We start from the raw sequence: 144179 nt of genomic DNA on the forward strand, positions 1-144179 counted from the left end.
AAGATGGATACTGTGCGAGCACTACTATATGTAGCAGTGTGCAAAGACTGGCCACTACACCAGTTCGACGTGACCAACGCCTTCCTACATGGAGAGTTAGAAAAGAACAAGGAAGTGTACATGGAAGTTCCACAGGGGTTCTCCGAGGAGTTTGGAGGAGGAGGAGAAGTCCGCCGACTACGGAAAACCTTGTATGGTTTGAAGCAGTCTCCGCGGATATGGTTCGGAAGATTCTGTCAGGCAATGTTCAAACATGGATTCCAACAAAGCCATTCCGACCACACACTCTTCACAAAGAGGAAAGACAATAAGGTAACATGTATGATTATTTACGTCGATGATATGATCATTACTGGAGATGATGTCGAAGAAATCCAGAGTTTGAAGGAAAACTTGTTTAAAGAATTCGAGATGAAAGATCTAGGAGCACTGAAATACTTCTTGGGGATAGAAGTGTTAAGATCCAGACACGGAATATTCCTAAGGCAAAAGAAGTATGTTCTAGACTTGTTGGTAGAAACAGGTCTCCTTGAATGCAAACCCGTAGACACTCCAACGATTCCCAACCATGGCCTGAAAATAGAAGACGGAGTTGATCTCGCTGATAGGGAAAGGTATCAACGGCTTGTCGGAAAACTCATCTATCTCTCACATACCAGATCCGACATCACGTATGTTGTTGGCATTGTGAGCTAGTTTATGCACCGACCTCAAGCTAATCACATGGAGGCCGCATTGAGGATCGTACGATATTTGAAAGGTACTGTAGGCTATGGAGTATTTCTAGCAAAGAGAGAAGATTTGGAGATTGATGGATACACCGATGCTGACTGGGCAAGCAATCCAGTGGACAGAAAATCTACGGGAGGTTACTTCACTTTCATCGGGGGCAACTTGGTTACTTGGAGGAGTAAGAAACATAAAGTTGTAGCTTTGTCTAGCGCCGAGGCCGAGTTCCGAGGTATGAAAAGTGGACTAATGGAAATCCTATGGCTAAGAAGATTGCTCACGGAAATTGGCTTTCCACCTACTCGGAAAAGCCAACTGTTCTGTGACAATAAGGCGGCCATTAGTATCTCAGAAAACTCAGTCCAACATGACCGAACGAAGCATGTGGAAGTTGATCGGCATTTCATCAAAGAAAAACTAGAATGTGGCATTATTGAGTTCCCTTTTGTTCGTTCGGAAGAACAATTGGCAGACATATTGACCAAAGCGGTTCACCCAAAAGTCTTCAAAGAGATATTGGGCAAGTTAAGCATCGGAAATACCATTGCTCAACTTGAGGGGGAGTGTCAAAGCATATCAAATGAAGATAATTGGAGAATAATTGATTGCATTATTGTCCTAGAATATGGAGAATAATTGGAGAATAATTGATTGCATTATTGTCCTAGAAAAATTGATTACAAAATATTGTATTTTCCATAGATATATAGGATTCACACCTATATAATACGGTGGTGAATTACAGTGTAACATAACACAAGAAATACAAATAATCTTCTACTCTCAAAACCTTCTCAACCATGCATCGCCTTATGAATCCCACCTCTCTCGATTACCATCTTTAAGAGAATGCCGTTATGAAGTGGAACAATATAGAATGTTGTAAAGTTTATATCAGAGGCAGTTACGACTTTACAAGTGAGCAAATGCTAGAGAAGGCTTTGACATGTCCCAATCTTCATAAATAAATTGTTTATCTATTCTAAGCTAGGGAAGGCGCTAGCAGAGGGCGGGAGTGACTTGTTGAGCTCGGAACTTAGGTGTTTGAGCTTGTATGTGTCCGAGATTGAGGATGATCCAATGGAGATACTGGGAAAGCTTCCATGGTTGGTAGTATTGCGAATACATCCCAACTCATTTGTTGGGAAGGAGATGAGATGTCCAGTAAACATTTATCGTTGCCTCAAGAAGTTGACATTAAGATGTTTACCAAAGTTGAGAGAATGGATAGTGGAGGCAGGAGCCATGCCCCTTCTCTCTAAATTAACAATCGGAGGGTGTTCTTGTCTGAAGATGGTTCCAGAGGGATTGACTGCCCTTTCTACCCTTCAGACTCTCGTAATTAAACAAATGCCGGAATTGAGGGTAAGGGTATCACCAGCAGGACAGGATTTCTACAAAGTCCGCCACATCCCTTCAATTATCATCAAGGACTAGTCTGTACCCAACCAGGTATCTCATTTCATGTTAGTCTTAGTTACAAATCTTTATCTGCTTCATGTTCTTGTTTCGTTTTTAAACTGACCGGCTGACTGGGTTGAAGGTGGTGACTTAATTTGTGACTTAATTGATGGAGTATATACTATTCCTAAAAAAAATAGTGCATCATTTTCCTCATTTAGAATGTCCTACAAAATACTCCATCAGCATAAACATTTATTTAAAAATAAATTAAACAATCGCCATCAGCATCAATGTTAAACAAAAGAAAAGAATCACGAAATACTCTTAACAAAAGAATAAAGTGAGATTAGTTTACTACTCTTGAAATACGTAATACCATTTTCATTGCGTGACATGCACCGCTGCTTTATCATAAGTTGCTTTTTCAGTCTCCTTGTTTCTTTGTACATTCTTCGTCACAAGTTCTTAATCAATACATCCTCTCTTAATTCTTTCATTTCTTGTTTCTTCTCCCTTTCTTCACATCTGAGCAATCACTAAACAATCAAATTAAAGCCTGGAATTGCTGCAATGGCAGAGGCAGTGGTGTCGATTGCTCTAAAAACCATCCGTGATTTGCTATTGGAAGAGGGAAAGTTTTTAGCTGGTGTTGCCGATCAAGTCAAGGAGCTCGAGCAGCAGCTCAAAGAGATGAAGTGTTTCCTCAAGGACGCAGACAAACGACGACATGAAAGCAGTACCATCTTCAATTGGATCTCGGAGATCAGAGATCTGGTCTACAGATCCGAAGCTGCCATTGAAAGACACGCAGCCTATCAAGTTTATTCAAGGAGAAGAGGCCTCAGGCAGTTTGTCCGCAAATATTTCTGCATTTTGGAAGATTGTAACTCAATCCACCAATTAGGCTCTGAGATTTCACAAATTACATCGAATCTGGAGAGGATAAGCAAGGCTATGCAAGAAAATGGCATAAAGAGAAGCAAAATCATGAATCCAAAAGGAGAGGGGGAAAGCTCGGCTGGGAACAACATGTCAAGGAAGACTTTCCCCTATTTGGAGATGGGAGATTGCTTCCTAGGCATGGAGGATGAGCTGAAGCAGCTTGTTCAATTCCTTGGGAAAGAAACAGAGGATCGAATTATATCAGTGTGGGGAATGGGAGGCTCAGGCAAGACCGCAATTGCCAAAAAGCTTTACAACGAGACGACCGACTTTGATCTGTCGGCGTGGGTTTGCATTACTCAGCAATGCGAGACTCGATCAGTTTGGGAGGATGTTCTGAGGCAACTAGAGAATCAGAAGAAGAATAAGAGGAATGTTTCAATCCTGAACGATGAGCTGCGAATAAAGGAGGAGGTTCCAAGGCTGAGCAACTTTGAGTTGATTGAGAGACTATGTGCGATACAAAGAGAGAAGCGATGTCTCATTGTTTTGGACGATCTTTGGGAGCTTTCTCATTGGGATGAACTGAAACATCCATTTATAGTCCAAGAACTGCAGAGCAAAATATTGGTAACAACACGGAAACAAAAGGTCGCAGAGATTGGATTGGCAGTGAAACATGGGCTTTTACCTATGGATGCTGCTTTGGAACTTCTTAAAAACAAAGCATTTCCCCGTGACAACATTCCAGGTCGGTTTTTATTTATTTATTTATTTATATATTTATTTATTATTATTGTTGTTGTTTTATTTTTTATTTATATTTTTTTTAAAATGGAGTGGACCTTTATACCAAAGTTGATTGATTAGTAATAGTACTAAACATAGGGGTATTTAAAGAAACGGAAATTGTTTGTGCGGTTACTGTAAAAATATAGTACTACTATTAAAGGTAATATTATAAAGATTTTGAAGGAATTTGATAGTAATATACACTAATATTAGTAGTCATTTACTAAGAGTTGTGATCAATGTCGAACCCTTTTTAAAGACCGAAACAGAGACTAAATTTGGGCCATCCATTTTTCTTAATTTTGTTGTTAGGATTAATTTACAATTAATTTAATGCTTTATATAATAAATACTTTTTATTAATTTTAGTTTTTTATTAATTTTTTTAAAATATTTTTAATTAACTTTTTTTTAATTATTAGTTTTTTTTTAATTCAATAAAAACTCGCTGGAGTAGATAATAAACTATATTAACTACATAATGAACGTATGTTATGAAGTAAATTTTCACATTCATTACATGCCGAATTCACTTCAACTGAAAGATAATTATGTCATAGCCCATTACGAAATAATAAACTAATGGAATGAAGTAATAAACTAATGGAATGAAGTAATAACATGACAGGATGAAGTAATAAGTTCATTAATACTGATTGACGTTTAACACAGTTAACATTGTATTTCAATAAAATGTCATATTTACTTCATTACTAACATTTATTTTGTTCATTATTTATTGAATATAGTTCATTACTACCGCTTAACGTTTAACATTGTATCATTAATGTATTTCAATAAGACGTCAAAATTGACATCGCTGAGCTTTACTTAAGTGAGTTGGCCTCCAGGTCCATTATTTAGTGATTATAGTTCATTATTTACCTCCGGCATGTTTTTACGAATAAAAATATTTTAAAAAATAATTAAAAAATTAAAAAAAAATTAAAAAGTAAAATAAAATAAGAAAGTTTTTATTGAATAAAATATTAAATTAATTGTAAATTAATCCTAACCCTAAAATGGATGGTCCTAATTTGCTCTCTAGTTCGGTCTTTAAGAGTGAATTTGTGGATAATGAGACTCCATGTACTAATATTCGAAGAATGTTGTGTTGGTATTGATTAATTCCAATTAGTTTTTTAATATATACTCCTTTCGTCTGCTATTAGGAGTTTTATTTTTTAGCTGTACAGATTTTAAGAAATGTTAAAAAAGTGATTGAAAAAGTTAATAGAAAATGAGTCACTTATATATATTAGTTTTAAATGAAATGTGAATGAAATGAATTAATGGAATGTGAGACTCTATTACCATTTTATGGTAAAAGTAAAGCATGGCTCATATTCGCGAACGGACTAAAATGAAAAGCAAGACTTCTATTTTGCGGACGGATAGAGTAAAAGAAAACAAAAATTGGTTTAATCGACCAGTTCATGGTCAAACTAACCGAGAGATTTCTCTGGTTTGTTGCTTCAATAGCTTATAAAATGTAATGTATCAATAGATTTGAAATTGTCGAGAAAATTATGATTAGACAGAGAAAATCATGGTTAGAATAGAAATACAATTACAGGGACAACTACAGAGAAAATGAAATTAAATGTATATATTCATATCCGTAATAGTGCGAAAAGAAGATCCGACTTTAACTTCAATCTCTCGATCTTTTGACTTAGGATTAGTCAGTTCTATGTTTGTAAATTTACTAATACTCCAATTTCTTATACTCCCTTCATCCCATAGAAATAGGTCATTTGGGGTCGACACGAGTTTTGATGTATAATTAGTAAAGTAAGAGCATCCACAATGGATGCCCGATCGTGCGCCCGTCGGGCATCCATTGCAGGCGTCGGTCACGCCAGAGCGCGACCGAGCCTTCGGTCGTGACCGATCGGGCGTGAGATCGAGCGCCCATTGCAGGGGCGCGCCCGAGCCCGAGCCCGAGTTTTTCGTAAATTTTTTTCTAAAATTATTTAACCCTAATTTAAACCACTATAAATACTTCATTTTCTTCACTTTTCACACACCAAACCTTTCACTTTCTCTTCTATATTCTCTCAATATCCACACTTTCAACAATGGATCCGAGTCAATACCCAAACCCTCATAATGTCGACGACGATATGCCCATGTTTGGAGGAGGAGGCGGCGGCGGCGCCCGGTGGCCCGGCCACGAAGACTACCAGGTTGAGACGCCCGGATTCCTGTAGGATCCACTTTCGTTGATGACTCTGAGTTCGATCCGTTCTCTGCACCGAGGAGTATCGGGTTAAGGATATGGAGCCTAGTTGTGGGCAACCTCCTGCCCCTGTGCGGCCGCCGCCGAAGAAAGGGAGGAAGAAGATAGCGCGGAAAGAAAAGGCACCATCGGTCCCAGTCCCACTCCCACACGACGAGCCGAACGAGGAGTACGCAACAGGGCATACTGACTACGAGTTGGATGAGTACCTGAAGGTGGCTCAGTGTTGGGTCGATGTTTCGGAGGATTCGATATCCTCCAACAACCAGACTTCGGCCAGGTTGTGGGATCGCATTGAGGAACGCTACAACGAGGTGAAACTGAAGTGGGCGTTCAAGCGGACCAAGGTTCAGTTGCGCAAGTGTTGGGATCGGATCAAGGTCCACATCAACAACTTCTGCTATATCTACAACAGGAACAAGGACGGAAAGGCTAGCGATGAGAGCATGGAGGATGTCCTTAACAAGTCGTTGTCCGAGTACCAACGACAGTTCAGGCAGTTTAAGCTGTACAATGTTTGGCTGATCTTGAAGGACAAGGCGAAGTTCAACAGAGGGATACCGGTTGGATCCTCGACTGTGAAGCGGACGAAGACCACAGCCACTGGCGGTTACACGAGCAGCGGCCCATCTCCTGTGGATCTGAACGCTGAGCCGGAAGAGAGTTTCGGCACATCTACGTCTACTTGTAGACGTCCCATTGGTACCAAGGCTGCCAAAGCCCAGGCCAAAGGGAAGGCGAAGGCGGGCGCGTCTGGATCAGTGCCCCCCCCCCCCCGCCCCCCGCGCAGGCTGCGCCTCCTCCATCTGTTCAGCTCATACACAGGGCGATCGAGGAGTTCGGAGGTTATCGCTAGGTGGTTGAGTATAGGTTTATACTTGACGCTCAAAACAGCCTTCGTCAAGAAACAGATCCGGAAGCCCGACAGAGGACTAAGAATATGATCAAGAATTTGGCCCAAAGGTTGAATTTAGATGACTAGTTTGGTTTTTTCTTTTTTTTTAGTATTTTAGTTTTAATGTAGTTTTTTTTAGCTAAGTATGATGTAGTTCCACTTTTAAATTAAGTAATGCCGTTTTTTTTTTTTTTTTGCATTTGTGGTGTTTAAAATAATATATTTTGGTATTTTATAGTAATTAAAAAAAAAATTAAAAAACAATGATTTAAAATTGAAATGAAAAGTGGATAAGAGATAGGGCATGCACTAGGGCTCCACCATTGTAGAAAGATAGGGCATGCACTAGGGCTCCACCATTGCAGAAAGATAGGGCATGCTAACGTGGCAACCACTAGGACTCTCACTATGACTTCCACTAGGGCATCCATTGTGGATGTTCTAAGAGTGGAGAAGAAAAAGTAGTTGAAACTGTGTAGTGGATTGTGGGGCCCATAAATGATTGAAAAAAAAAGTTTTTATAAATGGATATGGATTATTTCTATGGGATGGACGAAAAAGAAAATATGGCATATTTCTAAGGGACGGAGGGAAAGAAAATATAAACTGAGTTGAAAAAGAAAATATGGCTTAAAAAGAAAACATGGCATATTTTGCCAAATATATGTAACACAATTTGTAAGGCTTCGTTGAAAAGCTTATTACATGGTAAAATAAGAGAGATAGAAAGAAAAATGGAAATTGATCTCACCTCATAGATATGAGAACAATATTTTCTTAGAATGGAGGGTTTCTATTTTTAGGAAAATTAAAAACTGAAAAACGAAATAATTTCTATTACATTACATACTACATTTCCTAATACACTACTAATAAATTGACAAGTGGATCCTATTTTATGGAAATAAAAGTTATTTCCAATAGTATTATACGAATTGAAATAATTATATTAATTTATGTTAATAAAAATATATAATAGGTCTAATTTTTAATATCAAGAAAATATAAAAAGAGTCAAATTTTTAGTAAATATTGGAGAGAATATAAAAAGGTTAAAAAAAATTTCTTTTAATTTTTTATTGTATTAAAATAATTTGGTTTTTAATAGGAGTAGCATTAAATGTCGATTCTGTATACTGGATAGGGATGTCAATTCAACCCGAAACCCGTGGGCCGGCCCGAACAACCCGGTAATATGAACGGGTTAGGGCTGTAATTTTATTACCCGAATACAAAACGGGCTAAATGGGTTGGCCCGAATGGGTTGGCGGGTTAAACGGGTTGGCCCAAAAGGGTTGCGGGTTGGCCCGATGGATTGTGAGTTTTAATTATAAAATATCAAGTTTTAGGGTTTTTTTATATTTTTGAATCTTCAATCTTCATTCTACACAATCATTAGTCTTATTCAATCTTCATTCTACACTTTTCCACTCGATCCCACAATATCAGCTTTCAAGTTCCATCTCAACTCATTATTGCACCGTCCCATCATCTATCGCTAGGGTCTTACCACCACCAAAGCCAATCAAAACAAAATTAAGAATTAACCCATCAAAATCTTAATATATTTATCATTTTAATAATGATTCATGTAAGATATGGTTTTTAATTTTCATAAAGAATTAGTTACGAACAATGTCATAATAATGACACGAACACAAACTTTAATTTATATTTTAGTTGACCGAGATGAAAGGCTTCTTTTCAAGTACTTATTGAAGAAAACTATGAAAATTTGAATTTCTAAACTAAAAAGAAAAAAGTATCTAAAATTTAAAATCATTTTATAGAAGAAAATTTTGATCCAAGAGATTATTTTCGAAAGCTTTTAGGCCCGAATAGCCTGATGGGTTAGCCCAAAACCCGACGGGTTAGGGTTAGGGTTTACAATTTATGACCCGAAAAATCCATAACCCGAACGGCCCGCACCCAGAACGCCCGGCGATCCGAGTGGGCTGGCCCGAACCCGAACGGGTTAGCCCAATTGACATCCCTAATACTGGAGTATAAAATTGAATAACTAGAATATGATAAAACTTTATGATTTAAAGCCTTATATTTTTTCTCTATTATTTTTCTCCTTCACTCCTTTTGCTATTTTAAAACTAACTAACTATATTAACATTTTTCAACAAGAGCATAATATTTGTGATTTTTTCTCCTTCACAAATGGAAAACGGAACAAAATCACAAATATTAACATTTCTCCTTCACTCTCTCTTATTAATCTAACTATATTACGACTGATTAAACCTTTTCATTAACAAGAGAGAAATTAATTATGGTAAAGAGAAAGTGTAATAAATAACTTTTGGAAATGAGATCCATTTGTCAATTGATCTTTATTATTTTCTCCATTAACTCAATATGCAGACTTTGCATTGGAAGAAGGATTTGAGAAAATTGGGAAAGAAATGGTGCAGAAATGTGGGTATTTGCCATTGGCAATTTGTTTACTCGGTGGGGTTTTGAGAGAGAAAAAATTTGTTGAGTGGGAATCAGTAAATGAGCACATCAAAGCAGCCATATATGGAGATGAAAAGCAGATCGATGGAGTGCTGAATTTAAGCTATGAAAGTCTGCCCTATTATTTGAAGCCTTGCTTTCTCTATTTGGGTATATTGGGTGAGGATGATACCATATCTGCTTGGCGTCTATATAAGAGATGGATAGCACAAGGCATGATTTCATATGAGAATATTGGAGACAAGGAGGACACTTTAATTGACATCGCTGAGCTTTACTTAAGTGAGTTGGCCTCCAGGTCCATTGTTCAAGTTGAAATTAATCTTGATTATGATGTAGCAAGTAGAAATTTAAAGTATAATACATGCAAACTTCATGATGTAGTGCGAGAACTATGTTTGAAACTTGGAAAGAGAGAGGATTTTGGTGCGCTGAGTTTGAAGTATGAAGGCGGGAAACTTAGTACCTTACTACGGGAAGCTTCCTCGCATATGAAAATACAACATTTGGCTATTCATTTCAGGAGTGAAGTTGAACATGAGCCTGCAGTCGCTTGTGGAGAAGATACTAGCAAGCATGTAAGATCTCTTCGATTAACCAATCTCATAGATTCGAATTTTTTTCCGTTTCCTCCACAAAGTATGGTTAATCTTCAAAAATTCAAATTGTTGAGAGATCTAGTTATTGTGGGATTCAAATTTAAAAGAGGAAAGTTACCAAGAGGAATCACTAATCTTGTTCACCTTAGAAATTTGCGTTTAGAAGAATGTGAACTTGATAAGCTACCATCATCCATCAGGAATTTAGTATACTTGGATACCCTTGATTTACGGCTATCAAAGGATGTTGAAGTTCCAAATGTTTTTAAAGAGATGTTGCGATTAAAACACTTGATTCTTCCTTTTTATGACTTTGAAAACTTTGGCAATTATCGAGTAAGATTGGATGAGGGAGTAAATGAGTTGGAGACTCTAGTATGGCTTGATAGTAGATATCATGAACTTAAATGTATGGGCAGAATGAAGAATCTCTGACATTTTGCTGCAATAGTACACGATAATGAAAGCTTGTTAGCTATCATAAATGGCATTATGAACTGGAACAAGATACAGGATTGTACTGTTTTCATTGTTGGAAGTTGCGACTTAACAAGTGAGCGAATGCTGGAGAAGGCTTTGACATGGCCCAATCTTTATCAATTGCAAATTATGTCTAAGTTAGGCAAGACACTAGCAAAGTGCGAGAGTGACCTGATGAGCTCGAAACTTAATTATTTGGAATTGTTTAAATCCGAGATTGAGGATGACCCAATGGGGATACTGGGAAAGCTTCCTTGCTTGGTAACACTGCGATTCCTGTATGACTCATTTGTTGGGGAGGAGATGAGGTGTCCAGCAAACAGTTTTCTTCGCCTCAAGATGCTAACATTAAGAGGTTTGTCAAAGTTGAGGGAGTGGAGAGTGGAGTCAGGAGCCATGCCCCTTCTCTCTCGATTAACAATCAGAGAGTGTTCTTGTCTAGAGATGATTCCAGAGGGATTGAGTGGCATTTCTACCCTTCAGACTCTCGTAATTAAAAAAATGCCGCAATTGGGCGAAAGAGTATCACCAGCAGGACAAGATTTCTACAAAGTCCGCCACGTCCCTTCAATTATCATCAAGGACTAGTCTGTACCCAACCAGGTATCTCATGTCATGTTAATCTAGTTTCTTTGTTAGAAATCTTTATCTGCTTCATGTTCTTGTTTCTTTGTTAAACTGACTGGGTTGAAGGCAGTGGCAATGGTGCTGGCAATGTGGGGGTTCGTGTCGTACTCATACATCTACCAGCATCATCTCTATGATTAGAAGATGAAGGAAGAGAGACAGAAATGATGGAGGTGTGCAGATTCAGCTTGTTGATGTAAGAGAATACCTTGATTTTAGTGCTTAAGTCTTCATTATGTTTGCTTTAAGATTAAATACAGGCTGCATCTTGTTTGATAACTTGTTATTGTTGATTCTATTCAGCTATTATTAAACAACAATAGTCTTGGGAATTTACTCTTTCTGGTTATGAACTTTGGCTAGATAATTATGCAAAGTTCAGATGGTATTGTTTTGTGAATGCAGAGAGAAGTTTGCTATATTGTATGAGTGTCCCTGGTACAACTTCTCTGTATAGCTGAAGCTACATACTTACTAGATGTTAATGATAGGGATGTATTCATATGCTTTTTACATCTTTTGTTCTTTTTCCTTCTCAATCTCCACCATCTATTTCCAAGATCTAAGGGCCGAAAATAGGGCCTGATTTAATCATTTTTAATCATTAAAAAAATAGAAAAGGGTGTTTAGGGTATTCACATCAACGTCAGTTATGGAAAGTGCTTGATTCTCTCATTCACAAAATATTCCAGCGGTTTTATTCAAGAGATTACAGATTTATTTCTTCTCCGTCGCCGATCATTCTCCTATCATTCTCCATTGATGAAATTTTTGGTTCTAAAATATCGGGTGAATTTTTGCATAGGTTTTAATTCTCGTTGAAATTATATTTTGTTGGAGCGTATCGGTAATTACTTCTGTACCCGTAATTATTTCTACAATGGAAGAAGGTTGTTCTTCAACAATGGAAGAAGCTTATAATTCAACAATGGAAGAAGGTAATCTTTTTTAGTAAAGTCTATGATTATTGTTTCCACGTTTTATTTATTCCCAATGAGAGATACAATCGTTAGGGCTTGGATGTAGTATGTAGGGATTACCGCAACCCGTTTCGTAATTGTGTAAGTGTTGATTGGTGCTAGTTCCACAATCGTTTACAAGGAGCATGAGTTTAGTAATGGTATCGGCTAGGGTTTAGAATCGAGGCGGCCAGGGTGTTGTGTTATTAGATAAACATAATATAGATTTAGTACTATATAATTTAAATTATTAAATATATAATGCATGTTTTGTTTGGGCTCGGCTAGGGTTTAGAATCGAGGCGCCAGGGTGTTGTTTTATTAGATAAACATAACGTAGATTTAGTACTGTGTAATTTAAATTATTAAATAAATAATGCACGTTTTATTTGGGCTCAGATAGGGTTTAGAATCGAGAATTCCAGGGTGTTGTTTTATTAGATAAACATACTATAGCTTTAGTACTGTGTCATTTAAATTATTAATCAAATAATGCACGTTTTACAATTCATAATGCGTATGTTAGCTGAGATTTTTTGTTTGTGATTGTATACAATGGTTGTTGTACCTGGAACTCTTACAACATCTGCCTCTAAGAAGAGGCGAATGATTGAACAGTTTTATGAAATGGAAAGCCCGGAAGTCGCTGAGGTACATCCTCCCGATGTGGTAAATACAAAGGGGCACGCAAGCAGCTCAGCTAGTCGTCTGATTTCCAAGAGAGAAAAGGCTATCAAGGAGGCTACTAGGCCCCTTCGACGGTGTAAGGCATGCGATGAGTTGTGTCATCACGACTCTAGAAATTGTCCAATGCTTAAGGATCTGGAAGAGGAAATGTTGATGTATTTTGACTCTCACAACATTAGTTGTTTTTCTTTTGAGGTTTAGGCTTTAGTATTGAATTCGATGTCTTACCAATGTCAACAAGTTTTTGGTAATTATTGCTCATTTTTAATTGGTATTTGTGCATTATTATTATATAAATGTTACATTATTTATTTTAAGTACTTTGAAAACTTTCACTAATGTTGAAAGCAAACTAAATAATGCAGCAAATAAACAAAATAATGTGACAGAAAAAGGACAACACTTCAAGCTACAATTAAACAGAGATGGAATAGAGTTCTAATGCAAAAAAATAAGGATAAAAATGTACAAAAAACATTAAATAATGCTGAAAACTAAGGGACAAGATACTATCAGCTTTGTAAAATGGCGCTGCAATCTCACCTTCGGTCTGCAATTAAATTTCGTTTTTTAATGTGTGTATTAGATTTGGTACAGTAAATAATGTACCAATAGTATCTAATAATGTACATTCATAACAGTGAATAATGTACAGATTGTAGAGAATAATTTTGAAAGGAACTTGAATTCATGCCTTTGGGTTTAACAATACATAGGGCTAGGTTGTAGTACCCACTCACAAATGAAACCATCACCAAGGGCATAAAGTTTGATTCATTCCCCTATGGTTTATCAATCAATGGGGTTAGGGTATAGTACCACCACATGAATTAAATTTCATTTTTAATGCGTGTTTTAGATTTGGTACAGTAAATAATGTACCAATAGTATCTAATAATGTACATTTGTAACAGTGAATAATGTACCAATAGTATCTAATAATGTACATTCGTAATAGTGAATAATGTACATATTATGCTTCTGTCGGGCATCATCGGCAGTACATGTGGTTCTCTTTCTTCTCTCTAGGTTTTCTTTGAGCAGCTTCTTTTTGGGATCTACTAGACTCTGTCTCGGTCAATCGCTGGCGAAACTTCTATGCAATGGCAAGAGAAATCACATCATCGAATGCTTCATCAAAATCCAACCTAGGTTGCTTCGCTGCTGTCGAGAACAAGGCAACAAAACTGGATGAATAATGTAGCAAATTAAACTAATGTAATGTACAAAATAGTATAAATAATGTACCAAAACAGAACTGTTTAATGCACATAACTGGCTAAATGATGTACATTAATATGATCCACCAAAATTGAACAATTAATGTACGCATCTGATTACATGATGCAACATGATCAAACAAATAATGTATTAATCGATTCACAATTTCACATAAATACACAAATAATGCACTACAAATTATCAAACTTCCACTATCAAGGATTTAGAATCATTGATGAATATAAACCCAAATAAATGCTAATGAACAGATACCACAAAATTAAACACAATAATTAACAACAAACCAATCAATCAATAACGAAGAAAAACCCAATTGAAAAATCCAAAATCAGTAATGTAACAAACCAAAATCGAAATCCAAGATCAGTAATGCACTGCAAATTATCAAACTTCCACTATCAAGGATAGAAGTGCTGATTTACAGAAAAAAAATAATAATAATGAAGACGAAGTGCTGATTTATAGAAAAACCCATCATAATAACTTTGCTAAAAACGTCGAAGCTTCATAACTTACCCGAAATCGCAGGCTTTGATTCAGTTTCCATCAGATCTGCACTGCCATAGCAACCGTACACCGACGAAGAAGGCTGAAAACGACTGAGAAACGTAGAGTTCACTTGGCCAAAAGGTTTTCACGGAGATAGAGCAGCGTGGAAAACCGCTTTGGTGGTCTCTTCTCGGCGGCTAGGGTTTTGACTAGGAGTGGAATTGGGGGAAAGGGTTTTGATCGAAATTGGAATGGGGGAAGCGTTTGGAATGAGTGAGAGAGTGTGGAAGGGAATATTCTGCTTAATTATAGGACCTGCAGTTTTTAAACATGTGATGTAAATGATTTGTTTACATTTCTACCCCTATAATGCACCAATTCCACCAAATAATGCAACACGGAGCCAGTTATGAAATCTTAATCTAGACCATCCACTATTTTAATCTAATGAATGAGATTAAGAAGGAAATAGACACTTAGAGGGCAAAAGTACCCTAATGCTCCCCGTTAATGATATGTTTCTTCTTTTAATTAGGTGCAAGTATGTAGGAGATAATCAATAGAGCATACTTGGATGGACTACATGCTTTTTGTTGACAAGGGGAATCTTCATTGTTGTATGTTTGAATTCCTTGTATTGTATAGCGATATTGATATTTTGTGTAGAGTATTTCAATAGCAAAGCAGGAAGCCAATAATTATGGAGGACAGTTAACGTAATTAATTATGCAGCCCAAATACGCCCACCACTGGCGTTGCAATCATCAGACTAGTAGATTCCATATGTAAGATATTTTATTTGAAATTCGACTGTGCTGTGTTGAAGATTAAATTTAAACTAGTATTAACCCACCCGCTATACTAGAGAAAATCATTATGAATAAATAAAATAAAATAAGTGATAATATCATTGCATATACAATATTAAAAAAAATTAGGAGAAAATACCATTACATAAGTGAAAATATTATTATTAGATTTATATACCTAGTTGTTATACATATTTTTTAAAATTATAGTTATATATGTGTGCTTTTTATTCGTTTGTAGTTCATCATTTTTATTTGCGACGATGTTAATTTTCTATCTGCACTGTTTTTAAAATGTGGATATACTTTTATGAAATGAGAAATAATACTATTATTATATCAAGTTCTAAACTCACAAAATATATTAATAATTAAATCAATAAAAACTCATATAATTAAATAAGTTTAGAAACTAATAGTTGCATGAAAAACAAACGTTAGTTAGAACACTTTTCGACCTCTATATATGTTGTGGCTCCAAGTTAAAATAATCTTAAATTACATGTTTCAATTTATTTAATAAATTTATTATTAAAGAAAATTTATATTTTAATTATATAAACTTTTTGGTTAGTAAATATAAATATGATTTAATAATATATTTCGAGTGTTTATATTTCAAAACAAATTTAATAAAATTCACTAATTAATTATGACAATTCTATATCACTTATCACCTTGAACATTAGCAAATCCACAGTCAGTTAATTGAGATAGTTGTTGCAACAGTCTAACCATCTAATCCTCACATTTTGATATTGATACTATAGTTCCTCACTTTTAACGATACATAAATAAATAAGTGTTTTAATGCTTGGTTGGGTTCATTAAACTAGTATTTGAGTATGTGCACTATCATTTCAACATTTTATTTGAGTATGTGTGGTTGGGTTCATCTCATTTGCTAGCACCATCATGCTCGCAAAAACTTATAATTGTGCTCGCAAAAGCTCATTTTGCTATCACCTTTCTAGCACATTGTGTGTTAGATATAACGCCCGTCGCAAACTTGTGACGACTTTTGCGAGCACCATTGTGCTAGAAACAAGGCGAAGTCCGGCTGCTCGCAATTTGCGAGTGCCTACATTGTGCTAGCAAAGTTGTGAGTACCTCCATTATGCTAGAAAATTTGCAGAAACCTTCATTGTGCTAGCAAATTTGCAAAGCTGTACTTGGAATTTCAACTCGTTTGCTAGCACAAAAAGTGCTAGCAATCAATATTTTATTATAAATTCTAATATTACTTTTTTTACAAATTATTTCCTGAATAATTTATTAAATAAAACATAATAAAATGAAATAAAAAATAACAAAAACTCAGAAGTTACATAAAAGTAATGATAGTCTTACACTTTTAGTTTATAAGACTAAACCTATTTTTTTACTTCTCATTTGGTTAACTTGTTCACTAACGTACATCATTTGTTCTAACAACCTCTCATTCTCTCTCAAAATCAGGGCGCAACTCCTCATTTTGTCTCACTAACTCAGCATGCGACGCCGCATTTTGCCTTTCCATCTCAGTGACCAATGCCTCATTTTGCTTCACCAACTCCGCGTGCGACGCCTCATGTTGCTTCTCTAAGTCCTCGCGCACCTCGACAGTAACTTGCTCTCGCATTGTTTGTACCTGTCGCTGGACGTCTTCCGCGTTAACTCCAAATGAGCCAACAGCGGATGAACTGCTAGCATTTCTTTTGTGGTCCAACATGTATTTATCTACACTTGCTCTGTGGTCTCCTCTTCGTGGTTCATTATTTGGGTTTCCCTTAATGTTGGAAATATCAACTTCCACACTGCCCAATTTACACAATTTCATCCGATCAATCATCATCACAAACAAAACAAGTTAGAGAGATAGAGAGGGAGTGAGAACAAGATACTGTATATTGTGGCTGCAAACCATTCATTCACAATCTTCACCCATGTACTAGCCCACCCCACATTACACAATTGTGTTAGGAAACACACACACACACACACACACATAGCCTTATCAAATAATCAACTACCGTAATCAACTTACTTTCCTGTCAAACTCCCCAATTTCCAACTGATGAATAGCATTGCGAAATACATTCGCCCCCAATGAGAACACGAGGTGGAAGAACCCATATCCGTATAGAAGATCATCTTCTTCCCGTTCAACTTCATCTTTACACAACTGTATCATCACATGACATGACATACCTCTTAGCATCTCATTGCCTATTTTATCAACTTATGGACTCAACGCCCTTTTTTGCGTATTACATTGGTTAGGACTACAATTTCTCAAATAACATTGAACTTCATGCTATAAGTTGATTTACGGTCTCGTGTGGTGGAAAACTGTACCTGGAATGACTGTGAGTTGATCCCCGTTGAGAATGTGGCGATTACAATTGCAAATAGAGCAATTACAAATCCCTGCAAGAAACATAGACAAATGATCATATTGTAAGTGTGACTTCTCATTCGGATTCATTTGCACAAATGAAGTAGAAAAGCAACAAGGACCGATCACATTAGTGTGTGAGATCTTACAACATATAGTAGACCAACCAATATGATGACCACTTTCCCTCTCATGACTGCATTTCTCAGTAGCAGGCTCACTGCATTCAAACATGACAAATGGAGATTTGATGATTTTGTTGAGTCTCAAAGAATACAGATTGAGATATATGATTTCTATTACCTTCTGATAGCACTCGAACAGAGGAAAACAATGTACGAAGCCATAATCCCCGATGACAGCAGGCCTCTGTTCACCTGTCTCAATCATGACAATGAGTCGTATATCTTTAGATACGTTGTCTCTATACGAATAGAAATCAGAAACATGTTGATCAATTTCTTTATTTTCTATAGTCTTTCATTGAAACCATATATTAAACAGTATAAAGTGATCAATAATTAACTTAAATGATGAATTTGTTGCACGTAAAATATATTATTATGCAAAAGCCGTACCCTTGAATGCAACGATATGGCCATCATTACTATAAGCAGAACTCCAGTCCATGTGAATGAAGAATATGTTAAGGGTGCACGACATCTTTGATGCGTAAAGCACGTACATCACTGCGATTCCACAGGCAAAAGCGATGTAAAACACTGTTGACATGAATAGCCCAATGGAACAGTTTCTGCAGACAGTAAAGAATTATTTTTGGCATTAGATCAAATTTTTTTCTTGAATATTCACATTCAACATGATAGCTTCATCACTTATCAAATATCACTATATCATGATGTGCTGCTTGATCTGTGAGAAACTTTAGGACTCACCAACGTAAAAAAGAAATTACACTTAAAATTCATGAAAAGCTACGCCATGACTGAGGATGTTGGAGTTGGATATTTATCTAGAAACGATCTAAATTCGATGCAGGTTCTCAGATGGTTCTCTTGATCTTTTTTTGGGCAGAAAAGATCCTTAGATCAGAATCGAGCTAGGTTTAAGGAAGGTGATCCCGTACCTAGATTTGTTGTTGTCATCTGGCATCTAATAGTTGTTCCACCATGTGATAAACTCAATCACACTAATGAGCTGAAGAATTAAAAAAATCCTGCAACATGTGAGTTGTTATATCAAATAGTGATGAATATAATTATTGCAGTGCAGAATTAAAATCAGATATAAAAATATTAAAATCAGATATAAATTGCAGCAGTTTGCTTTAAACTCGAATATTGGTGGTTTGTCAAGCCCAAAAATTTCAACTTTCCTCCCTACCAAAATTTTGGCAGTCACAAATCCTAATCTTAACAGCAATTGCAATCAATTTTGCAGACGTAAGAGTTACCTAATATCTATCACTCTCATTGCCAACTTGAATTTTGAGGTGTAGCTGGTCATCACACAAAGCAGCAACAGAATAGTAGAGGTGTACAGAAATATACTCAAAATTACTATATTACAAAGCAAAAATGATTCAATTAAACATCTGATTTAGCTCTCCACGAAATTGAAACAGTAAAATTGACACCATTATCCCTAACTATGCAAATCAGTCCGAGTATTATAACAATAGCATGCATTGCTAGATGAACTAAAATATAGCATGCATTGCTCAATTCTGATGCAATCGAACAGACATAATTTTTTATTTTTTTTAAAAAAAAGAGGAAGACATAGCTGTTGAATTTTTAGTGATCTTACTTTCTAGCGATCTTCACTGAAATTTGTTATTCCTGAACTTGAGAGAGAGAGACTGGCTGGTGGTTGCCGGCGGAGAGAATTGGTCGGTGGCTGGAGGCTGGCGGCGAAGAGGGGAATTGAGAATTAGGGAAATTAGGAGAAATGAGAATCGAATTGAATTAGGAGAAACGATTAAGGTAGACAAATTAATGCGCCATTCATCTTTCCTAATACACAGTCTATAACTAATCAAAATCGCAGGCAAGAAAATGGAAGAACGAAAATTTGGAAATAGAAAAAAATGAGAACGAAGAAAGCGAATCTGATAAGAACTAAAGATTTTGCTAGCACCTACACTTGTGCTCGCAAATTTGCTAGCACATTATCCACCAGAAAATTTGCTAGCACATTTACTCCTACTCACAATTTTTCTAGCATATACCAGTGCTAGAAATAGCACTCAATATTTCGAAAAATGGTTGTTTTTTTCCATTTATGCTCGCGAATGTACTGGAAAATATTTCGAATTTTGCGAGCACAGCCTGGTGCTAGCAAATATTTGGTAGCAACCAGCACTTTTTTTTGTAGCGGTATCGTGTCATGTTATAATTGTAAAAAATGTCTCGGCTTTGTCATATTTTGGTTAAATATTATCTCACTCCATGCTCAATTATATCCCGTCATTTTTTAAGTTCCACCAAAAAAAAAGATGTTCGAAATTGTAGTATAACATTTTTAATCCAAAAAAATTGAGTAAGACATTTTTGACGATTATAATATGAGTAATTCTCAAATAAAATCATAAAACGAAAGCGATAGAATCAATAATTTACCTATTTTGATATTTTAAGAATACCATATTAGCCTAAGATATTCCAAATTTTGTCTGTTTATATTTAACACATATACGATGAAGTTAATTAACACCCAACACCAAATGTTTGCTATTTGTATATTGTTAGTCCTCTTTTGATAGTTTGCCTGAATAAGATATCAAAAGGTAAAAAAGTCGATTATAAAATTTCGGATAAAAATAAAAATTCTTTTACTATAATTTTCGCTCCAATTACCACTATTTTTAAAATAAAATAAAAGGAGAAAAAGCAATAATAGTAAGAAAAAAAAATAACCCACCCTAGCAAAACCCCAACAACAAAGCTCAACCGTCCAAATAACAAATAGAAAGAATTGATCCTTCCATAATTTGATTAGGAAACTAATTTGTAATGATTTTGGGAAATGTTCCTTGAATCCTAAGACTTGCGTGATAAAAAAAATTAATAATTAATAATTTTAGATAAATAGTTAAAAAAATATAATAAGATAAAAATACTAAAACACATACCATAAAATAATGGGAAATACATTCCAAGCTGACAACATTTGATATGTCGTCCAGGTTTGGTCATTTAAAAAACACATACACCGAACTTTAATAACTGATGAAGTTATGTTAGATTGTAGATCATCGAGGAAGATGAATTCTGTAACGTCATTTTTCTTCTAATAAGATTACAATATTATCAAAACATACAAAAAGAATAAGTTAAATAGATGAATACAAATACTCCATACTACTATCTAATGACCATAGGAAGTTTCTTAAATTCTAGAAAATACTCACCAATTTCAAAACAAAACTTGGTGATGTTCGTATCTTGTTTGTTTGGTTGGATTTTTTCATTGGTATTTATAGAGGTTATATCTACGGATTTAAATTGGATGCATTAATTCTCTATTAGTAACGATGTTAAATGGTGCAACGGTTTTCATTAATTAGTTAAGAGCGTTTCAAATTAAACGTTAATTGCCTTTGGAATCTTTCCAAAATTGAATATCAAAATTAATTAGTAAATTAATAAAAATATATAAAATAGTTGACCATTTAGTAATAAAATGGCTGCCTAAACTAACGCTCAATTAACACTCATTTAATTAGTGGAATAAAATGGCTGTCAAATTAACGCTCATTTCATTAATGGGAAACTGTTTTAAATTTAACGACATGGAATCAATGATTACATGATTTACACCAAATAAATTCTCATTAAACCCAGAACTTACACATTTTAAAGTAATGACAAAATTTATAAATATTACAAAATAAGGCCAAAACTCATCTTTTATCTATATTTTTATATATGCATAGATAGATAGATAGATTAGGGGTAATTCTATAAACTTTACTATTTACTAATCACAACTTCTATTTCAAATACTATAAATTTTTTTTATATAGCCCTAAAATTAACTGCATTATAACTAATTAATTAATCAAACCTGATTTCACGTGAAATGCCAAAAAATTTAAGCCTCGTAATTAACTGCATTATATCATATGTAAGCCTCGTAACTTCAGCCATTTTTCTCCTGCTCTCTTGTTTCTAGTTTCTTTCATTCCTTATTTCTTGTTTCTTGTTTTTTGTTTCATTCATTCCTGTTTTCTTCTCCCTTTCTTCACATCTGAGCAATCACTAAACAATCAAATTAAAGCTTGGAATTGCTGCAATGGCAGAGGCAGTGGTGTCGATTGCTCTTGAAACCATCCGTGATTTGCTATTGGAAGAGGGAAGGTTTTTAGCTGGTGTTGCAGATCAAGTCAGGGAGCTCGAGAGGCAGCTCAAAGAGATGAAGTGTTTCCTCCAAGACGCTGATAAAAGACGACATGAAAGCAGAACCATCTCCAATTGGATCTCTGAGATCAGAGATCTGGTCTACAAATCCGAATCCGCCATTGAAAGACACGCAGCTTATCAAGTTTCTTCAAGGAAAAGAGGCCTCAGGCAGTTCGTCCGCAAATATTCCTGCATTTTGAAAGATTGCAACTCACTCCACCAATTAGGCTCCGAGATTTCACAAATTACATCAAATCTCGAGAGGATAAGCAAGGATATGCAAGAAAACGGCATAAAACGAAGCATAATCATGAATCCAAATGGAGAGGAGGGAAGCTCGGGTGGAAACAACATGTCAAGGAAGACTTTCCCCGATTTGGAGATGGGAGATTGCTTCGTAGGCATGGAGGATGAGGTGGAGCAGCTTGTTCAACACCTACGGAAAGATACAGAGCATCGAATTATATCAGTCTGGGGAATGGGAGGGTCGGGCAAGACCGCAATTGCCAAGAAGCTCTACAACGAGACGACCGACTTTGATTTCTCTGCGTGGGTTTGCATTACTCAGCAATGCGATAGTCGATCAGTTTGGGAGGATGTTCTGAGGCAGCTTGAAAAGAAGAGGAGTGTTTCAAGTCTGAGTCATGAGCCACGAATAAGGGAGGAGGTACCAAGTCTGAGCGACTCAGAGTTGATAGAGAGACTCTGTGAGATACAAAGAGAGAAGCGATGCCTCATTGTTTTGGATGATGTTTGGGAGCTTTCTCATTGGGAAGAGTTGAAGCATCCATTCATTGTACAAAATTTGCAGAGCAAAATATTGGTGACAACACGGAAACAGAATATTGGATTGGCAGTCAAACATGAGCTTTTACATATGGATGCTGCAATGGAACTACTCAAATACAAAGCATTTCACCGTGGAAACATTCCAGGTCAGTTTTATTTATTTATTTATTATTATTATCATTATGGAGTGGACTGTGGAGTGTTATTACCTCTATGACAAAGTTGATTAGGAGTACTAATATTAAATATTAAAGGTAATATTAGAGCATCTCCAATGGTACTTCGGCCAGAAATCGGTCAGCAGTTTCTCCCCCTGCCACGTCAGCAGCACTAAAAATCCACCTGCCACATCAGATTTAGGCCAGCCATAGGTCAGCCGCAATAAAAATAATTCAAAAAATACTACATTTACGGAATTAAAATCACAATACGAAATTAAATTTACGACATATATATGGAAAAAATTTGTTCATTTTATTTAAATAAAAAAAAGTACATTAACTAAAAATAAAAAAATTACATAATAAAAAAAAATCCGGGCTTCCACACACGAGCCACCGCCCCACTCTACTCCTCACTAATTTATTAAAAAAATTACATTAAAAAATGTTAGTACGCCTTGAATCTGTGTTAGTTTGCCGCTAGCCGAACGGGGGTCCCGACGGTATGACATGTTTCTGTTTTAGTTCTTAATTTTGTATTGGGCCTAGTTGTTGTTGTCCATCGTTAGATGTTGCTCTTATACAGAAATTTAGAGAGAGAGAAAATCGCGTTTATATAGGTTTTAAAAAAAAAAAAATCGAAAATCGGCGCTGGCCGATCGGCACGCCACAATGGCGGCCAGCGCACGCCGAAATTTTGGCCGATTTTGCGCTGGCCGACTCCAATGGTTCGGCTAGCCGATCAGCCAGCGCGACGAATCGGCTAGCTGGTCGCTAGCCGGCCATTGGAGATGCTCTTATAAGGATTTTGAAGGAATTTGATAGTAATATTAGTACTCATATACTAATGTTCGAAGAATGTTGTGTTGGTATTAGTTAATTCAAATTAATGTTTTTTTAATATATACTCGTTTAGTCTGCTATTATGAGTCTCGTTTTTTAGTGGCACGGGTTTTAAGAAATGTTAGAAAAAGTGAGTGGTAAAAAGTTATTTGAACATGAGTCACACTTATATATATTAATTTTAAATGAAATATGAATGAAATGAGTTAGTGGAATGTGAGACCCTATTACCATTTATGGTAAAAGTAAAGCGGAACATTTATTCGCGGACAGACTAAAGAAAAATGAGACTTCTATTCGCGGACGGATGGAGTAAAAGAAAACAAAATTTGTTTTAATCGACCAAGTTCATGGTCAAACTGACCGATTTCTCTGGTTTGTGGCTCCAATAGCTTATAAAATGTAATGTATCAATTGATTTGAATGTGATATAAATACATAAACTTTCAACATTTTTTAAAATTTTAATCAAACTGTATTTAATTTTAATCAAACTTTATTTTTTAATATAAATGTATGAACTTTAAACTTTTCTGATTATTTCCTAAATGAAAAAATTGAAACTTATGTGACATTCTTTATCACAATTGTAGATATAATTTTAGTTTTTAAAATTAGTTAAATCAAAATTATGTCGTTTTAGTGCATTACCTAAATTTTAATTGCTACATCAGTTTCAATTTTTTCATTTGGAAAAAAATAAAAAAAGTTTAAAGTTCATATATTTATATTCAAAAAATAAAGTTTGGGGGAAATTTCAAAAAATGTTGAAAGTTTATGTATTTATAGGCAAATAACCCATTTGAAATTGTTGAGAAAATTATGATTAGGCAGAGCTGAAGGGATCACCTTATACATTACATACTACATTTCCTAATACACTACTAATAAATTGACAAGTAGATCTCTGTTTATGAAAATAAAAGTTATTTCCAATACTTTACACGAATTGAAAGTTATCTCTTTTCTCCTTCACTATTTTTGCTATTTTTAATCTAACTAACAATGTTAACATTTAATATGAATACATATTAATAACATTTATATTCCATATAATCCTAACTTTCACTTTGAGAGAAAAGACATAATTATCATATATATCCATATCAATATTGTTTTTAATACTGTAATTACCGTATATACTTCATTTAAGTATATAACCCAAAATTTTAATTATATTCTTATTTTAAATGTTCAACCCATGGGCTAACCTGCAACCCACCCGGATCAGCCCGTATAACCCGCTGATCCGAACGGGTCAGCCCGTGTAGCCCTATTATTCATTTGGGTTGCGATTTTTCGGCCTTAGCCTTTACCGGGTTATTCGGGTCGACCCGTGGATTTCGGACTAGACTGACATCCCTATTCCTAATACACCAAGGACAAATATGGATTAGTGGATCTCATATTTTTGAGAGAATCCATTTTCAATACAACCCATCTCCTCTACCTTCTCTTTGGTATTTCCTCTCTTTATTATTTTTAATTTATAATAATTGTGTTAAATCTTCACTAGAAATGTAATTGTATTAGTTAATTAGCATTTACAAGAATATTATTACGAAAAGGCTTATGATTATTATGAGTCCACTTTATAATATATAATGTAATAATTGATCTCTTCCGGTTTTCATAGAGTCAATGCTTTTTCTCTAACTCTACTGGGCTTAGGGCTTATTATTTGATATTTTTTTTTTGTTTATTACTACTGCTAGTTAGTCTCACTGACCAAGGTTAAATCAACTGGGTATTTTCTTTTATTTGTTATATTAAAGTCCAATCATTTCAATAATATAAGACGCAGGAGTACGATTTTACTAAAAAATTTCCTGTTTCTATAATAATTTCTATAATAAATTATAAGTCGTGGTTCTACGTTTTGAGTTTTGGATTATGGTTCCACATGAGAAAATGTTGCTCTTAAAAAAATCCTATGTTTCAATAATAAATTGTCTAGTAAGTATATTTACTAATCGCATTTTTGCGCATTTATTTTTGTGAGTTTTGGGATATGGTTCAAGAAAATATTACTACTTGTTTCATTTTTTTTTAACGTAAAGAGGTTGAATATTTTAATATTTTCTGAAAACTCAGCACCAAATTTATTTAAATGTCCGATTACATCACCTGCTTATATCCATTAGATTCCAAATCTAATAAATGTAAATAGTTCTTAATTCACCTTTTAAGGTAGTACTTAGTTATTATTCCCTCCGTCCAATGACATTTTTTTTCTTTCGAAAATGATTTTTTGACATTATTGTCCATTTCATTTCTAATTAAATTTTTATTTTGTATATATTTTTTACCATAATTTTTTCGCCGATGGGAACTAACAAACTCGGATAAAATTCGTGATATTATTTGCTAAATTAAAAGTTCACGAGAAAAATCCAACTTTTTAAAAGTTCCATGATATTAGGGGCAATATCCCTATTATCAACAGATTTGAAATTATCAAAAATATCTCAATAATTGAGCTTATAAGCTAGCTAAATAGTTATAGTCATAAGATAAAATTATAAAGAAATGAAATCAAAAGTAAATATTCGAATACACAGCACACTAGAACTATTTTTCTAATTTTACAATTGCTTATAAATTGTTAAAAAATAAATTGAGTTGATAAAATTATATTTGAAGTGATCATAAGCTACTGAAGCTTATTTTATTATAGAGTAGTAGTTTGATTATAAGCTTATTATGCCAAATATTTTGAAAGAATTTTTAAGGTCTTGAACAATTTGTAACTTAGTTTTTAAAAACTTGTAAGAACACTATCTTAGTTAATTGCACTATTAATCGTCATTTATTATTACTTCAATATGCAGACTTTGCATTGGAAGAAAGATTTGAAAAAATTGGGAAAGAAATGGTCCAAAAAAGTGGTTATTTGCCATTGGCAATTTCTTTACTTGGTGGGGTTTTGAGAGAGAAAAATTCGATTGTTGAGTGGGAATCAGTAAATGAGCACATCAAAGCAGCCATATATGGAGTTGAAGAGCAGATTGATGAAGTGCTAAATTTAAGCTATGAAAGTTTACCCTATTATTTGAAGCCTTGCTTTCTCTATATGGGTATATATGATGAGGATGAAATCATAGATGCTTGGCATCTATATAAGATGTGGATAGCACAAGGCATGATTTCATATGAGAATATTGGAGACAAGGAGGACACTTTAATGGACATCGCTGAGCTGTACTTAAGTGAGTTAGCGTCCAGGTCCATTGTCCAAGTTGAAATTAGTCTTGATTATGGTGTCGGAAATAAAAAATATGGTAAATGCAAACTTCATGATGTAGTAAGAGAACTATGTTTGAAATTGGGAAAAAGGGAGCATTTTGGTGTGCAGAGTTTGGAGTATAAAGGTGGGAAACTTAGTACCTTACTACGGGAAGCTTCGTCGCATATGAAGATACAACATTTAGCTATCCATTTCAGAAGTGAAGTCGAGCACGAGCTTATAATCTCTCGTGGAGAAGATACTAGCGAGCATATAAGGTCTATTCGATTATCCAATCATATAGGATCGAATGTTGTTGAGTTCCCCCCACAAAGTATAGTTGATTTTCAGAAATTCAAATTGGTAAGAGATCTAGTTTTTTTTAGATTCAAATTTGCAGGGGGGAAGTTACCGAGAGGAATCACTAAACTTGTTCACCTTAGACGTTTGCGTTTACAAAGATGTGAACTTGATAAGCTACCCTCTTCCATGAAGAATTTGGTATATATGGATACCCTTGATTTAATGGGTTCAAAGAATGTTGAAGTTCCAAATGTTTTTAAGGAGATGCAGCGATTAAAACACTTGATTCTTCCTATCTATGGAGATGGAAACAGTAGAAATTATCGACTAAGATTGGATGAGGGAGTATATGAGTTGGAGGCTCTAGCATTCTTTGATAGTAGATGCCATGAACTAAAATGTATGGACAGAATGAAGAATCTCCGATTCTTTATAGCATCAATATACGATAATGAAAGCTTGTCAGCTATCATGAATGGCATTATGAACTGGAACAAGATACAGGATTGTCAAGTATTCATTCGAGGAAGTTGCGACTTAACAAGTGAGCGAATGCTGGAGAAGGCTTTGACATGTCCCAATCTTTATCAATTGAGAATTATGTGTAAGTTAGGCAAGGCACTAGCAAAGTGCGAGAGTGACCTGATGAGCTCGAAACTTAGTTTTTTGAATTTGTTGAGATCCGAGATTGAGGATGACCCAATGGGGATACTGGGAAAGCTTCCTTGCTTGGTAACACTGCGATTGAAGGATGACTCATTTCTTGGGAGGAGATGAGGTGTCCAGCAAACAGTTTTCCTCGCCTCAAGAAGCTAACATTAAGAGGTTTACCAAAGTTGAGGGAGTGGAGAGTGGAGTCAGGAGCCATGCCCCTTCTCTTTCAATTAATAATCGGAGGGTGTTCTTGTCTAGAGATGGTTCCAGAGGGATTGAGTGGCATTTCTACCCTTCAAACTCTCGTAATTAAAAAAATGCCGGAATTGACCGAAAGGGTATCACCATCAGGACAAGATTTCTACAAAGTACGCCATGTCCCTTCAATTATCATCAAGGAATAGTCTTCACCAGGTATCTCATTTCTCACATTTTTCTTTATTCAATTTTGGCAAAATAAAAACATAAGCTCTAATCATGTCATTGCTGATTTACAGGTGAATAACTACCTTTCTCTAAAGGGTACATTCCATGGTACGGTTTTAATGACTCTCTAACTCTTTGTAAGATTGTATCGCATTGTATTTTATTTTTATTTTCTTTTGTTGCAGGTTAAATTTCCTCCTCTTCTTGCTTCTGATGTGTTGTTGTATTTCTATGAGTGATCCTTTTTATACTCTTTTCTCTGGCAGGGAAATCCTTCCTAGTTACTATGTGTTTGTGTATAAGTAATTGTTTGGAATCTTGGCAATTTAAAGTTGTTTAGTGTGGGTTAATAACATAGTTATATTTGAAATGATGTCGTGTTCGAATTGAAATTGATAGTTTGCAATAACTCAAATGTTGAAAGTGAATTATTGTATATTTGTGTTTGCGTTAAATTTGGTTTGTATTGAATTGCTCAATTAATCATTGTTTAAATCGATCCATTATAGGAGCATTGCACACTTATACATGCAAATATTATTTTATACTTTAACAAACAAAACATGGATAAATTCAAGCGATCTTTTCGTGGGCGTTTGCCCCCGATTCAATCGGGGGATCGAATTGATTATAGAAACATGAGTTTAATTAGTCGATTTATTAGTGAACAGGAAAAATATTATCTAGACGAGTGAATAGATTGACCTTGAAACAACAACGATTAATTACTATTGTTATAAAACAAGCTCGTATTTTATCTTTGTTACCCTTTCTTAATAATGAGAAACAGTTTGAAAGAATTGAGTCGACTACTAGTCTAGAACTACCGGTCTTAGAACCAGAAATTAATAAATAGGCTTGTTTTTTGTTCACTTCAATCAGAATTCCAATCCGAACTCAAACATGGATACGTTTTTTTTTTTTTTGACAAATCTTAGAATCCAGATTTGTGTCGTAAAAAAAACGAATTAGAAAAAAAAAGATTTTTTTATTGAACGTGTTCATTCATTTTGACTATTTTAAGCGCATTCTCAGAGTCATTTTGACTCCAACTCCACCCTCCCGGAGTGCATTCTCCGGGGAACCTCGTTTAAATTATTTCGGTGTATTCTTTCCAATCTACATAAGATATTTGATTGAATCTCATTAGTTCACGGGTGTGTGGATCAGACCGAATCAAACACTGATACTCAGACAAACCAACTGGTCCAGTACCTTATAAAATGTAATATTATCAATAGATTTGAAATTGTCAAAAATACTGCGTAATTGAGCTTATAAGCAGTAATAATCGAGCTTATAAGCAGTAATAATCGAATACAAAGCACACTAAAACTATTTTTGTAAATTTACCATTGCTTATAAAATTGTTATTGGGTTGATAAAAATATTTTTGAAGTACTCATAAGCTACTGAAGTGGGGGTTCGTGTCGTACTCATACATCTACCAGCATCATCTCTATGATTAGAAGATGAAGGAAGAGACAGAAATGATGGAGGTTTGCAGATTCAGCTTGTTGATGAAAGAGAATACCTTGATTTGAGTGCTTAAGTCTTCATTATGTTTGCTTTAAGATTAAATATAGGCTGCATTTTGTTTGATAACTTTTTATTATTGATGCTATTCAGCTATTATTAAATAACAATAGTCTTGGGAATCTACTCTTTCTGGTTATGAACTTTGGCTTGGTATTTTTTCGTAGACTGCAAAGAGAAGTTTGCTACTCCATATTGTATGAGTGTCCCTGGTACAACTTCTCTGTATTGCTGAAGCTACATACTTATGAGATGTTGATGATATGTTTCTTCTTTTATTTAGGTGGAAGTATGGAGGAGATCATCAATAGAGCATACTTGGATGGACTACATGCAATTTTTATGACAAAGGGGAATCTTCATTATTGTATGCGTGAATTCCTTGTATTGTATAATTATATTGTTATTTTGTATAGTTTATTTTGGAACCTTTTATATTCAGAATTGGTAACTTTGGCTAATGAGTTGAGCATAAGTTTTTTGTTCTATGAATCTATGATTAGAGTTTTGTTATGAATTTGTACTTTTATATTAAGACATAATTTTCAAATTTTGGTAGTCCCTCGTTCCCGTAATAGATGTCACACTTTGGAGATGACATAAAATTTTAGGAAAGTTATTTTGTGTATTAAATGGAAAGAGAAAATATATTTATAATATTGGTGTGAGAGAGAACATTTTTAAAAAAGGATAATATGGCATTTTTTGTGATACAAACTCCAAAAGAAAGTGGAGAACTATTATGGGACGGCGGGAGTATTATATATGAAAAATCTTAATATATTTGAAGTGAAAGGCAAAAAGTTACTACCTACATCCCATAATAAAAGTCACATTTTGTCATTTCGGTCCGTCCCACAACAAGAATCACATTTTACTTTTACTATAAATGATAAGTAGGTCTCACATTCCACTAACACACTTCACTCACATAAAATCAACATAAAAAAGTGGACTTCATATTCTACTAACTTTTCCAACTCACTATTTTTACAGTTCTTAAAATCCTTGTCGCACACCAAATGTGACTCATATTATAAGACGGAGAGGGTAGTATAAATTAATAGGGGGGCGAATGTAATTCCTACTACCTCCGTCCCTGAAAGTTTGACGTAGTTTACCATTTCGGTCCGTCTGAAAGTTTGACACACTTCACTTTTTTCCATTTTTGGTAGTGTACCTCATATTCCACTAACTCATTCTTATTTTTATTATAAAACTAATACTTTAAAAGTAGGACCCACATCCCACCAACTTTTTCAATTCATTTTCCATTACATTTCTTAAAACCCGTATCGGATCAAAGTGTGTCAATATTTGGGGACGGAAGTAGTAATATTTAAATTCTAATAATATACTACTCCCTCCGTCCACAATAAGAGTCACATTTGGTGCAAACACGGTGGTTTTAAGAAAGATAAAGAATAGTGAATTAGAAAAGTTAGTGAAATAAGAGATCCACTTTTTTATAGTACTCCCTCCGTCCCTGAAAATTTGTCACCTATTTTCTTTTTCGTCTGTCCCTAAAATTTGTCACCTTTCACTTTTACAATTTTTGGTAATTGACCATACATTCCATTAACTCATTCTCACTCGCATTTTATTTTAAAACTAATATATAAAAATAGGACTCACATGTCATTAACTTTTTCAACTCACTTTCTATTACATTTATTAAAACTCGTGAGTCAAATGGTGACGAATTTTGGGGGATGGAGGGAGTATTTGGTTTTATAAAAAAATTTGAGTGAAGTAGGTTAGTGGAATGTGGGCCCTAGTATGATACAAGTGAAATGTAACTCTTATTGTAGACGGATCGAAATGGCAAAATGTGAATCTTATTGTGGGATGGAGTAAATTCTACCCTTACATTTGATCTATCATTACATTGACTGGCATGTCCCAAAAAATCTAAGGATTTCCCAAAGAAAAAAGTGTGCAATGTTAACCTCGTAACTTCAGCCAGTTTTCTCCTACTCTTTTGTTTCTTTCATTCTTTCTTGTTCCTTCTTTCTTGTTTCTTGTTTATTTCATACCTTCTTTCTCCACATTTGATCATTGACCAAACAATCAAAGCTTAGAATTGTTGCAATGGCAGAAGCAGGAGTGGCGGTTGCTCTTGAAACCATCCGTGATTTGCTATTGGAAGAGGGAAGGTTTTTAGCTGGTGTGGCCGATCAAGTCAGGGAGCTCGAGAGGCAGCTCAAAGAGATGAAGTGTTTCCTCCAAGACGCTGACAAAAGATGACATCAAAGCAGAACCATCTCCAATTGGATCACCGAGATCAGAGATCTTGTCTACAGATCCGAATCCGCCATTGAAAGACACGCAGCTTATCAAGTTTCTTCGAGGAGAAGAGGCCTCAGGCAGTTCGTCCGCAAATATTCCTGCATTTTGGACGATTGCAACTCACTCCACCAATTAGGCTCCGAGATTTCACAAATTACATCAAATCTTGAGAGGATAAGCAAGGATAGGCAAGAAAATGGCATAAAAAGAAGCATGATCATGAATCCACATGGAGAGGGGGAAAGCTCGGGTGGAAACAACATGTCAAGGAAGACTTTCCCCTATTTGGAGATGGGAGATTGCTTCCTAGGCATGGAGGATGAGCTGAAGCTGCTTGTTCATTACCTAGGTAAGGAAACAGAGGATCGGATTATATCAGTGTGGGGAATGGGAGGCTCAGGCAAGACCGCCATTGCTAAGAAGCTCTACAATGAGACGACCGACTTTGATCTGTCGGCGTGGGTTTGCATTACTCAGCAATGTGAGAGTCGATCAGTTTGGGAGGATGTTCTGAGGCAGCTAGAGAATCGGAAGAAGCAGACGAAGGGTGTTTCAATCATGAATGATGAGTCACGAATAAGGGCGAAGGTTCCAAATCTGAGCAACTCAGAGTTGATTGAGAAACTATGTGAGATACAAAGAGAGAAGCGATGTCTCATTGTTTTGGATGATCTTTGGGAGCTCTCTCATTGGGATGAACTGAAGCATCCATTTATAGTCCAAAATTTGCAGAGCAAAATATTGGTGACAACACGGAAACAAAAGGTCGCAGAGATTGGATTGGCAGTGGAACATGGGCTCTTACATATGGATGCTGCAATGGAACTACTAAAATACAAAGCATTTCACCATGGAAACATTCCAGGTTAGTTTTATATTATTCCTTGGTCCTTGTCCTTTGGCCCATAAAAATAGACACATTTTCCGTTTTGACTTGTCCATAAAAATATTACACTTCTATTTTGGATAACTTTTTTTCCATTTTTAATTAGATGACACCATTTTTCCAATAACAATATTCCAATCAATTGTTTTTTCTTCTCTCCCACTTTACTATTTCTGCATTAAAAAACCCATGTCATCCAAAACGTGTACTTTTATGGGATGAACGAGTATTATTAGTCGTGCTGATATTTTTTAAATGTCGTTGAAGGGCTTTCTCTTTTTCCTTTTTATTTATTCTCCCATGATTATAAATATCCTTCATTTCATATTTGTTTTCATCCCCAAATTCAAAATCTTCTCCAATTTGTAATCCGTCTGTCTTGCAATATTTTTCATTTGGGATCAATACAAGTTTTAAAAAATTGTGAGTTGAAAAAATTAATGGAATGCGACTCCACATTTATATATTGAATTTATAATTAAATGTGAGTAAGGAGAATTAATTAAATATTGGATCTACTTAATAAATATGGTAAAATTTAATAAATATTGTAAAAGTGAAATGATACACGTTAACAGCAGATATAAGGAGTAATGTTTTTTCTTGGATACTCGTGGGAATGAAAATGATTACTAATTTAGTTAATTTACTGTTACTTCAACATGCAGACTTTGTATTGGAAGAAAGGTTTGAGAGAATTGGGAACGAAATGGTACATAAATGTGGGTATTTGCCATTGGCAATTTGTTTACTCGGTGGGGTTTTGAGAGAGAAAAAATCGATTGCTGAGTGGGAATCAGTAAATGAGCACATCAAAGCAGCCATATATGGAGATGGAAAGCAGATTGATGATGTGCTAAATTTAAGCTATGAAAGTTTACCCTATTATTTGAAGCCTTGCTTTCTCTATATGGGTATTTTCAAGGAGGACGAAATCATATCTGCTTGGCGTCTATATAAGATGTGGATATCACAAGGCATGATTTCATATGAGAATATTGGAGACAATGATGACACTTTAATGGACATCGCTGAGATGTACTTAAGTGAGTTGGCCTCCAGGTCCATCGTTCAAGTTAAAATTATGTACTCTTATGGTGTTGCAAATAGTAGAAAATATAGAGCATGCAAACTTCACGATGTAGTGCGAGAACTATGTTTGAAATTGGGGAAAAGGGAGGACTTTGGTGTGCAGAGCTTGGAGTCTCAAGGTGGGGAACTTAGTACCTTACTACGGGAAGCTTCCTCGCGTATGAAAATACAACATTTGGCTATCCATACCAGAGGTGGAGTCGAGCACGAGCCTATAGTCATTTCTGGAGAAGATATTAGCAAACATATAAGATCTCTTCGATTATCCAATCCCATAAAAGCGACTGTTGTTGAGTTTTGCCCGCAACGTATAGTTGATTTTCAGAAATTCGAATTGTTGAGAGATCTAATTATTGTGAGATTCAAATTTGCAGGAGGAAAGTTACCCAAAGGAATCACAAATCTTGTTCACCTAAGATGTTTGCATTTAGAACAATGTGAACTTGATAGGCTACCGTCATCAATTAGGAATTTGGTATACATGGATACCCTTGATTTAAGAGGTTCGATGAATGTTGAAGTTCCAAATATTTTGAAGGAGATGTTGCGATTAAAACATTTGATTTTTCCTTTTTATGGAAATGAAAAGGTTGGTAATTATCGAGTAAGATTGGATGAGGGATTAGATGGTTTGGAGACTCTACTATTCGCTGACAGTAGATATCATGAATTAAGATGTATGGACAGAATGAAGAATCTCCGACGTTTTGCAGTAAGAATACACGATATTGAAAGCTTGTCAGCTATCATGAATGCCATCAAGAACTGGAGCAAGATAGTGGTTTGTCAAGTTGCTAACAAGTGGTCAAATGCTAGAGAAGGCTTTGACGTGTCCCAATCTTCACCAATTGGTGACCTCGTCTAAGTTAGGGAAGGCGCTAACAGAGTGCCGGAGTGACTTGATGAGCTCAAAACTTATGTTTTTGAATCTGTATTATTCCGAGATTGAGGATGATTCAATGAGGATACTGGGAAAGCTTCCTCGGTTGGTATCACTGGAATTGGGCTGGGAATCGTTTGTTGGGGTGGAGATGACATGTCCAGCAAACAGTTTTCTTTGCCTCAAGAAGCTAGCATTAATAGGTTTACCAAAGTTGAGGGAGTGGAGAATGGAGTCAGGAACCATGCCCATTCTCTCTGAAGTAAAGCTTGCTGATTGTTCTTGTCTACAGATGGTTCCAGAGGGATTGAGTGGAATTTCTACGCTTCGGAAACTTGTGATTAGACGAATGCCGGAATTGAAAAAAAGGGTAATGCCTTCGGGGCATGATTTTCACAAAATCCGCCATGTCTCTTCAATTATCATCGAGGACTAGTCTTCAGGTATCTCATTTCTTACATTTGATTCTTAAATCATATTTAGTGGTCCCTTCGTTTTATCTCATGTTCTTTAGGACGGAAAATTCGGAAAAAAAATGAGGAAAAGCAAACCGTTATTACTCCTTCCGTCCCACTTAAGATGCTCATCTTTCCTTTTTAGTTTGTCTCATTCAAGATGTCCACTTTCTATATTTAAAAATAAATCCCCTCTCCTCTCCCTCCTAATTAAAATATCCAATCACATTTTCACTCTACTTAATCACACACGTAGACATCTTGAATGAGATGGAGGGAGTATTATTTTTCCAAAAGAATCTATTTCTAATTTCTATAATGGTTTTCCGGATTTTCTTTTCTACGTTCCAATACCTCTTGGTCAAAATATTTGTCAATAGGTCTTGCAGCCGAACAAGTATTAATTCTACTCTCATTCTCTAATGTGTCTGTCCACCTCAACATGATTGGTTCGATCTTGTTGAATCGACTTTTCGTATATATTGATTGCAACATTATCAAAACAGTACTCTACATTTGGATCTAAATAGTTCTCAGTCGACAATTTCTGTAGCCACAACACTTCAGTTTAGCCACTCTGGATTTTGCTTTTCATTAAGCAATCACATGGTATTTCTTGCTCCTTCATGGACTGTATTTCTTCGGACGAAGTTAAAATAATCGGTTGTGGAGTTCTTATTCATTGTGTTGTCAACTACATTTATATTTGCTCAAAATAAATTTTTGGTCATGCACACCAAGTGTGTTAGCTTTTGGTTTTAAATATATGTTTCGGTTCATATTAATGGTTACGTCAAAAATTATTCGTCAATCGTGTTTAAAGTCCAAAATTGGTTTCATACATTCGCACAAAACACTTATTTGTTACTACACATTTTAAGTGTGTTAGCTTTTGATCTTAAACAACATATTTTGGTCCATATTAAACTCATTAATTCACGGAATCATTAAATATGAACCAATACATATTGTTTAAGATATAAGTCAACACACTTAATGTGTAGAGCCAAAAATTGTTTTGGGACAATATATCGGACCAATTTTTGGACCTTAGGCTAATGCGATATTTATAAGAATCATTTTAACTAAATACGGATGTTATGGGATTATGGACGTATGGTTTTGTTGTTAACATTGGAGTTTGTCCTATTCTGACAGTAGAGACTTGATGATATGATCACTGGTGTCGGGCATCAAGGGTCACCCTGACGTCGTGAGCTGGATCAACTGGGGTCCGAGAATGAGAGAGAAGACACATCGAGGAGCGGAGCCAACATAGCTGTATAGGAGTCTGAGAGTAAGAGGGAAGGGGAAGGAGTCTGAGATTTTAGGACAAATTCTTTCCCCTCCCTTTCCATGTATGAGGTCCCCTTCATATATCATGTAAATTCCAACCTAAATTTTAAATAGCCCTTGCCATATTGCTTTGCTTCAGTTAAACTCATGCATTTTTTGAACTCAGGCATATTTAATCACACAGGTATCAAGACTATTCAATGGATAGGGCATAAAACACATGTACAGCTAATAAAAGAAGCTCCATGTTTACGACAAATTCCATGTCATATCTTGCAACTTAAAGAACATGAAACTAACCCTGTATATATTTGCTCAATCTGGTAATGGTTCGACCAACGTATCAACAAAGTTTATATATTGATCTTAGGAAAAAGGAAATAAAGCTAGAGATCATAGGAGTATAATCAGGGAAACTGGAAGTACCTGCAAGGAGGGGCAAGAGTTTTGAGTTGTTACATTAGACGACCAACATAATTAGCTCGGGGGTATTTGTTCTTCAGCTGTGGCCACTGCACGAATAATTGATCAGCCATCCGTAGTTTGTAAAGAAGCAACCCGCTCAAAGATAGCCTTCTGACTCTGGTCTTCACTAAATTGGACCAGAGTAGCAAAGCGTAGTTACGGTTTCGGTTTCGGTCTTCACTAAATTGGACCTTCGCTCCGGGTACCACCAGATCTGAATGCGACGAGAAGACATTTTTAAAACGGCTTTTCGGACCCACGATGGCCACTACGAATTCTTGGTGATGCCATTTGGCCTAACCAATGCTCCATCAACATTTCAGGCGGCGATTGACATACTTGGATTTTACATGGTTTTAGAGGGTGGTTTTGTATTAATTTGAGCATATTTCGTCTATTATTAGGCGTGTTTTTATCTACTTCTCTATTATGTTGGTATGCTGACCATTTTGTTAAGAATGTGTAGAAAAATGTACAAAATATGTGGATGTGCAGTAGCCTTGGTTTGAGACAATATTTACTGGAGATTTTGAAGTCTAATTAGCCCCTAATTCATACCAATCTCTTCATCTTCGAAAGATCTTCGTGTGGGTATCTCGCACGCCTCAATCGGAGTTCGGTAGAAGAAGTTATGGCTGTTATACGAACACTGCGCTGTCCAGAAAATCTCACGCGGCCGGGTGAATTATTACCCTATAATTCCACCCGGCCGGGTGGCGTAATCATGCCTGCGAGATTCCAGAGAGTACCAAAGAAGTCCCACCCGGCCGGGTGAATTTTCAGTGGATTAATTCCACCTGGCCGGGTCCGTCAGTTTGGCGTTTTTTAGAGCTGAAACGCAATTTTTTTGAAGAAAAAAAATAAGAAGGAAGAATTAGGTCAATTCTATTCATTCTCTACAAGCAACAAAACACTCTCTCTCTTTGTGAAGAACTCTTGGAAGAAGATTGAAGATTCAAGCTTCAATTCCTCCGCCAATTGCGATTCGCATCATGATTTTCACTGTTTTTCCCTTGTGTCTATTTGTTTTCTACCATGAACATGAGTAGCTAAACATCTTTTATGTAGAATTCTTGGTGAAGATGCATTGATTTATAGTTTTAATCCAATTGACTTCGTTTTTGTCTTGCTCTTGCAATTGTTTGAATTATTCTTGTGTTTTTTCCTAACAATTGCTTGATCACCAATTGGGAGTGTAGGGTTTCTTAGAATAATCGGGAGATGAAATATTTAACCTTGAAAGAAGAATTATTCACACCTTAATTCAATAAAACTCGGGAGAGTTGAGGTTTTGAGTGGGATCTTTAATCTAATCGAACTATTAGGAGTTAGGTCTAAGAATTAGAAGGGGACTTCAATTATTACACCTAATCTACGGATTTCTCACCTCGGGAGGGAGTTTAATCTATATTTGTGGTTGATTCAACAATTCTGGAGACTTTAAATGGTAAATCGGTTTCAATTGGGTTAGGCTATGAGTTGTGCATCGGATCCTTGAATTCTGCATATTTCTCTATCATTTTCTACAACTTGCTTCTTTGTTTTCTTGTTTAAGTGCTTATTTTAATCTCTATTTTATATGCTTTTAGTAGTTGTTAGTTTAAAACCAAAATTCTCGATCGTCTGGATAGTAGTTGAAATTGGTTCGTGGTACTTAGGTTTACACTTAATTGTCTCTGTGGGATACGATATACTCTTGCTTGTTATTTGCTACAATAACCCTGTACACTTGCAGGTATTATTTGGGTAAAATAAAGTTGAGTCAGCGATGAAACGGTATTTTCAAGCCATTGCTCAGGAAATCGATAATAGTGTTCTTTGATGACATTTTAGTATATAGCCCGGGTTCGGCCACTCACGCTGATCACCTGCACGCGGTATTAAGCATTTTGGCGGAAAACAGGTTCTTTGTAAAGGCTTCCAAGTGCGCGTTTTGCTGCACGACTGTGGAGTACTTGGGCCATTTAATAACGGACGGATGTTGAAGGCGGATCCAGGAAAAATAGAAGCAATGGTGGTTTGGCATGTCCCGACAACGCCAAAACAGCTCAGGGGCTTCCTCGGCTTAACCGGGTATTACCGCAGGTTTATCGGGCACTATGCCCGAATTGCCGCCCCATTAACTGACACTTTAATGGACATCCCTGGGATGTACTTAAGTGAGTTGGCTTCCAGGTCTCTGGTTCAATTTGAAATTCAGCTTGTGTATGATGTCGGAAACAAAACTTCAAGATATGGTTCATGCAAACTTCATGAAGTAGTACTAGAACTATGTTTGAAATTGGGGAAAATGGAGGATTTTGGTGTGCAGAGTTTGGAGTATCAATGTGGAAAACTTAGTACCTTAATACGGGAAGCTTCCTTGCATATAAAAATATAACATTTGGCTATCCATTTCAGGAGTGAAGTTGAACATGAGCCTACAGTCGCTTGTGGAGAAGATACTAGCGAACATTGCCTTTTACATATGGATGCTGCTTTGGAACTTCTTAAAAGTAAAGCATTTCCCCGTGACAACATTCCAGATCAGTTTTTACTTATTTATTTATTTATTTATTTATTATTATTATTGTTGTTGTTGTTTTTTTATTTTTTATTTTTATTTTATTAAAATGGAGTGGACCTTTATACCAAAGTTGATTAGTAATAGTAGTACTAAACATAGGGGTATTTAAAGAAACGGAAATTGTTTGTGCGGTTACTGTAAAAATATAGTACTAATATTAAAGGTAATATTACAAAGATTTTGAAGGAATTTGATAGTAATATACACTAATATTAGTACTCATATACTAAGAGTTGTGATCAATGTCGAACCATTTTTAAAGACCGAAACAGAGACTAAATTCGGATCATCCATTTTTCTTAATCTTGTAGTTAGGATTAATTTACAACTAATTTAATATTTTATTTAATAAATACTTTTTATTAATTTTAGTTTTTTATTAATTTTTTTTAAAAAAATTATTAATTTTTTTTAATTATTAATTTTTTTTAATTCAATAAAAACTCACTTGAATAAATAATGAACTATATTAACTACATAATGAACGTATGTTATGAAGTAAATTTTCGCATTCATTACATACCGAATTCACTTCAACTAAAAGATAATTGTGTCATAGCACATTATGAAATAATAAACTAATGGAATGAAGTAATAACATGATTGGATGAAGTAATAACTAATGGAATGAAGTAATAGCATGACAGGATGAAGTAATAAGTTCATTACTACTGCTTGACGTTTAACACAGTTAACATTGTATTTCAATAAAATGTCATATTTACTTCATTACTAACATTCATTTTGTTCATTATTTATTGAATATAGTTCATTACTACCGCTTAACGTTTCACACTAAAATTTGTTGTATCATTAATGTATTTCAATAAGACGTCAAAATTGACGTCGCTGAGCTTTACTTAAGTGAGTTGGCCTCTAGGTCCATTATTTGGTGATTGTAGTTCATTATTTACCTCCGGCATGTTTTTATCGAATAAAAAAATTAAAAAATAAAAAAAAAGTTTTTATTGAATAAAATATTAAATTAATGTAAATTAATCCTAACCCTAAAATGGATGGCCCTAATTTGGTCTCTAGTTCAGTCTTTAAGAGTGGATTTGTGGATAATGAGACTTCATATACTAATATTCGAAGAATGTTGTGTTGGTATTGATTAATTCCAATTATTTTTTTTAATATATTGTCCTTTCGTCTGCTATTAAGAGTCTCATTTCTTAGCTGCACGGATTTTAAGAAATGTTAAAAAAGTGATTGAAAAAGTTAATAGAAAATGAGTCACTTATATATATTAGTTTTAAATGAAATGTGAATGAAATAAATTAATGGAATGTGAGACTCTATTACCATTTATGGTAAAAGTAAAGCATGGCTCATATTTGCGAACAGACTAAGACGAAAAGCAAGACTTCTATTTTGCGGACAGATAGAGTAAAAGAAAACAAAAATTGGTTTAATCGACCAGTTCATGGTCAAACTAACCGAGATATTTCTCTGGTTTGTTGCTCCAATAGCTTATAAAATGTAATGTATCAATAGATTTGAAATTGTCGAGAAAATTATGATTAGACAGAGAAAATCATGGTTAGAATAGAAATACAAATACAGGGACAATTACAGAGAAAATGAAATTAAATGTATATATTCAAATACAAAGCACAATATGCCATTATTTTTATATCCGTAATAGTGCGAAAAGAAGACCCGACTTTAACTTGTTAGATAATAGTGGCGTTCAATCTCTCGATCTTTTGACTTAGGATTAGTCAGTTCTATGTTTGTAAATTTACTAATACTCCAATTTCTTATACTCCCTTCATCCCATAGAAATAGGTCATTTGGGGTAGACACGAGTTTTGATGTATAATTGATAAAGTAAGAGTGGAGAAGAAAAAGTAGTTGAAACTGTGCCCATAAATGATTGAAAAAAAAAATTCATAAATGGATATGGATAATTTCTATGGGATGGACAAAAAAGAAAATATGGCATATTTCTAAAAAAAGAAAATATTGCATATTTCTAAGGGACGGAGGGAAAGAAAATATAACCTGAGTTGAAAAAGAAAATATGGCATAAAAAGAAAACATGGCATATTTTGCCAAATATATGTAACAATTTGTAAGGGTTCGTTGTGAAGCTTATTACATGGTAAAATAAGAGAGATAGAAAGAAAAATGGATTGGTGGGAAATGGATCTCACCTAATAGATATGAGAACAATATTTTCTTAGAATGGAGGGTTTCTACTTTTAGGAAAATTAAAAACTGAAGAACGAAAGAATTTCTATTACATTACATACTACATTTCCTAATACACTACTAATAAATTGACAAGTGGATCCTTTTTTATGAAAATAAAAGTTATTTCCAATAGTATCTTACACGAATTGAAATAATTATATTAATTTATGTTAATAAAAAATATAATGGGTCTAATTTTTCAAATCAAGAAAATATAAAAAGAGTCAATTTTTTAGTACATATTTGAGAGAATATAAAAAGGTTAAAAAATTTTGCTTTTATTTTTTATTGTATTAAAATAATTTGGTTTTTAATAGGAGTAGCATTAAACGTCGATTCTGTATACTATAAAATTGAATAACTAGAATACGATAAAACTTTATGATTTAAAGCCTTATATTTTTTCTCTATTATTTTTCTCCTTCACTCTTTTTGCTATTTTTAATCTAACTAACTATATTAACATTTTTCAACAAGAGCGAAATATTTGTGATTATTTTTACTTCACAAATGGAAAAAGATACAAAGTCACAAATATTAACATTTCTCCTTCATTCTCTCTTATTAATCTAACTAACTATATAACAACTGATTAAACCTTTTCATTAACAAGAGAGAAATTAATTATGGTAAAGAGAAAGTGTAATAAATAACTTTTTTGTTTCCATAAAAATGAGATCCATTTGTCAATTGATCTTTATTATTTTCTCCATTAACTCAATATGCAGACTTTGCATTGGAAGAAGGATTTGAGAAAATTGGGAAAGAAATGGTGCAGAAATGTGGGTATTTGCCATTGGCAATTTGTTTACTCGGTGGGGTCTTGAGAGAAAAAAAATCGATTGTTGAGTGGGAATCAGTAAATGAGCACATCAAAGCAGCCATATATGGAGTTGAAGAGCAGATCGATGGAGTGCTTAATCTAAGCTATGAAAGTTTACCCTATTATTTAAAGCCTTGCTTTCTCTATATGGGTATATTCAATGAAGACGAAACCTTAGATGATTCGGATTTATATAACATGTGGATAGCACAAGGCATGATTTCATATGAGAATATTGGAGACAAGGAGGGCAGTACTTTAATGGACATCGCTGAGCTGTACTTAAGTGAGTTGGCCTCCAGGTCTCTGGTTCAATTTGAAATTCGGTTTGAGTATGATATCGGTAATAGAACTGCAACATTTGGTGCATTCAAAGTTCATGATGTAGTACGAGAACTATGTTTGAAATTGGGAAAGAGAGAGGATTTCGGTGGGCTGAGTTTGGAGTATGAAGGTGGGAAACTTAGTACCTTACTACGGGAATCTTCCTTGCATATGAAAATCCAACATTTGGTTATTGGTTTCAGGAGTGAAGTTGAACACGAACCTATAGTCTCTTCGATTAACCAATCTCAAAAATTCGAATGTTTTTCTGTTTCCTCCACAAAGTATGGTTGATCTTCACAAAATTCAAATTGTTGAGAGATCTAGTTATTGTGGGATTCAAATTTGCAAGAGGAAAGTTACCAAGAGGAATCACTAATCTTGTTCACCTTAGAAATTTGCGTTTAGAAGATTGTGAACTCAATAAGCTACCATCATCCATGAGGAATTTGGTATACTTGGATACCCTTGATTTACGGAGATCAATGAATGTTGAAGTTCCAAATGTTTTTAAAGAGATGTTGCGATTAAAACACTTGACTCTTCCTCTTTATGACTTTGAAAACGTTAGAAATTATAGAGTAAGATTGGATGAGGGAGTAAATGAGTTGGAGACTCTACTATGGCTTGATAGTAGATGTCATAAACTTAAATGTATGGGCAGAATGAAGAATCTCCGACAGTTTGCTGCAATAGTACACGATAATGAAAGCTTGTCAGCTATCATGAATGGCATTATGAACTGGAACAAGATACGGGATTGTATTGTTCTCATTGTTGGAAGTTGCGACTTAACAAGTGAGCGAATGCTGGAGAAGGCTTTGACATGTCCCAATCTTTATGAATTGATTATTAATTCAAAAATAGGGAAGGAGCTGGCAGAGTGCGGGAGTGATTTGTTGAGCTCGAAACTTGGTTTTTTGGATTTGTTGGAATCCGAGATTGAGGATGACCCAATGGGGATACTGGGAAAGCTTCCTTGCTTGGTAGTACTGCGATTCAAGGATGACTCATTTGTTGGGGAAGAGATGAGGTGTCCAGCAAACAGTTTTCTTCGTCTCAAGGAGCTAGTATTAAGAGGTTTACCAAAGTTGAAGGAGTGGAGAGTGGAGTCAGGAGCCATGCCCCTTCTCTCTAAATTAACAATCAGAGAGTGTTCTTGTCTAGAGATGATTCCAGAGGGATTGTGTGGCATTTCTACCCTTCAGACTCTTGCAATTAAACATATGCCTGAATTGAGAGAAAGGGTATCACCTTCAGGACAGGATTTCTACAAAGTCCGCCACGTCCCTTCAATTATCATCAAGGACTAGTAGATCTGTACCCAACCAGGTATCTCATTTCATGTTAATCTAGTTTCTTTGTTAGAAATCTTTATCTGCTTCATGTTCTTGTTTCTTTGTTAAACTGACTGGGTTGAAGGCGGTGGCAATGGTGCTCGCAATGTGGGGGTTCGCGTCGTATTCATACATCTACCAGCATCATCTCTATGATTCAGCTTATTGATGAAGAGAATACCTTGATTTTAGTGCTTAAGTCTTCATTAAGTTTGCTTTAAGATTACATACAGGCTGCATTTTGTTTGATAACTTGTTATTATTGATGCTATTCAGCTATTATTAAATAACAATAGTGTTGGGAGTCTACTCTTTCTGGTTATGAACTTTGGCTTGATAAATATGCAAAGTTCAGATGGTATTTTTTTGTAGACTGCAAAGAGAAGTTTGCTACTCCATATTGTATGAGTGTCCACGGTACAACTTCTCTGTATTGCTGAAGCTACATACTTACGAGATGTTGATTATATGTAATTTCTTCTTTTAATTAGGTGGAAGTATGGAGGAGATCATCAATAGAGCATACTTGGATGGACTACATGCTTTTTTATGACAAAGGGGAATCTTCATTGCTGTATGTTTGAATTCCTTGCATTGTGTAGCGATATTGATATTTTGTTTAGAGTATTCCAATAGCAAAGCAGGAAGCCAATAATTATGGAGGACAGTTAACGTAATTAATTATGCAACCCAAATACCCCCACCACTGGCGTTGCAAACTTGCAATCATCAGACTAGTAGATTCCATATTGTAAGATATTTTATTTGAAATTCGATTGTGCTGTGTTGAAGATTAAATTTAAACCAGTGTTAACCCACGCGCTATACTGGAGAAAATTATTATGAATAAATAAAATAAAATAATTGATAATATCATTGCATATATAATATTAAAAAAAAATTAGGAGAAAATACCATTACATAAGTGGCAATATTATTATTAGATTTATATACCTAGTTGTTATAAATATTTTTTAAAATTATAGTTATATATATGTGCTTTTTATTCGTTTGTAGTTCATCATTTTTATTTGCGACGATGTGAATTTTCTATCTGCACTGTTTTTAAAATGTGGATATACTTTTATGAAATGAGTAATAATATAATTATTATATCAAGTTCTAAACTCACATTATATTAATAATTAAACCAATAAAAACTCATATAATTAAATAAGTTTAGAAACTAATAGTTGCATAAAAACAAACGTTAGTTAGAACACTTTTCGACCTCTATATATGTCGCGGCTCCAAGTTAAAATATCTTAAATTACATGTTTCAATTTATTTAATAAATTTATTACTAAAGAAAAATTTATATTTTAAATATATAAATTTTTTGGTTAGTAAATATAAATATGATTTAATAATATATTTCGAGTGTTTATATTTCAAAACAAATTTAATAAAATTCAATAATTAGTTATGACAATTTTATATCACTTATCACCTCAAACATTAGCAAATTCACCGTCAGTTAATTGAGATAGTTGTTGCAAACGGTCAAACCACCTAATCCTCACATTTTGATATTGATACTATAGTTCCTCACTTTTAACAATACATAAATAATAAGTGTTTTAATGCTTGGTTGGATTCATTAAATTAGTATTTGAGTATGTGCACTATCATTTCAACATTTTATTCAAAATTATCGTATCATGTTAGAGTTGTAAAAATTGTCTTGGCTTTATCATATTTTGGTTAAATATTATCGCACTCGATGCATAATTATATCCCGTCATTTTTTAAGTTCCACCAAAAAAAAAATGTTCGAAATTGTAGTATAACGTTTTTAATCCACAAAAATTGAGTAAGACATTTTTGACGATTATAATATGAGTAATTCTCAAATAAAATCATAAAACGAAAGCAATAGAATTAATAATTTACCTATTTTGATATTTTAAGAATACCATATTAGCCTAAGATATTCCAAATTTTGTCTGTTTATATTTATCACATATACGATGAAGTTAATTAACACCTAACACCAAATGTTTGCTATTTGTATATTTTTAGTCCTCTTTTGATAGTTTGCCTGAATAAGATATCAAAAGGTAAAAAAGTCAATTATAAAATTTCGGATATAAATAAAAATTCTTTTACTATAATTTTCGCTCCAATTCCCACTATTTTTAAAATAAAATAAAAAGAGAAAAAGCAATAATAGTAAGAAAAAAAAAATAACCCACCCTAGCAAAACCCCAACAACAAAGCTCAACCGTCCAAGTAACAAATAGAAAGAATTGATCCTTCCATAATTTGATTAGGAAACTAATTTGTAATGATTTTGGGAAATGTTCCTTGAATCCCTAATGCTCAACAAAAACTCAATAACAAATCTCAACCGTCCAAATAACAAATAGAATGAATTGCTCCTTCCGTAATTTGATCACGAAACTAATTTGTAATGATTTTGGGAAATGTTCTTTGAATCCTATGACTTGCGTGATAAAAAAAATTAATAATTAATAATTTTAGATAAATAGCTAAAAAATATATAATAAGATAAAAAATACTAAAACATATACCATAAAATAATGAGAAACACATTCCAAGCTGACAACATTTGATATGTTGTCCAGGTTTGGTCATTTCAAAATCACATACACTGAACTTTGATAACTGATGAAGTTATGTTAGATTGTAGATCATTGAGGAAGATGAATTCTGTAACATTTTTCTTCTAATAAGATTACAATATTAGCAAAACATACAAAAAAGAATAAATTAAATAGATGAATACAAATACTCCATACTCTCATGACCGTAGGAAGTTTCTTAAATTCTGGAAAATACTCACCAATTTCAAAACAAAACTTGGCTATGTTCGTGTCTTGTTTGTTTGGTTGGATTTTTTCATAAGTATTTATAGAGGTTATATCTACGGATTTAAATTGGATGCATTAATTCTCTATTAGTAACGATGTTACATGGTACTGCAACGGTTTTCATTAATTAGTTAAGAGCGTTTTAAATTAAACGTTAATTGTCTTTGGAATCTTTCCAAAATTGAATATCAAATTTAATTAGTTTAAATTAATAAAAATACATAAAATAGTTGACCATTTAAGTAAAAAAATGGCTGCCTAAACTAACGCTCAATTAACACTCATTTAATTAGTGGAATAAAATGGCTGTCAAATTAACGTTCATTTCATTAATGGGAAACTGTTTTAAATTTAACGACATGGAATCAATGATGAAATGTATGGATGTCAATGTAGCCCGCAACCCGTGGGCTGGCCCGAATAGCCCGCCAAATTTATAGAGTTAGGGCCGAACTTTTATAACCCGAAAGAAATCACAACCCGACTAGCCCGCACCCGATTAACCCGCAACCCGTTAGGGCCAGACCCAAAAATCCGATGGGCTGGCCCGAAAACCCGATAAAATTTTTATTATTCCAATTTTTACTCCTAATTCGACACTTCATTGATTGATTTTATAATTATAGATAACTAAAAAAAGTAACTTTAAATTTTATATTAAATATATAAATTATATATTGAATTTTTATTAATATAATAATAGATAAATAAACTAAAAGCTTTAATTCACTAAAAAATTATTTAAATTTCTAAAATATGAATTAAAATTTTACGAACTATCTCAAATATTAGTACTTGATCATGTTTATGATTGAATTTAAGCATATATCTCAAATTTGTCATTATTAAACATTTTACATTTTATGAATATAACTAATTTTCATCATTATTTATGAGATTGATCGCATGTTAATCTTATCGGTAACAACCCGATTAACACGCTGGGCTAGCCCGAAACCCGACCTTTTAGGGTTAGGGTCGAACTTTTATAACCCGAAAGAAATCACAACCCGACTAGCCCGCACCCGATTGACCCGCAACCCGAATAGGGTTGGCCCGAAACCTAGTGGGCCGCCCGATTGACATCCCTAATTACATGATTTACACCAAATAAATTCTCATTAAACCCATAACTTACACATTTTAAAGTAATGACAAAATTTATAAATATTTCAAAATAAGGCCAAAATTCGTCATTTATATATGTATAGATAGATAGATAGATTAAGGGTAATTCTATAAACTTTACTATTTACTAATCATAACTTCTATTTCAAATACTATAAATTTTTTTATATAGCCCTAAAATTAACTGCATTATAACTAATTAATTAATCAAACCTGATTTCACGTGAAATGCCAAAAAATTTAAGCCTCGTAATTAACTGCATTATATCATATGTAAGCCTCGTAACTTCAGCCATTTTTCTCCTGCTCTCTTGTTTCTAGTTTCTTTCATTCCTTATTTCTTGTTTTTTGTTTCATTCATTCCTGTTTTCTTCCCCATTTCTTCACATTTGAGCATTCACCAAACAATCAAAGCTTGGTATTGTTGCAATGGCAGAAGCAGTGGTGTCGATTGCTCTACAAACCATCCGTGATTTGCTATTGGAAGAGGGAAGGTTTTTAGCTGGTGTGGCCGATCAAGTCAAAGAGCTCGAGAGGCAGCTCAAAGAGATGAAGTGTTTCCTCCAAGACGCTGACAAAAGACGACATGAAAGCAGTACCATCTCCAATTGGATCTCCGAGATCAGAGATCTCGTCTACAGATCCGAATCCGCCATTGAAAGGCACGCAGCTTATCAAGTTTCTTCAAAGAGAAGAGGCCTCGGACAGTTCGTCCGCAAATATTCCTGCATTTTGACAGATTGCAGCTCACTCCATCAATTAGGCTCCGAGATTTCTCAAATTACATCGAATCTGGAGAAGATAAGCAAGGATATGCAAAAAAACGGCATAAAAAGAAGCATAGTCATTAATCCAAATGGAGAGGGGGGAAGCTCAGCTGGAAACAACATGTCAAGGAAGACTTTCCCCTATTTGGAGATGGGAGATTGCTTCGTAGGCATGGAGGATGAGGTGGAGCTGCTTGTTCAATTCCTAGGGCAGGAAACAGAGGATCGGATTATATCAGTGTGGGGAATGGGAGGCTCAGGCAAGACCGCAATTGCCAAGAAGCTCTACAACGAGACGACCGAGTTTGATCTCTCTGCGTGGGTTTGCATTACTCAGCAATGCGAGAGTCGATCTGTGTGGGGGGATGTTCTGAGGCAGCTAGAGAATCAGCAGAAGAAGAAGAGTGTTTCAACTTCAATTCTGAACGATGAGCCCGGAATAAGGGAGGAGGTTCCAAGTCTGAGCGACTTTGAATTGATGGAGAGACTATGTGAGATACAAAGAGAGAAGCGATGTCTCATTGTTTTGGATGATCTTTGGGAGCTTTCTCATTGGCATGAGTTGAAGCATCCATTCATTGTCCAAAATTTGCAGAGCAAAATATTGGTGACAACACGGAAACAAAAGGTTGCAGAGATTGGATTGGCAGTGGAACATGGCCTTTTACATATGGATGCTGCAATGGAACTTCTTAAAAACAAAGCATTTCCCCGTGACAACATTCCAGGTTAGTTTTATTTATTTATTTATTATTTATTTATTAATTTATTTATTATTATTATTATTATTATTATTATTATTATTATTATTATTATTATTATTATTATTAAAATGGAGTGGAGTGTTGACTGTGGACTGTATTAGCTTTATGCCAAAGTTGATTAGTACTACTAAACATAGGGGTATTTAAAGAAACGGAAATTGTTTGTGCGGTTACTATAAAAATATAGTACTGATGTTAGAGGTAATATTATAAAGATTTTGAAGAAATTTGATAGTAATATTAGTACTCATATACTAACATTCGAAGAATGTTGTGTTGGTATTGATTAATTCCAATTAATGTTTTTTTTAATATATACTCCCTTCGTTTATTATTAGGAGTCTCATTTCTTAACGATACGGGTTTTAAGAAATGATAAAAAAAGTTAGTGGAATATGAGTCACACTTAAATATATTTGTTTTAAATGAAATGTGAATGAAAAGGGTTAGTGAAATGTATGACTCTATTACTATTTACGGTAAATATAAAGCGAGACTCCTATTCACGGACAAACTAAAATGAAAAAACGAGACTTATATTTGCAGACAAATTGAATAAAAGAAAACAAAAATTGGTTTAATCGACCAGTTCATGGTGAAACTGACCGATTTCTCTGGTTTGTGGCTCCAATAGCTTATAAAATGTAATGTATCAATAGATTTGAAATTGTCGAGAAAATTATGATTAGACAGGGAAAAATCATGGTTGATTAGACGGAGAAAATCATGGTTAGAATAGAAAGACGATTACAGAGCAAATGAAATTAAATGTATATATTCAAATACTAAGCACAATATACCATTATTTTCATATTTGTAATAGTTCAAAAAGAAGACCTGACTTTAACTTTGTTCAAGAATAGTGGCGTTTAGAGCGTCTCTAGTGGGAGGACTTCCTGTACGCCCTTCCCATCACTCTTCCCAAATACACCTCCTGCCACGTTATAAGAACTTCTTATCCTCCTGCCACGTCATAAGGACTTCCTACTGCACAATCCGACCTTCCCATCGCCCTTCCTGCGCGGACTTCCCGCAATTAAATAATTCACAAATTCACAAATATTCAACTTACGTTTACTGAATTAAAATTTCGACATGAATACGGACGGAAAAAATGCAACAACTTCATTAATTTTAAAAAAATTACATATTCACAAAAAAAATACATAGTCATTACAAAAAAATAACCCAAGCTTCAACAAATGTGACCCCCGACTCACTCGTCGTCCCCCGCGTCGCCCCCGTCGCCAATGTCGCTGCCGTCATCCCCGCCGCCAGTCTCGACGCCATCATATCCAATGGGTGGCATCCCAAAATCGCGCCAGATTGTGTCGATGGCATCCTTCAACATCCTCTTGTAGGTAGGATGGGTCGTGTTATACCACCTATGCATGGTCCGTACCAGGTTAGCAATTTGCTGCGCGCGGGCGAGATTGTTGTACTCTGGAGGGGCCTCCGAATGGACCTCGTCGGACCCGCTAGCGCTTCCCCTTGCCATCCGCTGCGCAGTCTTTTGCCCAATCGGGTGAACACGGCGGCGGGAAGACGATGGAGGGGTCGGGATCACTGCCTCGGCTTCGGGGAGCTCGTGCGAACTGGCACTGCTACTATACTCGCCGGAAGCGCTGATCTTCATCCGCTTCGGCCAGCCCGCTTCAACCCCCGCACTAAATTTTTGGGAATTCTTCACCACGAGAAAGACATCCCAATGCTCGAATTCACGGAACTTCAACGACCTGTCGGGGTACTGCTGCATGGCACGGATCTTCACATCCTCCTCAGTCATACCGCTGGTTGCCTGGAGGAGATTGTTTTGGTAGAGGCCGGCAAATCAACTAAGCTTAGGCCTCAACTGCTCCCACTGTTTCGGCATTGCTCGGGACCGTGAGGCTTCCCATCAGCCGGTTTCCATTTGATGTAGCCTTGACTAATGCAAAACCACATTCTATCGATGTGCTGATTATTCCTGACATAGGGATCATTGACTACACGCACCCAGGCCTTCGCAAGCGCGACATTTTTCGCCACAGACCAAACGGTCCTCCTTCCCATCTCCTCATTGTCCTCCTCGGCCCCCGTACGTGAAGAAGAGGCCCGCCCTTTCCCCTTGCCCTTGCCTTTGCCCTTGCCCTTGCCCACTGCCACTGTCCCTGCCTCAGTTGGAGTCTCCCTGACCGGAGATAGCCCCAACTCCTCAAGAGAAAAAGTGTCGATGCCCTCGACGCCGGTGAACTGAGTACCAAGAGGAGTACTCTGGAGGAATCACTAGACAATAAATCCATATATGGACGATAGACATTGTTGACAAGTGTGCACTGCATCATACCGGGCATCATGCCCCTCCCCATCCCCACTGGTGTCATCCCCCCCCCCCCCCCTCCCCCATCATATTCGGTGTTATCCCCCTCATCCCCGCTGGTGCCATTCCCCCTCCCTCTCCCCCGAAGGGGTTGGCAGCGGAAACGTTCACATAAATCGATTACATAATAATCCTGATCTATTTAGCAAATTTTTTAGGCAAATAACATTCGCGCAATTATCACATGTATCATGTTCATAACTCAAATAAATCATGCTTTTAATTAATTAAAACCTAAAACATGCTTTTCTACGGTTTAGCTATTTTACCTTGATGATTCTCCAAAGAATAGAAGAAAGCTAGCGTCTTCTCCACGTGAAGATCTTCAGTACTAAACCATGGATCTTCTGTCTGGTTCCCGGACTGTAAATTGATATCAGTGTAGGCTGATCTCACCAGTATACTAGGACTTAAATAAAGAAGACGGAAAATCTATCCCATGAAGGAGAAAAATCGTCACTCACAGTATAGGAGACGGGGAACGAAAATTTTAAATAAAAATAAGTGTATTTTCTGTCTCCTTTATTCTCCTATTTATATTAAGTCACATATTGAGCCCAACAGAGATCTATGGAAGGTTTTGGATATGGTCTCCTCCAATTAGCTTTTTACTAATTAAATTGAACTCCAATTTAATATAAGCTTTTAATTAGAATATTACGAGCAGCCACTACAGAAGTAATATTGCACTCCCCATCCAAATCTGAAATTATAAGTACTCCGGGTTTCCATTGCTTGATATTTATTTTCCGCGCTTAAGATATAAACATCCATTAATTAATTATTGTCAGCAAGAAATTCTTATTTATTATTCATAGAGTAATCAAACTCCAACTAGCTAGGTTTCGAATAATAAAACCTTATTTCAAGCTCCTCTTGAGGATGTTATCAAACGAGAGTCACCTCGCACACGATTCAACATAATAGCAATCCTAGCACCGTTAGATATTAATCACCACTACCCAATATACCAGGCTTATTGGGTTGCGAAAAATCCGCATCATTTGGTAAGTCAAAGTAGTGCATAATCAATACTGTATGCTCATTGCTAACGTACATTGATTAAGAAACAATAATTTACAAGACCTCGTCTTTCAGTAGATAGCATAAAGACTGTCTCACTGTTAGATCCAATTCAGTGTTATACCACACCAACGTCGACTTATTTTCAGTAAGGCTTAGAAATAATCGGACTAACATTGCAACCTTTCACGATAGGTAGTCTAAGCCTATCTAGGTTGTGAAATTCTTCTTTTTCTTTGTTCAAAACTGACCGTGTTACCTTAAAGTGAACGACGCCCACAACTGGTCTACTAAAACAAAGACTTAGACTTTGTTAAGTTACTTATAAATTTTAAACATGTAATAAACATTCATTAAATGTAAAACATAACAACATTATGACAAAAATAATCTGTTTATTCCTTTGAAAAATAAAATAAGAGTTTTAACAGTATTCAATCACTCGAAAGGTGATTTATAGTATACCAACTCTAACAATCTCCCACTTATACTCAAAACAGCTTTCGAGTATACAAAAAAAATGTGCACTTCGTCTAATTCTCCCACTTATACTGAATGCGAGTTGAGGTCTCGAGCGAGTCGAACTCCCATTCCTTCAACATGGGGCTCGAACGGTTTCACCGCCAATGCCTTGGTAAAGGGATCTGCCAGGTTGTTCTTTGCTGCAATCTTGACCACTTGTATGTTTCATCTCTGCACTATATCTCTAATGATATGATACTTCCTCTCTATGCGTTTGCTCGCTTTGTGAGCTCTTGGTTCTTTCGAATTTGCCACAGCACCAGAATTGTCACAATAAATGGTGATGCTCTTGGGCAGATTCGTAACCACACCTAAGTCAAAAAGAAAGTTCTTGAGCCATACAGCCTCCTTTGCAGCCTCCGAAGCGGCCACATATTCGGCTTCCATGGTAGAGTCTGCAATGCATTTCTGCTTTACACCCTTCCAAATTACGGCTCCACCTCCTTAGGTAAACACATATCCAGAAGTAGATTTCCTCGAGTCTTGATCAGCTTGAAAGTCTGAATCAGTATATCCCAAAGGACAGAGCTCGCCTGCTTTGTAAAATAGAACAGTCCGTTTAAGGTACTTGAGTATGTTTTTTACTGCAGTCCAATGTCCTTGGCCCGGATTTGACTGATATATTGCTACCATGCCAACAACAAAGCAAATATCAGGCCTTGTACAAAGCATAGCATACATAAGACTACCAACTGCCGAAGCGTATGGTATCCTTCTCATCTCTACTACCTCAGATGTTGTCTTAGAACACATCTCTTGAGATAAATGGATGTCATGTCTAAAAGGTAAGAAACCTTTCTTGACATCTTGCATACTAAAACGACTAAGTACAGTGTCGATGTAAGGTTCTTGAGATAAGCACAACATTCTCTTCTCACGGACCCTTAGGACCTTGATGCCTAGAATGTGTCACGCGTCTCCCACATCTTGATCTCGAACTGGTTTAACAACCACGTTCGTACTGATGACAACGTCTTTTTATTGTTTCCAATTAGAAGAATGTCATCTACATATAAAACTAAGAACACCACATTCCCTTTCTCAACCTTCTTACACACGCAACTCTCGTTATGGCACTTTTCGAATCCAAACTTATGAACAGTTTGATCGAAACACTGATTCCATGATCTAGATGCTTGCTTGAGGTCATAAATGGCCTTCTTAAGCTTCCATACCATGCGCTCTTTGCCCTTGACGGCATAACCCTCGGGTTGTTCCATGTAGATGGTCTCCTCAAGACTACTGTTCAAGAACACAGTCTTAACGTCCATCTGCCACACATCCCAATCCATGTAAGCTGCTTTAGACAATAGAATCCGGATTGATTTGAGCATGGCCACTGGGGAGAAGGTCTCGTTGTAATCGACACCTTTCCTTTTGGGTGTACCCCTTAGCCACTAGTCTTGCCTTAAAGACTTTAACTCGTTCATCGGGTCCACGTTTACGTTTGTATATCCACTTGCTCCCAATGGCAGTACAGCCTTCGGGTAGGACGGACAAATCGTAGACGTCTTTGTCTATCATAGATTGTAGTTCCGAATCCATTGCTCTTACCCATTCGCAATGATCGACATCCGCATGCGCCTCTGCAAAATTCTAGGGATCTAGTACATTGCTGCCCGAGGAGTGATCCATAGATTCTCCCAAAACAAAGTTCCTATCGGGCTCATGAGAGACCCTCCCACTGCGGCGCGACACTACAACATTAGGTGTAGAAGTTGAAGGTTCGGGAATTGGTTGTACAATTGGTACTTGTTCTTGGTTAATGGAACTTGTGACTGAAGTGAGCTCTTCTAGAGCCACCTCACTGCTGGGTTTATGATTCATAACAAAGTCTTCCTCTAAGAATGTCGCGTGATTGCTCACAATGACTTTCTTGTCTCGGAGACTATAGAATTCATAAGCTTTTGAACCTTTAGGGTCACCTATAAACAAACATACCTTTGTCCTTGAGTCCAGCTTAGTTGGATCATTTTCCAAAATATGAGCTGGACACCCCCATATCTTGAGATGCTCTAGATTGGACTTGCGCCCATTCCACAACTCATACGGAGTAGCAGGAACAGATTTTGATGGTAAAGTGTCTAATATATGGCTCGCGGAAAGCAAGGCATGGCCCCAAAATGAAATAGGCAGTCGTGCATAACTCATCATCGACCGGACCATGTTTAACAAGGTCCTAATCCTTCTTTCAGCTATGCCATTCTGCTGGGGTGTGCCCAGTGCAGTCAGTTGGGATTCAATTCCCTCTACCGATAAGTAGTCCAAAAACTCGGCACTAAGGTATTCGCCTCCGCGATCAGATCGCAGGCTTTTGATATGTTTTTCATGATGCGTCTCCGCATAAGCCTTCAACTGTTTGAACTTGTCAAAAGATTCAGACTTAAAGCGCATCAAATAAACATATCCAACTTTCGAGTAATCATCAATAAAAGTGATGAAGTAGCGAAAGCCGCCTCTTGCGTCAGTTGACATTGATCCACACACATCAGTATGAACGAGTTCTAGTACTTCCTTGGCCCTATTTCCTTTCACCCTAAAAGGTCTCTTAGTCATCTTGCCTTCTAAGTAGGATTCACACGTAGAAAACGACTCAGTGTCTAGACCTTTAAGAAGGTCTTGGTCCACGAGAGTTTGAATCCTCCTTTGGTTGGCTTGACCAAGTCTAAGGTGCCATAAGTGCGTTTCGTTCATTGAACTTGAAGGTTCCTTTCTTTTCTTTGAAAATTTCGATGCATTATTGAGTTCTAATTTGCGATTATTAAATTGTGTAGATATGATTGTGTACAGATTGTAGATTGTTTTCCATGATATCACGACAGATATAAGAACCATCTTTCTTAATAACACAATTGTCATTAAAATAAATCGAATATCCATAAAAAACCAATTTAGAAACTGAAATTAAATTTCTTCCAAAAGAAGGTATCAACAAAACATTTTTTTAAACCAAAAATCTATCACTACTAAAACACAAATAAACATCTCCCACTGCTACGGCCGTCACTTTAGTAGCGTCGCCCAGCTAGACCTCGATCTCACCATCATATAGCCGTCTTGTCACCTGCATTAAGTCAGGATCGAAACAAATATGATCAGTTGCTCCAGTGTCTATAACCCAAGTATGAGATAAAGTCGAAGTCAATCATGACTCGACAACTAGAGCTTGGTGCATACCTGTAGCCTTACCCTTTTTGGGGCAGTCTGGCTTCCAATGCCCCTTCTCACCACACTTAAAACACTTTCCTGTTTGCTTCTTGCCCGACCTCCTCTTCTTCTTTCCCTTAGCTTCCTTAGCTACGACCTGGTTCATCACTTTCTTCTTTCCTGCGCCAGGCCTAGGGCCAGAGGAACGATGTATCGAACTAACCATCGCAGCCTTAGCTTGGTTCATGAGATCCTTTGCCGACTGAAGTTCAGTCAAAAACTCAGCCAAGGTGTAGTTTCTTTTGTTCATCTCAAAGTTGAGCTTGAACTGCTGAAAGCTAGGGGGCAGACTTTGAAGGATGATAGTAACTTGGAACTCGGCATCAATGACACCTCCCAAAACCTCAATTTGATTGAGGTGGCTCATCATCTCGAGGACATGGTCCCGTACAGAAGAATCTTCCTTCATAGTCTTAGCCATGATACTCCGAAAGGCTTGAGACTTAGCCGTTCGATTCTGAGTACTAAAGAGATTTGTGAGATTTTGCATAATCTCGGCGGCAGTCGCCATGGCGGCATGCTGATGTCTAAGCACTGTTGACATGGAGGCCAACATATAACACTTAGCCATCTCATTTGCCTTATGTCACCGTTTATGCGCATCTCGCACTGCCTGTGAGGCATTAGCCGCCGGCACTGGAGGCCGTGGAGTAGTGAGCACAAACTTGTACTCATCAGCCGTGAGAACGATGTCCAAATTTTGTTTCCATTTTATGTAATTTTGGCCCTCGAGTTTGTTTTCTTTAAGAATTGCAGAAAGAGGATTGAGTGACATTTTGACGATTTAGTTTGCACTGCAAAACAGAATATTTACTATTTGTCATAAACTCATGTAATGAAATTACAGAGATTAACCATAAAACTTTTCAAATTCTCACAATTGTAAAATTAAATTTTGTACCCTCAAGCAGAGGTCAATACGCATTACAATTTTAACATTTTTACTAGTCACAACACCGACGAATAGTCCAGAGACCGCAACACAGCATGGCCGCCAAATGTTTCCCAAGCACGACCATCAGATTTAGCATTACAGAATCTTGTTTCTTTTAACACATTCCCATAATAATGTTCATGAGTTGATAACAAGACCAAGCTATCTCGTAAATTCTGTTTGGACTTCTGAAACTCGTAATTTCTTACTATTATTGTCCCCACAACATGGGTGGTGATAATATTGGAAACTACTTTCTAGTCCACACTATTTACATATGAGAAGTCCACCTATACAAACTTGCTATTTCTTAGGATTATTGTCCCCGCAGCATGGATGTCGATAAGATTCAGAAAGTAGCTTCATAAGTTGTGGACCAATCGATAGAGACCATATACAAACTTACTTCGTAATTATCGCTTAGATATTTGAGTTATGGTTTTTCATTAATTATCCTTAGCTTTGGTGCAGATTAAAGGCTTAATAAATTCTGTTTTAATTAAAAAAATTTATTGATATTTAAAAATCGAAATTTAAAATTTAATTTTGCAAAATTAAATCTAATATTGAAATAAAGAAACAAAGTGAAGGATGACAAAAATGAAGAAGAATGATAATTTTGAAATAATAACAGATTTAGTACATAACTGAAATAATATCAGATTTAAAATGTTAAAAGTATAAAAAGACCAAATTGCCAAAACATCTCAAAATCCTCCAAAAGGACATTTTCGTCTCGAAACAGTGCAAAATGACAGTTTTTGATATAAACCCTTAGTCCAGGGACTACTGGTGATATTTTTAAAGTCACCATTTTTGAGATAAACTCATAGTCGCGGACCATTTTTAAAATTCACTCAATTGAATAACTAGAATATGATAAAACTTTATGATTTAAAGCCTTGTATTTTTTCTCTGTTATTTTTCTCCTTCATTCTTTTTGCTATTTTTAATCTACCTAACTATATTAACATTTTTCATTTTTTCTCCTTAATTCACAAATGGAAAAAGGAAAAAAATCACTCTCTTATTAATCTAACTAACTAAATACGACTGATTAAACCTTTTCATTAACAAGAGAGAAATTAATTATGGTAAAGAGAAATTGTACTCCCTCCGTCCCGGCTAAGATGACACATTGCTTAGCCGGACGGGGTTTTAGGAGTTATTGGTTAAAGTGTTTAATTGAAGAGAGAGAAGGTGGTGTAAGTATTAAAGTAGAGAGATAATGAAAGATGGATATTTTAATAGGAGTGAGAAAAAGTGGTTGAGTGTATTAATTGGAAAGAGAAAGTTACCAAAAAAGGAAATGTGTCATCTTAGTTGGGACAAACTAAAAAGAAAAACGTGTTATCTTAAGCGGGACGGAGGGAGTAATATATAAGTATAACTTTTGGAAATAACTTTTTTTTTTCAATTGATCTTTATTATTTTCTCCACTAACTCAATATGCAGACTTTGCATTGGAAGAAGGATTTGAGATAATTGGGAAACAAATGGTGCAGAAATGTGGTTATTTGCCATTGGCAATTTGTTTACTCGGTGGGGTTTTGAGAGAGAGAGAATTGATTGTTGAGTGGGAATCAGTAAATGAGCACATCAAAGCAGCCATATATGGAGATGAAAAGCAGATCGATGGAGTGCTGAATTTAAGCTATGAAAGTTTACCCTATTATTTGAAGCCTTGCTTTCTCTATATGGGTATTTTCGAGGAGGATAATACCATACCTGCTTCTTATCTATATAAGAGATGGATAGCACAAGGCATGATTTCATATGAGAATCTTGGAGACAAGGAGGATACTTTAATGGATATCGCAGAGTTATACTTAAGTGAGTTAGCCTCCAGGTCCATTGTTCAGGTTGAAATTTATTATGATTATGATGTAGCAGGTAGAAATTTTAAGTATAAGACATGCAAACTTCATGATATAGTACGAGAACTATGTTTGAAATTGGGAAAAAGAGAGGATTTTGGTGCGCTGAGTTTGGAGTATGAAGGTGGGAAACTTAGTACCTTACTACGGGAATCTTCCTTGCATATGAAAATACAACATTTGACTATTGGTTTCAAGAGTGAAGTTGAACACGAGCCTACAGTCGCTTGTGGAGAAGATACTAGCAAGCATATAAGGTCTCTTCAATTAACCAATCTCATAAATTCGAATGTTTTTCTGTTTCCTCCACAAAGTATGGTTGATCTTCAAAAATTCAAATTGTTGAGAGACCTAGTTTTTGTGAGATTCAAATTTCCTGGAAGAAAGTTACCAAGAGGAATCACTAGTCTTGTTCACCTTAGAAGTTTGCGTTTAGAAGCATGTGTACTTGATAAGCTACCGTTGTCCATTAGGAATTTGGTACATTTGGATACCCTTAATTTACAGCTATCAGAGGATGTTGAAGTTCCAAATGTTTTTAAAGAGATCTTGCGATTAAAACACTTGATTCTTCCTCTTTATGACTTTGAAAACTGTAGAAATAATCTAGTAAGATTGGATGAGGGAGTAAATGAGTTGGAGACTCTACTATGGCTTGATAGTAGATGTCATGAACTTAAATGTATGGGCAGAATGAAGAATATCCAACGTTTTGCTGCAATAGTACACGATAATGAAAGCTTGTCAGCTATCATGAATGGCATTATGAACTGGAACAAGATACAGGATTGTATTGTTTTCATTGTTGGAAGTTGCGATTTAACAAGTGAGCGAATGCTGGAGAAGGCTTTGACATGTCCCAATCTTTATCAATTGAGAATTATGTCTAAGTTAGGCAAGGCACTAGCAAAGTGCCAGAGTGACCTGATGAGCTCGAAACTTAGATTTTTGGATTTGTTGAATTCCAAGATTGAGGATGACCCAATGGGGATACTGGGAAAACTTCCTTGCTTGGTAACACTGCAATTTAAGGATGACTCATTTGTTGGGGAGGAGATGAGGTGTCCAGCAAACAGTTTTCTTCGCCTCAAGAAGCTAACATTAAGAGGTTTGCCAAAGTTGAGGGAGTGGAGAGTGGAGTCAGCAGCCATGCCCCTTCTCTCTCGATTAACAATCAGAGAGTGTTCTTGTCTAGAGATGATTCCAGAGGGATTGAGTGCCATTTTTACCCTTCAGACTCTCGTAATCAAACAAATGCCTGGATTGAGAGAAAGGGTATCACCAGCAGGACAAGATTTCTACAAAGTCCGCCACGTCCCTTCAATTATCATCAAGGACTAGTCTGTACCAACCAGGTATCTCATGTCATGTTAATCTAGTTTCTTTGTTAGAAATCTTTATCTGCTTCATGTTCTTGTTTCTTTGTTAAACTGACTGGGTTGAAGGCAGTGGCAATGGTGCTGGCAGTGTGGGGTTTCGTGTCGTACTCATACATCTACCAGCATCATCTCTATGATTAGAAGATGAAGGAAGAGAGACAGAAATGATGGAGGTGTGCAGATTCAGCTTTTTGATGAAAGAGAATACCTTGATTTTAGTGCTTAAGTCTTCATTATGTTTGCTTTAAGATTAAATACACGCTGCATCTTGTTTGATAACTTGTTATTGTTGATGCTATTATTAAATAACAATAGTCTTGGGAATCTACTCTTTCTGGTTATGAACTTTGGCTAGATAATTATGCAAAGTTCAGATGGTATTGTTTTGTGAATGCAAAGAGAATCTTGCTATATTGTATGAGTGTCCCAATACAACTTCTCTGTATGGCTGAAGCTACATATTTACTAGATGTTGATGATATGTTTCTTCTAGTAATAAGTTGGAAGTATGGAGGAGATAATCAATAGAGCATACTTGGATGGACTACAAGTTTTTTTATGACAAAGGGGAATCTTCATTGTTGTATGTGTGAATTCCTTGATATTGATACTTTTTATTTTGTTTAGATTATTTTGGATCCTTTTATATTCAGAATTGGTAATTTTGTCTAATGAGTTACGCATTAGTTTTTGTTGTACTCCCTCCGTCCCACAAAAGATGTCACACTTCCCTTTTTAGTTTGTCCCACAAAAGATGTCACATTTCTTTTTCTAGAAAAAGTTCTCTCTCACATGAATATAAAAATTATATTTTCTCTCTCCATTTAACACATAAAATAAAACCTCCTAAAATATCGTGCCGTTTCACAAGTGTGACATCTTTTGTGAGACGGAGGGAGTAGGATTTGAGTTTAATTATTAATTTGTACTTTTATATTGAGACTTAATTTTCAAATTTTTGGTATCAAAATAAGAAAATATCTTACTAATATATTTGAAAGGCAAAAAATTATAAATTAATAGGTATTTGTGGGGTGAATGTAATTCCAAATATTTATGGGACGTATTTGTGGAGTAGACGTCACCACGGTTCGTGAACCGTCGGTTCCCGGTTCGGAACCGCCGGTTCCGGTTCCAAAAAATATGGAACCGGAACCGGCCCGCCTAGGGTCAGGCGGTTCCGGTTCATGAACCGGTTCAATCACGGTTCGAAGCCGGTTCAAGACCGGCGGTTTTCAGACGGTTCCGGTCCGGTTCCGGGCCGGTTCGACGGTTCAATTTCGTTTTTTTTTTTTTTTTTTTTAAATTTATTCATTTATAGTGCTAATTACAAATTACATCTTGTAGTTGTAGTGTTCTACTAACTAATTATTATCGAATAAATAAATATAACGAAAATGACAATTGACAAATAGAGTAGAAGTCGACATTGAAGTTGGACAATTAGAATTTTATTGATACAATGATTACAAATTACAATCATACAATTATACAAATTTGAACAATATGTTGATATTACAAATACAAATGTTGAAAATTGAAATTACAATAGAGTCAAAAGACTTAATACATAACATAATACATGCTTGTTAGCTTGTATAACAATTTAAATAAAAAATCTTAAGTAAAAAACAATAAATTATAAATGCAAATAGATAGTATAATATATTATATATATATTCTTAGTCGGCGAAGGAGATGTTTCTATATAACTAAATTGAGGATATCTTTAGCAATTCAACCTTAATTGTTGAGTTTAATTTAACCATCAACAATCATGGTAGAATTGTCAAAAGTCTCCTGGATTTAGTCTTATAGAGAAGTCTTCTTCATCGATTAGAGTATATACAAATACAATTATATAATTGTATTTGTATATTTTAAAGTTGAAACAATTGGAAAAAAAAAGAAATAAAGGAAAAGGACTTGAGCCCAACTTAAATTTAAAATTTAAGTTGGGTTGCCTACGTATCCTTAATGCTCAATTACATTAAGGAATCAAAGTCCACGTAGTTCTCTTACCTTACTTACCTATTCGGCAATCGGCGGTAGACCTCCCACTCCACCTCATTGTTCTTCTTCTTCTTCTTCGTCGGGGTAGTAGTCTTGGTCGGTTTGTACTTGGGTGTTCCAATCTAGCTCTTGATCTCTAATGTCAGCCGAACACCAATCGTCAAGTAACATGGTGGCTTCCATATTTTGGCCGGATAGTCTACTTCTTCTATCGTCCAAGACGTTGCCTCCAACACTAAAAGCGGACTCGACGGCGACAGTGGAAGCCGGAATTGAAAAAATCTCCTTGGCCATTGATGCAAGGATGGGAAAATCTTTCTCATGTGTTCCCCACCAATCGAGGACGTCGATTTGGTTGGGAACGGGACCTTCATCTTCATTCAAAGAAAAGCGTGAGTCAAAATATAAATCTAACTCACTTACCGTACTCCTTGCCGACAAACTACCGCTGGTGGTGTAACCGTATAGGTCGGCCAATTGGGATTGTGCGTCGGGGTCATCAACTTGAAAGAACCCAAAACTGTGTTGTTGATGAGGGGTGGGTCGTTGCCTCACTTGGTGGGTACTGTTGTACTTGGCTTCGTATTCGGCAAAGAGAGTTCGCAACTCAAACTCAAATGCATGTTTGATGACGGAGAGATTGGGGAGGTTTATTTGGAATATTTCGGACAAACGTACGTTGTTGTTGTTGTCCTCATTGACTTTGGATTGCAAATCCCGAAGTGGTTGAAGATCAATAGAACTCAAATTGTTGTAATAAAATTCTAAAATCTTCAAGGTACCGACTAATTTCCATTTCGGATCCAAAACCTTTGCAATCAAAAACACCGTTGGAATCTCACTGAAATACTTAAGCCATTTGTCAATCATATAATATAAAACACACATCAACTCAGGATTTGTAATGGAATTTTTCATAGCCGTCTTAAAACCAAGTGATATATACATGCAATGCTCTAAAACACGAACAGATGTGCAATAATAAACACCCGATAACTCAACAGTCGCATTTTTGAAACCTTTGAACAATTTAAACAAACTCATGCTTTGCTCCCAACATGCATGCGATAAATATAAATCAGGAACGGGATAGGTCCTAAAAAAATCAATCAAATAATCTATATGCTCCAAAGTAGAGTTCAAACAATCATATGTGGAGTTCCATCTAGTAGACACATCAATTGTAAAATTTGTGTACCTGATCTTCTTTTGATGACAATATTTCTTCCAAGCCTTACCAATGTGAGGCTTCCAATGGATCAAATTTACGGCAGTTCTAATAGGATCAACATGTTTTTGCCACAAAGAAAGAGCATCTTGTACACATAAATTTAAAATATGACAAATGCATCTTTGATGAAAGTACTTACCATTTATAACCGGGGCACAAGCCGCAATTAAGTCGGCAATACTTGCAGTGTTAGCGGTTGCATTATCAAAACCAACAGAAAAGACCTTATTGCACAATCTATATTCATTCAAAACTTAAATAATTAAAGCAGCAATTGCGGGTGCGGTGTGTGGCGTAGGAAATTGTCTAAAACCAATCAAACGCTTGTGCAACGTCCAACTATTGTCCAAAAAATGACATGTAATGCCCATATAAGAATTTCTTTGAAAAGCATCAGTCCACACATCAGAGCAAATGTTTACTTTGTGACCCAAGGTGGACAAAAAACGTGTTACTTCTTTTCGCTTCTCAAAAAATTGTCTGTTGTTAGATCTTTGATGTGAAGTTGCAGGTATTCTTTTAGCACCGACATTAAAAGCGGTTTGCATAGTAACTTCATATTTTTTGTCATCAAAAAAATTGAAAGGCAAATGCTTCATTGCAGCCCATCTAACCATAGCATCTTGAGCGACTTTATGATCATATTTAAAAAGAGGCGTACCTGTTGTTTCAGACGCACCGGACGGGAAGTTTAGTTGGGTTTGGGATTTGGCGGTCCCATATTCGATCGGATGCTTTGCCTTTAAATGACGATGGAGAGTACCATAGCCCCCACCGACAAAAAAGGGGTAGGATTTATCGCAATAGTTACAATATGCGACAAATTCATTGGTCGGTTTTTGAGTGGCATCTAGTACCGGGACTTTTTTATAATGTTTAACAAAAATATCCGATTTCAAGGCCTTCTTATTAGCCTTACCCCGCTCGGTTTGAGTTTCAGGAGGAGGAACCGCTTCATCATTTTCACCAACTTGTCCGGCGCTCGTCGGAGGATATTGTGCAGATCCTCCACCATTATCACCGTCATCGTCGGATGATAAATTCACGTTACCATAAGAGTGATAAGACTCGTAACCTTCACCGCCGCTCATGTTGCTAAGTACCATGGCAGCCCTATGATCTTCTTCGGCCTACAAATATTATATATAAAGTTATAAACGGTATAAATAATGTATAGTACCAAAAATAAGAATTTGTAAAATTAATATTCGAACAACTTACTTGCAAACGCATAGCGGTTTGTCGGGAAACCTCATCCATAACCTCACGATGACTAGGGCGCCTTGATTTCCGAAGATCACTTTGATCTTGGTCTTGGGCAATTCCCTTGCCCCGATCACCACCACGACGAGATGAAGACATTTTTTGCAAATTGAAAAATAAAGAGAGAGTATAACAAGAGTAGTGAGGGATGACCGGATGATTATGATAGACAATTGAAGTAAATTATAAGAACAATTTGCACAAATATAGTAAACAACTTGAACAATTAGAGAGAATGGAGATAGAGATGAGAGAAATTGTGAGAATGAGAAGAGAAATCCTTGTTAACACAAGAATGGGGTGAGTAGAAATGAAGGGGAGAGGGGGTATTTAATGGAGAAAAAATCAGATTTAATAAAAAAAAAAAAAAAAAAAAAAATTGAATTTTCGAAAATTTGAAACCGGCCGGTTTACCGCCTGAACCGCCGGTTTCTGACACGAAACCGCCGGTTTCTGGCCGGTTTCTGACACCAAACCGGCGGTTTCTAGCCGTTCTGCCACCCTACTCTGCAACCCTAGCCCTAGACCGCCTGAAAAGCTGCCGGAACCGGCGGGTTCTGGCCGGTTCCAGACCAAACCGGCGGTTTGGTCGCCGGTTTCTGACAGAAACCGCCGGTTTCCTGCCACCCTACGCCTGCACCCCTACGCTGCCACCGCCCTACGCCTGAAAAGCTGTCGGAACCGCCTAACCGGCGGTTTGGAACCGCCGGTTTCCGGCGAACCGCCGGTTTCTAACCGGCGGTTCCGGTTCTTATTTTTCCGCGAACCTGAACCGGCCCGCCTAAACCGCCGACTACTATCCGGTTCCGAACCGCCACCGCGGTTCCGGTTCATGGTTCCGAACCGCCGGTGACGGTTCCGGGCCGGTTCGGACGGGCCGGTTCGGTTTGGTGACGTCTATTGTGGAGTACATGTAATATAAGAATAGATTTTGGCACCACGTGGTAGTATATGTCCTTTTAGCCGTAGGGGGCATAACAATAGATTTTCAGAGTGACGTATTCAAGTGTCATAAAAGACCAATTTTATTGTAGTGAATCTTATGCTGCAACTTAAATTTTTTTTTTGTTTTTAGAGAATATTAACGCGAGATTACGTGCATTTGTATACTATCTTTAACTTTGTGCCAAATTAAGATTTGTCTGTATGTATATTGATTTTTGTCGAAGATGTTAAATAAGAAAAGATCAATTTAAATACTAGCACTCCTAGTACTGGAAAAAAATCTTGTGTTAGCACACAATTCTGCTCAAGTATATGCCACAACTTTTTGTTGTCTCGTACAAAATTTGCCAGTTGGATGAACCCTGCAAAGAAACATCCAACAAATTTTCTAAAAATAAGGAGCCGTTCACTTGACTCATATTTCGAAATGCATGAATCAAATCCGACATGAATTTAAATCTTCATGGCCCCACCACCGGCGATATAATTGTACGCGTTTGGTTATATTGATTTGAGCTCCCGGATTTGGCAGACATGCGATGACATTGACTTCTTTGTCCTCAATAATTTAGCGGTTTACCTACTATATGCTCGTCTCATTAGTGGCAAAATCGAATGAAAATATTGAAATGCCCTCCAAAAATGAAATTTTCTGTATGGCGGCAAATGGGTGCCTTCATATACTGTGCGACTTTGCCGACCGATTCATGCATTGACGGTCTTGTTTTTGGCAAGTACCCCGCAAGATGTATTCGTATCATATGTATAAACTTCTTCCGATTTTCATTCTAGCTTTCTGGTTGTGTTCTCAGGGTGCTATGTTGACTGCAATTGGAGCTTCTGGTGGCACGACGGGCGGTGGAAGTGATCCTTTTGGTATGTGTATTTTACATGAAATAATTCGTCGGCTTATCAGAGATTGTTGTCCATGTTTTGATTGCATTAGTGTTACGTAGGCGTGGTTCCACAAAAATGAACCCGGAAGTATAAAAAAGGGGATCGCACTCGCCGTCTGTGGTCTCATCACGAAGAAGAAATTTTAGCAGCTACTTTGGTCGAGCTTGTTGCGCTGGGGTGGAAATCAGACAACGGCTTTCGCACTAGGTACCTTCAACGCTGTGAGGATAATATCAGGCAAGAATTTCCTACCTCTGACATCAAAGGTTCACCACATGTTGTGTCCAAACTCACAGCCTGGAAAGCAAGCTACACAATCCTGTGCAAAATTCTTTAGAGGACTGGTGTAGGGTTCAGTGCCAACGGTGATTACAAAATTGACATCGACGACGAGCAGTGGGAGCACGTCGTTAAGGTACTAACATTGCATATACGCATATGCTTTATGCTTAGGGCTCGTTCGGTGACCCTGATTTACGCCTAATTGATGCCAATTCTGTGCAACTCGCACAGTTCGGTGTTCATTTTTTAAATCTGTACGGCCCGTTATATAACCACGTGCCCGCACTGTTTAAGCCCTTATTCTCTTATTTCAAATCACGGAAGCCAGCCACGAAGTAAAATCTGGCCTGCTACCTGATTTGGCACAAAAAATTACTCCTGTGCCCCTCAATTATTCGAAACCCACCGAGATCCAACTTTCTCTCCCATTTCTTCATTACCCCATCCCTCTCTCTACCTACCTCTCTCTGAAACCTTCTCCTTCTATCCCTCTCTGCCCAACACAAGATAAAATAGTTGCGGATAGTAGATCGAGGCCGGCGACTCCAAGCACAACAGACGGTAGCAGAATATTGTTGTTCGTTCGCTGAAATTTGTAGACAGCTGCCGAAAAATTTCGATTGTTGGTTTTGTTTTACATTTGTATGTGTATATGTCGTAACCCTTTGTCTCCTTCCTCAATTTTGTCAGATCTGTGTTCATCTCACATTGTGTGCTACCGGGCCTTCACGCATATCACCCGCATCTGCCGTTTCAAGGTATACCGCTTTCAAACACGATCTTTTTACATTGGCTTAGTTATATGTTATCTTTTTCCTTTACCGAGCTCGAAACAACTTGGTAATTTTTTTGGGCGACACATCCCCTATTCTGAATTTTTCAGATCTGTGCTTATGCAATCCGATCTGTCGACCCACACCGATGGTGGGTCCAAAGTCGGTGTATAAAATTATGTGCTTTCCCAACTTGCGTATGTGCATCTTGGGTCTTAGGTGCATTTTGCAACTTTTGATGTACCGCGTGTGTTTGTGGTTACTTGGAAATCATTTCCTTTTGTCTGTCTTTTATTGGTATAGATGCCGAGATCACGTACTAAATTTGCTTTGGTGTGCATCATGATGGAGAATATAACGCAACAATTGTGTGTATTAACCAATACTTTAGTTTATCGTTATTTGAAATGTAAAAACCGGAAGAAACGACTCTGCCTTGTCGATGACGTTCGGCGTTATAGTGTGCTTAACAAGCTTCCTATGCAAGTGAAGCATATGGTCCAGCTTATCAAGCTCACAGATTACGACTGCCTCACAAACCTACGAATGGACCGGAACACTTTCGGCCGCCTATGCCGTGTTCTCTCCACTCGTGCTGGTCTGTCCACTGGGAAATGTGTAGGGGTGGAAGAACAAGTCGCGATGTTTGTGCTTGTCCTAGCGCATCATCAGAAGAATCGCGTTGTTAAGTTCCAGTTTTGGCGGTCCGGGTCCACCGTGTCGCATTACGTGAATAAAGTGCTAGGTGCGGTCCTCAGCCTACACGATATATTGCTCTCTAAGCCCGAACCGGTTACCGAAGGCTGTTTCGACTACTGGTGGAAATGGTTCAAGGTGTGATGTGTGGTTCACTGTATGGGTTTATAAATCCACATGTTCAAATATCTCAACCTGTTACATTCATAATGCCAGGGATGTCTTGATGTAACAGGTTGATATGATGTAACATGTTCAAATATCTCAACCTGTTTGGCTTATTCTTGTGCTTTGTCCTGGCAATTGCTTGATCACCAATTGGTAGTGTTAGGGTTTCTTAGAGTAATCGGAAGATTAAATATTTAACCTTGAAAGAAGAATAATTTACACCTTAATTCAATTAAACACGTAGAGTTGAGGTTTTGAGTGAGATCTTTAATCTAATCGAACTATTACGAGTTAGGTCTAAGAATTAGAAGGGGACTTCAATTATTACACCTAATCTACGGATTTCTCACCTCGAGAGGGGGTTTAATCTATATTTGTGATTGATTCAACAATTCTGGAGACTTTAAATGGTAAATCAGTTTCAATTGGGTTAGGCTATGAGTTGTGCATCGGATCCTTGAATTCTGCATATTTCTCTATCATTTTCTACAGCTTGCTTGTGCTCTCCTGTTTAAGTGCTTTTATTTTAATCTCTGATTTTATATGCTTTTAGTAGTTGTTAGTTTAAAACCGAAATTCTTGATCGTCTGGATAGTAGTTGAAATTTATTTGTGGTACTTAGGTTTACACTTAATTGTCTTTGTGGGATACGATATACTCTTGATTGCTATTTGCTACAATAACCTCGTACACTTGCGGGTATTATTTGGGTAAAATAAAGTTGAGTCAACTAGCAGGAACTTCATCTAGGCAATCTGATTTGTCCAAAGTACCTATTGTGCGAATTTCGGCAGCAGAGAAGGCCGATCGCACTCGCAGGGGCGTTTGCTGGTACCAACGCATATCTGTAAGAACAGGTTTCTGTTTCTGGCCTACATGGGAGCTGACGATGACGATGACGAGGCAAGTGTTGAGATTCCACTTGACAGCAGTGCACTGGACGACGGAGTGATAGCTGAAGATCTGTCGCACATTCGGGCATTAGATGGTCGCCCGAGGACGAAAGCAATGACATTGGAGGGTACGATTGCATCCTCGAAGGTAACCGTGCTGGTGGTTACCGGAAGCACGCACGATTTCCTACATCTGCGATTGGCAGAACGTTTACATCTTCCCCTGACGAAGATTTGGCCATTCAGAGTATATGTGGGGAATGGCGAGTCGATCCTGTGCTCACATGTTAGCAATTTTTCGTGGACCTACACATTTTTCCGGTTCACGAACTTGACGTTATCCTAGGGATGGAATGGTTGGAGTCCTTGGGAAGGGTGACTCATGACTACATCCGGAAGTCGATGGAGTTCGTTAAAGATGATAGGCGTGTGGTGCTACAAAGGGTGGAGCGACCACCGAAGCAGATTTTGGCGACGACATTAGCTTCGTTTATGACGCTTACAGCGGGCGTCGAGCTATATGAAATGGTGGCAATCGATGATCAGGCCGATCGGATGGTTTGGTTTTTCCGGAGACGGTTCTGGCGCTGATATTGGAGTTTCTAATGGCGAATAGTGTGGTGTTTGATGTTTCGGTCGGTCTTCCCCCATAACACCCGTTTGATCATAGGATTCACTTAACACCAGGGGCGAAGCCGATCAATGTAAGGTCGTATCGTTATCCTTACTTTCAGAAGAATGAAATTGAGAAGCAAGTACGCTATATGCTCGAGCAAGGGGTTAGTCAGAGGAGTCACGGCCCATTTTCGTCGTCAATCCTCTTGGTTCGTAAGAAAGACGGGTCATTCCGCCTTTGCATTGACTACTGTGCCTTGAACAAGGCGACGATACCAGACCATTTCCTGATTCCAACGGCGGAGGAGTTGTTCGATGAACTCGGGGCAGCCAAGTTCTTCACTAAATTGGACCTTCGCTCCGGGTACCACCAGATCTAAATGCGATGAGGAGACATTTTTAAAATGGCTTTCCGGACCCACGACGGCCACTACGAATTCTTGGTGATGGCATTCGGCCTGACCAATGCTCCATCAACATTTCAGGCGGCGATGAACGGTATTTACCGGCCATTGCTAAGGAAATCGGTAATAGTGTTCTTTGATGACATTTTAGTATATAGCCCGGATTTGGCCACTCATGCTGGTCACCTGCGTACGGTATTAAGCATTTTGGCGGAAAACAGGTTCTTTGTAAAGGCTTCCAAGTGCGCGTTTTGCTGCACGACTGTGGAGTACTTGGGCCATTTAATAACAGACGGATGTTTGAAGGCGGATCCAGGAAAAATAGAAGCAACGGTGGTTTGGCCTGTCCCGACAATGCCAAAACAGCTCAGGGGCTTCCTCGGCTTAACCGGGTATTACCGCAGGTTTATCGCGCACTATGCCCAAATTGCCGCCCCATAACTGACACTTTAATGGACATCCCTGGGTTGTACTTAAGTGAGTTGGCTTCCAGGTCTCTAGTTCAATTTGAAATTCAGCTTTCGTATGATGTCGGAAACAAAACTTCAAGATATGGTTCATGCAAACTTCATGAAGTAGTACGAGAACCATGTTTGAAATTGGGGAAAATGGAGGATTTTGGCGTACAGAGTTTGGAGTATCAAGGTGGAAAACTTAGTACCTTAATACGGGAAGCTTCCTTGCATATGAAAATACAACATTTGGCTATCCATTTCAGGAGTGAAGTTGAACACGAGCCTACAGTCGCTTGTGGAGAAGATACTAGCGAGCATATAAGGTCTCTTCGATTATCCAATATCATAGATTCGGATGCTATTTTGTTTCCTCCACAAAGTATGATTGACCTTCAAAAATTCAAACTGTTGAGAGATCTAGTTATCGTGGAATTCAAATTTGCTAGAGGAAAGTTACCAAGAGGAATCACTAATTTTGTTCACCTTAGATGTTTGCGTTTAGAAGAATGTGAACTTGATAAGCTACCGTCATCCATGAGGAATTTGGTATACTTGGATACCCTTGATTTATCAAATTCATGGGATGTTGAAGTTCCAAATTGTTTTAAGGAGATGTTGCGATTAAAACACTTGATGTTTCCTTTTTATTATAGCGAAGAAATTGGAAATTATCGGGTAAGACTAGATGAGGGAGTAGACGAGTTGGAGACTCTACTATTCTTAGATAGTAGACTGAATGAATTAAAATGTATGGACAGAATGAAGAATCTCCGATGTTTTGGTATAATGATACACGATCATGAAAGCTTGTTAGAAGCATGAATGTGTCAAAGCATATCAAATGAAGATTATTGAGAGAAGATTATGGAGAATAATTGGAGAATAATTGATTGCATTATTGTCCTAGAATAGATTGATTACAAAATATTGTATTTTCCATAGATAGATAGGATTCACACCTATATAATACGGTGGTGAATTACAGTGTAACATAACACAAGAAATACAAATAATCTTCTACTCTCAAAACCTTCTCAACCATGCATCGCCTTATGAATCCCACCTCTCTCGATTACCATCTTTAAGATGGTATCAGAGCAGGTTTATTCGGGCTTGAGACTCAGAAAATTATCATCATAGTCTCGAGTACCTTCTCCAACCTTTTTTTTTAACCTGCAAAACACAACCAAAAAAAAATGTCAGATTCTGAATCTGAAACGCCTCCAAAAACCAACCAACCAATAACCCTTTCAGCCGAGCAATTCGCTGAATTCATGAGACTGAGTATGTCTTAGAAAAACACAAACAGTCAGCCTTCATCGGTGGAATCACTAGGCGAGGTGCGCCTAGCCGAAAGCTCAATGGGGACAATTATCCCCTATGGGCAAAACTGATGAGAAGGGGCATCCGTGGGAAGGGTCTGGCATCTCACATAACAGGTATGTGAGATGGCAGCACCTCCCACACCAACCGACCCTAACTACAACCGATGGCAACAGCGAGACGATTGCTGCTTCACTGGATCATAAACAACATCGACGCCAGCCTCGTTAATGAGGTCTCCCAATACGAAACGGCCTATGACTTATGGGATAGTCTGGCCACAATGTACGGAAGCGGCGCCGACCAATTCCAAATTTCGGACCGGCACAGACAAGCCTACAGCATCAGGCAGGGAAATCTATCATTAGAGAGCCTATGGCAAAAACTTCAAGATCTATGGATCTCAATTGACACCAGAGATCCGAATCCAATGGACACTCCTTCCAGTATTGAGAAGTACAATCAGAACACACAAAGGCATAGGTTGTACCAGTTCGTATGGGCGCTAGATGACCACCGATACGATAAAATCAAAAGAGAGATCCTAAACATGGATCTCATACCGACGGCAAGGAAGGCGTACGGCCTGGTCAGAAGAGAGTCCGTCAATGAAAAGCTGCTCAATCCAGAACCCAAGGAGTCCGGAATAGGAGTCGGATTAGCCATAAACAGGCCGATCACCACACAAAGCCACCAACCCCCGAGAAATCCTAGCTATCGAAAGGAGGAAGACAAAAGTAAATTGGTGTGTAGTCATTGTGGAGGAAAGAAACACACCAAAGATACATGCTTCCACATCCATGGGTTCCCGGAGTGGTGGGAGGAGATGAAGAAGGCAAGGCAGGCCCGGAATGCAGGTCGGAACCATGGCGGAGAGAGAGCAGCAGCAGCCGCTGCCATCGACCGCGCCACCTACACCGACAAATCAGCGGGCGGCAGCGGCGGTAGCGGCGAGAGCCAACCCGAGGAGAAGACGACCACCGCATCCGTCTCCATAGCAAGAACGTGGTCAGAAGGTACAGTTCTATTAGCCGGAATCATCGCCGACGGCGGAAGGAGCTAGGGTTCCCACAGACGAGAAGGATACGGCGGCTAGGGTTTCCGAAATTATGGATAAAAAGGCCATATATACCCACCCCACAATTATCCCAAAATACCACCCACAACCCCGCCTCCTATCTTCCTCACATATTATACCCCAAAACTTCTGTAAATCCCAATTTGAACCCCACCTCACTTCAGACTCACAAATCTCACCCCAGACTTTGATAATATTTCGAAATAACCCCCACATTGCCAAAATCTTGCATATTACCCCCCAGCCATCCAACAAAGTCACATATAAGTCCTCTATACCTTGTCGAAACTCCTTCGACGCCCTCGCTTGTTCCTCCACATCCGTATCAGGCCGAAAAGACCCTCACTGGATTTTTGATTGTGGGGCTACAGATACAATTTCCTTTGAAGCCTCAGATTTTGTATCCATCTCCACTTCCAAAAAATCCTATGTCCAAACCGCCAGTGGGGACCTAGCAAAAGTCATGGGGGCGGGCACGATAAATATTTCACCTACTCTTCGGCTATCTAATTGTCTTTATGTCCCTTCATTGTCACATAAACTATTATCTATCAGTCATGTGACCAAGGAGTTGAACTGTAAATTACTAATGCAACCTCAATTTTGCATGTTACAGAATATCAAGACGGGGACGATAGTTGGGCGTGGCACTGAGCGACGCGGACTGTACTATGTGGATGAGATAGCCCAACAGAGTGTTGTGATGATACTAACTCCTGGCCCGACAGACAGGCAGGCTTGGCTTTGGCATCGTCGGTTAGGGCATCCATCCTTAGGATATTTTCGCCTTCTCTTTCCTAACTTAGTTACTTCTATAAACTCTTTTCATTGTGACACTTGTGTGTTGGCCAAAAACCATAGACATTCTTTCAAGTTGAACAATACACGAATGAAATCTCCATTTGCTTTGGTACATTCTGATGTTTGGGGTCCTGCCCCCGTCACTGGGGGACAAGGTTTTCGATACTTTGTGCTTTTTATTGATGATTACTCCCGCATGACTTGGATTTATTTTTTGAAGAATAAGCATGAAGTTTTTGATAAATTCGTTGATTTCTATAACCTTATTCAAACACAGTATAATCATAGCATACAAATTCTTAGATCCGACAATGGGGGGAGTTTATCAATAAAAACATGCAAGAATTCTTTAGGAAAAATGGCCTAGTCTATCAAACCTCGTGTGCATACACTCCAGAACAAAATGGGGTGGCCGAAAGAAAAAACCGATACATCCTAGAAATTACCCGAGCTCTCCTAATTGAATCCAAAGTACCAAATTCTTTTTGGCCCGAGGCTATAGCAACCGCAGTATACCTTATAAATCGCCTACCCACTGGGATCCTTAACTTCAAAACACCTTTGGATATTTTTTCCAACCACTTTGAAATCTCATCTTCCTTATCCCTTGAGCCTGGGGTATTCGGTTGCTCTGTCTTTGTTCACATCCCAAAACACGAACGCTCCAAATTTGATCCATGTGCCCTCAAATGCGTCTTCATTGGCTATGGAAAAAATCAAAAAGGCTACAGATGCTATGACCCAACAACCCATCGAATGCAAACCACCATGAATTGTGATTTTGTGGAAGGGGAATACTTCTACACCCAATCTAGCGGTCAGGGGAGACACAAACTTCAGCCAAAAGTCCAAACAATGACCTCCTAGATTGGCTACCAGATATTGGGAACCACCACTTAGGGGGAGAGCCACATCCAGGGGAACACCAGGCAGGGGGGGGGGAGAGTCACAGCCAAGCCCTGTCACAGACGTTGGTCCACCTGAGGAAGATAGTGGCACCAACGGGCCGTCACATCCTGTAATACAGAACGAAGAACAAAGTGACATTGTCCGACCAACAACCCCGCCTTCGATACCTGAGGTAAACAGTTCAGATTTTGACACCCGAGGCTATAGCAACCGCAGTATACCTTATAAATCGCCTACCCACTGGGATCCTTAACTTCAAAACACCTTTGGATATTTTTTCCAACCACTTTGAAATCTCATCTTCCTTATCCCTTGAGCCTGGGGTATTCGGTTGCTCTGTCTTTGTTCACATCCCAAAACACGAACGCTCCAAATTTGATCCATGTGCCCTCAAATGCGTCTTCATTGGCTATGGAAAAAATCAAAAAGGCTACAGATGCTATGACCCAACAACCCATCGAATGCAAACCACCATGAATTGTGATTTTGTGGAAGGGGAATACTTCTACACCCAATCTAGCGGTCAGGGGAGACACAAACTTCAGCCAAAAGTCCAAACAATGACCTCCTAGATTGGCTACCAGATATTGGGAACCACCACTTAGGGGGAGAGCCACATCCAGGGGAACACCAGGCAGGGGGAGAGTCACAGCCAAGCCCTGTCACAGACGTTGGTCCACCTGAGGAAGATAGTGGCACCAACGGGCCGTCACATCCTGTAATACAGAACGAAGAACAAAGTGACATTGTCCGACCAACAACCCCGCCTTCGATACCTGAGGTAAACAGTTCAGATTTTGATAATATGCCTTCAGAACGCACTAATCTTGATAAGGGAAACAGTGGAGATACAAGAGATCCATATGAGTTGCCCTTAAGGAGTACAAGAGGAATTCCTCCTCGACGATACTCACCAGACTGGAGAGGAAGAAAAGCAAAATATGCAGTATCCAATATTACTTAGAGTCATCTGTCAGAAATGGCCCTGGCCTTCGAAGCTGCCCTTTATGAGGAAGAAGACATTCCACAGTCTTTTGAAGAGGCTAGCAAACACAAACATTGGAGAGAAGCCATGAAGAAGAAGATAGATGCCCTAGTAAAAAATGGCAGATGGAAGAAGTGTACGTTGCCAAAGGGGAAGAAACCAGTTGGATGTCGATGGATATTCACCATAAAAAGAAGAGCAGATGGTTCAATCGAGAGATACAAGGCGAGACTCGTGGCAAAAGGCTACACTCAAGTATATGGAGTGGATTATGAAGAAACATTCTCCTCAGTTGCAAAGATGGATACTGTGCGAGCACTACTATATGTAGCAGTGTGCAAAGACTGGCCACTACACCAGTTCGACGTGACCAACGCCTTCCTACATGGAGAGTTAGAAAAGAACAAGGAAGTGTACATGGAAGTTCCACAGGGGTTCTCCGAGGAGTTTGGAGGAGGAGGAGAAGTCCGCCGACTACGGAAAACCTTGTATGGTTTGAAGCAGTCTCCGCGGATATGGTTCGGAAGATTCTGTCAGGCAATGTTCAAACATGGATTCCAACAAAGCCATTCCGACCACACACTCTTCACAAAGAGGAAAGACAATAAGGTAACATGTATGATTATTTACGTCGATGATATGATCATTACTGGAGATGATGTCGAAGAAATCCAGAGTTTGAAGGAAAACTTGTTTAAAGAATTCGAGATGAAAGATCTAGGAGCACTGAAATACTTCTTGGGGATAGAAGTGTTAAGATCCAGACACGGAATATTCCTAAGGCAAAAGAAGTATGTTCTAGACTTGTTGGTAGAAACAGGTCTCCTTGAATGCAAACCCGTAGACACTCCAACGATTCCCAACCATGGCCTGAAAATAGAAGACGGAGTTGATCTCGCTGATAGGGAAAGGTATCAACGGCTTGTCGGAAAACTCATCTATCTCTCACATACCAGATCCGACATCACGTATGTTGTTGGCATTGTGAGCTAGTTTATGCACCGACCTCAAGCTAATCACATGGAGGCCGCATTGAGGATCGTACGATATTTGAAAGGTACTGTAGGCTATGGAGTATTTCTAGCAAAGAGAGAAGATTTGGAGATTGATGGATACACCGATGCTGACTGGGCAAGCAATCCAGTGGACAGAAAATCTACGGGAGGTTACTTCACTTTCATCGGGGGCAACTTGGTTACTTGGAGGAGTAAGAAACATAAAGTTGTAGCTTTGTCTAGCGCCGAGGCCGAGTTCCGAGGTATGAAAAGTGGACTAATGGAAATCCTATGGCTAAGAAGATTGCTCACGGAAATTGGCTTTCCACCTACTCGGAAAAGCCAACTGTTCTGTGACAATAAGGCGGCCATTAGTATCTCAGAAAACTCAGTCCAACATGACCGAACGAAGCATGTGGAAGTTGATCGGCATTTCATCAAAGAAAAACTAGAATGTGGCATTATTGAGTTCCCTTTTGTTCGTTCGGAAGAACAATTGGCAGACATATTGACCAAAGCGGTTCACCCAAAAGTCTTCAAAGAGATATTGGGCAAGTTAAGCATCGGAAATACCATTGCTCAACTTGAGGGGGAGTGTCAAAGCATATCAAATGAAGATAATTGGAGAATAATTGATTGCATTATTGTCCTAGAATATGGAGAATAATTGGAGAATAATTGATTGCATTATTGTCCTAGAAAAATTGATTACAAAATATTGTATTTTCCATAGATATATAGGATTCACACCTATATAATACGGTGGTGAATTACAGTGTAACATAACACAAGAAATACAAATAATCTTCTACTCTCAAAACCTTCTCAACCATGCATCGCCTTATGAATCCCACCTCTCTCGATTACCATCTTTAAGAGAATGCCGTTATGAAGTGGAACAATATAGAATGTTGTAAAGTTTATATCAGAGGCAGTTACGACTTTACAAGTGAGCAAATGCTAGAGAAGGCTTTGACATGTCCCAATCTTCATAAATAAATTGTTTATCTATTCTAAGCTAGGGAAGGCGCTAGCAGAGGGCGGGAGTGACTTGTTGAGCTCGGAACTTAGGTGTTTGAGCTTGTATGTGTCCGAGATTGAGGATGATCCAATGGAGATACTGGGAAAGCTTCCATGGTTGGTAGTATTGCGAATACATCCCAACTCATTTGTTGGGAAGGAGATGAGATGTCCAGTAAACATTTATCGTTGCCTCAAGAAGTTGACATTAAGATGTTTACCAAAGTTGAGAGAATGGATAGTGGAGGCAGGAGCCATGCCCCTTCTCTCTAAATTAACAATCGGAGGGTGTTCTTGTCTGAAGATGGTTCCAGAGGGATTGACTGCCCTTTCTACCCTTCAGACTCTCGTAATTAAACAAATGCCGGAATTGAGGGTAAGGGTATCACCAGCAGGACAGGATTTCTACAAAGTCCGCCACATCCCTTCAATTATCATCAAGGACTAGTCTGTACCCAACCAGGTATCTCATTTCATGTTAGTCTTAGTTACAAATCTTTATCTGCTTCATGTTCTTGTTTCGTTTTTAAACTGACCGGCTGACTGGGTTGAAGGTGGTGACTTAATTTGTGACTTAATTGATGGAGTATATACTATTCCTAAAAAAAATAGTGCATCATTTTCCTCATTTAGAATGTCCTACAAAATACTCCATCAGCATAAACATTTATTTAAAAATAAATTAAACAATCGCCATCAGCATCAATGTTAAACAAAAGAAAAGAATCACGAAATACTCTTAACAAAAGAATAAAGTGAGATTAGTTTACTACTCTTGAAATACGTAATACCATTTTCATTGCGTGACATGCACCGCTGCTTTATCATAAGTTGCTTTTTCAGTCTCCTTGTTTCTTTGTACATTCTTCGTCACAAGTTCTTAATCAATACATCCTCTCTTAATTCTTTCATTTCTTGTTTCTTCTCCCTTTCTTCACATCTGAGCAATCACTAAACAATCAAATTAAAGCCTGGAATTGCTGCAATGGCAGAGGCAGTGGTGTCGATTGCTCTAAAAACCATCCGTGATTTGCTATTGGAAGAGGGAAAGTTTTTAGCTGGTGTTGCCGATCAAGTCAAGGAGCTCGAGCAGCAGCTCAAAGAGATGAAGTGTTTCCTCAAGGACGCAGACAAACGACGACATGAAAGCAGTACCATCTTCAATTGGATCTCGGAGATCAGAGATCTGGTCTACAGATCCGAAGCTGCCATTCAAAGACACGCAGCCTATCAAGTTTATTCAAGGAGAAGAGGCCTCAGGCAGTTTGTCCGCAAATATTTCTGCATTTTGGAAGATTGTAACTCAATCCACCAATTAGGCTCTGAGATTTCACAAATTACATCGAATCTGGAGAGGATAAGCAAGGCTATGCAAGAAAATGGCATAAAGAGAAGCAAAATCATGAATCCAAAAGGAGAGGGGGAAAGCTCGGCTGGGAACAACATGTCAAGGAAGACTTTCCCCTATTTGGAGATGGGAGATTGCTTCCTAGGCATGGAGGATGAGCTGAAGCAGCTTGTTCAATTCCTTGGGAAAGAAACAGAGGATCGAATTATATCAGTGTGGGGAATGGGAGGCTCAGGCAAGACCGCAATTGCCAAAAAGCTTTACAACGAGACGACCGACTTTGATCTGTCGGCGTGGGTTTGCATTACTCAGCAATGCGAGACTCGATCAGTTTGGGAGGATGTTCTGAGGCAACTAGAGAATCAGAAGAAGAATAAGAGGAATGTTTCAATCCTGAACGATGAGCTGCGAATAAAGGAGGAGGTTCCAAGGCTGAGCAACTTTGAGTTGATTGAGAGACTATGTGCGATACAAAGAGAGAAGCGATGTCTCATTGTTTTGGACGATCTTTGGGAGCTTTCTCATTGGGATGAACTGAAACATCCATTTATAGTCCAAGAACTGCAGAGCAAAATATTGGTAACAACACGGAAACAAAAGGTCGCAGAGATTGGATTGGCAGTGAAACATGGGCTTTTACCTATGGATGCTGCTTTGGAACTTCTTAAAAACAAAGCATTTCCCCGTGACAACATTCCAGGTCGGTTTTTATTTATTTATTTATTTATATATTTATTTATTATTATTGTTGTTGTTTTATTTTTTATTTATATTTTTTTTAAAATGGAGTGGACCTTTATACCAAAGTTGATTGATTAGTAATAGTACTAAACATAGGGGTATTTAAAGAAACGGAAATTGTTTGTGCGGTTACTGTAAAAATATAGTACTACTATTAAAGGTAATATTATAAAGATTTTGAAGGAATTTGATAGTAATATACACTAATATTAGTAGTCATTTACTAAGAGTTGTGATCAATGTCGAACCCTTTTTAAAGACCGAAACAGAGACTAAATTTGGGCCATCCATTTTTCTTAATTTTGTTGTTAGGATTAATTTACAATTAATTTAATGCTTTATATAATAAATACTTTTTATTAATTTTAGTTTTTTATTAATTTTTTTAAAATATTTTTAATTAACTTTTTTTTAATTATTAGTTTTTTTTTAATTCAATAAAAACTCGCTGGAGTAGATAATAAACTATATTAACTACATAATGAACGTATGTTATGAAGTAAATTTTCACATTCATTACATGCCGAATTCACTTCAACTGAAAGATAATTATGTCATAGCCCATTACGAAATAATAAACTAATGGAATGAAGTAATAAACTAATGGAATGAAGTAATAACATGACAGGATGAAGTAATAAGTTCATTAATACTGATTGACGTTTAACACAGTTAACATTGTATTTCAATAAAATGTCATATTTACTTCATTACTAACATTTATTTTGTTCATTATTTATTGAATATAGTTCATTACTACCGCTTAACGTTTAACATTGTATCATTAATGTATTTCAATAAGACGTCAAAATTGACATCGCTGAGCTTTACTTAAGTGAGTTGGCCTCCAGGTCCATTATTTAGTGATTATAGTTCATTATTTACCTCCGGCATGTTTTTACGAATAAAAATATTTTAAAAAATAATTAAAAAATTAAAAAAAAATTAAAAAGTAAAATAAAATAAGAAAGTTTTTATTGAATAAAATATTAAATTAATTGTAAATTAATCCTAACCCTAAAATGGATGGTCCTAATTTGCTCTCTAGTTCGGTCTTTAAGAGTGAATTTGTGGATAATGAGACTCCATGTACTAATATTCGAAGAATGTTGTGTTGGTATTGATTAATTCCAATTAGTTTTTTAATATATACTCCTTTCGTCTGCTATTAGGAGTTTTATTTTTTAGCTGTACAGATTTTAAGAAATGTTAAAAAAGTGATTGAAAAAGTTAATAGAAAATGAGTCACTTATATATATTAGTTTTAAATGAAATGTGAATGAAATGAATTAATGGAATGTGAGACTCTATTACCATTTTATGGTAAAAGTAAAGCATGGCTCATATTCGCGAACGGACTAAAATGAAAAGCAAGACTTCTATTTTGCGGACGGATAGAGTAAAAGAAAACAAAAATTGGTTTAATCGACCAGTTCATGGTCAAACTAACCGAGAGATTTCTCTGGTTTGTTGCTTCAATAGCTTATAAAATGTAATGTATCAATAGATTTGAAATTGTCGAGAAAATTATGATTAGACAGAGAAAATCATGGTTAGAATAGAAATACAATTACAGGGACAACTACAGAGAAAATGAAATTAAATGTATATATTCATATCCGTAATAGTGCGAAAAGAAGATCCGACTTTAACTTCAATCTCTCGATCTTTTGACTTAGGATTAGTCAGTTCTATGTTTGTAAATTTACTAATACTCCAATTTCTTATACTCCCTTCATCCCATAGAAATAGGTCATTTGGGGTCGACACGAGTTTTGATGTATAATTAGTAAAGTAAGAGCATCCACAATGGATGCCCGATCGTGCGCCCGTCGGGCATCCATTGCAGGCGTCGGTCACGCCAGAGCGCGACCGAGCCTTCGGTCGTGACCGATCGGGCGTGAGATCGAGCGCCCATTGCAGGGGCGCGCCCGAGCCCGAGCCCGAGTTTTTCGTAAATTTTTTTCTAAAATTATTTAACCCTAATTTAAACCACTATAAATACTTCATTTTCTTCACTTTTCACACACCAAACCTTTCACTTTCTCTTCTATATTCTCTCAATATCCACACTTTCAACAATGGATCCGAGTCAATACCCAAACCCTCATAATGTCGACGACGATATGCCCATGTTTGGAGGAGGAGGCGGCGGCGGCGCCCGGTGGCCCGGCCACGAAGACTACCAGGTTGAGACGCCCGGATTCCTGTAGGATCCACTTTCGTTGATGACTCTGAGTTCGATCCGTTCTCTGCACCGAGGAGTATCGGGTTAAGGATATGGAGCCTAGTTGTGGGCAACCTCCTGCCCCTGTGCGGCCGCCGCCGAAGAAAGGGAGGAAGAAGATAGCGCGGAAAGAAAAGGCACCATCGGTCCCAGTCCCACTCCCACACGACGAGCCGAACGAGGAGTACGCAACAGGGCATACTGACTACGAGTTGGATGAGTACCTGAAGGTGGCTCAGTGTTGGGTCGATGTTTCGGAGGATTCGATATCCTCCAACAACCAGACTTCGGCCAGGTTGTGGGATCGCATTGAGGAACGCTACAACGAGGTGAAACTGAAGTGGGCGTTCAAGCGGACCAAGGTTCAGTTGCGCAAGTGTTGGGATCGGATCAAGGTCCACATCAACAACTTCTGCTATATCTACAACAGGAACAAGGACGGAAAGGCTAGCGATGAGAGCATGGAGGATGTCCTTAACAAGTCGTTGTCCGAGTACCAACGACAGTTCAGGCAGTTTAAGCTGTACAATGTTTGGCTGATCTTGAAGGACAAGGCGAAGTTCAACAGAGGGATACCGGTTGGATCCTCGACTGTGAAGCGGACGAAGACCACAGCCACTGGCGGTTACACGAGCAGCGGCCCATCTCCTGTGGATCTGAACGCTGAGCCGGAAGAGAGTTTCGGCACATCTACGTCTACTTGTAGACGTCCCATTGGTACCAAGGCTGCCAAAGCCCAGGCCAAAGGGAAGGCGAAGGCGGGCGCGTCTGGATCAGTGCCCCCCCCCCCCCCGCCCCCCGCGCAGGCTGCGCCTCCTCCATCTGTTCAGCTCATACACAGGGCGATCGAGGAGTTCGGAGGTTATCGCTAGGTGGTTGAGTATAGGTTTATACTTGACGCTCAAAACAGCCTTCGTCAAGAAACAGATCCGGAAGCCCGACAGAGGACTAAGAATATGATCAAGAATTTGGCCCAAAGGTTGAATTTAGATGACTAGTTTGGTTTTTTCTTTTTTTTTAGTATTTTAGTTTTAATGTAGTTTTTTTTAGCTAAGTATGATGTAGTTCCACTTTTAAATTAAGTAATGCCGTTTTTTTTTTTTTTTTTGCATTTGTGGTGTTTAAAATAATATATTTTGGTATTTTATAGTAATTAAAAAAAAAATTAAAAAACAATGATTTAAAATTGAAATGAAAAGTGGATAAGAGATAGGGCATGCACTAGGGCTCCACCATTGTAGAAAGATAGGGCATGCACTAGGGCTCCACCATTGCAGAAAGATAGGGCATGCTAACGTGGCAACCACTAGGACTCTCACTATGGCTTCCACTAGGGCATCCATTGTGGATGTTCTAAGAGTGGAGAAGAAAAAGTAGTTGAAACTGTGTAGTGGATTGTGGGGCCCATAAATGATTGAAAAAAAAAGTTTTTATAAATGGATATGGATTATTTCTATGGGATGGACGAAAAAGAAAATATGGCATATTTCTAAGGGACGGAGGGAAAGAAAATATAAACTGAGTTGAAAAAGAAAATATGGCTTAAAAAGAAAACATGGCATATTTTGCCAAATATATGTAACACAATTTGTAAGGCTTCGTTGAAAAGCTTATTACATGGTAAAATAAGAGAGATAGAAAGAAAAATGGAAATTGATCTCACCTCATAGATATGAGAACAATATTTTCTTAGAATGGAGGGTTTCTATTTTTAGGAAAATTAAAAACTGAAAAACGAAATAATTTCTATTACATTACATACTACATTTCCTAATACACTACTAATAAATTGACAAGTGGATCCTATTTTATGGAAATAAAAGTTATTTCCAATAGTATTATACGAATTGAAATAATTATATTAATTTATGTTAATAAAAATATATAATAGGTCTAATTTTTAATATCAAGAAAATATAAAAAGAGTCAAATTTTTAGTAAATATTGGAGAGAATATAAAAAGGTTAAAAAAAATTTCTTTTAATTTTTTATTGTATTAAAATAATTTGGTTTTTAATAGGAGTAGCATTAAATGTCGATTCTGTATACTGGATAGGGATGTCAATTCAACCCGAAACCCGTGGGCCGGCCCGAACAACCCGGTAATATGAACGGGTTAGGGCTGTAATTTTATTACCCGAATACAAAACGGGCTAAATGGGTTGGCCCGAATGGGTTGGCGGGTTAAACGGGTTGGCCCAAAAGGGTTGCGGGTTGGCCCGATGGATTGTGAGTTTTAATTATAAAATATCAAGTTTTAGGGTTTTTTTATATTTTTGAATCTTCAATCTTCATTCTACACAATCATTAGTCTTATTCAATCTTCATTCTACACTTTTCCACTCGATCCCACAATATCAGCTTTCAAGTTCCATCTCAACTCATTATTGCACCGTCCCATCATCTATCGCTAGGGTCTTACCACCACCAAAGCCAATCAAAACAAAATTAAGAATTAACCCATCAAAATCTTAATATATTTATCATTTTAATAATGATTCATGTAAGATATGGTTTTTAATTTTCATAAAGAATTAGTTACGAACAATGTCATAATAATGACACGAACACAAACTTTAATTTATATTTTAGTTGACCGAGATGAAAGGCTTCTTTTCAAGTACTTATTGAAGAAAACTATGAAAATTTGAATTTCTAAACTAAAAAGAAAAAAGTATCTAAAATTTAAAATCATTTTATAGAAGAAAATTTTGATCCAAGAGATTATTTTCGAAAGCTTTTAGGCCCGAATAGCCTGATGGGTTAGCCCAAAACCCGACGGGTTAGGGTTAGGGTTTACAATTTATGACCCGAAAAATCCATAACCCGAACGGCCCGCACCCAGAACGCCCGGCGATCCGAGTGGGCTGGCCCGAACCCGAACGGGTTAGCCCAATTGACATCCCTAATACTGGAGTATAAAATTGAATAACTAGAATATGATAAAACTTTATGATTTAAAGCCTTATATTTTTTCTCTATTATTTTTCTCCTTCACTCCTTTTGCTATTTTAAAACTAACTAACTATATTAACATTTTTCAACAAGAGCATAATATTTGTGATTTTTTCTCCTTCACAAATGGAAAACGGAACAAAATCACAAATATTAACATTTCTCCTTCACTCTCTCTTATTAATCTAACTATATTACGACTGATTAAACCTTTTCATTAACAAGAGAGAAATTAATTATGGTAAAGAGAAAGTGTAATAAATAACTTTTGGAAATGAGATCCATTTGTCAATTGATCTTTATTATTTTCTCCATTAACTCAATATGCAGACTTTGCATTGGAAGAAGGATTTGAGAAAATTGGGAAAGAAATGGTGCAGAAATGTGGGTATTTGCCATTGGCAATTTGTTTACTCGGTGGGGTTTTGAGAGAGAAAAAATTTGTTGAGTGGGAATCAGTAAATGAGCACATCAAAGCAGCCATATATGGAGATGAAAAGCAGATCGATGGAGTGCTGAATTTAAGCTATGAAAGTCTGCCCTATTATTTGAAGCCTTGCTTTCTCTATTTGGGTATATTGGGTGAGGATGATACCATATCTGCTTGGCGTCTATATAAGAGATGGATAGCACAAGGCATGATTTCATATGAGAATATTGGAGACAAGGAGGACACTTTAATTGACATCGCTGAGCTTTACTTAAGTGAGTTGGCCTCCAGGTCCATTGTTCAAGTTGAAATTAATCTTGATTATGATGTAGCAAGTAGAAATTTAAAGTATAATACATGCAAACTTCATGATGTAGTGCGAGAACTATGTTTGAAACTTGGAAAGAGAGAGGATTTTGGTGCGCTGAGTTTGAAGTATGAAGGCGGGAAACTTAGTACCTTACTACGGGAAGCTTCCTCGCATATGAAAATACAACATTTGGCTATTCATTTCAGGAGTGAAGTTGAACATGAGCCTGCAGTCGCTTGTGGAGAAGATACTAGCAAGCATGTAAGATCTCTTCGATTAACCAATCTCATAGATTCGAATTTTTTTCCGTTTCCTCCACAAAGTATGGTTAATCTTCAAAAATTCAAATTGTTGAGAGATCTAGTTATTGTGGGATTCAAATTTAAAAGAGGAAAGTTACCAAGAGGAATCACTAATCTTGTTCACCTTAGAAATTTGCGTTTAGAAGAATGTGAACTTGATAAGCTACCATCATCCATCAGGAATTTAGTATACTTGGATACCCTTGATTTACGGCTATCAAAGGATGTTGAAGTTCCAAATGTTTTTAAAGAGATGTTGCGATTAAAACACTTGATTCTTCCTTTTTATGACTTTGAAAACTTTGGCAATTATCGAGTAAGATTGGATGAGGGAGTAAATGAGTTGGAGACTCTAGTATGGCTTGATAGTAGATATCATGAACTTAAATGTATGGGCAGAATGAAGAATCTCTGACATTTTGCTGCAATAGTACACGATAATGAAAGCTTGTTAGCTATCATAAATGGCATTATGAACTGGAACAAGATACAGGATTGTACTGTTTTCATTGTTGGAAGTTGCGACTTAACAAGTGAGCGAATGCTGGAGAAGGCTTTGACATGGCCCAATCTTTATCAATTGCAAATTATGTCTAAGTTAGGCAAGACACTAGCAAAGTGCGAGAGTGACCTGATGAGCTCGAAACTTAATTATTTGGAATTGTTTAAATCCGAGATTGAGGATGACCCAATGGGGATACTGGGAAAGCTTCCTTGCTTGGTAACACTGCGATTCCTGTATGACTCATTTGTTGGGGAGGAGATGAGGTGTCCAGCAAACAGTTTTCTTCGCCTCAAGATGCTAACATTAAGAGGTTTGTCAAAGTTGAGGGAGTGGAGAGTGGAGTCAGGAGCCATGCCCCTTCTCTCTCGATTAACAATCAGAGAGTGTTCTTGTCTAGAGATGATTCCAGAGGGATTGAGTGGCATTTCTACCCTTCAGACTCTCGTAATTAAAAAAATGCCGCAATTGGGCGAAAGAGTATCACCAGCAGGACAAGATTTCTACAAAGTCCGCCACGTCCCTTCAATTATCATCAAGGACTAGTCTGTACCCAACCAGGTATCTCATGTCATGTTAATCTAGTTTCTTTGTTAGAAATCTTTATCTGCTTCATGTTCTTGTTTCTTTGTTAAACTGACTGGGTTGAAGGCAGTGGCAATGGTGCTGGCAATGTGGGGGTTCGTGTCGTACTCATACATCTACCAGCATCATCTCTATGATTAGAAGATGAAGGAAGAGAGACAGAAATGATGGAGGTGTGCAGATTCAGCTTGTTGATGTAAGAGAATACCTTGATTTTAGTGCTTAAGTCTTCATTATGTTTGCTTTAAGATTAAATACAGGCTGCATCTTGTTTGATAACTTGTTATTGTTGATTCTATTCAGCTATTATTAAACAACAATAGTCTTGGGAATTTACTCTTTCTGGTTATGAACTTTGGCTAGATAATTATGCAAAGTTCAGATGGTATTGTTTTGTGAATGCAGAGAGAAGTTTGCTATATTGTATGAGTGTCCCTGGTACAACTTCTCTGTATAGCTGAAGCTACATACTTACTAGATGTTAATGATAGGGATGTATTCATATGCTTTTTACATCTTTTGTTCTTTTTCCTTCTCAATCTCCACCATCTATTTCCAAGATCTAAGGGCCGAAAATAGGGCCTGATTTAATCATTTTTAATCATTAAAAAAATAGAAAAGGGTGTTTAGGGTATTCACATCAACGTCAGTTATGGAAAGTGCTTGATTCTCTCATTCACAAAATATTCCAGCGGTTTTATTCAAGAGATTACAGATTTATTTCTTCTCCGTCGCCGATCATTCTCCTATCATTCTCCATTGATGAAATTTTTGGTTCTAAAATATCGGGTGAATTTTTGCATAGGTTTTAATTCTCGTTGAAATTATATTTTGTTGGAGCGTATCGGTAATTACTTCTGTACCCGTAATTATTTCTACAATGGAAGAAGGTTGTTCTTCAACAATGGAAGAAGCTTATAATTCAACAATGGAAGAAGGTAATCTTTTTTAGTAAAGTCTATGATTATTGTTTCCACGTTTTATTTATTCCCAATGAGAGATACAATCGTTAGGGCTTGGATGTAGTATGTAGGGATTACCGCAACCCGTTTCGTAATTGTGTAAGTGTTGATTGGTGCTAGTTCCACAATCGTTTACAAGGAGCATGAGTTTAGTAATGGTATCGGCTAGGGTTTAGAATCGAGGCGGCCAGGGTGTTGTGTTATTAGATAAACATAATATAGATTTAGTACTATATAATTTAAATTATTAAATATATAATGCATGTTTTGTTTGGGCTCGGCTAGGGTTTAGAATCGAGGCGCCAGGGTGTTGTTTTATTAGATAAACATAACGTAGATTTAGTACTGTGTAATTTAAATTATTAAATAAATAATGCACGTTTTATTTGGGCTCAGATAGGGTTTAGAATCGAGAATTCCAGGGTGTTGTTTTATTAGATAAACATACTATAGCTTTAGTACTGTGTCATTTAAATTATTAATCAAATAATGCACGTTTTACAATTCATAATGCGTATGTTAGCTGAGATTTTTTGTTTGTGATTGTATACAATGGTTGTTGTACCTGGAACTCTTACAACATCTGCCTCTAAGAAGAGGCGAATGATTGAACAGTTTTATGAAATGGAAAGCCCGGAAGTCGCTGAGGTACATCCTCCCGATGTGGTAAATACAAAGGGGCACGCAAGCAGCTCAGCTAGTCGTCTGATTTCCAAGAGAGAAAAGGCTATCAAGGAGGCTACTAGGCCCCTTCGACGGTGTAAGGCATGCGATGAGTTGTGTCATCACGACTCTAGAAATTGTCCAATGCTTAAGGATCTGGAAGAGGAAATGTTGATGTATTTTGACTCTCACAACATTAGTTGTTTTTCTTTTGAGGTTTAGGCTTTAGTATTGAATTCGATGTCTTACCAATGTCAACAAGTTTTTGGTAATTATTGCTCATTTTTAATTGGTATTTGTGCATTATTATTATATAAATGTTACATTATTTATTTTAAGTACTTTGAAAACTTTCACTAATGTTGAAAGCAAACTAAATAATGCAGCAAATAAACAAAATAATGTGACAGAAAAAGGACAACACTTCAAGCTACAATTAAACAGAGATGGAATAGAGTTCTAATGCAAAAAAATAAGGATAAAAATGTACAAAAAACATTAAATAATGCTGAAAACTAAGGGACAAGATACTATCAGCTTTGTAAAATGGCGCTGCAATCTCACCTTCGGTCTGCAATTAAATTTCGTTTTTTAATGTGTGTATTAGATTTGGTACAGTAAATAATGTACCAATAGTATCTAATAATGTACATTCATAACAGTGAATAATGTACAGATTGTAGAGAATAATTTTGAAAGGAACTTGAATTCATGCCTTTGGGTTTAACAATACATAGGGCTAGGTTGTAGTACCCACTCACAAATGAAACCATCACCAAGGGCATAAAGTTTGATTCATTCCCCTATGGTTTATCAATCAATGGGGTTAGGGTATAGTACCACCACATGAATTAAATTTCATTTTTAATGCGTGTTTTAGATTTGGTACAGTAAATAATGTACCAATAGTATCTAATAATGTACATTTGTAACAGTGAATAATGTACCAATAGTATCTAATAATGTACATTCGTAATAGTGAATAATGTACATATTATGCTTCTGTCGGGCATCATCGGCAGTACATGTGGTTCTCTTTCTTCTCTCTAGGTTTTCTTTGAGCAGCTTCTTTTTGGGATCTACTAGACTCTGTCTCGGTCAATCGCTGGCGAAACTTCTATGCAATGGCAAGAGAAATCACATCATCGAATGCTTCATCAAAATCCAACCTAGGTTGCTTCGCTGCTGTCGAGAACAAGGCAACAAAACTGGATGAATAATGTAGCAAATTAAACTAATGTAATGTACAAAATAGTATAAATAATGTACCAAAACAGAACTGTTTAATGCACATAACTGGCTAAATGATGTACATTAATATGATCCACCAAAATTGAACAATTAATGTACGCATCTGATTACATGATGCAACATGATCAAACAAATAATGTATTAATCGATTCACAATTTCACATAAATACACAAATAATGCACTACAAATTATCAAACTTCCACTATCAAGGATTTAGAATCATTGATGAATATAAACCCAAATAAATGCTAATGAACAGATACCACAAAATTAAACACAATAATTAACAACAAACCAATCAATCAATAACGAAGAAAAACCCAATTGAAAAATCCAAAATCAGTAATGTAACAAACCAAAATCGAAATCCAAGATCAGTAATGCACTGCAAATTATCAAACTTCCACTATCAAGGATAGAAGTGCTGATTTACAGAAAAAAAATAATAATAATGAAGACGAAGTGCTGATTTATAGAAAAACCCATCATAATAACTTTGCTAAAAACGTCGAAGCTTCATAACTTACCCGAAATCGCAGGCTTTGATTCAGTTTCCATCAGATCTGCACTGCCATAGCAACCGTACACCGACGAAGAAGGCTGAAAACGACTGAGAAACGTAGAGTTCACTTGGCCAAAAGGTTTTCACGGAGATAGAGCAGCGTGGAAAACCGCTTTGGTGGTCTCTTCTCGGCGGCTAGGGTTTTGACTAGGAGTGGAATTGGGGGAAAGGGTTTTGATCGAAATTGGAATGGGGGAAGCGTTTGGAATGAGTGAGAGAGTGTGGAAGGGAATATTCTGCTTAATTATAGGACCTGCAGTTTTTAAACATGTGATGTAAATGATTTGTTTACATTTCTACCCCTATAATGCACCAATTCCACCAAATAATGCAACACGGAGCCAGTTATGAAATCTTAATCTAGACCATCCACTATTTTAATCTAATGAATGAGATTAAGAAGGAAATAGACACTTAGAGGGCAAAAGTACCCTAATGCTCCCCGTTAATGATATGTTTCTTCTTTTAATTAGGTGCAAGTATGTAGGAGATAATCAATAGAGCATACTTGGATGGACTACATGCTTTTTGTTGACAAGGGGAATCTTCATTGTTGTATGTTTGAATTCCTTGTATTGTATAGCGATATTGATATTTTGTGTAGAGTATTTCAATAGCAAAGCAGGAAGCCAATAATTATGGAGGACAGTTAACGTAATTAATTATGCAGCCCAAATACGCCCACCACTGGCGTTGCAATCATCAGACTAGTAGATTCCATATGTAAGATATTTTATTTGAAATTCGACTGTGCTGTGTTGAAGATTAAATTTAAACTAGTATTAACCCACCCGCTATACTAGAGAAAATCATTATGAATAAATAAAATAAAATAAGTGATAATATCATTGCATATACAATATTAAAAAAAATTAGGAGAAAATACCATTACATAAGTGAAAATATTATTATTAGATTTATATACCTAGTTGTTATACATATTTTTTAAAATTATAGTTATATATGTGTGCTTTTTATTCGTTTGTAGTTCATCATTTTTATTTGCGACGATGTTAATTTTCTATCTGCACTGTTTTTAAAATGTGGATATACTTTTATGAAATGAGAAATAATACTATTATTATATCAAGTTCTAAACTCACAAAATATATTAATAATTAAATCAATAAAAACTCATATAATTAAATAAGTTTAGAAACTAATAGTTGCATGAAAAACAAACGTTAGTTAGAACACTTTTCGACCTCTATATATGTTGTGGCTCCAAGTTAAAATAATCTTAAATTACATGTTTCAATTTATTTAATAAATTTATTATTAAAGAAAATTTATATTTTAATTATATAAACTTTTTGGTTAGTAAATATAAATATGATTTAATAATATATTTCGAGTGTTTATATTTCAAAACAAATTTAATAAAATTCACTAATTAATTATGACAATTCTATATCACTTATCACCTTGAACATTAGCAAATCCACAGTCAGTTAATTGAGATAGTTGTTGCAACAGTCTAACCATCTAATCCTCACATTTTGATATTGATACTATAGTTCCTCACTTTTAACGATACATAAATAAATAAGTGTTTTAATGCTTGGTTGGGTTCATTAAACTAGTATTTGAGTATGTGCACTATCATTTCAACATTTTATTTGAGTATGTGTGGTTGGGTTCATCTCATTTGCTAGCACCATCATGCTCGCAAAAACTTATAATTGTGCTCGCAAAAGCTCATTTTGCTATCACCTTTCTAGCACATTGTGTGTTAGATATAACGCCCGTCGCAAACTTGTGACGACTTTTGCGAGCACCATTGTGCTAGAAACAAGGCGAAGTCCGGCTGCTCGCAATTTGCGAGTGCCTACATTGTGCTAGCAAAGTTGTGAGTACCTCCATTATGCTAGAAAATTTGCAGAAACCTTCATTGTGCTAGCAAATTTGCAAAGCTGTACTTGGAATTTCAACTCGTTTGCTAGCACAAAAAGTGCTAGCAATCAATATTTTATTATAAATTCTAATATTACTTTTTTTACAAATTATTTCCTGAATAATTTATTAAATAAAACATAATAAAATGAAATAAAAAATAACAAAAACTCAGAAGTTACATAAAAGTAATGATAGTCTTACACTTTTAGTTTATAAGACTAAACCTATTTTTTTACTTCTCATTTGGTTAACTTGTTCACTAACGTACATCATTTGTTCTAACAACCTCTCATTCTCTCTCAAAATCAGGGCGCAACTCCTCATTTTGTCTCACTAACTCAGCATGCGACGCCGCATTTTGCCTTTCCATCTCAGTGACCAATGCCTCATTTTGCTTCACCAACTCCGCGTGCGACGCCTCATGTTGCTTCTCTAAGTCCTCGCGCACCTCGACAGTAACTTGCTCTCGCATTGTTTGTACCTGTCGCTGGACGTCTTCCGCGTTAACTCCAAATGAGCCAACAGCGGATGAACTGCTAGCATTTCTTTTGTGGTCCAACATGTATTTATCTACACTTGCTCTGTGGTCTCCTCTTCGTGGTTCATTATTTGGGTTTCCCTTAATGTTGGAAATATCAACTTCCACACTGCCCAATTTACACAATTTCATCCGATCAATCATCATCACAAACAAAACAAGTTAGAGAGATAGAGAGGGAGTGAGAACAAGATACTGTATATTGTGGCTGCAAACCATTCATTCACAATCTTCACCCATGTACTAGCCCACCCCACATTACACAATTGTGTTAGGAAACACACACACACACACACACACATAGCCTTATCAAATAATCAACTACCGTAATCAACTTACTTTCCTGTCAAACTCCCCAATTTCCAACTGATGAATAGCATTGCGAAATACATTCGCCCCCAATGAGAACACGAGGTGGAAGAACCCATATCCGTATAGAAGATCATCTTCTTCCCGTTCAACTTCATCTTTACACAACTGTATCATCACATGACATGACATACCTCTTAGCATCTCATTGCCTATTTTATCAACTTATGGACTCAACGCCCTTTTTTGCGTATTACATTGGTTAGGACTACAATTTCTCAAATAACATTGAACTTCATGCTATAAGTTGATTTACGGTCTCGTGTGGTGGAAAACTGTACCTGGAATGACTGTGAGTTGATCCCCGTTGAGAATGTGGCGATTACAATTGCAAATAGAGCAATTACAAATCCCTGCAAGAAACATAGACAAATGATCATATTGTAAGTGTGACTTCTCATTCGGATTCATTTGCACAAATGAAGTAGAAAAGCAACAAGGACCGATCACATTAGTGTGTGAGATCTTACAACATATAGTAGACCAACCAATATGATGACCACTTTCCCTCTCATGACTGCATTTCTCAGTAGCAGGCTCACTGCATTCAAACATGACAAATGGAGATTTGATGATTTTGTTGAGTCTCAAAGAATACAGATTGAGATATATGATTTCTATTACCTTCTGATAGCACTCGAACAGAGGAAAACAATGTACGAAGCCATAATCCCCGATGACAGCAGGCCTCTGTTCACCTGTCTCAATCATGACAATGAGTCGTATATCTTTAGATACGTTGTCTCTATACGAATAGAAATCAGAAACATGTTGATCAATTTCTTTATTTTCTATAGTCTTTCATTGAAACCATATATTAAACAGTATAAAGTGATCAATAATTAACTTAAATGATGAATTTGTTGCACGTAAAATATATTATTATGCAAAAGCCGTACCCTTGAATGCAACGATATGGCCATCATTACTATAAGCAGAACTCCAGTCCATGTGAATGAAGAATATGTTAAGGGTGCACGACATCTTTGATGCGTAAAGCACGTACATCACTGCGATTCCACAGGCAAAAGCGATGTAAAACACTGTTGACATGAATAGCCCAATGGAACAGTTTCTGCAGACAGTAAAGAATTATTTTTGGCATTAGATCAAATTTTTTTCTTGAATATTCACATTCAACATGATAGCTTCATCACTTATCAAATATCACTATATCATGATGTGCTGCTTGATCTGTGAGAAACTTTAGGACTCACCAACGTAAAAAAGAAATTACACTTAAAATTCATGAAAAGCTACGCCATGACTGAGGATGTTGGAGTTGGATATTTATCTAGAAACGATCTAAATTCGATGCAGGTTCTCAGATGGTTCTCTTGATCTTTTTTTGGGCAGAAAAGATCCTTAGATCAGAATCGAGCTAGGTTTAAGGAAGGTGATCCCGTACCTAGATTTGTTGTTGTCATCTGGCATCTAATAGTTGTTCCACCATGTGATAAACTCAATCACACTAATGAGCTGAAGAATTAAAAAAATCCTGCAACATGTGAGTTGTTATATCAAATAGTGATGAATATAATTATTGCAGTGCAGAATTAAAATCAGATATAAAAATATTAAAATCAGATATAAATTGCAGCAGTTTGCTTTAAACTCGAATATTGGTGGTTTGTCAAGCCCAAAAATTTCAACTTTCCTCCCTACCAAAATTTTGGCAGTCACAAATCCTAATCTTAACAGCAATTGCAATCAATTTTGCAGACGTAAGAGTTACCTAATATCTATCACTCTCATTGCCAACTTGAATTTTGAGGTGTAGCTGGTCATCACACAAAGCAGCAACAGAATAGTAGAGGTGTACAGAAATATACTCAAAATTACTATATTACAAAGCAAAAATGATTCAATTAAACATCTGATTTAGCTCTCCACGAAATTGAAACAGTAAAATTGACACCATTATCCCTAACTATGCAAATCAGTCCGAGTATTATAACAATAGCATGCATTGCTAGATGAACTAAAATATAGCATGCATTGCTCAATTCTGATGCAATCGAACAGACATAATTTTTTATTTTTTTTAAAAAAAAGAGGAAGACATAGCTGTTGAATTTTTAGTGATCTTACTTTCTAGCGATCTTCACTGAAATTTGTTATTCCTGAACTTGAGAGAGAGAGACTGGCTGGTGGTTGCCGGCGGAGAGAATTGGTCGGTGGCTGGAGGCTGGCGGCGAAGAGGGGAATTGAGAATTAGGGAAATTAGGAGAAATGAGAATCGAATTGAATTAGGAGAAACGATTAAGGTAGACAAATTAATGCGCCATTCATCTTTCCTAATACACAGTCTATAACTAATCAAAATCGCAGGCAAGAAAATGGAAGAACGAAAATTTGGAAATAGAAAAAAATGAGAACGAAGAAAGCGAATCTGATAAGAACTAAAGATTTTGCTAGCACCTACACTTGTGCTCGCAAATTTGCTAGCACATTATCCACCAGAAAATTTGCTAGCACATTTACTCCTACTCACAATTTTTCTAGCATATACCAGTGCTAGAAATAGCACTCAATATTTCGAAAAATGGTTGTTTTTTTCCATTTATGCTCGCGAATGTACTGGAAAATATTTCGAATTTTGCGAGCACAGCCTGGTGCTAGCAAATATTTGGTAGCAACCAGCACTTTTTTTTGTAGCGGTATCGTGTCATGTTATAATTGTAAAAAATGTCTCGGCTTTGTCATATTTTGGTTAAATATTATCTCACTCCATGCTCAATTATATCCCGTCATTTTTTAAGTTCCACCAAAAAAAAAGATGTTCGAAATTGTAGTATAACATTTTTAATCCAAAAAAATTGAGTAAGACATTTTTGACGATTATAATATGAGTAATTCTCAAATAAAATCATAAAACGAAAGCGATAGAATCAATAATTTACCTATTTTGATATTTTAAGAATACCATATTAGCCTAAGATATTCCAAATTTTGTCTGTTTATATTTAACACATATACGATGAAGTTAATTAACACCCAACACCAAATGTTTGCTATTTGTATATTGTTAGTCCTCTTTTGATAGTTTGCCTGAATAAGATATCAAAAGGTAAAAAAGTCGATTATAAAATTTCGGATAAAAATAAAAATTCTTTTACTATAATTTTCGCTCCAATTACCACTATTTTTAAAATAAAATAAAAGGAGAAAAAGCAATAATAGTAAGAAAAAAAAATAACCCACCCTAGCAAAACCCCAACAACAAAGCTCAACCGTCCAAATAACAAATAGAAAGAATTGATCCTTCCATAATTTGATTAGGAAACTAATTTGTAATGATTTTGGGAAATGTTCCTTGAATCCTAAGACTTGCGTGATAAAAAAAATTAATAATTAATAATTTTAGATAAATAGTTAAAAAAATATAATAAGATAAAAATACTAAAACACATACCATAAAATAATGGGAAATACATTCCAAGCTGACAACATTTGATATGTCGTCCAGGTTTGGTCATTTAAAAAACACATACACCGAACTTTAATAACTGATGAAGTTATGTTAGATTGTAGATCATCGAGGAAGATGAATTCTGTAACGTCATTTTTCTTCTAATAAGATTACAATATTATCAAAACATACAAAAAGAATAAGTTAAATAGATGAATACAAATACTCCATACTACTATCTAATGACCATAGGAAGTTTCTTAAATTCTAGAAAATACTCACCAATTTCAAAACAAAACTTGGTGATGTTCGTATCTTGTTTGTTTGGTTGGATTTTTTCATTGGTATTTATAGAGGTTATATCTACGGATTTAAATTGGATGCATTAATTCTCTATTAGTAACGATGTTAAATGGTGCAACGGTTTTCATTAATTAGTTAAGAGCGTTTCAAATTAAACGTTAATTGCCTTTGGAATCTTTCCAAAATTGAATATCAAAATTAATTAGTAAATTAATAAAAATATATAAAATAGTTGACCATTTAGTAATAAAATGGCTGCCTAAACTAACGCTCAATTAACACTCATTTAATTAGTGGAATAAAATGGCTGTCAAATTAACGCTCATTTCATTAATGGGAAACTGTTTTAAATTTAACGACATGGAATCAATGATTACATGATTTACACCAAATAAATTCTCATTAAACCCAGAACTTACACATTTTAAAGTAATGACAAAATTTATAAATATTACAAAATAAGGCCAAAACTCATCTTTTATCTATATTTTTATATATGCATAGATAGATAGATAGATTAGGGGTAATTCTATAAACTTTACTATTTACTAATCACAACTTCTATTTCAAATACTATAAATTTTTTTTATATAGCCCTAAAATTAACTGCATTATAACTAATTAATTAATCAAACCTGATTTCACGTGAAATGCCAAAAAATTTAAGCCTCGTAATTAACTGCATTATATCATATGTAAGCCTCGTAACTTCAGCCATTTTTCTCCTGCTCTCTTGTTTCTAGTTTCTTTCATTCCTTATTTCTTGTTTCTTGTTTTTTGTTTCATTCATTCCTGTTTTCTTCTCCCTTTCTTCACATCTGAGCAATCACTAAACAATCAAATTAAAGCTTGGAATTGCTGCAATGGCAGAGGCAGTGGTGTCGATTGCTCTTGAAACCATCCGTGATTTGCTATTGGAAGAGGGAAGGTTTTTAGCTGGTGTTGCAGATCAAGTCAGGGAGCTCGAGAGGCAGCTCAAAGAGATGAAGTGTTTCCTCCAAGACGCTGATAAAAGACGACATGAAAGCAGAACCATCTCCAATTGGATCTCTGAGATCAGAGATCTGGTCTACAAATCCGAATCCGCCATTGAAAGACACGCAGCTTATCAAGTTTCTTCAAGGAAAAGAGGCCTCAGGCAGTTCGTCCGCAAATATTCCTGCATTTTGAAAGATTGCAACTCACTCCACCAATTAGGCTCCGAGATTTCACAAATTACATCAAATCTCGAGAGGATAAGCAAGGATATGCAAGAAAACGGCATAAAACGAAGCATAATCATGAATCCAAATGGAGAGGAGGGAAGCTCGGGTGGAAACAACATGTCAAGGAAGACTTTCCCCGATTTGGAGATGGGAGATTGCTTCGTAGGCATGGAGGATGAGGTGGAGCAGCTTGTTCAACACCTACGGAAAGATACAGAGCATCGAATTATATCAGTCTGGGGAATGGGAGGGTCGGGCAAGACCGCAATTGCCAAGAAGCTCTACAACGAGACGACCGACTTTGATTTCTCTGCGTGGGTTTGCATTACTCAGCAATGCGATAGTCGATCAGTTTGGGAGGATGTTCTGAGGCAGCTTGAAAAGAAGAGGAGTGTTTCAAGTCTGAGTCATGAGCCACGAATAAGGGAGGAGGTACCAAGTCTGAGCGACTCAGAGTTGATAGAGAGACTCTGTGAGATACAAAGAGAGAAGCGATGCCTCATTGTTTTGGATGATGTTTGGGAGCTTTCTCATTGGGAAGAGTTGAAGCATCCATTCATTGTACAAAATTTGCAGAGCAAAATATTGGTGACAACACGGAAACAGAATATTGGATTGGCAGTCAAACATGAGCTTTTACATATGGATGCTGCAATGGAACTACTCAAATACAAAGCATTTCACCGTGGAAACATTCCAGGTCAGTTTTATTTATTTATTTATTATTATTATCATTATGGAGTGGACTGTGGAGTGTTATTACCTCTATGACAAAGTTGATTAGGAGTACTAATATTAAATATTAAAGGTAATATTAGAGCATCTCCAATGGTACTTCGGCCAGAAATCGGTCAGCAGTTTCTCCCCCTGCCACGTCAGCAGCACTAAAAATCCACCTGCCACATCAGATTTAGGCCAGCCATAGGTCAGCCGCAATAAAAATAATTCAAAAAATACTACATTTACGGAATTAAAATCACAATACGAAATTAAATTTACGACATATATATGGAAAAAATTTGTTCATTTTATTTAAATAAAAAAAAGTACATTAACTAAAAATAAAAAAATTACATAATAAAAAAAAATCCGGGCTTCCACACACGAGCCACCGCCCCACTCTACTCCTCACTAATTTATTAAAAAAATTACATTAAAAAATGTTAGTACGCCTTGAATCTGTGTTAGTTTGCCGCTAGCCGAACGGGGGTCCCGACGGTATGACATGTTTCTGTTTTAGTTCTTAATTTTGTATTGGGCCTAGTTGTTGTTGTCCATCGTTAGATGTTGCTCTTATACAGAAATTTAGAGAGAGAGAAAATCGCGTTTATATAGGTTTTAAAAAAAAAAAAATCGAAAATCGGCGCTGGCCGATCGGCACGCCACAATGGCGGCCAGCGCACGCCGAAATTTTGGCCGATTTTGCGCTGGCCGACTCCAATGGTTCGGCTAGCCGATCAGCCAGCGCGACGAATCGGCTAGCTGGTCGCTAGCCGGCCATTGGAGATGCTCTTATAAGGATTTTGAAGGAATTTGATAGTAATATTAGTACTCATATACTAATGTTCGAAGAATGTTGTGTTGGTATTAGTTAATTCAAATTAATGTTTTTTTAATATATACTCGTTTAGTCTGCTATTATGAGTCTCGTTTTTTAGTGGCACGGGTTTTAAGAAATGTTAGAAAAAGTGAGTGGTAAAAAGTTATTTGAACATGAGTCACACTTATATATATTAATTTTAAATGAAATATGAATGAAATGAGTTAGTGGAATGTGAGACCCTATTACCATTTATGGTAAAAGTAAAGCGGAACATTTATTCGCGGACAGACTAAAGAAAAATGAGACTTCTATTCGCGGACGGATGGAGTAAAAGAAAACAAAATTTGTTTTAATCGACCAAGTTCATGGTCAAACTGACCGATTTCTCTGGTTTGTGGCTCCAATAGCTTATAAAATGTAATGTATCAATTGATTTGAATGTGATATAAATACATAAACTTTCAACATTTTTTAAAATTTTAATCAAACTGTATTTAATTTTAATCAAACTTTATTTTTTAATATAAATGTATGAACTTTAAACTTTTCTGATTATTTCCTAAATGAAAAAATTGAAACTTATGTGACATTCTTTATCACAATTGTAGATATAATTTTAGTTTTTAAAATTAGTTAAATCAAAATTATGTCGTTTTAGTGCATTACCTAAATTTTAATTGCTACATCAGTTTCAATTTTTTCATTTGGAAAAAAATAAAAAAAGTTTAAAGTTCATATATTTATATTCAAAAAATAAAGTTTGGGGGAAATTTCAAAAAATGTTGAAAGTTTATGTATTTATAGGCAAATAACCCATTTGAAATTGTTGAGAAAATTATGATTAGGCAGAGCTGAAGGGATCACCTTATACATTACATACTACATTTCCTAATACACTACTAATAAATTGACAAGTAGATCTCTGTTTATGAAAATAAAAGTTATTTCCAATACTTTACACGAATTGAAAGTTATCTCTTTTCTCCTTCACTATTTTTGCTATTTTTAATCTAACTAACAATGTTAACATTTAATATGAATACATATTAATAACATTTATATTCCATATAATCCTAACTTTCACTTTGAGAGAAAAGACATAATTATCATATATATCCATATCAATATTGTTTTTAATACTGTAATTACCGTATATACTTCATTTAAGTATATAACCCAAAATTTTAATTATATTCTTATTTTAAATGTTCAACCCATGGGCTAACCTGCAACCCACCCGGATCAGCCCGTATAACCCGCTGATCCGAACGGGTCAGCCCGTGTAGCCCTATTATTCATTTGGGTTGCGATTTTTCGGCCTTAGCCTTTACCGGGTTATTCGGGTCGACCCGTGGATTTCGGACTAGACTGACATCCCTATTCCTAATACACCAAGGACAAATATGGATTAGTGGATCTCATATTTTTGAGAGAATCCATTTTCAATACAACCCATCTCCTCTACCTTCTCTTTGGTATTTCCTCTCTTTATTATTTTTAATTTATAATAATTGTGTTAAATCTTCACTAGAAATGTAATTGTATTAGTTAATTAGCATTTACAAGAATATTATTACGAAAAGGCTTATGATTATTATGAGTCCACTTTATAATATATAATGTAATAATTGATCTCTTCCGGTTTTCATAGAGTCAATGCTTTTTCTCTAACTCTACTGGGCTTAGGGCTTATTATTTGATATTTTTTTTTTGTTTATTACTACTGCTAGTTAGTCTCACTGACCAAGGTTAAATCAACTGGGTATTTTCTTTTATTTGTTATATTAAAGTCCAATCATTTCAATAATATAAGACGCAGGAGTACGATTTTACTAAAAAATTTCCTGTTTCTATAATAATTTCTATAATAAATTATAAGTCGTGGTTCTACGTTTTGAGTTTTGGATTATGGTTCCACATGAGAAAATGTTGCTCTTAAAAAAATCCTATGTTTCAATAATAAATTGTCTAGTAAGTATATTTACTAATCGCATTTTTGCGCATTTATTTTTGTGAGTTTTGGGATATGGTTCAAGAAAATATTACTACTTGTTTCATTTTTTTTTAACGTAAAGAGGTTGAATATTTTAATATTTTCTGAAAACTCAGCACCAAATTTATTTAAATGTCCGATTACATCACCTGCTTATATCCATTAGATTCCAAATCTAATAAATGTAAATAGTTCTTAATTCACCTTTTAAGGTAGTACTTAGTTATTATTCCCTCCGTCCAATGACATTTTTTTTCTTTCGAAAATGATTTTTTGACATTATTGTCCATTTCATTTCTAATTAAATTTTTATTTTGTATATATTTTTTACCATAATTTTTTCGCCGATGGGAACTAACAAACTCGGATAAAATTCGTGATATTATTTGCTAAATTAAAAGTTCACGAGAAAAATCCAACTTTTTAAAAGTTCCATGATATTAGGGGCAATATCCCTATTATCAACAGATTTGAAATTATCAAAAATATCTCAATAATTGAGCTTATAAGCTAGCTAAATAGTTATAGTCATAAGATAAAATTATAAAGAAATGAAATCAAAAGTAAATATTCGAATACACAGCACACTAGAACTATTTTTCTAATTTTACAATTGCTTATAAATTGTTAAAAAATAAATTGAGTTGATAAAATTATATTTGAAGTGATCATAAGCTACTGAAGCTTATTTTATTATAGAGTAGTAGTTTGATTATAAGCTTATTATGCCAAATATTTTGAAAGAATTTTTAAGGTCTTGAACAATTTGTAACTTAGTTTTTAAAAACTTGTAAGAACACTATCTTAGTTAATTGCACTATTAATCGTCATTTATTATTACTTCAATATGCAGACTTTGCATTGGAAGAAAGATTTGAAAAAATTGGGAAAGAAATGGTCCAAAAAAGTGGTTATTTGCCATTGGCAATTTCTTTACTTGGTGGGGTTTTGAGAGAGAAAAATTCGATTGTTGAGTGGGAATCAGTAAATGAGCACATCAAAGCAGCCATATATGGAGTTGAAGAGCAGATTGATGAAGTGCTAAATTTAAGCTATGAAAGTTTACCCTATTATTTGAAGCCTTGCTTTCTCTATATGGGTATATATGATGAGGATGAAATCATAGATGCTTGGCATCTATATAAGATGTGGATAGCACAAGGCATGATTTCATATGAGAATATTGGAGACAAGGAGGACACTTTAATGGACATCGCTGAGCTGTACTTAAGTGAGTTAGCGTCCAGGTCCATTGTCCAAGTTGAAATTAGTCTTGATTATGGTGTCGGAAATAAAAAATATGGTAAATGCAAACTTCATGATGTAGTAAGAGAACTATGTTTGAAATTGGGAAAAAGGGAGCATTTTGGTGTGCAGAGTTTGGAGTATAAAGGTGGGAAACTTAGTACCTTACTACGGGAAGCTTCGTCGCATATGAAGATACAACATTTAGCTATCCATTTCAGAAGTGAAGTCGAGCACGAGCTTATAATCTCTCGTGGAGAAGATACTAGCGAGCATATAAGGTCTATTCGATTATCCAATCATATAGGATCGAATGTTGTTGAGTTCCCCCCACAAAGTATAGTTGATTTTCAGAAATTCAAATTGGTAAGAGATCTAGTTTTTTTTAGATTCAAATTTGCAGGGGGGAAGTTACCGAGAGGAATCACTAAACTTGTTCACCTTAGACGTTTGCGTTTACAAAGATGTGAACTTGATAAGCTACCCTCTTCCATGAAGAATTTGGTATATATGGATACCCTTGATTTAATGGGTTCAAAGAATGTTGAAGTTCCAAATGTTTTTAAGGAGATGCAGCGATTAAAACACTTGATTCTTCCTATCTATGGAGATGGAAACAGTAGAAATTATCGACTAAGATTGGATGAGGGAGTATATGAGTTGGAGGCTCTAGCATTCTTTGATAGTAGATGCCATGAACTAAAATGTATGGACAGAATGAAGAATCTCCGATTCTTTATAGCATCAATATACGATAATGAAAGCTTGTCAGCTATCATGAATGGCATTATGAACTGGAACAAGATACAGGATTGTCAAGTATTCATTCGAGGAAGTTGCGACTTAACAAGTGAGCGAATGCTGGAGAAGGCTTTGACATGTCCCAATCTTTATCAATTGAGAATTATGTGTAAGTTAGGCAAGGCACTAGCAAAGTGCGAGAGTGACCTGATGAGCTCGAAACTTAGTTTTTTGAATTTGTTGAGATCCGAGATTGAGGATGACCCAATGGGGATACTGGGAAAGCTTCCTTGCTTGGTAACACTGCGATTGAAGGATGACTCATTTCTTGGGAGGAGATGAGGTGTCCAGCAAACAGTTTTCCTCGCCTCAAGAAGCTAACATTAAGAGGTTTACCAAAGTTGAGGGAGTGGAGAGTGGAGTCAGGAGCCATGCCCCTTCTCTTTCAATTAATAATCGGAGGGTGTTCTTGTCTAGAGATGGTTCCAGAGGGATTGAGTGGCATTTCTACCCTTCAAACTCTCGTAATTAAAAAAATGCCGGAATTGACCGAAAGGGTATCACCATCAGGACAAGATTTCTACAAAGTACGCCATGTCCCTTCAATTATCATCAAGGAATAGTCTTCACCAGGTATCTCATTTCTCACATTTTTCTTTATTCAATTTTGGCAAAATAAAAACATAAGCTCTAATCATGTCATTGCTGATTTACAGGTGAATAACTACCTTTCTCTAAAGGGTACATTCCATGGTACGGTTTTAATGACTCTCTAACTCTTTGTAAGATTGTATCGCATTGTATTTTATTTTTATTTTCTTTTGTTGCAGGTTAAATTTCCTCCTCTTCTTGCTTCTGATGTGTTGTTGTATTTCTATGAGTGATCCTTTTTATACTCTTTTCTCTGGCAGGGAAATCCTTCCTAGTTACTATGTGTTTGTGTATAAGTAATTGTTTGGAATCTTGGCAATTTAAAGTTGTTTAGTGTGGGTTAATAACATAGTTATATTTGAAATGATGTCGTGTTCGAATTGAAATTGATAGTTTGCAATAACTCAAATGTTGAAAGTGAATTATTGTATATTTGTGTTTGCGTTAAATTTGGTTTGTATTGAATTGCTCAATTAATCATTGTTTAAATCGATCCATTATAGGAGCATTGCACACTTATACATGCAAATATTATTTTATACTTTAACAAACAAAACATGGATAAATTCAAGCGATCTTTTCGTGGGCGTTTGCCCCCGATTCAATCGGGGGATCGAATTGATTATAGAAACATGAGTTTAATTAGTCGATTTATTAGTGAACAGGAAAAATATTATCTAGACGAGTGAATAGATTGACCTTGAAACAACAACGATTAATTACTATTGTTATAAAACAAGCTCGTATTTTATCTTTGTTACCCTTTCTTAATAATGAGAAACAGTTTGAAAGAATTGAGTCGACTACTAGTCTAGAACTACCGGTCTTAGAACCAGAAATTAATAAATAGGCTTGTTTTTTGTTCACTTCAATCAGAATTCCAATCCGAACTCAAACATGGATACGTTTTTTTTTTTTTTGACAAATCTTAGAATCCAGATTTGTGTCGTAAAAAAAACGAATTAGAAAAAAAAAGATTTTTTTATTGAACGTGTTCATTCATTTTGACTATTTTAAGCGCATTCTCAGAGTCATTTTGACTCCAACTCCACCCTCCCGGAGTGCATTCTCCGGGGAACCTCGTTTAAATTATTTCGGTGTATTCTTTCCAATCTACATAAGATATTTGATTGAATCTCATTAGTTCACGGGTGTGTGGATCAGACCGAATCAAACACTGATACTCAGACAAACCAACTGGTCCAGTACCTTATAAAATGTAATATTATCAATAGATTTGAAATTGTCAAAAATACTGCGTAATTGAGCTTATAAGCAGTAATAATCGAGCTTATAAGCAGTAATAATCGAATACAAAGCACACTAAAACTATTTTTGTAAATTTACCATTGCTTATAAAATTGTTATTGGGTTGATAAAAATATTTTTGAAGTACTCATAAGCTACTGAAGTGGGGGTTCGTGTCGTACTCATACATCTACCAGCATCATCTCTATGATTAGAAGATGAAGGAAGAGACAGAAATGATGGAGGTTTGCAGATTCAGCTTGTTGATGAAAGAGAATACCTTGATTTGAGTGCTTAAGTCTTCATTATGTTTGCTTTAAGATTAAATATAGGCTGCATTTTGTTTGATAACTTTTTATTATTGATGCTATTCAGCTATTATTAAATAACAATAGTCTTGGGAATCTACTCTTTCTGGTTATGAACTTTGGCTTGGTATTTTTTCGTAGACTGCAAAGAGAAGTTTGCTACTCCATATTGTATGAGTGTCCCTGGTACAACTTCTCTGTATTGCTGAAGCTACATACTTATGAGATGTTGATGATATGTTTCTTCTTTTATTTAGGTGGAAGTATGGAGGAGATCATCAATAGAGCATACTTGGATGGACTACATGCAATTTTTATGACAAAGGGGAATCTTCATTATTGTATGCGTGAATTCCTTGTATTGTATAATTATATTGTTATTTTGTATAGTTTATTTTGGAACCTTTTATATTCAGAATTGGTAACTTTGGCTAATGAGTTGAGCATAAGTTTTTTGTTCTATGAATCTATGATTAGAGTTTTGTTATGAATTTGTACTTTTATATTAAGACATAATTTTCAAATTTTGGTAGTCCCTCGTTCCCGTAATAGATGTCACACTTTGGAGATGACATAAAATTTTAGGAAAGTTATTTTGTGTATTAAATGGAAAGAGAAAATATATTTATAATATTGGTGTGAGAGAGAACATTTTTAAAAAAGGATAATATGGCATTTTTTGTGATACAAACTCCAAAAGAAAGTGGAGAACTATTATGGGACGGCGGGAGTATTATATATGAAAAATCTTAATATATTTGAAGTGAAAGGCAAAAAGTTACTACCTACATCCCATAATAAAAGTCACATTTTGTCATTTCGGTCCGTCCCACAACAAGAATCACATTTTACTTTTACTATAAATGATAAGTAGGTCTCACATTCCACTAACACACTTCACTCACATAAAATCAACATAAAAAAGTGGACTTCATATTCTACTAACTTTTCCAACTCACTATTTTTACAGTTCTTAAAATCCTTGTCGCACACCAAATGTGACTCATATTATAAGACGGAGAGGGTAGTATAAATTAATAGGGGGGCGAATGTAATTCCTACTACCTCCGTCCCTGAAAGTTTGACGTAGTTTACCATTTCGGTCCGTCTGAAAGTTTGACACACTTCACTTTTTTCCATTTTTGGTAGTGTACCTCATATTCCACTAACTCATTCTTATTTTTATTATAAAACTAATACTTTAAAAGTAGGACCCACATCCCACCAACTTTTTCAATTCATTTTCCATTACATTTCTTAAAACCCGTATCGGATCAAAGTGTGTCAATATTTGGGGACGGAAGTAGTAATATTTAAATTCTAATAATATACTACTCCCTCCGTCCACAATAAGAGTCACATTTGGTGCAAACACGGTGGTTTTAAGAAAGATAAAGAATAGTGAATTAGAAAAGTTAGTGAAATAAGAGATCCACTTTTTTATAGTACTCCCTCCGTCCCTGAAAATTTGTCACCTATTTTCTTTTTCGTCTGTCCCTAAAATTTGTCACCTTTCACTTTTACAATTTTTGGTAATTGACCATACATTCCACTAACTCATTCTCACTCGCATTTTATTTTAAAACTAATATATAAAAATAGGACTCACATGTCATTAACTTTTTCAACTCACTTTCTATTACATTTATTAAAACTCGTGAGTCAAATGGTGACGAATTTTGGGGGATGGAGGGAGTATTTGGTTTTATAAAAAAATTTGAGTGAAGTAGGTTAGTGGAATGTGGGCCCTAGTATGATACAAGTGAAATGTAACTCTTATTGTAGACGGATCGAAATGGCAAAATGTGAATCTTATTGTGGGATGGAGTAAATTCTACCCTTACATTTGATCTATCATTACATTGACTGGCATGTCCCAAAAAATCTAAGGATTTCCCAAAGAAAAAAGTGTGCAATGTTAACCTCGTAACTTCAGCCAGTTTTCTCCTACTCTTTTGTTTCTTTCATTCTTTCTTGTTCCTTCTTTCTTGTTTCTTGTTTATTTCATACCTTCTTTCTCCACATTTGATCATTGACCAAACAATCAAAGCTTAGAATTGTTGCAATGGCAGAAGCAGGAGTGGCGGTTGCTCTTGAAACCATCCGTGATTTGCTATTGGAAGAGGGAAGGTTTTTAGCTGGTGTGGCCGATCAAGTCAGGGAGCTCGAGAGGCAGCTCAAAGAGATGAAGTGTTTCCTCCAAGACGCTGACAAAAGATGACATCAAAGCAGAACCATCTCCAATTGGATCACCGAGATCAGAGATCTTGTCTACAGATCCGAATCCGCCATTGAAAGACACGCAGCTTATCAAGTTTCTTCGAGGAGAAGAGGCCTCAGGCAGTTCGTCCGCAAATATTCCTGCATTTTGGACGATTGCAACTCACTCCACCAATTAGGCTCCGAGATTTCACAAATTACATCAAATCTTGAGAGGATAAGCAAGGATAGGCAAGAAAATGGCATAAAAAGAAGCATGATCATGAATCCACATGGAGAGGGGGAAAGCTCGGGTGGAAACAACATGTCAAGGAAGACTTTCCCCTATTTGGAGATGGGAGATTGCTTCCTAGGCATGGAGGATGAGCTGAAGCTGCTTGTTCATTACCTAGGTAAGGAAACAGAGGATCGGATTATATCAGTGTGGGGAATGGGAGGCTCAGGCAAGACCGCCATTGCTAAGAAGCTCTACAATGAGACGACCGACTTTGATCTGTCGGCGTGGGTTTGCATTACTCAGCAATGTGAGAGTCGATCAGTTTGGGAGGATGTTCTGAGGCAGCTAGAGAATCGGAAGAAGCAGACGAAGGGTGTTTCAATCATGAATGATGAGTCACGAATAAGGGCGAAGGTTCCAAATCTGAGCAACTCAGAGTTGATTGAGAAACTATGTGAGATACAAAGAGAGAAGCGATGTCTCATTGTTTTGGATGATCTTTGGGAGCTCTCTCATTGGGATGAACTGAAGCATCCATTTATAGTCCAAAATTTGCAGAGCAAAATATTGGTGACAACACGGAAACAAAAGGTCGCAGAGATTGGATTGGCAGTGGAACATGGGCTCTTACATATGGATGCTGCAATGGAACTACTAAAATACAAAGCATTTCACCATGGAAACATTCCAGGTTAGTTTTATATTATTCCTTGGTCCTTGTCCTTTGGCCCATAAAAATAGACACATTTTCCGTTTTGACTTGTCCATAAAAATATTACACTTCTATTTTGGATAACTTTTTTTCCATTTTTAATTAGATGACACCATTTTTCCAATAACAATATTCCAATCAATTGTTTTTTCTTCTCTCCCACTTTACTATTTCTGCATTAAAAAACCCATGTCATCCAAAACGTGTACTTTTATGGGATGAACGAGTATTATTAGTCGTGCTGATATTTTTTAAATGTCGTTGAAGGGCTTTCTCTTTTTCCTTTTTATTTATTCTCCCATGATTATAAATATCCTTCATTTCATATTTGTTTTCATCCCCAAATTCAAAATCTTCTCCAATTTGTAATCCGTCTGTCTTGCAATATTTTTCATTTGGGATCAATACAAGTTTTAAAAAATTGTGAGTTGAAAAAATTAATGGAATGCGACTCCACATTTATATATTGAATTTATAATTAAATGTGAGTAAGGAGAATTAATTAAATATTGGATCTACTTAATAAATATGGTAAAATTTAATAAATATTGTAAAAGTGAAATGATACACGTTAACAGCAGATATAAGGAGTAATGTTTTTTCTTGGATACTCGTGGGAATGAAAATGATTACTAATTTAGTTAATTTACTGTTACTTCAACATGCAGACTTTGTATTGGAAGAAAGGTTTGAGAGAATTGGGAACGAAATGGTACATAAATGTGGGTATTTGCCATTGGCAATTTGTTTACTCGGTGGGGTTTTGAGAGAGAAAAAATCGATTGCTGAGTGGGAATCAGTAAATGAGCACATCAAAGCAGCCATATATGGAGATGGAAAGCAGATTGATGATGTGCTAAATTTAAGCTATGAAAGTTTACCCTATTATTTGAAGCCTTGCTTTCTCTATATGGGTATTTTCAAGGAGGACGAAATCATATCTGCTTGGCGTCTATATAAGATGTGGATATCACAAGGCATGATTTCATATGAGAATATTGGAGACAATGATGACACTTTAATGGACATCGCTGAGATGTACTTAAGTGAGTTGGCCTCCAGGTCCATCGTTCAAGTTAAAATTATGTACTCTTATGGTGTTGCAAATAGTAGAAAATATAGAGCATGCAAACTTCACGATGTAGTGCGAGAACTATGTTTGAAATTGGGGAAAAGGGAGGACTTTGGTGTGCAGAGCTTGGAGTCTCAAGGTGGGGAACTTAGTACCTTACTACGGGAAGCTTCCTCGCGTATGAAAATACAACATTTGGCTATCCATACCAGAGGTGGAGTCGAGCACGAGCCTATAGTCATTTCTGGAGAAGATATTAGCAAACATATAAGATCTCTTCGATTATCCAATCCCATAAAAGCGACTGTTGTTGAGTTTTGCCCGCAACGTATAGTTGATTTTCAGAAATTCGAATTGTTGAGAGATCTAATTATTGTGAGATTCAAATTTGCAGGAGGAAAGTTACCCAAAGGAATCACAAATCTTGTTCACCTAAGATGTTTGCATTTAGAACAATGTGAACTTGATAGGCTACCGTCATCAATTAGGAATTTGGTATACATGGATACCCTTGATTTAAGAGGTTCGATGAATGTTGAAGTTCCAAATATTTTGAAGGAGATGTTGCGATTAAAACATTTGATTTTTCCTTTTTATGGAAATGAAAAGGTTGGTAATTATCGAGTAAGATTGGATGAGGGATTAGATGGTTTGGAGACTCTACTATTCGCTGACAGTAGATATCATGAATTAAGATGTATGGACAGAATGAAGAATCTCCGACGTTTTGCAGTAAGAATACACGATATTGAAAGCTTGTCAGCTATCATGAATGCCATCAAGAACTGGAGCAAGATAGTGGTTTGTCAAGTTGCTAACAAGTGGTCAAATGCTAGAGAAGGCTTTGACGTGTCCCAATCTTCACCAATTGGTGACCTCGTCTAAGTTAGGGAAGGCGCTAACAGAGTGCCGGAGTGACTTGATGAGCTCAAAACTTATGTTTTTGAATCTGTATTATTCCGAGATTGAGGATGATTCAATGAGGATACTGGGAAAGCTTCCTCGGTTGGTATCACTGGAATTGGGCTGGGAATCGTTTGTTGGGGTGGAGATGACATGTCCAGCAAACAGTTTTCTTTGCCTCAAGAAGCTAGCATTAATAGGTTTACCAAAGTTGAGGGAGTGGAGAATGGAGTCAGGAACCATGCCCATTCTCTCTGAAGTAAAGCTTGCTGATTGTTCTTGTCTACAGATGGTTCCAGAGGGATTGAGTGGAATTTCTACCCTTCGGAAACTTGTGATTAGACGAATGCCGGAATTGAAAAAAAGGGTAACGCCTTCGGGGCATGATTTTCACAAAATCCGCCATGTCTCCTCAATTATCATCGAGGACTAGTCTTCAGGTATCTCATTTCTTACATTTGATTCTTAAATCATATTTAGTGGTCCCTTCGTTTTATCTCATGTTCTTTAGGACGGAAAATTCGGAAAAAAAATGAGGAAAAGCAAACAGTTATTACTCCTTCCGTCCCACTTAAGATGCCCACCTTTTCTTTTTAGTTTGTCTCATTCAAGATGTCCACTTTCTATGTTTAAAAATAAATCTCCTCTCTCCTCTCTCTCCTAATTAAAATATTCAATCACCTTTTCACTCTATCTTATCACACACAACTACTTAATTCCCCTAAAATCTCACGTCAATTCAGAATGTAGACATCTTGAATGATACGGACCGAGGGGGTATTATTTTTCCAAAAGAATCTATTTCTAATTTCTATAATGGTTTTCCGGATATTCTTTTCTACGTTCCAATACCTCTTGGTCAAAATATTTGTCAATAGGTCTTGCAGCCGATCAAGTATTAATTCTACTCTCATTCTCTAATGTGACTGTCCACCTCAACATGATTGGTTCGATCATATTGAATCAACTTTTTAGATATATTGGTTGCAACATTATCAAAACAGTACTCGACATTTGGAGACAAATATTACTCAGTCGACAATTTCTGTAGCCACACCACTTCAGTTTACCACTCTGGATTTTGCTTTTGAGTGAGCAATCACATGGTATTTCTTGCTCCTTCAAGGACTGTTTATCCTCGGATGAAGTTAAAAAAATAATCGGTTGTGGAGCTCTTATTCATTGTGTTGTCAACTACATTTATATTTGCTCAAAATAATTTTTTGGTCTTGCGCACTAAGTGTTTTAGCTTTGGTTTTAACCGATGAGCATTTGGAGCCACCATTTGTAGTGTGTGAGTACAGAATTGTAACCATTAAGAAAAAACTGCTTCATATTACTTCAAAATGGAAAATTACATTAACTAAAATCTAACATTAAAAATATAAAAAAGCTAAAATTAAAAATTTAATAAAAAACCTACATTAATCCCAATGTTTTTTGAGCTCTACACCTGTCTTCCGACAATTATAAAGATTTGGAAGTAGGAAAAGAGAGAGTAGGTAGTCTGAAAAATGAGATAAAAATATAGTAGGTATTTATAGAGACATGAAGATTACTAAATTAAGAAAAAAACATATAAATCACACGAGATACAATGCAGCCGCGAGAGGGAAGGTAGCCAGGAATGCCAAAAATCAGGGCATGATTTCCCACAAAGTCAATATAAATTTGTGACTTGATTGATGGAGTATATACTATTCCTAAAAAAACAGTGCATCATTTTCCTCATTTAGAATGTCCTGCAAAACATTGCATAAACATTTATTTGAAAAAAAATTAAACAATCGCCATCAGCATGAATGTTGAACATAAGAAAAGAATCACGAAATACACTTAAGAAAAGAATAAAGTGAGGTTAGTTTACTACTCTTGAAATACGTAATACCATTTTCATTGCGTGGCATGCACCGCTGCTTTATCATAAGTTGCTTTTTCAGTCTCCTTGTTTCTTTTTACATTCTTCGTCACAAGTTCTTAATCTATACATCCTCTCTTAATTCTTTCATTTCTTGTTTATTCTCCCTTTCTTCACATACAATCAAATTAAAGTTGCTGCAATGGCAGAGGCAGTGGTGTCGATTGCTCTTGAAACTATCCGTGATCTGCTATTGGAAGAGGGAAGGTTTTTAGCTGGTGTTGCCGATCAAGTCAGGGAGCTCGAGAGGCAGCTCAAAGAGATGAAGTGTTTCCTCCAAGACGCTGACAAACGGCGACATCAAAGCAGAACTATCTCCAATTGGATCTCGGAGATCAGAGATCACGTCTGCAGATCCGAAGCTGCCATTGAAAGACACGCAGCTTATCAAGTTTATTCCAGGAGAAGAGGCCTCAGACAGTTCGTCCGCAAATATTCCTGCATTTTGACAGACTGCAACTCACTCCACCAATTAGGCTCCGAGATTTCACAAATTAGATCGAATCTCGAGAAGATAAGCAAGGATATGCAAGAAAATGGCATAAAAAGAAGCATAATCATGAATCCAAGTGGAAAGGGGGGAAGCTCGGGTGGAAACAACATGTCAAGGAGGACTTTCCCCTATTTGGAGATGGGAGATTGCTTCGTAGGCATGGAGGATGAGGTGAAGCAGCTTGTTCATCACCTAGGGAAAGATACAGAGCATCGAGTTATTTCAGTGTGGGGAATGGGAGGGTCAGGCAAGACCGCAATTGCCAAGAAGCTCTACAACGAGACAACCGAGTTTGATCTCTCTGCGTGGGTTTGCATTACTCAGCAATGCGAGAGTCGATCTGTGTGGGAGGATGTTCTGAGGCAGCTTGAAAAGAAGAGGAGTGTTTCAAGTCTGAGCCACGAACCACGAATAAGGGAGGAGGTTCCAAGCCTGAGCGACTCAGAGTTGATAGAGAGACTATGTGAAATACAAAGAGAGAAGCGATGTCTCATAGTTTTGGATGATCTTTGGGAGCTTTCTGATTGGGAGGAGTTGAAGCATCCATTCATTGTCCAAAATTTGGAGAGCAAAATATTGGTGACAACACGGGAGCAAAAGGTTGCAGAGATTGGATTGGCAATGAAACATGGGCTTTTACATATGGATGCTGCTTTGGAACTACTCACATACAAAGCATTTCAGCATGAAAACATTCCAGGTCAGTTTTTATTTATTCATTATTATTTATTTATTTATTTTTTATTATTATTATTATTATTATTATTATTATTATTATTATTGTCGACGTCGTCATCATCGTTGTTATTAAAATGGAGTTGACCTTTATACCAAAGTTGATTAGTACTACTAAACATAGGGGTATTTAAAGAAACGGAAATTGTTTGTGCAGTTATTGAAAAATATACTACTCCATCCGTTCCATAGTAATAGAATTATTTTGCTATTTTGCTATTTTGCTACATTTCATAGTAATAGAGTCATTTCCCTTTATAGTAAAAGTCATCACATTTTTCCACATCTACTTTACTCTCTCTTACTGTGCAGAAAAGAAACGTTTTCATTACTATGGAATGGATGGGGTACTAATATTAAAGGTAATATTATAAAGATTTTGAAGGAATTTGATAGTAATATACTAATATTAGTACTCACATACTAATATTCGACGAATGTTGTGTTGGTATTGATTAATTCCAATTAATGTTTTTTTAATATATACTCCCTTCGGCTGCTATAAGGAGTTCATTGCTTAGCTGCACGGATTTTAATGAATGTTAAAAAAGTGAGTGGAAAAAGTTAATGGAATATGAGTTACTTATATATATTAGTTTTAAATGAAATGTGAATGAAATGAATCTGGGAAATGTGAGACCATGTTACCATTTATGGTAAAAGTAAAACAGAATTTCTATTCGCGAACGGACTAAAATGAAAAAAATAGGATTTCTATTTGCGGATGGATAGAGTAAAAGAAAACAATAATTGGTTTAATCGACCAGTTCATGGTCAAACTGACCGATAGATTTCTCTGGTTTGTTGCTCCAATAGCTTATAAAATGTAACGTATCAATAGATTTGAAATTGTCGAGAAAATTATGATTAGACAGAGAAAATCATGGTTAGAATAGAAATACAATTAAAGGGACAATTACCGAGAGAATGCAATTAAATGTATATATTCAAATACAAAGCACAATATACCATTATTTTCATATTTGAAATAGTGCAAAAAGAAGACCCGACTTTAACTTGTTCAAGAATAGTGGCGTTCAATCTCTCAATCTTTTGACTTAGGATTAGTCAGTTCTATGTTTGTAAATTTACTAATACTCCAATTTCTTATACTCCCTCCATCCCATAGAAATGGGTCATTTTGGGTCAACACGAATTTTAATATGTGGTAAAGAATGAGAGGAGATGAAAAAGTAATTGAAATTGTGTAATGGATTGTGGGGCCCATAAATAATAAAGGAAAAAAAAAATTCATAAATGGATATATTTCTATGGGATGAACGAAAAAGAAAATATGGCATAATTCTAAGGGACGGAGGGAGTAAGAAAATATAAACTGAGTTGAGAAAACTATTTTTGAAGGGTTTATAAACTTAATATAAACTGAGTTGAGAAAACTATTTTTGAAGGGTTTAAACTTATTTTGCCAAATATATGTAACAATTTGTAAGGGTTTGTTGAGAGGCTTATTACATGGTAAAATAAGAGAGATAAGAAAGAAAAATGGATTAGTGGGATATGTATCTCACCTTATAGATATGAGAATGGAGTGTTTTTATTTTTAGGAAAATTAAAGACTCAAAAATGAAAGAGTTTCTATTACATTACATACTACATTTCCTAATACACTACTAATAAATTGACTTCCTAATACACTACTAATAAATTGACAAGTGGATCCTTTTTAATGGAAATAAAAGTTATTTCTTAATAGTACCTTACACGAATTGAAATAATTATTAAAATATAATAGGTCTAAGTTTTAATATCAAGAAAATATAAAAAGAGTCAAATTTTTAGTACATATTCGAGAGAATATAAAAAGGTTAAAAAATTTTGCTTTTATTTTTTATTGTATTAAAATAATTTGGTTTTTAATAGGAGTAGCGTTAAACGTCGATTCTGTATACTATAAATTTGAATAACTAGAATATGATAAAACTTTATGATTTAAAGCCTTATATTTTTTCTCTATTATTTTTCTCCTTCACTCTTTTTGCTATTTTTAATCTAACTAACTATATTAACATTTTTCAACAAGAGCGAAATATTTGTGATTTTTTCTCCTTCACAAATGGAAAAAGGAACAAAATCACAAATATTAACATTTCTCCTTCACTCTCTCTTATTAATCAAACTATATTACGACTAGGGGTGGCGAAACGGGTTACCCGCGGGTACCCGCACCCGACAAGTCGGGTACCCGTACCCATTTTAGCCAAATTTGTTGTCCCAATACCCGCCCCGCGGCATACCGGGATTACCCGATACCCGTGTCGGGTATCCCGTACCCGACATTGCGGGTACCCGTACCCGACCCAAAATCCTAATAAAAAATTTGAAAACCATAATAACCGTCAACGTTCCCTAATTTACTTTATTAATATCGATGGTAATGTTGAATAGATTGAGAATAAAAGTGAGGGGACACTTTATAGCTAATTCCGGTGAGTTTTCAATTGTATGTTCGTTGGAATATAAAAATATTTTAAAAGAACTCTTAGATTATATAAAGTACTTCCATTATTCCCCCTTAATAGAGGCATTTCAATTACTTTACTCATTTTGGAAATATAATAATAGAAATACTCTTCTCTACATTATTATCTCTCAAATTTATTTTTTCTCCGTTCTAACTATTTATTTTTAATTTTTCAAAATGAGTTCGTATATGGCTATTAAATAAGTATTATTTAACTATTTACTTTTTTTCTCCACTTTAACTATTTAAACACCTTTATTAAAATGGAACGGGGGGAGTATTAAAAGATAGAATATGGCTAATACTAATAATAACGGGTATTATCGGACTAACGGGTATACCCGCGCGGGTAGTGGGTATACCCGCTACCCGCAAAACTCTAAAACACACTACCCGATCCCGCCCCGTTTCCCGTTATCGTCGGGTAACGGGTACCCAATACCCGGCGGGTAGCGGGTCGAGATGGGAATTACCCATTACCCGCTACCCATTTTGCCACCCCTAATTACGACTGATTAAACCTTTTCATTAACAAGAGAGAAATTAATTATGGTAAAGAGAAAGTGTAATAAATAACTTTTGGAAATGAGATCCATATGTCAATTGATCTTTATTATTTTCTACATTAACTCAATATGCAGACTTTGCATTGGAAGAAGGATTTGAGGAAATTGGGAAAGAAATGGTGCAGAAATGTGGGTATTTGCCATTGGCAATTTGTTTACTCGGTGGGGTTTTGAGAGAGAAAAAATCGATTGTTGAGTGGGAATCAGTAAATGAGCACATCAAAGCAGCCATATATGGAGTTGAAGAGCGGATTGATGGAGTGCTGAATTTAAGCTATGAAAGTTTACCTTATTATTTGAAGCCTTGCTTTCTCTATATGGGTATCTTAAACGAGGATGAAACCATAGGTGCTTTGGAACTATATACCATGTGGATAGCACAAGGCATGATTTCATATGAGAATATTGGAGACAAGGAGGACACTTTAATTGACATCGCTGAGCTTTACTTAAGTGAGTTGGCCTCCAGGTCCATTGTTCAAGTTGGAATTAATCTTGATTATGATGTAGCAAGTAGAAATTTAAAGTATAATGCATGCAAACTTCATGATGTAGTGCGAGAACTATGTTTGAAACTTGGAAAGAGAGAGGATTTTGGTGCGCTGAGTTTGAAGTATGAAGGCGGGAAACTTAGTACCTTACTACGGGAAGCTTCCTCGCATATGAAAATACAACATTTGGCTATTCATTTCAGGAGTGAAGTTGAACATGAGCCTGCAGTCGCTTGTGGAGAAGATACTAGCAAGCATATAAGGTCTCTTCGATTAACCAATCTCATAAAGTCGAATGTTTTTCTGTTTCCTCCACAAAGTATGGTTGATCTTCAAAAATTCAAATTGTTGAGAGACCTAGTTTTTGTGAGATTCAAATTTGCAGGAAGAAAGTTACCAAGAGGAATCACTAATCTTGTTCACCTTAGAAATTTGCGTTTAGAAGAATGTGAACTTGATAAGCTACCATCATCCATCAGGAATTTAGTATACTTGGATACCCTTGATTTACGGCTATCAAAGGATGTTGAAGTTCCAAATGTTTTTAAAGAGATGTTGCGATTAAAACACTTGATTCTTCCTCTTTATGACTTTGAAAACTTTGGCAATTATCGAGTAAGATTGGATGAGGGAGTAAATGAGTTGGAGACTCTACTATGGCTTGATAGTAGATGTCATGAACTTGAATGTATGGGCAGAATGAAGAATATCCAACGTTTTTCTGTAATAGTACACGATAGTGAAAGCTTGTCAGCTATCATGAATGGCATTATGAACTGGAACAAGATACAGGTTTGTACTGTTTTCATTGTTGGAAGTTGCGACTTAACAAGTGAGCGAATGCTGGAGAAGGCTTTGACATGTCCCAATCTTTATCTATTGCAAATTATGTCTAAGTTAGGCAAGACACTAGCAAAGTGCGAGAGTGACCTGATGAGCTCTAAACTTAATTATTTGGAATTGTTTAAATCCGAGATTGAGGATGACCCAATGGGGATACTGGGAAAGCTTCCTTGCTTGGTAACACTGCGATTCCTGTATGACTCATTTGTTGGGGAGGAGATGAGGTGTCCAGCAAACAGTTTTCTTCGCCTCAAGAAGCTAACATTAAGAGGTTTGCCAAAGTTGAGGGAGTGGAGAGTGGAGTCAGGAGCCATGCCCCTTCTCTCTCGATTAACAATCAGAGAGTGTTCTTGTCTAGAGATGATTCCAGAGGGATTGAGTGGCATTTCTACCCTTCAGACTCTCGTAATTAAAAAAATGCCGCAATTGGGCGAAAGAGTATCACCAGCAGGACAAGATTTCTACAAAGTATGCCATGTCCCTTCAATTATCATCAAGGACTAGTCTGTACCCAACCAGGTATCTCATGTCATGTTAATCTAGTTTCTTTGTTAGAAATCTTTATCTGCTTCATGTTCTTGTTTCTTTGTCAAACTGACCGGCTGAACGGGTTGAAGGCGGTGGCAATGGTGCTGGCAATGTGGGGGTTCGTGTCGTACTCATACATCTACCAGCATCATCTCTATGATTAGAAGATGAAGGAAGAGACAAAAATGATGGAGGTGTGCAGATTCAGCTTGTTGATGAAAGAGAATACCTTGATTTGAGTGCTTAAGTCTTCATTATGTTTGCTTTAAGATTAAATATAGGCTGCATTTTGTTTGATAACTTGTTATTATTGATGCTATTCAGCTAGTCTTGGGAATCTACTCTTTCTGGTTATGAACTTTGGCTAGATAATTATGCAAAGTTCAGATGGTATTGTTTTGTAGAATGCAGAGAGAAGTTTGCTATATTGTATGAGTGTCCCTGGTACAACTCTGTATTGCAGAAGCTACATACTTACAAGATGTTAATGATATGTTTCTTCTTTTAATTAGGTGCAAGTATGGAGGGGATAATCAATAGAGCATACTTGGATGGACTACATACTTGGATGAATCTACTCTTCATTGCTGTGTGTGTGAATTCCTTGTATTGTATAGCGATATTGATATTTTGTTTAGAGTATTTCAATAGCAAAGCAGGAAGCCAATAATTATGGAGGACAACCACTGGCTTTGCAATCATCAGACTAGTAGACTCCATATTGTAAGATATTTTATTTGAAATTCGATTGTGCTGAGTTGAAGATTAAACTTAAATTAAGGGTAATTCTATCATAAACTTTACTATTTACTAATCACTAGTGTTAACGCCCATGCTAATGCTCATGGGACAAAAGAATTTAAAAAAATAAATACATAATAAAATGAAAAAATAAAAGAATATGTTAAATAAAGACCAAAAAGTAAAATCAGATAATTTGAAAATCCTATATACAATATCTGAACGATCATCTGATTTTAGTCCCTTTACCCCAACAAATCTACTCTCCATATTCAAAAAATATAAACATTAAAAACGGCACGGGGTTTTAATGTATAATTGGTAAAGTTAGTAAGAAAAATTGGTAAAATAAGAGAGAGAAGAAAAATGAGAAAAGTAAGAAAGAGAAAAGTAGTGAAAGTAGAGTTAGTGGATAGTAGGGCTCATATCCTAAAATAGAAAGATTCTAAAGTTTATATTTTTAAGGAACGATCCAAAATGAAAATAGTTGTTATTTTTAAAAAACGGAGGGAGTAACAATCTCTGGCCACTTCGGATTACACGTAAATGTAATAAACAAATTTGGATAACCAATCGATCTATAAATAGTCATTGCATCTTAGTAATTCTAGATCATATATCTTGCACCGCCAACAAAACTGGAAGGCAGAATGATTCGTTTACTATGCATCGAACCATCTGTCTCACCTCGCAATACAGTCTCTGCCAAACCACTATACATTTTAGCACGTAATTTTTTCTGCTGGGTTCTAACAAACAGTAGTCGACCAGTCTCATCAAAGTATAAGCATCAACAACAAATTATTGGAATAAATCAATATTTAATTTGAAAAAATAGATTAAAGTACTTTAAATCAAATAGAAAAATTCAAATATACTTTAATTATAGAAAACGTTTTAGTAAACAACATAATAATAGAATCAATCACTATAGAATATACTCCCTCCGTCCCATAGTAAATGTCACACTTTTCTTTTTAGTTTGTTCCACAAAAGATGTCATATTTCCTCTTTTATAAAAAGTTCCGTCTCACATTAATTATTACTCCCTCCGTCCCAGAGAAGTTGGCATACTTTGAAAATGGCACGGGATTTTAGGAGGTTTTGTTTTGTGTGTTAAATGGAGAGAGAAAATATATTTTTTATATTCATGTGAGAGAGAACTTTTTCCAAAAAGGGAAATGTGACATCTTTTGTGGGACAAACTAAAAAGGAAAGTGTGTCAACTTCTCTGGGACGGAGGGAGTAAATTATATTCACTTTCACCACTTAACACACAAAATAACATCTCCTAAAATCTCGTGTCATCTCCCAAATGTGACATCTACTATGGAACGGATGGAGTATAATTTTATCTCTTGAAAATACAACATACATTTGACCATGACTAAAAACATGCCTTTTATAAATAGACCAACAATACTAAAATAACCTAAAATTTCACAATTAATATACTTACTTTAGTATAATTTAAGTTAAATAGATAATAAATAGTACCTATGGGTATATATCTTGAATAAAATATAATTAATAATTTAATTATTATATTAATTATATCTACAAATATTCATTATAATAATTTAGTTATACCACAATAAATTTATTTTACCAATCAATAAAATACAAACTCTTAAAATTAAATTTTTAGTTGGTTTGGTTGGTTTATTATAATTAAAATAAAAAAGTAATAATAATAATATTTTATAAATTAATAAATTATATAAGTATATTAAAAAGATTGATGAAAGCATAATCAAATATACCTTTAAAAATATACTCCTCATAAGCATTTATTATAATAATTTTTTAACAAACTAATCTTCTTCTGTTAATCTAATATTTTATAAATTAATAAATTATATAAGTATATTAGAAAGATTGATGAAAACAGAAAATTAGTTCATATTAGTTCACATGAATGAATAAATGAATTCTCAATCAATTCTACATCTATTTATCATTATTTCAAAACTTGTTTGGGAAGTCTCATTTGATTGGACCATTAATTTGGCCACTGCTTTTTTTTCCATTTTTCTATTAGTATAGATAAAAAATGAAAGCTTTGTTGCAGAAACACATAAAGTAATACTCCATCCGCCGGCTAAGATGACACATTGCTTAGCCGGCACGAGATTTTAGGAGTTATTGGTTAAAGTGTTTAATTGGAGAGAGAGAAGGGTGTGTGTATGTATTAAAGTAGAGAGATGGAGAAAGATGAATATTTTAATAGGCGTGAGAAAAAAGTGGTTAAGTATTAATTAGAGAGAGAAAGTTACCAAAAAAGGAAATGTGTCATCTTAGTTGGGACAAACTAAAAAGGAAAACGTGTCATCTTAAATGGGACGGAGGGAGTAAATAAATAAATGACACATCATCTATTACGCATCACTTTCCATTTTCCCTCCAAAAAGGGTGTTCTAGTAATTTAAATAAACTGTCCCTTTTAGATAGTATGGAAGTAAGGATAGATAGATAACTTCTATTTCAAATACTAATAATTTATAAATTTATTAATATAGCCCTCACATTAACTGCATTATAACTAATTAATTAATCAAATTAACTCCCAAAGAATAGCGTGCAATGTAAGCCTCGTAACTTCAGCCAGTTTTCTCCTGCTCTCTTGTTTCTAGTTTCTTTCATTCCTTATTTCTTGTTTCATTCGTTCCTTCTTTCTTCCCCGTTTCTTCACATTTGAGCGTTCACCAAACAATCAAAGCTTGGTATCGTTGCAATGGCAGAAGCAGTGGTGTCGATTGCTCTACAAACCATCCGTGATTTGCTATTGGTAGAGGGAAGGTTTTTAGCTGGTGTGGCTGATCAAGTCAAGGAGCTTGAGAGGCAGCTCAAAGAGATGAAGTGTTTCCTCCAAGACGCTGATAAAAGACGACATGAAAGCAGTACCATATCCAATTGGATCTCCGAGATCAGAGATCTCGTCAAAAGATCCGAATCCGCCATTGAAAGGCATGCAGCTTATCAAGTTTCTTCAAGGAGAAGAGGCCTCACTCAGTTCGTACGCAAATATTCCTGCATTTTGACAGATTGCAGCTCACTCCACCAATTAGGCTCTGAGATTTCACAAATTACATCGAATCTGGAGAGGATAAGCAAGGATATGCAAAATAACAGCATAAAAAGAAGCATAATCATTCATCCAAATGGAGAGGGGGAAAGCTCGACTCGAAACAATATGTCAAGAAAGACTTTTCCCTATTTTGAGATGGGAGATTGCTTTCTGGGCATGGAGGATGAGCTGGAGCAGCTTGTTCATTACCTAGGAAAAGACACTGAGGATCGGATTATTTCAGTGTGGGGAATGGGAGGGTCAGGCAAGACCACTATTGCCAAGAAGCTCTACAATGAGACGACCGACTTTGATCTCTCCGCGTGGGTTTGTATTACACAGCAATGCGAGAGTCGATCAGTTTGGGAGGATGTTCTGAGGCAACTAGAGAATCAGAAGAAGAATAAGAAGAGTGTTTCAAGTGTGAAAGATGAGCTACGAATAAAGGAGGAGGTTCCAAGTCTGAGCAACTTTGAGTTGATCGAGCGACTATGTGAGATACAAAGAGAGAAGCGATGTCTCATTGTTTTGGATGATCTTTGGGAGCTTTCTCATTGGGATGAACTGAAGCATCCATTCATTGTCCAAAATTTGCAGAGCAAAATATTGGTGACAACACGGAAACAAAAGGTTGCAGAGATTGGATTGGCAGTGGAACATGGCCTTTTACATATGGATGCTGCAATGGAACTACTAAAATACAAAGCATTTCACCATGGAAACATTCCAGGTCAATTTGTTGCTTGGTTTAAAGAACTTACAATCTCAGTCAAGCACCTTCTTACTGAATTTTACTAAATATTCAATTGATCGTCATTTATTATTACTTCAATATGCAGACTTGGCATTGGAAGAAAGATTTGAGAAAATTGGGAAAGAAATGGTGCATAAATGTGGGTATTTTCCATTGGCAATTTCTTTACTCGGCGGGGTTTTGAGGAAGAAAATTTCGATGGAGGAGTGGGAATTAGTTAATAAAGACATCAAAGAAGTCATATATAGAGATGAAAAGCAGATTGATGGAGTGTTGAGCTTAAGCTATGAAAGTTTACCCTATTATATGAAGCCTTGCTTTTTATATATGGGTATATTATTCAATGAGGATGAAACCATAGATGCAGGGCATTTGTATAAGATGTGGATAGCACAAGGCATGATTTCATATGAGAATATTGGAGACAAAGAGGACACTTTAATGGACATCGCTGAGCTATACTTAAGTGAGTTGGCCTCTAGGTCTCTAGTTCAAGTTGAAATTATGTTTACTTATGATGTCGCAAATAGAACTAGAAAATATGATACATGCAAACTTCACGATGTAGTACGAGAACTATGTTTGAAATTGGGGAAAAGGGAGGATTTTGGTGTGCAGAGTTTGGAATATCAAGGTGGAAAACTTAGTACCTTGATACGGGAAGCTTCCTCGCATATGAAAATACAACATTTGGCTATCCATTTCAGGAGTGAAGTTGAACACGAGCCTGCAGTCACTTGTGGAGAAGATACTAGCAAGCATATAAGGTCTCTTCGATTAACCAATCTCATAAATTCGAATGTTTTTCTGTTTCCTCCACAAAGTATGGTTGATCTACAAAAATTCAAATTGTTGAGAGATCTAGTTATCGTGGGATTCAAATTCGCAGGAGGAAAGTTACCAAGAGGAATCACTAATCTTGTTCACCTTAGAAGTTTGTGTTTACAAGGATGTGAACTTGATAAGCTACCGTCATCCATTAGGAATTTGGTATACATTGATACCATCGATTTAGCAAATACAATGAATGTTGAAGTTCCAAATGTTTTGCAGGAGATGCTGCGATTAAAACACTTATATTTTCCTTTATATGGAGATGAAAAGATTGGAAATTATCGAGTAAGATTGGATGAGGGATTAGATGGGTTGGAGAGTCTACAATTCTTGGATAGTAGATATCATGAATTAAAATGTATGGACAGAATGAAGAATCTCCGACATTTTTCAGCAAGAATACACGATAAAGAAAGCTTATCAGCCATCATGAAGGCCATTATGAAGTGGAACAAGATAGTATTTTGTAGAGTTTATATCGAAGACAGCTGCGACTTAACAAGTGAGCGAATGCTGGAGAAGGCTTTGAAATGTCCCAACCTTCATGGCTTGTGGACTAAGGCTAAGTTAGGGAAGGCGCTAGCAGAGTGCGAGAGTGACTTGAGAACCTCAAAACTTAGGTTTTTGAGCCTGTATGGGTCCGAGATTGAGGATGATCCAATGGGGATACTGGGAAAGCTTCCTTGCTTGATACAATTGGAATTAGGTCCACAGTCATTTGTTGGGGAGGAGATGACGTGTCCAGAAAATAGTTTTCTTCGCCTCAAGGAGCTAGAATTAATAGGCTTACCAAAGTTGAGGGGGTGGAGAGTGGAGGCAGGAGCCATGCCCCTTCTCTCCCAATTAAAGATCGAAGAGTGTTCTTGTTTGGAGATGATGCCTGAGGGATTGAGTGGCATTTCTTCCCTTCAGAGAGTTGTAATTAAACAAATGCCGGGATTGAGAGAAAGGGTATCACCATCAGGACAGGATTTCCACAAAGTCCGCCACATCCCTTCAATCATCATCGAGGACTAGTCTATACCCAGGTATCTCATTTCATGTTAATCTGGCATAAGATTTCTTTGTTAGAAATCTTGTTTGCTTTCATGTTCTTGTTTCTCTGTTATTCTGACTGGCTGAGTGGGTTGAAGGTGGTGGCGATGGTGTTGGTGATGTGGGAGTCTGTGCCATAAATCAATTACTTGAAGATGAAGGGGAATGGCAGAAATGATGTTGGTGTGCAGATTCAGCTTGTTGATGAAAGAGGATCTTATGCTGTGTCTTAGTTTTTCTTTTCTTGTTTTGGGGAAATGTGTAGATGCAAGATTATGTGCATTTGTATATATCTTCAATTAATTGTGTCAATTTAAGATTTGTTAGAATGTATATTGATTTATGTCTACAATGTTAAATAAAAAAAGATCAATTTAAATATTTAGTAAATCACTATTCCTACCATCAACTAATTTCGTATAGTACTCAATTAAGATTTGGTTCTGGTACAGCATTCATCTGAACATCAGGATTGCGAAACAGGTATTTCATTGTTTAAGAATGCAGAAAGTGTGTACAGATTCTTTATAGAGTATGCATTTTGTGTTACATTCAGTTTCCTCGCTCATCACACAACGTCAGCAGCTAACTACTACTTAACTAACAAACTACATGTAACTAGCTTCTCCCCATCTTTCCCCTCCCTTTCCATTTATGAGGTCCCCTTCATATATCATGTAAAATTCAACCTCAAATTAGCCCTTGCCATATTGTTTGCTTCAGTGAAACTCATGCATTTTTTGAACTCAGGCATATTTAATCACACAGTTATTCAAGACTATTCAATGGATAGGGCATAAAACACATGTACAGTTAATAAAAGAAGCTCCATGTTTACGACAAATTCCATGTCATATCTTGCAACTTAAAGAACATGAAACTAACCCTGTATATATTTGCTCAATCTGGTAATGGTTCGACCAACGTATCAACAAAGTTTATATATTGATCTAAGAAAAAAGGAAATAAAGCTAGAGATCATAAGAGTATAATCAGGGAAACTGGAAGTACCTGCAAGGAGGGGCCAAGAGTTTTCAGTTGTTACATTAGACGACCAACATAATTAGCTCGGGGGTATTTGTTCTTCAGCTGTGGCCACTGCACGAATAATTGATCAGCCATCCGTAGTTTGTAAAGAAGCAACCCGCTCAAAGATAGCCTTCTGACTCTAGCAATACTCTCAACATAGAAAATGGATGACCACCTGATCCCCAAAACCTGAAAGTTGCAGTATAACGTAACATTGTTCTGTAAACCCCAAATCAAATAAGGCATATATTGACGAGCATAGTTATGCAAACCATGAAACCAAAAGCAATGGCGCAAAGCGGTATACAAGTCCCAGGCCCATTGCACAAAATCTGCAAATGGGAAATATTGAGTGGAGCAAATAAAATAAATAAAACTACATGATCCTTGTCACAGTTGAGTGTATCAAGAAATCACAATACCACTTGAGGTCGGATTTTGATCATCAGCCATAATGCATGGGCTAAAGCAGCTAAAGTTGTGCCAACTGAAGTTATGTAAGACTGTCCAACCTCGCGACTACGGTAAATTTGCAAAAAATCTGAAGCGCATATCGTATCAGCTTCTGCCTAGCACATAAAATCTTGTCAGGGCATGGAAAAGTAGTAGAGTGTTCAATTAGTCATCAAAACCCAAACAAAACTAATTTATGGACACGTATAACGTATTCATAACGACCAGTGACCTTTATCCATGAGTAAGTGTATATAAAGTAATTAGCATATATACTTATCCCATGTACCTCACAAAAAAATCACAGTTCTAACTTCTATCCCAACGTCAAGAACAAACTACGTCCACATATATATCACGCATATTATGTATGTAAAACAAGCATAATTTCAATCTCATAATCTGACTAGTGTTCTCATTTACATCCAAACTAAACACACAAAGCACAAAATAATCATAATGCAATAGGAAGAATATCATATACGTAGAGTAGCTAAAGGTATTTTACCTTGTTCTTCAAGGTGTCCTCCATCACACAAGTTTTCTGAAGGCTCATGTTATCAGTGGCAGCAGCAATATAGCATCTTGGTTTAAATCTATCCATCTGCATAACACCTAATAGGTTTAGCATCTCTGCAGTGTGACCACCTAGATTTGGATCAAAAGGACAACTCAAAACGAGACTCTGAAAAAACAAATAACGGATGTAAATATGCGCCCAGCCATATCAAATTATCGCCTTATAATCAGAACTTCTTTTCAAGTATTACAAATTTTGAGGTGAAACTTGGTGGCTGCAATCATAGGAGACAATTGAGGTAGAAATTTGCTACCTGAACCTAGAATTATCAAGGTACTCAGAGGTCCTGGAGGTCTATTGTGTAATTGTTTGCTGCTTCGATGTATAACATACAAAATCCGGAACAAAAGCAAGGTAGAAGCGCCAATTATCAGCAAAATCGGAAAATTGAGGAATCCTACATAGGAAAAGAAACAGCTGCTTCCGTTCTCCATCGCGAGAATTTTGCTGTATCGCAATCATACAACGGAAATCAACAGCTTACCGAAATCAAACAAAGTAGAGGTTTATGAAGGAACACTATAATCATCTTTGATTTCAATAACAGTATTCAACTCCTTTCCGATTCATAACAATAGAGGATTTTACCTAATAAGCGTACCGTAAATGATGCGAAAGAGATCGGAATTGGCGGATTCAACGCGGCGGCGACAGCCGTTGCCGCGGGAGGAGAGTCAGCGCCGGAGGAGGGAGGGGATGACACGAGATCACTAAAAGATTACTTCATTTTTCCCCCTAAATCGAGCTGAATTTAGGACTAGAGTTCTGCCATTATTTCTATATTGAATTTGAAATTTATCACTTTCTTATAAGTAGTACTCCACTATATACTACTAGTATATCATTCCAAGTTAAAAATTGTTTTTATTGAATTAAATAAAGAAAAAATAAATAGAAAGACAAGCAACCCGCAAAGTTGTGGCTAGGGATGTCAGTGTAGCCTGAAAACCCGTAGAGTGGCCGAATAGCCCACCAAATTTATAGGATTCGGGTTGGAAATTTATAGATCGTTTAAATTAAAACCCGATTAGCCCGCATCCGATTAACGTACAATCCGTTAGGGCCAAACCCGAAAACCCGATGAGCTGGCCCAAAACCCCGATAAAATTTCTATTATTCTATTTTTCACTCCTAATTCGACACTTCATTGATTAATTTTATAATATACTCCCTTCGTTTCATAGTAATAGAGTTATTTTCATTTTGGTACGTTCCATTGTAATAGAGTCGCTTCCTTTTTTAGTAAAAGTCAACACAATTTTCCACACCTACTTTATTTTCTCTTACTTTTTTTCTCTCTCCATCTCTCTACCTTTTTCATTTTCCACTTTATTATTCCTTTACTTAAGCCTAACACAATTTTTCTTAATCTCCGTGCTGAAAAGAAACGTCTCCATTACTATGGAACGAAGGGAGTAGATAACTAAAAAATACTTTCAATTTTATATTAAATATACAAATTATATATTGAATTTTATTTAAAACTTCAAATTTACTAAAAAATTATTTAAATTTCTAAAACTTGCATTAAAATTTCAAAAAATATCTCAAATATTAGGATTTGAATATGTTTGTGATTGAGTTTAAACATATATCTAAAATTTATCATAATTAAATATTTTAATTTTATGAATATAATTAATTTTCATCATTATTTATTGGATTGATCGCATATTAATCTTATCGGTTAGTAACCCGATTAACCTGCTGGGATAACCCGAAACCCGAGCTTTAGGGATTAGGATTGAACTTTTATAACCCGAAAAAAAGCACAACTCGACTAGTCCGCACCCGGTTGACCCGTAATCCGAATAGGGTTAGTCTGAAATCTGGTGGGCCGACCCGATTGACATCCCTAGTTGTGGCGTCCTAAAAAGATGAATATGAATTGATTATGACAATTGCATGTAAAGTCATCAACTTTCAAAATAGTTTAGTTATTTCGGTCCTTTTGAAGTACTGGAGCGAATCGGGCAGGTGGCATATCGCCTTCATCTTCCGGAAGGGAGCAGGGTGCATAACGTTTTCCACGTGAGTTTGCTAAGACCATTTGTGCAGGGCGCTGCGTTGGATGCTATGGAACTGCCGCCGCTGTTCGCGAGGGGCCGCTCGATCTCTAGACCGCTGAGATGGATTGATTCCCGCAAAGTGTGGCGAGATGGGGCGGCTGTGGAGGAAGCGCTGCTGCAGTGGGAGGATGATGATGGCGAGAATCCGACGTGGGAGCCGTTGGACGTGGTCAGACGTCGTTTCCCGAGCTTAATCCTTTGAGGACAAGGATGTTCTTAACCGGGGGGAGTTGATACGAGCTCATGGAGGGACCTCGATGATCATCCTCCGACGGCAAGTAATATTGATGAGCGGGAGCAACGATTATAGACAACCTGCGAAATTATAACTTCTATTTCAGATAATGATTAATATAGCCCTCAAGACAACTGCATTATATTTAATGATTTTGAATTAAAGAAGCTCCATACTGACGACGAGTTTTATGTCATATCTTGCACTTAACGAACATCAAACTAATCCTGTATATAATTGCTTAGTCTGGTGATGATGTGACCAATAAACTTTATATATTGACCTAAGAAATAGGGACTGAGTGGCATTTCTACCCTTGAGACCCTTTAGTCGAGTGAATAGGGAGATGTGGAGTCTAGAGGGGATCCGTGGATATCGGCGTTGTCAGGGTAGAGAAAATGGGGCTGGGGTTTGGGGATGGTTTTTGTAAAGAAAGGATAGAAAAAGAAAAGAAAAAACCCGTGCTTCAATGAAATGACGTTTGAGCATAACCGAACGACGTCGTTTTTTTCCACTGCATATTTTCTCGATCTCGGGAAGTTTAAACCGGATTCACCCAAAATTCAACTAGTGAAGCGATTTGAAAAGAGACACATTTTAGTTATTACGTATTTGGTCATCAAACATTATGGAAGTAGCTAGAAGTCAATATAAATTTGTGACTTAATTGATGGAGTTTTATACTATTCCTAAAAAAATAGTGCATCATTTTCTCATTTAGAATGTCTTATAAAATAATACTATTGCATAAACATTTATTTGAAAAAACAAAAAAGTAAATAATCGCCATCAGCATGTATGTTAAACATAAGATAAGAATCACCATATACACTTAAGAAAAGAATAAAGTGAGATTAGTTTACTACTCGTAATATGATATTATGATGGAGTACCATTTTCATTGCGTGACATGCACAAGTTCTTAATCTATACTGTACATCCTCTCTTAATTCTTTCTTGTTTCTTCTCCCTTTCTTCACATCTGAGCAATCACTAAACAATCAAATTAAAGCTTGGAATTGCTGCAATGGCAGAGGCAGTGGTGTCGATTGCTCTTGAAACCATCCGTGATTTGCTATTGGAAGAGGGACGGTTTTTAGCTGGTGTGGGCGACCAAGTGAAGGAGCTCGAGAGGCAGCTCAGAGAGATGAAGTGTTTCCTCGAAGACGCTGACAAAAGACGACATGAAAGCAGAACTATTTCCAATTGGATCTCTGAGATCAAAGATCTGGTCTACAGATCCGAATCTTCCATTGAAAGACACGCAGCTTATCAAGTTTCTTCAAGGAGAAGAGGCCTCAGGCAGTTCGTTCGCAAATATTCCTGCATTTTGGAAGATTGCAGCTCACTCCACCAATTAGGCTCCGAGATTTCACAAATCACAACAAGTCTGGAGAGGATAAGCAAGGATATGCAAGAAAACGGCATAAAAAGAAGCATAATCATGAATCCAAATGGAGAGGGGGGAAGCTCGGCTCGAAACAACATGTCAAGGAAGACTTTTCCCTATTACGAAATGGGAGATTGCTTTGTAGGCATGGAGGATGAGCTTAAGCTGCTTGTTCATCACCTAGGGAAAGAAACAGAGGATCGGATTATATCAGTGTGGGGAATGGGAGGGTCAGGCAAGACCGCCATTGCCAAGAAGCTCTACAACGAGATGACCGCCTTTGATCTCTCGGCATGGGTTTGCATTACTCAGCAATGTGAGAGTCGACCAGTTTGGGAGGATGTTTTGAGGCAGCTAGAGAATCAGAACAAGAAGAAGAAGGGTGTTTCATTCATGAACAATGAGCCACGAACAAGGGAGGAGGTTCCGAGTCTGAGCGACTTTGAGTTGATAGAGAGACTATGTGAGATGCAAAGAGAGAAGCGATGTCTCATTGTTCTGGATGATGTTTGGGAACTTTCTCAATGGGAGGAGTTGAAGCATCCATTCATTTTCCAAGATTTGCAGAGCAAAATATTGGTGACAACACGGAAACAAAATGTTGCAAAAATTGGATTGGCAGTGGAACATGGGCTTTTGCATATGGATGCTGCTTTGGAACTACTCAAAAATAAAGCATTTCAGCATGGACCCATTCCAGGTCAGTTTCTTTTATTTACTTTTATTATTATTATTATTATTATTATTATTATTATTATTATTATTGTTATTGTTATTATTATTATTATTATCATGCCAAAAACCATGGGCTGGGGGGTTATTCAAAATTTGCATGTTGTAGCTGTGATACACGCTAACCTAATCAATGTGATCTTTACATTCGTCTTTGCTAATAACATTTTCATCTTAATTTTATTTCTCAACATTAATAATTGCTACTTCAAAAAAAATGAGCTAGAGATCTTCAAACTCAATTTGAATGGAAATTTTTTTACTTAATAAAGCAGAAAGAAGAAATAAAATCGAGAAAGAAGAAAAAATAAAAAATAAGGTAGAAAATCATAAAGAAGGAATCTAGCGAATGACTTGATACCGTTTGATCTATTTTCTATATAGAGGTTATAGTGAATGAGCAAGAATCGCCCATAAAAGCAAAAAAATTGAAGAAAGGACAAAATGTCCCGAAATAATGCAAAAGTCTTTCCATCGATATTATATCAATGTCCAAAGAGCAAAAGTCTTTCTAGCTAGAAGTATTTTTGTAAATTTACCATTACTTACAAGATTATGAATATATAATGATAAAACTATTTATTTTCAAAGTACTAACTTATTTTAAAGAACTTATAATCTCAATTCTAAGTCAAAAACCTTCTTGGTCAGTTTCATTACACTACAATTGATCGCCATTTAATATTACTTCAATATGCAGACTTTGCATTGGAAGAAAGAGTTGAGAAAATTGGGAAAGAAATGGTGCAGAAATGTGGGTATTTGCCATTGGCAATTTGTTTACTCGGTGGGGTCTTGAGACAGAAAAAATCGATTGATGAGTGGGAATTAGTAAATGAGCATACAAAAGCAGCCATATATGGAGATGAAGAGCAGATTGATGGAGTGCTAAATTTGAGCTATGAAAGTCTACCTTATTATTTGAAGCCTTGCTTTCTGTATATGGGTATTTTTAACGAGGATGAAACGTTATCTGCTTCGTATCTATACAAGAGATGGATAGCACAAGGCATGATTTCATATGAGAATATTGGAGCAAAGGAGGAACACACTTTAATGGACATCGCTGAGCTGTACTTAGGTGAGTTGGCTTCCAGGTCCATCGTTCAAGTTGAAATTCAACTTGATCATGATGCCGCAAAATATGATACTTGCAAACTTCATGACGTAGTAAGAGAACTATGTTTGAAATTAGGAAAAAAGGAGGATTTTGGAGTGAAAAGTTTGGAGTATCAAGGTGGGAAATTCAGTACCTTGCTACGGGAAGCTTCCTCACTTACGAAGATACAACATTTGGCAATTAATTTCAGAAGTGAAGTCGAGCTCGAGCGTACAGTTGCTTATGGAGAAGATACTAGCAAACGTATAAGGTCTCTTCAATTATACAATGATATAAATTTGGATGTTATTGAGTTCCCCCAACAAAGTATAGTTGATTTCCAGAAATTCAAATTGTTGAGAGATCTAGTTATCGTGGGATTCAAATTTGCAGGAGGAAAGTTACCGAGAGGAATCCCTAATCTTGTTCACCTTAGATGTTTGCATTTACATAGATGTGAACTTGATAAGCTACCGTCATCCATTAGGAATTTGGTATACATGGATACGCTAGATTTAACAGATTCAGTGAATGTTAAAGTTCCACATGTTTTTAAGGAGATGGTGCGATTAAAACACTTGTATTTTCCTTTCTATGAATTTGAAAAGGTTGGAAATTATCGAGTAAGATTGGATGAGGGATTAGATGAGTTGGAGACTCTACTATACTTGGATAGTAGATGTCATGAATTTAAATGGATGGAAAGGATGAAGAATCTCCGATGTTTTGCAGCAAGAATACACGATAATGAAAGCTTGTCAGTTATCATGAATGGCATTAGGAACTGGAACAAGATAGAGTATTGTTTTGTTACTATTGAAGGAAGTTGTGACTTAACAAGTGAGCGAATGCTGGAGAAGGTTTTGACGTGTCCCAATCTTTATAAAATGAGTATTGCGATTGAGTTAGGGAAGGCGCTAGCAGAGTGCTGGAGTGATTTATTGAGTTCAAAACTCAAGTGTTTGGATTTGATTGAATGCGAGATTGAGGATGATCCAATGGGGATACTGGGAAAGCTTCCTTGCTTGATAAAATTGCGATTATATCCGGAATCATTTGTTGGGGAGGAGATGCAGTGTCCAGCAAACAGTTTTCCTCGCCTCAAGATCCTAACATTGAGAGGTTTACGAAAGTTGAGGGAGTGGAGAGTGGAGGCAGGAGCCATGCCCCTTCTCTCTAAATTAACTATTGGAGAGTGTTCTTGTCTGGAGAGGATTCCACAGGGGTTGCGTGGCATTTCTACCCTTCAGAGACTAGTAATTAAACAAATGCCGGAATTGAGAGAGAGGTTATTGCAATCTGGACAGGAACTCCTCAAAGTCCGCCATGTCCCTTCAATCATCATCGAGGACTAGTCTGTACCCAAGCAGGTATCTTATTTCATGTTAATCTAGTTTCTTTGTTAGAAATCTTTATCTGCTTCATGTTCTTGTTTCTTTGTTTATCTCACTGGCTGAACGGATTGAAGGCAGAGGCAGTGGTGATGGTGCTGGTAATGTGGGGGTTCGTGTCGCACTCGTACATCAACCAGCATTATCTCGATGATTAGAAGATGAAGGAGAGAGACAGAAATGATGGAGGTGTGCAGATTCAGCTTGTTGATGTAAGAGGATCTTCTGCTGCATCTTATATTGATGCAAGATTAAGTGCATTTGTATATCTTTCATCAATTTTGTGCCAACTTAGAGTTGTTTGAATGTATATTGATTCATGTAGAAAATGTGGAATAAAAAAGATCAATTTAAATATTTAGTAGTAGTAGTAAAGATTTAGTAACATATAAAAATCCTGTGTTATTGTAGCACACATCTGCTCAAATATGTGCCACAACCTTTTCGTTTCATACAAAATTTGCCAATTGGATGAGAAAAATTGAATTTATAGAAATTATGAGCACATTCGTGTGCGTAATATGTGTAGTGTGTGACGTTGTGTGTCTATATGTGTAACTGTGTGTGAGAGAGAGAAACTGTATGTGTTTAGGTGTGTGACTATGTGTGTGTGTATGTGTGATTGCATGTGTGTTAACGTGTGTGCGTGTGACAATATGGTATCAGAGCGGGCTCTAGTGTGGATAACTCTCCCCCTTAGAGCATCTCCAAGGGAAAGGGTAAATGGAGGGATAAAGAGAAATAACTACCATATTTACCTCTTCTTGATAAAATTTCATGCTCCAATGAAAAAAGTATTTGGTGAGGTATTATACCTTCTTTCATTTTGAGAATGTATCTTTACCTCTTCTTGGAAGAAAATGTAAAAAGTTAGTTATTTTTATTTGTCTTCTTAATTTACCTTCTTCTCTTGAAGTCCATTACTCCCCCCGTCCCACATAATTTGACCCAGTATTCCATTTTGGTCCGTCCCAAATAATTTGACTCATTTCACTTTTACAATTTTTGGTAGTGGACCTCATATTTTATTAATTCATTCCTACTCACATTTTATTATAAAACCAATACTTTAAAAGTAGGACCCACATCCCACCAACTTTTTCAACTCACTTTCCATTATATTTTTTAAAACCCGTGCCCGATCAAATTGTCTCAAATTATGTGGGACGGAGGGAGTACTTTTTAAGAAGGTATAATCACCTTTTTTAAAAGATAATGAGATATATACCTTCTCAACTTACCTTTTCCCATTGGAAATGCTCTTATAAGGGGTGAGTGACTCATTTATAATATGGTATCAGAGTGGGTCCAAGTCGATGATGTATTGATCTCTTTATCTCTTCTCTTGCCTACCCACGTGATGAAAGTCTGATATGTCATTTCGATCCACACATGAGGGGGCATGTTAAAAATTCTTAAAATCTTGTTCCACATCGACTTAGTGATGATCCTAGCTTGTCTATATAAATATGGATAACCCTCCTCTTTATAAGACTTTTTAAGATGTGAATGACCCTTTTCTAATAATCGGTTGTACGCCAATTCATCATATGATATAATTTACATATATAATATTTTTCCCAATGTCCATAGAATGACTAAATGGATGCTTCATTTTTAGCCGCCAATTTGCAAAATTTGTGTCCAAATGATATGGCATGTCAAAGAGTTATTGATGAGATATATGAAATTATTTTATCTCTATATAATATAGAATGACCATGGAAGGAATTTCTACTCTTATGTAGTGATTCTATTAATAAGCTTTACTATTTACTACTCCGGGGAGTGTTATATTGCTAACTCAATACTTAATGGTTAACTATAACTCAATAATAGTCATTAGATATTCAAAAATAAAGGCCTAGATCATTTACCACAAAATGTCAATACGATCAACAAAAAACGTCAATAAGGCTATATGATTAATTCTAATAAAAATCAATAGGGGTATTAATGTCAAGTTAGTTATAACTAACTTTTAAAAGAAATCCCAAAACTTTAAATTCATATAACATATATCAAATTAAAGATAATTTTATAAGGATTCCAACGATATACTACATGCATATGTTCCGACGTCAAAATTTGAAAAAAAAAAATCTAGAATTTTCGTATTTTTCGTACACAGGCTAATGTCAATACAACTAAGATAATATGTCATATAAAGCATATACAATGTCAATCCTAAATTTGTGTTGACATTCTCAAAGCATTGTGTTGATATTTTCGAAACACTATATTGACATTTTTATCCAAAATCCTAATTTGGCATTTTTTTTTTATTTTTTTCGATTTAATTAATAAAAACAAAAATTACACGTGGCAAATTGTAGACCACACGTTTTTTAAAATCATGTGGTTTTAAATTAGTTGTAGTTAGCAATTAAATGATGAGTTAGCAATTGATCACTCCCTCAGCTATTCAAAACTACTGCAGATATGAAAAATCCTATGTTATTGTAGCACACTTTCTGCTCAAGTATATGCCACAACTTTTTGCATCTCATCAAATTTACTATCAGAAACACTTTAACATTATAATTAGCATATATATTTATCCCATGTACCTCACAACAATATCACAGTTCTAACTTCTATCCCAACGTCAAGAACAAAATACGTCCACAGTTCTAACTTCTATCACGCATATTATGCATGTAAAACAAGCATGATTTCAATCTCATAATCTGACTAGTGTTCTCATTTACATCCAAACTAAACACACTAAGCACAAAATAATAATAATTATGCATTTTTTCTAATTATTATAGTCCGATAATATTTATTCTAATGGAATTATAATATGCCAACCATTGAAAAAATAATTAGATTTGTAGGTGTGACTTGTCCACTATTAGACTAGAAAAGTTTTTTTTATGGCTGTGGATAAGAATTTGTGGCTTGGGCTTGGCTTGACAAAACTATTGTGGACACAGAGAACAATATCCCAATAACAAAATGGAAAAGAAGAACACGTGTATTGGACTAGTTGGTGAGAATTATACCACTAAAGGCCTGCTAATTAAATAGAATAATTGTAATTAGAAACATGTATGAACGTTTGATCCAACTTCCAATGCCAAATTATATTCTAAAGTATTAACAAAACTTCTCTAATCTCCTCCTCTCTTGTTTCTTCCCACTTTCTTCACATCTGAAAGTTGACCAAACAATCAAAGCTTGAAATTGCTGCAATGGCAGAGGCAGTGGTGGCGGTTGCTCTACAAACCATCCGTGATTTGCTATTGGAAGAGGGAAGGTTTTTATCTGGTGTAGGCAATCAAGTCAAGGAGCTCGAGAGCCAGCTCAAAGAGATGAAGTGTTTCCTCCAGGATGCTGATCAAAGACGACACGAAAGCAGTACGATCTCCAATTGGATCTCTGAGATCAGAGATCTCGCCTACAGATCCGAATCCGCCATTGAAAGACACGCAGCTTATCAAGTTTATTCAAGTAGAAGAGGCCTCAGGCAGTTGGTCCGCAAATATTCCTGCATTTTGGAAGATTGCAGCTCACTCCACCAATTAGGCTCCGAGATTTCACAAATTACATCAAATCTCGAGAGGATAAGCAAAGATATGCAAGAAAACGGCATAAAAAGAAGCATAATCATGAATCCAAATGGAGAGGGGGGAAGCTCGGGTGGAAACAACATGTCAAGGAAGACTTTCCCCTATTTGGAGATGGGAGATTGCTTCCTAGGCATGGAGGATGAGGTGAAGCTGCTTGTTCATCACCTAGGGAAAGAAACAGAGGATCGGATTATATCAGTGTGGGGAATGGGAGGCTCAGGCAAGACCGCCATTGCAAAGAAGCTCTACAACGAGATGACCGACTTTGATCTGTCAGCGTGGGTTTGCATTACTCAGCAGTGCGAGAGTCGATCAGTTTGGGAGGATGTTTTGAGGCAGCTAGAGAATCAGAACAAGAAGAAGAAGAGTGTTTCAACTTCAATTCTGAACGATGAGCCGCGAATAAGGGAGGAGGTTCCAAGTCTGAACGACTTTGAATTGATAGAGAGACTATGTGAGATACAAAGAGAGAAGCGATGTCTCATAGTTTTGGATGATGTTTGGGAACTTTCTCATTGGGAGGAGTTGAAGCATCCATTCATTGTCCAAAATCTGCAGAGCAAAATATTGGTGACAACACGGGAACAAAAGGTTGCAGAGATTGGATTGACAGTGAAACATGGGCTCTTACATGTGGATGCTGCTTTAGAACTTCTTAAAAACAAAGCATTTTCCCATGACAAAATTCCAGGTCAGTTTTAATTATTTATTTATCATTGTTATTATTAAAATGGAGTGGATACCAAACTTGATTAGTAGTACTACTAAACATAGGGGTATTCAAAGAAACGGAAATTGTTTGTGCGGTAAGTGTAAAAATATAGTACTAATATTAAAGGTATTATAAAGATTTTGAAGAAATTTGATAGTAATATTAGTACTCATATAATATTCGAAGAATGTTGTGTTGGTATTGATTAATTCCAATTAATATTTTTTTTTAATAAAGACTTCCTTCGTCAACCATTAGGAGTCTCATTTCTTGGCTGCATGGATTTTATGAAATGTTAAAAAACATGAGTGAAAAAATGTTAGTGGAATATGAGTCCCACTTGTACATAATAGTTTAAATGAAATTTGAGTGAAATATGTTAGTGGAATGTGAGACCCTATTTTACCATTTATGATAAAAGTGAATCGAGACTCCTATTCGTGGACAGACTAAAAATAAAAAAAAACAGAACTCATATTCACAACGGAGAGAGAAAGAAAACAAAAATTGGTTTAATCGACCATTTCATGGTCAAACTGACTGATTTCTCCTATTTGTGGCTCCAAATAATTGTTAGAGGTGCCCAAGGTTCACGGTTTTGGCGGTTAACTGCGAAACCGTGACCGTTGGGCGTCGGTTACGGTTCCGAACCGAAACCATTGATATTAGAACTGTGGTTCGGTTCAGATTCAAAATTTTCTAAACCGAAAACGAGCTGGAACCATAAATTTTTTTTGAAAACTGGCGGTTCGGAACGTGAAAAACGTTAAAAACCGTCGGTTAGGAACCAAAACCGAAATCGACAGTTTTGGAACTGTGACCATAACCGCGAAACACCCTCGCAGTTCGGTTCTGGTTGGGCAATTTCCAAAACCGAAACCGGCGATTCTGAACCGTAACCGCCGGTTCCGGAACCGTGGGCACCTCTAATCATATGGTTAGAAAAGAAATACAGTTACATAGAAAATGAAATTAAATGTATATATTAAAATACAAAGCACAATATACCATTATTTTCATATCCGTAATAGTACGGAAAGAAGACCTGACTCTAACTTATTCAAGAATAGTGGCGTTCAATCTCTCGATCTTTTAATTTAGGACTAGTTGGTTCTCTTATTAAGAAAATATAAACAGAGTTGAGAAAATTATTTTTGAAGGGTTTATAAACTCATTTTGCCAAATATCTGTAACAGTTTGTAAGGGTTTGTTGAGAAGTTATTTTTGAAGGGTTTATAAACTTTCGAATACTTGATAAAATAAGAGAGATAGAAATGAATTAGTGGGAAATAGATATCAACTCATAGATATGAGAACAAAATTTTCTTAAAGGAGTGTTTCTATTTATAGAAAACGGACCAAAAATGAAAGAATTTCTATTCTTCAAAAACGGAGGGAGTACTTGTTTTATAAAACTTGAAGGGATTACCTCATACATTACATACTAAATTTCCTGATATACTACTAATAAATTGACAAGTGGATCTCTTTTTATGGAAATAAAAGTTATTTCCAATACCTTACACTCTTCCCCCACTAGTTGAATTGAAATAATTATATTAACTCAATTTGCAGACTTTGCATTGGAAGAAGGATTTGAGAAAATTGGGAAAGAAATGGTGCAGAAATGTGGGTATTTGCCATTGGCAATTTCTTTACTCGGTGGGGTATTGAGAAAGAAAAAATCGATGGTTGAGTGGGAATTAGTAAATGCCGATATCAAAGAAGCCATATATAGAGATGAGAAGCAGATTAATAGAGTGCTGAACTTAAGCTATGAAAGTCTACCCTATTATTTGAAGCCTTGCTTTCTCTATATGGGTATATTTGATGAGGATCAAACCATAAATGCTTCTTCTCTATATAAGAGATGGATAGCACAAGGCATGATTTCATATGAGAATATTGGAGACAAGGAGGACACTTTAGTGGACATCGCTGAGCTTTACTTAAGTGAGTTGGCCTCCAGGTCTCTGGTTCAGTTTGAAATTCGGTTTGAGTATGATATCGGAAATAGAACTGGAAAATTTGGTTCATGCAAACTTCATGATGTAGTACGAGAACTATGTTTGAAATTGGGGAAAAGGGAGAATTTTGGTTTGAAGAGTTTGGAGTATAAAGGTGGGAAACTTAGTACCTTACTACGGCGGGAATCTTCCTCGCATATGAAAATACAACATTTGGCTATCCATTTCAGGAGTGAAGTTGAACACGAGCCTGCAGTCGCTTGTAGAGAAGATACTAGCAAGCATATAAGGTCTCTTCGATTAACCAATCTCAGAAATTCAAATGTTTTTCTGTTTCCTCCACAAAGTATGGTTGATCTTCAAAAATTCAAATTGTTGAGAGATCTAGTTATCGTGGGATTCAAATTCGCAGGAGGAAAGTTGCCAAGAGGAATCACTAATCTTGTTCACCTTAGAAATTTGCGTTTAAAAGGTTGTGAACTTGATAAGCTACCATCATCCATGAGGAATTTGGTATACTTGGAGACCCTTGATTTATCAGATTCATGGGATGTTGAAGTTCCAAATGTTTTTAAGGAGATGCTGCGATTAAAACACTTGATGTTTCCTTTATATCAAATTGAAAATATTGGAAATTATCGGGTAAGACTGGATGAGGGAGTAGAAAAGTTGGAGACTCTAGTATGCTTAGATAGTAGATTGCATGAATTAAAATGTATGGATAGAATGAAGAATCTCCGACGGCTTGTAGTAAGAATACACGACCATGAAAGCTTGTTAGCTATCATGAATGCCATTATGAAGTGGAACAATATAGTATATTGTTCAGTTTATATCAAAGGCAATTGCGACTTTACAAGTGAGAAGATGCTAGAGAAGGCTTTGGCATGTCCCAATCTTAATCACTTGTTTATCGATTCTAAGCTAGGGAAGGCACTAGCAGAGAGCGGGAGTGACTTTTTGAGCTCGGAACTTAGGATTTTGAGCTTGTTTGAGACCGAGATTGAGGATGATCCAATGGGGATACTGGGAAAGCTTCCTTGTTTGATAATATTGCAATTATATTGGGAATCATTTGTTGGGGAGGAGATGAGGTGTCCAGAAAACAGTTTTCCTCGCCTCAAGAGGCTAGTGTTAAGAGGTGTACCAAAGTTGAGGGAGTGGAGAGTGGAGTCAGGAGCCATGCCCCTTCTCTCTAAATTAACAATCGGAGAGTGTTCTTGTCTTGAGATGGTTCCAGAGGGATTGAGAGGCATTTCTTCCCTTCAGCGACTAGTAATTAAACAAATGCCGGAATTGAGAGAAAGGATATCACCAGCAGGACAGGATTTCTACAAAGTCCGCCACGTCCCTTCAATTATCATCAAGGACTAGTCTGTGCCCAACCAGGTATCTCATGTCATGTTAATCTAGTTTCTTTGTTAGAAATCTTTATCAGCTTCATGTTCTTGTTTCTTTGTTAAACTGACTGGGTTGAAGGCAGTGGCAATGGTGCTGGTAATGTGGGGGTTCGTGTCGTACTCATACATCTACCAGCATCATCTCTATGATTAGAAGATGAAGGAAGAGAGACAGAAATGATGGAGGTGTGCAGATTCAGCTTGTTGATGTAAGAGAATACCTTGATTTTAGTGCTTAAGTCTTCATTATGTTTGCTTTAAGATTAAATACAGGCTGCATCTTGTTTGATAACTTGTTATTGTTGATGCTATTCAGCTATTATTAAATACCAATAGTCTTGGGAATCTACTCTGTCTGGTTATGAACTTTGGCTAGATAATTATGCAAAGTTCAGATGGTATTGTTTTGTGAATGCAGAGAGAAGCTTGTTATATTGTATGAGTGTCTACGATACAACTTCTCTGTATTGCTGAAGCTACATACTTACTAGATGTTAATGATATGTTTCTTC

General features: G+C 36.3%; 8 protein-coding genes and 10 pseudogenes across 18 annotated transcripts in view; 12 read left to right on the plus strand and 6 right to left on the minus strand.

The window, feature by feature from the left end:
• Positions 1-501: 501 nt before the first annotated feature.
• On the minus strand, positions 502-1274 carry LOC148929454 (uncharacterized; annotated as a pseudogene).
• Positions 1275-2703: 1429 nt separating this feature from the next.
• LOC148929455 (putative disease resistance protein At1g50180) lies at positions 2704-11419 on the plus strand (annotated as a pseudogene).
• Positions 11420-17321: 5902 nt separating this feature from the next.
• On the minus strand, positions 17322-19146 carry LOC125195439 (uncharacterized; annotated as a pseudogene).
• A 2773-nt stretch (positions 19147-21919) lies between these two features.
• On the plus strand, positions 21920-28533 carry LOC148929456 (putative disease resistance protein At1g50180; annotated as a pseudogene).
• Positions 28534-32051: 3518 nt separating this feature from the next.
• LOC148929457 (putative disease resistance protein At1g50180) lies at positions 32052-35564 on the plus strand (annotated as a pseudogene).
• Positions 35565-43921: 8357 nt separating this feature from the next.
• Positions 43922-44569, plus strand: LOC148929458 (putative disease resistance protein At1g58390). Its single transcript, XM_089070038.1, has one exon. The coding sequence runs from the start codon at positions 43922-43924 to the stop codon at positions 44567-44569; it is 648 nt and encodes a 215-aa protein (XP_088926164.1).
• Positions 44570-48984: 4415 nt separating this feature from the next.
• On the plus strand, positions 48985-88850 carry LOC125193565 (putative disease resistance protein At1g50180). Its single transcript, XM_089070079.1, has 3 exons — positions 48985-50050; positions 59587-61363; positions 88600-88850. The coding sequence occupies exons 1-2, from the start codon at positions 48985-48987 to the stop codon at positions 61347-61349; spliced, it is 2829 nt and encodes a 942-aa protein (XP_088926205.1). The 3' UTR covers positions 61350-61363; positions 88600-88850.
• LOC148929459 (uncharacterized) lies at positions 77917-78689 on the minus strand (annotated as a pseudogene).
• LOC148929460 (putative disease resistance protein At1g50180) lies at positions 80119-88613 on the plus strand (annotated as a pseudogene).
• Positions 88851-94736: 5886 nt separating the features above from the next.
• On the minus strand, positions 94737-96209 carry LOC148929461 (uncharacterized; annotated as a pseudogene).
• Positions 96210-99336: 3127 nt separating this feature from the next.
• Positions 99337-105950, plus strand: LOC148929462 (putative disease resistance protein At1g50180; annotated as a pseudogene).
• A 3518-nt stretch (positions 105951-109468) lies between these two features.
• Positions 109469-112981, plus strand: LOC148929463 (putative disease resistance protein At1g50180; annotated as a pseudogene).
• A 1516-nt stretch (positions 112982-114497) lies between these two features.
• On the plus strand, positions 114498-121368 carry LOC125195444 (putative disease resistance protein At1g50180). 2 transcript variants are annotated; one of them, XR_016137753.1, is made up of 4 exons: positions 114498-115659; positions 118818-120595; positions 120694-120798; positions 121117-121368. XR_016137753.1 is itself a non-coding variant. In XM_089069995.1 (3 exons), exons 1-2 carry the CDS (start codon positions 114609-114611, stop codon positions 120578-120580), a joined length of 2814 nt encoding a protein of 937 aa, XP_088926121.1. In that variant the 5' UTR covers positions 114498-114608; the 3' UTR covers positions 120581-120595; positions 120694-121102. The 2 variants fall into 2 exon arrangements, 1 of the variants encoding a protein (XP_088926121.1); XM_089069995.1 differs by lacking the exon at positions 121117-121368 and having other exon boundaries at positions 120694-121102.
• A 452-nt stretch (positions 121369-121820) lies between these two features.
• Positions 121821-129897, minus strand: LOC125193564 (UDP-N-acetylglucosamine transferase subunit ALG14-like). 6 transcript variants are annotated; one of them, XM_089057227.1, is made up of 7 exons: positions 129699-129897; positions 129351-129544; positions 129026-129165; positions 128487-128633; positions 128337-128396; positions 128047-128253; positions 121821-122047 (listed from the first exon to the last, which is right to left on the minus strand). In XM_089057227.1, exons 2-6 carry the CDS (start codon positions 129529-129531, stop codon positions 128077-128079), a joined length of 705 nt encoding a protein of 234 aa, XP_088913353.1. In that variant the 5' UTR covers positions 129532-129544; positions 129699-129897; the 3' UTR covers positions 121821-122047; positions 128047-128076. The 6 variants fall into 6 exon arrangements, with proteins under 6 accessions (XP_088913353.1, XP_088913351.1, XP_088913352.1 ...); XM_089057225.1 differs by lacking the exon at positions 121821-122047 and adding an exon at positions 124240-124375; XM_089057226.1 differs by lacking the exon at positions 121821-122047 and adding an exon at positions 127508-127699.
• Positions 124053-127420, plus strand: LOC125195442 (putative disease resistance protein At1g50180). Its single transcript, XM_089057229.1, has 3 exons — positions 124053-125142; positions 125252-127028; positions 127134-127420. Exons 1-2 carry the CDS (start codon positions 124080-124082, stop codon positions 127015-127017), a joined length of 2829 nt encoding a protein of 942 aa, XP_088913355.1. The 5' UTR covers positions 124053-124079; the 3' UTR covers positions 127018-127028; positions 127134-127420.
• Positions 129898-132404: 2507 nt separating the features above from the next.
• LOC125195443 (putative disease resistance protein At1g50180) lies at positions 132405-136221 on the plus strand. The gene is made up of 2 exons (XM_048093590.2): positions 132405-133491; positions 134224-136221. Exons 1-2 carry the CDS (start codon positions 132429-132431, stop codon positions 135975-135977), a joined length of 2817 nt encoding a protein of 938 aa, XP_047949547.2. The 5' UTR covers positions 132405-132428; the 3' UTR covers positions 135978-136221.
• Positions 136222-137343: 1122 nt separating this feature from the next.
• LOC125193563 (UDP-N-acetylglucosamine transferase subunit ALG14-like) overlaps positions 137344-144179 on the minus strand; it is a 13266-nt gene continuing 6430 nt past the window's right edge. For 2 of the 4 annotated variants that reach the window (XR_016129041.1, XM_089057603.1), the window contains one exon: positions 140021-140140. The gene's annotated coding sequence lies outside the window, so the exon portion shown is untranslated. Of the gene's footprint in view, positions 137363-139381; positions 139507-140020; positions 140141-144179 lie in introns of those variants that run through there. The other 2 variants (XM_089057604.1, XM_089057602.1) reach the window with 2 other exon arrangements.
• LOC148929464 (putative disease resistance protein At1g50180) overlaps positions 139211-144179 on the plus strand; it is a 5275-nt gene continuing 306 nt past the window's right edge. The window contains exons 1-3 of one of the 2 annotated variants that reach the window (XM_089057598.1): positions 139211-140279; positions 141876-143656; positions 143747-143876. In XM_089057598.1, coding sequence (XP_088913724.1) covers positions 139211-140279; positions 141876-143641 — 2835 coding nt within the window. In that variant the 3' untranslated portion in view covers positions 143642-143656; positions 143747-143876. The remainder of the gene's footprint in view (positions 140280-141875; positions 143657-143746; positions 143877-144179) is intronic. The other variant, XM_089057599.1, reaches the window with a different exon arrangement.

This window comes from Salvia hispanica, chromosome 4 (assembly GCF_029641045.1).
Source record: "Salvia hispanica isolate PSC_SH4W2 chromosome 4, Shi_PSC_v1, whole genome shotgun sequence".
In the NCBI taxonomy this organism is placed as follows: domain Eukaryota; kingdom Viridiplantae; phylum Streptophyta; class Magnoliopsida; order Lamiales; family Lamiaceae; genus Salvia; species Salvia hispanica.

What these genes read in the sequence shown, in the direction of transcription:
- LOC125193565 (XM_089070079.1), top strand. Translation starts at nt 48,985, where the DNA reads ATGGCAGAAGCAGTGGTGTCGATTGCTCTACAAACCATCCGTGATTTG. An exon ending in TCCCCGTGACAACATTCCAG is followed by an intron (nt 50,051 to 59,586) that starts GTTAGTTTTATT and finishes CTCAATATGCAG; the next exon opens with ACTTTGCATTGGAAGAAGGA.
- LOC125195442 (XM_089057229.1), top strand. Translation starts at nt 124,080, where the DNA reads ATGGCAGAAGCAGTGGTGTCGATTGCTCTACAAACCATCCGTGATTTG. An exon ending in TCACCATGGAAACATTCCAG is followed by an intron (nt 125,143 to 125,251) that starts GTCAATTTGTTG and finishes TTCAATATGCAG; the next exon opens with ACTTGGCATTGGAAGAAAGA.
- LOC125193564 (XM_089057227.1), bottom strand. Translation starts at nt 129,531, where the DNA reads ATGGAGAACGGAAGCAGCTGTTTCTTTTCCTATGTAGGATTCCTCAAT. An exon ending in CTTGATAATTCTAGGTTCAG is followed by an intron (nt 129,166 to 129,350) that starts GTAGCAAATTTC and finishes ATCCAAATCTAG; the next exon opens with GTGGTCACACTGCAGAGATG. An exon ending in TCAAAATCCGACCTCAAGTG is followed by an intron (nt 128,397 to 128,486) that starts GTATTGTGATTT and finishes TCCCATTTGCAG; the next exon opens with ATTTTGTGCAATGGGCCTGG.
- LOC125195443 (XM_048093590.2), top strand. Translation starts at nt 132,429, where the DNA reads ATGGCAGAGGCAGTGGTGTCGATTGCTCTTGAAACCATCCGTGATTTG. An exon ending in TCAGCATGGACCCATTCCAG is followed by an intron (nt 133,492 to 134,223) that starts GTCAGTTTCTTT and finishes TTCAATATGCAG; the next exon opens with ACTTTGCATTGGAAGAAAGA.
- LOC125195444 (XM_089069995.1), top strand. Translation starts at nt 114,609, where the DNA reads ATGGCAGAGGCAGTGGTGTCGATTGCTCTTGAAACTATCCGTGATCTG. An exon ending in TCAGCATGAAAACATTCCAG is followed by an intron (nt 115,660 to 118,817) that starts GTCAGTTTTTAT and finishes CTCAATATGCAG; the next exon opens with ACTTTGCATTGGAAGAAGGA.
- LOC148929458 (XM_089070038.1), top strand. Translation starts at nt 43,922, where the DNA reads ATGAAGAATCTCCGACAGTTTGCTGCAATAGTACACGATAATGAAAGC.